Raw genomic sequence first — 144,179 nt, 5'->3', positions numbered from 1 at the left:
TTTGCAGGCAGATTCTCAACCACTGCGCCACCAGGGAAGCCCCTGTATGCTTAAGTATTTCTTAATTACATACTTTTTTCTTTTTATAGTTGTTTTATTTGAATTAGGGTCCATATAAGGTCCACATACTGTGTTTGATTCTTTTGTCTCTTACATTTCTTTAATTTTATAACAGTTCGCCTTCCCCCTCTTTTTTTTTTTTTGGTGATAAAAAATATATCTAACAAAATTTGCCATCTTAATTGTTGTTTAGTGTACAATTCAGTGGCATTAGTTACATTCACGGTGTTGTGCAACCACCAGCACTGTTTCCAAAACGTTTTCATCACTCCAAATAGAAACACTTTAACCATTAAGCAATAATTCCCATTCCCTCTCCCCACCACACCCCTACCCCAACCTCAACCTCAACCTCTGGTAACCTCTAATCTGCTTTTTGTGTCTATGAGTTTGCCTGTGCTAGATATTTCAAATAGTGGAATCATAGAATATTTGTCCTTTTATGTTTGGCTTTTTTCACTTAGCATAATGTTTTCAAGGTTCATCCATATGTATCAGAACTTCATTCCTTTTTATGGCTGAATAATATTCCATTGTGTGTGTGTGTGTATGTGTATATACACACACACCCACACACCCCACATCTTGTTTGTCCATTCATCATCTGTTGATGGGCACTTGCATTGTTTCTACCTTTTGGCTTTTGTGAATAATACTGCTGTGGACATTGGCATACAAGTATCTGTTTGAGTTCCTGATTTCAGTTCTTTTGGGCATCTACCTAAGAATGGAATTGCTGGGTCGTCTGGTAATTCTGTGTTTAACTTTTTGAGGAACTGCCAAACTGCATTTTATTTTATAGGCTGATATTTTTACCTAACATTGTGGTATGATCATGACACTGTATCCTTAAATATTATTTGAGTACATAATTTTTAATGACTGGATAGTAGTCCAGTTACAGCTTTTGATGAGCTATCATTTATTTACTGAAGTCCTATATTGGACATTTAACAAATATTCAGTACCGATTTTAATAAGTCTTTGCAAAAAAAAAAAATCAGTTTTTGTGTTTGTTTTAGAATAGATTACTGGAAATAGAATCACTGGGTTAAAGTATATGAACATTTTAAAGCCTCGAAGCATGTTTCCAAATTGTCATTAAGAAAGATTGGTTCTGGGAATTCCCTGGCAGTCCAGTGGTTAGGACTCTGCGCTTTCACTGCTGAGGGCTCGGGTTTGTCCCTGGTTGGGGAACTAAGATCCTGTAAGTCATGCGGTGTGGCCAAAAAAAAAAAAGAGAGAGAAGAAAGGTTGGTTCCGTTTATATATCCTCCAGCAGCATATGAGAATACTGATTTTCCTTCTCCAAACCTAGGTATTAGGTTGAACCATGTGAAATTGTCAATATTCAATCATTTTGACCATAAAACCAGAATTTTATATTGAACAACTTAATGTTATTACTTTTTAAAATCTGTATTTTCATTGGTAAAAATAGCGCTTTTTAATATTACTGTTGATTTGATTACTAATAAAATGAACAATTTTTTCACACATTCATTGGCCATTTATATTTTGTGAAATACCTAGTCATGCTTTTTCTTCGTTATTCGTATGTTTCTGCTTTTCTTATTAATTTTAAGAGCTCTCTCTACGCTAGGCTTACTAACCTCTTATATGTTGCAGTATTTTCTGAAGTTTATGATACTTCTGATATATAGAAGTTTAAAATTTTTATTTGGCCAAAGACTTCTGCAGATTTTTTGACACCTGTGAGTGATATACCTGCCGAGCCCGCTTTTTGGAATATTGCATTGTTTGAGTATTACTATTATTCAATTCTCTCTCTTTTTTTTTTTAATTAAAAAAAACACTTTTGGTGTTATACCCCAGATTTTAAAATACTGTATTTCATTGAGTTCAAGCAGTCATCAGTTGTTAAGAGGCATAATTATTTGATGTGCCACTGAAAGAAAATAAGATGCTCTTTACACTGTGACACACCAGTGGTTATAAGATACATCTTGATTTCAGAAATGTTAAAATACAAAAACAAAAATTGTCTTTGAATTGATGAAAATAACCTGGCTTAATAAATCCTGACAGTTGCTGTTCATCCCGTCAGCTCTCGCCTCAAACAATAAGTAGTCTTTGAAGATTTAAAGCCATTGGAACCCGTTCTTTGAGTGGGTTTCTAATCCATTATAATTTGAGTATTCATGGACACATAGGACCTCAGGGTTTGTAGGAAACCTAGGGACCATCTAGTCCAAATCCAATTGACACATTCCCTCTATAACATCCCTGCCAAATGGCTCCCTAACTTTTCATGCTGAATCGTGGGAAATGTTTTGGGACTTAATTTTAGTTCACTGTCCTTACCAAAGGTGGGCTGATCACTTGACGAGTTCATATGCAAGCTTCTTAAGAACTTAACTTGGTGGGTGTCTTGTCAAAGAGAAACTAACGCAGAACCTGGACCTGGATCTGACCAGTAGGGAGCAGTATTGTGCCTTCAGAGTGCGGGGCATGCTCTTAAGTCCCTGAGGTTGCTTTGGTAACCTTTCTGGAGGGATGGAGTCTCTCTGGATCAGGAAAGTGTGGACTCAGCTACTTGCTGCTCGACTGTTTGCTGCCTTTGATTTCTTTGGAGAACTTCTAAGAGAAGGGATCTGTGCTCTCTACACAGCAGCAGTTACATTCTGTGCAAACTCTGCTTTTCTGTCATTTTACAAGGAGGGAGGATCCCTCGCGGTGCATTCTTGTCAGCTGAAGATGCTCTGTGATGTAGGAAGGTTGACTCCCTCCCTGTAGCCTGAATGGTACTGCTGCCATGCTAGTGCTTTGGTGATTTGTTTACTCAGGGAAAGATGAGACTGGAAGTAGGGGATGTTGTACAAATGTGGTCTTGGATCACTGCTTCTGAATAAACATCTTTTCGATATGTTGAATTGTTAGAGTTGTCCCCTGGCTGCTAAAGAAATCCTTCTGTACGAAATCCTTTACGCTTGATAAATAGCATGGTCTTCATTCCGTGTCTGCTTCCCCTGTTATTGGGACAGGGTTGTTTTTTTTTTTTCCCCTCCTACTGCAGGTTATGGGCGAAGATATCGTCCCAGAAAAAATAAGAGATGAGGTTCACACAGAGGTGAAGTGTGTTGGCCCTGCAGCTCTGACTGCCTTGGTGATCGCGTCTTCGAAAGAATTTGAAGACAAGTGGTTCAGAAAGATCAAAGACCACTTCTGTCCCTTTGAAAATCAGTTCCATACAGAGATACAGATGTTGGTTTAGTGGTCCCTTTAAAAACAGAGCAAAACATCTTGTATTGTATTAATTGTGCTGGTTTACTTCAGACAGAATCCACTGCTAATCATGGAACATACTGAATTAAAAACAATTATTTATGTCTTATAAAAATGGCTTCTCTCCCAGCTTATTTCTACTGTGTTCGGTTTTTTGGTTTTTTGTTTTCTTTTTAGATTTTTGTCATTCACTTACGTGAGGCCTACTGCCCCTTTAGAAGATAATCTGTTGGGAAAGTGTATAAAAGAGACTTACAGATTTTATTGTCTTTTAAAACAGTTATTGTATTATAATCAGCGATGTAAGTATCTACGTTGTTTAGGTGAATTCATCAGGAATGACCAAGAATGCTGCAGTGTGATGGTAAACCATTTCCAGGAAGGGTGTGTCGAGGTCTGCGAAGGCTCTGAGACTTTACCACACCTGTCAGCCCACGCATTAACCTGCCAGTGTCATAGATGCTGCAGGAGACTTGATTACTCGTGGCCCAGAGAACAGGATAAGCTTCAGCATATTTGTATCAGTTCCTTTTCCTCCAAGTCCCAGGGCTGGTGACACATATGAGCCCAAATGAAAGAGTGTACGTGCAGTGGGGTGCGTTATAGGAGAGGAACCCTGAGCTTAGGAGACGCAGATCCTTTATAATGAACAGTAAGCAGGCCTGCCCTGTGCTCCAGGGGAGAACACTCTCTCTTTTTTAAGGCTGTTTGCTTTGCAAGCATCGTTGAGAAGATAGTCTGGAATGAAGGGCTGTAAGTGCCTTCCTTGCTCACAAGATGTACAGAAACATGAGACCCATGGAGCTCTGTCTCAGGTGATTATCCTCTCCTTTCAGTCACACAGATTATAATCAGTATAACATCATCTTCAAATGCAAAAGGCTTACTTGAATTATCCGGGTGGAAGAGCTCCCTTATGAGAAGTGAAATTTAGTAATAGACCAAAAACTTCGTCAGGTGTTGTCCCACATAGCTTTTCTTTTTCCCCATGGTTAATATTTTATTTTCTTTAAAAATGTTTATGCCTTTGTAAATTATTATAATTACATTTCAATGTTATATTCTTTTTTTTAAACATCTTTATTGGAGTATAATTGCTTTACAGTGGTGTGTTAGTTTTTGCTTTATAACAAACTGAATCAGCTATACATATACATATATCCCCATATCTCCTCCCTCTTGCGTCTCCCTCCCACCCTCCCTATCCCACCCCTCTAGGTGGTTACAGAGCACCGAGCTGATCTCCCTGTGCTATGCGGCTGCTTCCCACTAGCTATCTATTTTACACTTGGTAGTGTATGTATGTCCATGCCACTCTCTCACTTCGTCCCAGCTTACCCTTCCCCTTCCCCATATCCTCAAGTCCATTCTCTAGTAGGTCTGTGTCTTTATTCCTGTCTTGCCTCTAGGTTCTTCATGACTTTTTTTTAGATTCCATATATATGTGTTAGCATACGGTATTTGTTTTTCTCTTTCTGACTTCACTCTGTATGACAGAGTCTAGGTCCATCCACCTCACTACAGATAACTCAATTTCGTTTCTTTTTATGGCTGAGTAATATTCCATTGTATATATGTGCCACATCTTCTTTATCCATTCATCTGTTGATGGACACTTAGGTTGCTTCCATGTCCTGGCTATTGTAAATAGAGCTGCAGTGAACATTGTAGTACATGACTCTTTTTGAATTATGGTTTTTTCAGGGTATATGCCCGGTAGTCCCACACAGCTTTTAATTTTTTTTTTCTCAGTAGAGGGAAGAAAATTCCAACCCTGGGCAAAAAGGTGAAGTCATCAGGATTTCCACTTCACCAGCTCGTTTCTCCCTTTCCCAGGCCCCTTCCCAAAACAGACGAAGGTCTGGTTTTGTTTATAGTTTGAGACTCTTTTAGTGTGAGTGAGAACATGACTAGCAATTGCAGGTTTAGTCATTTATCTCTAATGTGAAACAAAAGACTTTGTATATTTAACAGGCATTTCAATTTTTAAGAACCATTAAAAAGTATGGAAACCCCTTCACCGCTCCCCACTGCCCCCCATCCCTTCATTGAGTCATTAATAATCACTTACTGGGTCCTGTTAGGAGACAGGCATTGTGTGGTTGTCGTGGAGACACTGGTTACTGTGGAGTTTATGGTCTAGTTGTGGGTGGCCTGCAGGATAGAGCCCAAAGGGACCGTGGTTGCCAAGCCCCTCACGACACAGCCTTTGGCTCCCAGGGGCTTCTCGTCTTTCCCCGCTCCCAACCTTTGAATGTGCCCTATTTGTCACCTTTAGGCTTTCAGGCCAGCAACTCAGCCTGGAACCTCTCCCCACCCACTGCCCTCATGTGGCTAATTCGTATTCGGCTCACAGGTCTCCACCTGGTTTCAGCTTCCAGAAATCTTGATCCCCAAGTGGTGGTAGGTTTCGTGCTGTGTTCCTTCCCTGCTCTTTGACCCCTGTATTGGCCCTTATTATGCTGTCTTGTCATAGCCTGTTTGTTTTCCATGAGACGCTTTAAACTTTGTAAACTCAGGGACTAGGACTGTCTTGTTCATATTTGTATCCCGAGGGCGGAACACCTGGCATCTCGCCAAATGTTTGTGGAGCAGAATCACTGAATTAATTGGCCAGCGTCTTTGTTTGCACAAAAGGTTAATGCCCCAAAGGTCTGACAGTGCTGAGGCAGTCCGCTCAGAAACGTTGCCCATTTCTCTTTCTGTAGCTGAAACCCCTTCCTCCCGTTCATCTAGGCCTCCTGGATATGCCCTTTTCTCTCTTAGCTTCTCTAGGTTTCCCGTCTAATCCTAGTGCCCGTCTAACTTTGCCCAGACTTTTAGCTTGCAGCCCCTTGGCTTTCCTCCCAGACCCACTATCAATGCTGTCGTGCACCGCTGAGTGGTCTCCGTGGATCTGCCCACACCCTCACTCCCGCCCCACCTCACTCTCCTGGCAGCAGCGCGTCCACCCACCTGAGAACCCAGCCTCCTGTACCTCGATACCCCAGCTGTAACGCAGGGCAGGAAAGGGCAACCCAGGAAGAATGGGCATCTCTGGGTGTCATCACACACAAGTCATCTTGATCATTTCCAGCACAGATGGTGAAGGTAATTAACTGAGCAATGATTATGGTAAAGAAGTCTTGAGCCTGCCTCCTAACCCCACCCGCTTGTTGATGAATGAATCACTCAGAAGGTGAGCAAATGTGAAGCACAGAGATGTCTGTCTGCCCTCCAGTAGGTGGGGTGGGACCCAAGGGCAATTCTTGCCTCTCGTGACTCAAAAGGCCTGTCTTCAGTGTTTTCTCTCAAGGGGGGGTGGCTATGCCCAGTATTTGAGCTGGTGAGAGTCCTTTGTCTTTTATATTCTTACACCCCTGCAATCTTATACTATAGCCAAAGAGATCTTATACAAATAAAGATTGCTCTCAGAGTCCTTCAGTGATTTCCCCGAGGCCTGGGAGGCCCCGTGTGGTCTGGCCCTGGCCCACTTCACCCCAGCTCACTCTGGTTTCTTTCATGTCTTTGAACTCGGCAAGTGTCCTCCCACCCAAGCCCTATGCCCATCCAGTTACCTTTACTTGGAACACTCCTCCCTGTGGTCCCTCAACCCTGCCATAAACTTGCCCTTCCTATAGATCCCAGCTCAAAGGTCACTCTCAGACAAGGTGATTCTGAGTCCAGACTTGCTCAGGCCCCCCCTTAAACGTTGTCAGAGCGCCTGCTTTTTCAGCCCCGCCGCAAGGTGCTTAATGGGATCGTAATTGAATATTCTTTGTATGAATCCTCCTCGCTAGCTCATAAGCTCCGGGACTGTGGCTCTGGTTCGCCCCTTCGTGGCGGAGCTCAGCTTCCTGGACATGCCGTGACTTCTGCCCAGTGCTGCCTTCCTGGAGCCCCAGGCACTTGAAGAGACAGCCTGAAGCCCGCTGAGCCAACAGCCAGTCCCTACAGAGCTCCACTGCCAGCGCCACAGGTGCCCCCCCACCCCCCGCCTGTGAGGTACCACATTCAACAAAGATGTGCTTCATTTCAGGAAAACCTAGGGTAGAAATCTCTATGAAACAAATCCAAGGCCACTGTTTATAAAAATGATTATTTTAAATAGCAGCTTTCTAGTGCTTTTGAAATTTCGTCTATAAAAGTAGTTTATACACGACTTTCCAAGGTCTTAATCATGAAAACAAACAAGCAAACAAAAACCAGAGAGGATTATACAAAAGAATCCAAAGCTTGAGAAACAGTGGTCCTGATGAGGGGCAGCCTAGGGCTGCTCCAGTCCTGTCTTTGTGATCGAAGTGTGTCCACCAGGTGACTTTGATAATGAGGTCAGAGAAAAAGGACAGGCATTTGTCTGCTTGGGGCTCACTGTTCCTTATCCTTTCCTCCTTCCTCGGCACAGAATGACTTGGTCACCTAAAACTTTGATGTTGTGTCTGCTCAGCCCTTGAGCTGACGACCACCCTGCCCCCCATCTCTGGGAACCTGGCAGCCATATTTGTCTTCACTGACCCTAATGATGGGAGAGAGGAAGCAGGGTTCACCTGACCTAAGCTGAGCCAATCAGAATCTCCCCTAGAGATGTAGAAATGAGTCTTCTCGTGTCTGAAACTGGGTCAAAACCGGGGCGTGGCTGTGTTTGCCAAATGGACTGGGGGATAGAGCAGGTCTGCAGAAAGAGAATGAAAGAGATGCCCAGAAAGGGGCAGAGGGACAGTCTCTGCTCTGCTGCCTCCTGATTCCAGGCCCTTCCTGTTCTCTAGGCCCAGCTACAGTCTTGGCTGAGACCTCCACGAAACACCTGGAGTGTGGTAGGCAGAATAATGGCTCCCGAAGCTGTCCTGATCCCCCAGGGTGTCCTAAGCTGTGAATATGTTAGGTTACAATGCAAAGGGGAATTAAGGTTGCTTATCAACTGACCTTAAAATAGTATTATCCAGGTGAGCCCAGTGTAGTCACTGAGATCTTAGCAAATGGAAGATGGAGTGTATTAGGACTTGCCAGAGAAACAGACCCCATAGGTCTGATACAGATATATGTGAGAGGAGATTTAGTATAGGAATTAGCTCAAGTGGTTTTGGAGGCCAAGAAGTCCCACTAGCTGTTTTCTGCAAGCTGGAGAACGGGGAAAACCAATGATACCATTCAGTTGAAGTCTGAAGGCCTGAAAATCAGGGGGCTGATGGTATAAGTCTTGATCTGAGTCCAAAAGCCCGAGAACCAGGAGTGCCAATGTCCAAGGGCAGAAGGTAGATGTCCCAGCTCAGGCAGAGAGCGCAAATTCATCCTTCCTCTGCCTTTTTGTTCCATTCAAGCCTTTGACAAATGGATGATTCCCACCTGCACTGGGGAGGGTGATCTTACTTAATTCACCAGCTCAAATGCTAATCTCCTCCAGTAACACTCTCAAGACACACCCAAAATAATGTTTTACCAGTTATCTGGGCATCCCTTAGCCAGTCAAGTTGACATAAAATTAACCATCACACAGAGGCAGAAGGAGTGGGTCAGGATCAGAGAGATGCTATGCGGCTGGCTTTGAAGATGGAGGAAGAGGCCATGGGCCAAGGAGTGCAGGCGGCCTGTAGAAGTTAGAAAAGGCAAGGAAACAGATTCTCTCCTAGGGTGTCCAGGGGGGAACACAGCCCTGCTGACACCTTGATTTTAGTCCAGTGAAACCAATGTGGGAATTCTGAAATAGAAACTATAAGGTGACGCATTTGTGTTGTTTTATGCCATGATGTTTGTGGTCATTTGTTATAGCCGCCATCGGAAACCAATATACAAAGTAACCTACCCATAAATTAAGATTGCTTGAGCTAGTTTCAGTTTCTGCTACTTGCAACCAAAGAATCCTGGTATGGACCACTTGGGTCCTTTCAATCTTGGTTTTAGAATAAGACATTGTGTCTCAGAAGGCTATTTCTTTTTTAAATGACATTATTTTGTAAAACCTTGATAGAGCATCCTTGTAGGAGATACCAAAGATAAGACAACACCTATTTTTTTTTTTTTTTTTTTTTAGAATTTATTTTAGGCATCACCTTTCTCCAGAATACTTCCTGTCTCTCTAAGTCTCAGTTTGGATCCCTTTCTGCATGCCCCCTTAGTACCCTGTGCTTACCTGTGACATTCCACCTGTGACACGTTTAACTTTTCTGTCCTTTTCATTAGGTAGTGAGCTACATGAGGATAGTGAAAATGTCTCCTTTATCTCTGAATTATCAAACATAGCCCTTGATACATAATCAACCCAGGGCAAAAGCTGAATGATTTTACTGACAGTAAGGCAATCTCTATAGAAGCTGGAGGGAGATGAGACTTTGAATGGAATCCCTAGGGAGAAAGACCACAGAATTGCTTTATCCTAAACGAAAGGTGCAAAAGTTTTCCTACTCAGGTGTGATCCACAGGTGAGAGAGATATTGTAAGTAAAGAGTCTAAGCTTTGCTATGAACAAAGACTGCTGGGTGTGCTAGAGAACAGTAAGGTTGACAGAGAACCAAGGACTTAAGGTCGTTTCTCATGCTTTGCATGGCTAAAGGGGATCAGTTTTCTCCTAGTGACTGAGGTTTTTTTGTTTTTGTTTTTTTAAAAAAACAAAGTTTCAGAATATCATTGATCTGTTCTTATAACTGGTGTTAGTCTTCAGAATTAGAATGACTTGAATCAAATGGTAAGGACTTCATTTCTGATTTCATTAGTAATTACCAGGAATTCATAATTCTGTCTCTGGCAAGTCATCTAATAGAGCGCAAGTTTGTGGAAGGGCCTTGGCTTGGTATCATGGACTGAAAAAGCTTGAGAAACTCATCTTTTTTTTTTAAATTTAATTTATTTTTTTATACAGCAGGTTCTTATTAGTTATCCATTTTATACATATTAGATAACACCTATTTTCAAGGAGCTTCCATCTCTAGTAGGCGTAATAGGACATCCACATAAGTGGCAAATAAGGGTCAGGAGGGAGGACTTGACAGCGCAGGAGTGCAGAGGAGGGGGGTTTTCATGAAGGTGGTAACATCTGAGCTGGACCTGGTGAGGGGGGTGGTTTGTAGCAGACTCGGCAGAGAATGGAAGGCAGGCCTGCGAGGTTTCGCAGTCGAGGGATGAGAGCAGCCAAGGCCTGGAGGACGTGAAGGCTGTTCATCCAGGTTAGCGGGTGTGAAGGGATGTGGTGGGTAATGAGGCTGGGCAGGTAAAGCGGCATCAAATTCTGGATGATCTCGAGTGCCTGGTAGGGAACTTGACTTGGCGTGGGATATACTGAGCTATGAAAAGTCTCTGAGCCCGGGAATGGCTGGTTTAGGGTTGTGCTTTAAGCTGATAAAGCTGGTTTCACTTCCTGCGTGTTAAACAGCCTTTCAGCTTTGTGCAATATGTGTTTTCTGGGTCTAGGAGATAACGAGCACTAACGTGGAGGGTGGAGGTGAACTCAAGTCACCGAGATGTCCCAACGCTTTGGGGAATTCACGCGGTTGCAGAGTTTGTCACCCTGAAGGGCTTTCCCGCCTAGGAAAGGCCAAACTCCTGACAGCTTTGCCCACTGCCCCTCCTGCCTTGTGCGCAGGTGAGTCTCCCTCACTTTCAGGTCTCAGCTCCGTCTCCCCTTCGCCCTCATTCGCTTGTAGACCCAGCAAACCACCGATCAGGGAACTGCAAACGCTGGAGGCAGGGAGCCTCTTGGCACCATCACATAAGCCCTCTGGGAGCTGGGACACCGCTGTTTCCACCCACGCGGGCTGCCCAGCCCCTGGCATACTGGGGGACAGGGTGGGGGGCAAGTGTGTGGTTAAGTACATGAATTCAGGCCCTTTGGGAATGGAAGCCAGGGCTGGCCTCCAAGGACGGGGGATAGAATCATTCAGCCAGGGGACTCTGCACTGGATGCTGCTTCATACCGTGCCCACAGGGAGGGCTCCCAGAGCAGCAGTGCTGGCGCGCCTCTCACAGGAGCTGCGCTGGGAGGGCAGCACAACTGTGGGCGTTGGGGGGAAAAATCGGGGAGCCGGCCCTGGGGCCTTTCCACTTTAGGGCCACCATTCTCGAAGAGCAGCCGGCCACCAGAAGCAAGCACTGGCTCTGCTGGTAGAGGGGAGCAGTTTGTATCGAGAAGGGCCATCTCCGGAGGCCCAGCTCAGGTGACGCAGGTGTCCGCTGTCCTGCAGTGGGGCCGGGGGGTGTGCGGGGGCGGAGGGCGAGCAGCTGCAGGTGAGTGTACAGAGCCGGGGCTCCTCTGGCTACGTGGGCCGACGTGGGAGGCCTGCCTCTTATGCCTGCATTGTGTCCCTCTAAAAGGCATACGTTGAAGCCCTAACCCAGTACCTCAGAATATGACCGTATTAGGAGATAAGACCTTTAAGCTCCTGGCACCAAAATCTGTATTAGTCAGGATTCTCCAGAGAAACAGAACCAATAGGATGTGTGTATTTATAGCTTTATCTGTATCTGCATCTCTGTGTCTATTATCTGTCTATATCTATAGTTACTTATGTACAGAGAGATTTATTATGAGGAATTGGCTCACACAGTTATGGAAGCTGACAAGTTCCAAGACCTACAGGTTGAGTCGGCAAGTTGGAGACCCAGGAGAGCCAGTGGTCTAGTTCCAAAGACCAGCAGGTTGAAGCCCCAGGAAGAGCCAGTGTTTCAGTTTGAGTCTGATGGCAGGAAAAACCTATGTCCCAGTTCAGAGGCAGTCAGGCAGGAGGAATTCTCTCTTACCTGGGGGAGAGTAAGCCTTTTTGTTGTATTCAGGTCTTCAGCTGATTGGGGAGGCCTACCCACGTTAACAAGGGCAATCTGCTTTACTTACACTACCATTTTAAATGTTTATCTCATCCAAAAACACCCGCACAGAAACACCCAGAATAATGTTCGGCCAAATACATGGGCACCCCATGGTCCAGTCAAGTTGACACATAAAATAAACCATCAAAAGTCCATACTTTGTCAACTTCATCTCCTTAAGTTCGTAATCCAATTTGACTGGTGTCCTTATAAGGAAAAGAGATTTGGACACACAAAAAAAGACACTAGGGATGCGTATGGACAGAGGAAAGACTACGTAAGCACACAGCAAGAGGATGGCCATCTGCAAGCCAAGGAGAGAGGCCTCAGGAGAAGCCAATCCTGCTGACACCTTGGTCTTGGACTTCCAGCCTCCAGAACTGTGAGAAACGTCTGTGGTTTATAAGACACCCAGTCTTTGGTATTTTGTTATAGCAGCCCAAATGGACAGGTCCTCACCATTTCTGAAAAGTCAGGGGAGATGCCTGGCTTGTGCTCTTCAGGATCACAGGGAAAATGAGGTTCAGAGAACTTGGGGGTTCCTCATTAACAACCATTTCAGTGGGTGCGTCTAGAAACTCTGTTCTCGGAGCCCAGCCCACCAGCCTAGAAGGTGTCTGTGTGAATTTGCCTGGTACGGTGAGCAGGCAGTGGAGGAAGGTGGCCTTGGCAGGCACGCTTATGAGCACTGGATTCCAACCTCCCCTCACGTTTGGCCTTGTGCACACACTGCAGCCTCATGCTGCGGCCACCTCCTCTGGGCCTCTCTGTCCACTCAGCCTGGCGCATCATCGTGTGGACACCCTCACTCACCACACCCTGCAGAGGAGTGAAGTATGGAGCCCCTGGGAGGCAGCATGTCTATCTCAGTGGATATGCAGTGAACAACCAGGAAAAAAGGTCGTTTATACTCGTACATGTGTCTGCAATATTTACATTCTCTGATGACAGTTTTTCTGACACAAATACGCTCTTCAGGAGGAAGCTGAGAAAGTGAGTGACAGTTTCTCTGTGTCCAACAGCTTTTTGGACCGAGTCCAGAAAATGAAGCACGTGAAGATGCTGAAGATGTGGCTGTGGCACTTCCAGGCCAGGCCAGCAGGGCCAGCAGAGTAGAGGCAGGGAGCCCAGGTCAAGGTGAGGGGGAGCGCAGGTCATCCTGGGGTGTCTGAATGTTTGACCCCCTCAGGAGCAAAGCTCCTTGACCAGTCAGTTAGCAACCATTGTGTGCGGGACCATCCATGGGGGGCCTGCAGAGATGCCCTCGGCCTCTTACCAGACAGATAGGGAGATAAGAGATCAGTGTCTGGTGAGGACCAAGTGAATGCCACAGATCATTTCTAGGAGAGGGAGGCCTGGGGGGAAGGGGTGGTCATTCCAGTCAGCACCCCAGTCCTGGCTGATAACCCTACAGGTGGGTAATAGGATCCCTGATCCCTGGTTGGGGACTGTGTTTCCACCGTGTCCCCCCCTGAACATGACCATCATACAATTTCTTTCATTCTCTCACGTTCTTTTATTTTTTGGCTGCGCCTCACGCAGCTTGTGGGATCTTAGTTCCCCATCCAGGGATCGAACCCGGGCCCTCGGCAGTGAGACCGCGGAGTCCTCAGCACTGGACCACCAGGAAATTCCCATTCTCTCGTGTTTTTCACAGTGGTGGTTCTCGTGGGTGCCACCCCCAGCTGACTCTGGCGTTCTCCGGGACAGATGCGAGGCTGGGTCTCTTTGCCTGTTGCTGAAATCTGTTTGGCACACGGTGGGCACTCCACTGCTGTCACTGAATTTCACACTGTAGGAGAGACTCTGTACGTCTCAGGACGGCCCCCAGCAAGCAGGCCTGCCAGGGCAGGTGCAGGTGTGAGTCCCGCCTGGAGCAGAATTAAAGCTGGGGCAAAACTGGGTTTGGGAGGATTGGAAACTTGGATAAGGACTTGGCTTTGGCTTTCAAGCACTGCCTTGCCAGGTGTGTAAAAGCCACGTAGTCCCCTGGTGGAAATGGTGTTTTGGGACAAGAGCCCAAGGCTGGGGGCCCTGGAGAGTCCAGTCCCACAAAGGAACGGCCCAGCCTCACATCAGTGGGTCCCGAGATTTTCTCAGTGAGGCTAGGCTGGATCATGGTGCAGTAAGAAACAGCAAAAGTTTATTTCTTGCTCATACCACTTAGCCAGTGCAGGTCAGTGCGGTAGGCATGTCCTGTTCTTTGTAGTCTCTTAGGAACCTGGGCTGGTGAAAGGGGCTCCATCTTGAGGTAAGGCCATCTGCACCCAAGTGCTTAAAAGCCTGGAAGCAGTCCTCAACACTTCCGCTCGCATTCCACTGGCCAAAGCAAACCACACCTAACTTCCCAGCCGGCTGGGATCACGAGGAAGTGACAAGGTGCTCAGAGGAGGAAAAACAATACTCACAAACCCCTAAGACGACTGCAGAGGGGAAACTGGCCGGTGGAGGAGGAGGGCTTGTTCTGGCTGCAGGCCCCCTGTCCACCCAGACTGAGCCGGACGCAGGGGCAGAGCCCATCTGTGGAGCTCTTGGCACCCCAGCAAGCTTTACCTTCCCAAAGCTTTCTCGTCAGGCTGTGAAATCAAGCTTAGGACACTCCACAGCCCTGGTCATTCTAACATCATGACGGCGGTCATCAGGACTGGGGCTTAAAGAACCTTCAGGAGGGGCTTCCCTGGGGCGCAGTGGTTAAGAATCCGCCTGCCAATGCAGGGGACACGGGTTCGAGCCCTGGTCCGGGACGATCCCACATGCTGCGGAGCAGCTAAGCCCATGCGCCACAACTACTGAAGCCTGCGCTCTAGAGCCCGCGAGCCACAACTACTGAAGCCAACGTGCCACAGCTACTGAAGCCCGCGCGCCTAGAGCCCGTGCTCCACAACAAGAGAAGCCACCGCAATGAGAAGCTTGCGCACCGCAACGAAGAGTAGCCCCCGCTCGCTGCAACTAGAGAAAGCCCACGTGCAGCGACAAAGACCCAACGCAGCCAAAAATAAATAAATAAATAAATTTATTAAAAAAAAAAAAAAAACCTTCAGCAACCAAAGGGCTTTTGTTGTTATTGTTGGATTTTCAGGAACTAAGGAAGAAAAAGGTGAAGTGAGGACAGAAATACAGTTTAAAACAAAAGCAAAGATGCCTCTGCCTCTGCCAGGAGTGTTGGACAAATACAGACAGGGCTGGGCTGCAGGGAGATGCCCTCTGCAGAGCGCCACTCGGGATGCCATGTGCGTCAGGATTCAGAGGCCACCAGGAGGAAGGATTGTCCTCCCAGCCTCTGCAGCAAAGGCAAAGCTTCTGAGCCGGAGAAGGGCAACAGGAAGACATTTGCTGAGATGACTTGGTGGCGGGGGAGGACATGGAAACCCAAAGACGTGTGTGGGGCTTTTGCCCCTGCTTCTCTTGGACTGAAACAGCCCGGGTCGCATCCCTCCCCCCAGCCATACAGCCTTGTTCCTTAGGTCTTGGGTTACCTGTCACTTCTCTGGGAAGTGTCCTCTGGCCTCCCCAAGCTGGGCTGGCTGGCCCTCCTTTGTGCTCCCTAAGCATCCTGTGTTCTTCTTTCTACCCCAGCAAGGCTGTGCCCTCAGGATCTATTACCACCCCAGGAACAAACAGGATGTGCTGTGACTCTGAGAAGGAAAGAATGATGGGACTGGGTGCTGGTGAGGGTGACAGCCCAGCATTCCTGCTGCAGGACGTCAACAAGCCAGGTAGAGGGGCCTGGGTCTGGAGGTAGCTGACTACACCTAGGGGCTGCAAGGTCAATGCGGGGTCCTCATTGGTTGCTCAAGGCTGCCTGAAGCACCACTGCAGGGCCATTCCCAGATCTGACAACTCAAGCCCCTGGGATCCAGCCCAGACTCCAGGGACCTCCAGGCCAGCCCAAGGCTCTTCAGAGCAAAAACCTGAGCTGCCAAACTGCCTTGTCCATCTCCATCCCCTAGATGCCTTGGTTTGCTCCACCCTTGGTGGCCACACTTTCAATCAGCCACACACAACTTACAGTGGCAGGTTCTGGGGCCTCTTCCCTAATTCATCGGGCCAGGGATACTCTAGTATTATGCTCTACAAGGGAGGAGGAGTTTCCCTCCCCTCCCAGAAACATCTAGAATGTCCCCATACTTTCTCCTGAATCTGTCTGTCCAGAATCTCTGGGGAGCGGACCATCCCTGGGCACTGGGACACACAGGAGTACCTTGGTCACACCCACCCCCTGCCTCACAGTGCCTCAGTTTACCCATATGTAAAACTTGGGCTGCATCAGCCACTTCTCACATTACAGAGATTTGGAAAATGTTAATATGAAAGCACTGGCTGCTCTTTGGAGGATGGGGCTCTATTTTCATGATTTTGTTCTCTAGCTCCCTGCCCCCCACCTCCCTGGAAACTTCTGGAATGTGCTGCATAGGCCGTACTAGAGAGGAGAACCAAGGGAAGTGTGGGGGTCAGCAAGCGAACGGTCTGAGGCCTGGGAACATTCAAACACAGGCAACGGTTTTGTCCAAGTGCCTTTAGTTCGAAGGGCCACTGGTTAAAGTGGGGTCCTTGAGCCAGAAAATCCAGGAATGCCCAGCTTTGGCCCTGGGGAGGTGAGCTGGAGGAAGGGACCCTTCAGAAATTCAGGAAGGCCTGTGGAAAGGGCCTCCGGGTGTGGGCCACCCTGGGCACCAGGCCAAGCTGCTCGACCTGCAGCCGCAGAGGCCTGTAGCCGTTGAGGTTGCTGTAGGGAGCACACAGGCCATCATGGGGCCTCGGGGAGAAGTGGGCCTGTGAGGTCAGGGCCCCCCAGGGGCCGTGATAGGGCTGGAACCTGGGGGCCAGAGGTGGGTTTGGGGCCAGGGGGCTGCCGGGCCCCGAGGACGTGGACAGACTCCGGTTCTGGGGGTTGCTGCCTGTCGACAGGCTGCTGAAGGGGTTGGAGGACGCGCGGTCGCTGGTGGAGGGGCTGCTGCCACTGAGGCGGCCGGGTCGGGGGCTGGGGGCCGCTGTGGGCTGGAGGGGTGCGGCCAGCCCGGGCGACTGGAGGCCCATCACGGGCTTGGAGGAGGCGTAGAGGTGGCGGAACTCCTCGTCAAACAGCCCCACCGCCTGGCCCGTGAACTTGGAGAGGATGTTCCTGTGCACGTGTCCACAGAGCCAGGTGAAGCTGGAGGCGAGAGGAGAGAGTGAGGGGCGGGGATGGGGGGGCCTCGGGCACCCTGCTCCCGCAGGGTCACGAACGCGTGCCCACCGCTCCTCCGCGCCGGCTCCTTCCACCCGGGCCAGAACGCCGGTTATCCCCTCCCACAGATGGGAGAACTGAAGCTCAGAGACCAGCAAAGGTTTGCAAGGGAGTAGTTAAGATGCAGAGTGAATCCGGGCCTCCGGTCAGTGTTCCCTCCCGGTGCTCAGATTATGGCCCTTAGAAGATCCCTGTGGAGGCACAAAGGGGCCGAGTGCCAGTGTCCCCAGTTCTGTGCTGACGTGAGTCACCCAGCTGCTGGGGCCTTAGCGGCTCCACCTGTGACAGGTGTGACACCTGCCTCTTCTAACCAAATAGCTTAGCAGTCTGGGGCTGCTCCTTGGAAGGAAGGGCTGTATTTCCATGAAAAGCTAAAGGGTGTAGCCCAGTTTTCAGGCAAATGGGCCGGAAGGGGTGCGAGTGGGAGGGAGAATCCTATGCTCTTGGGGGATGGAAAGGAGAACACAGGGTGAGCCCACAGGATGGGAAAGATGCCACATCAGTGGGCTTGCCCAGACACCCATGGGAGGCCGCCTTTTAGCAGAGGCCTTGGCCTTCCCTCTATTTACACGTTTTAAATGGAAACAAAATGTTCAAGGCATTTGTGTGTTACCTTTTATGATTCCCTAATTTAAACAGATTCCTTTCTATCTCTGATGGAAAATTCCCCTCATCACCCTACTCCCTGCAAAAAAGCCTGGTGGCAACACAGAAGACCCACCAGGAATGTCATTTTAGAGATTCCTGGGTCTCTAATCCTGTGGACCTAGGCGTGGGGAGCAATGGGGACAGCATGGTCAGAGGGGGACAGGGTCACTGTGGGGGACAGAAAGGACCCAACCAAGAGTCTCAGCCTCCAGCCCCCAGCCGGCATGTCTTGCCACCAGAAGGCGGGCCCAGCTTCTGGAGTCCCCTGCCCTGTGAGGTAGGGCAGGGCCCACGCAAGGCTGGAGCGATCCTGGGAAAAACAGCGAGGCTTTGTTTAAACCTCACCTCCTGCCCAGGAGCCACCCACGCACCCCAGAGAGGTGAGCAGCTCATGCCGTGCCTCTGGCCAACCAGGTGACGGGGAAGGCAGCAAACTCTGGGACAGCCGGACTCTTGGCTACATGAAGAAATCAGTCGCCCTGTGTTCTTTGGAATCAGGCTAGATTAGAACAAGCAACTGCATGCTTTCTTAACAAAGCAGGTCTAGGGGACTTCTCTGGCGGTCCAGTGGTTGAGACGCTCCGCACTTCCACTCCAGGGGTCACGGGTTCGATCCTTGGTCAGGGAACTAAGATCCTTCCTGCCACATCCCCCCCCCACCAAAAAAAAAAAGGCAGGTCCAAAGGTGCCCGGGCAGCTTTTCAGGCCTCCATGCACCCTCTGTGCCCCTGTGTCCCTTGTGTATCCCTGCACCACCTGAGTGCCACCCCCCTCACCCTGCTCACTGCTCAGGGGTGTCCCTCCTTTACACCCCACATGTCCATTCATCCTGTGCTCTAGCTTTTACACTTTCTTTTATCACCACCCATGGTAAGAATTACATTTTATTTTTATTGCTTTTTTGGCCCTTAAGTACAGAGAATTGATTTAATCATAATTTTTGGCTCAAGACCCACTCTCATCATTGATCTGTTAATGACCCATTTACATTTATGCAGCTTTATTTTATTTTTTGGCCACGCCAAGCGGCTTGTGGGATCTTAGTTCCCTGACCAGGGATTGAACCCGGGCTCTTGGCAGTGAAAGTGCAGAGTCCTAACCACTGGACCGCCAGGGAAATCCCTTTACTTAGTTATTTTAAATAATCTAATAAGCACCTATGAACCCATCACCTAAAATAAAAAGCTAGCATTTTGACAATAACCAGCATCTAAGCACACGGTCCCTCCTAGGAACCCATTCAGTTTCCCCAAAATAGAGGAAATCATCACCCAGAATCCTGTGTCATGGTTCCCATACTTTCCTCTTTCTATAGTAAAAAAAAGTTTTCTGTATTCTTGAAAGTACCATCAGCCCTCCGTATACTCGAGTTCTGCATCCGACGATTCAGCCACAGATGGAAAATATTCAGAAAAAATTTTTCCAGAAAGTTTCAAAAGGCAAGACTTGAATTTGCCCCATTGGCAACTATTTACATAGTATTTACATTGTATTAGGTATTATAAGTAATCTAGAGATGATTTAAAGTATTCAGGAGGATATGGGTAAGCTATATGCAAATACTACACCATTTTGTATAAGGCACTTGAGCATCCTCACATTTTGGTATCTGTGGGGATGCTAGAACCAATCCCCCACAGATGCGGAGGAACAACTGTAAATATTTCTATTTTAGTTGTTTTTAACATATATCTTTGGGGATTAATCTTTGGGGATTTTTTTTTCACTTAAATATTGCAGTTTATCCATGTTATCTTGTTGCTGTACTTCACTTGTCTTTGACTGTTGTATGATATTCCACTGGGGGCTATATCATGGTGTATTCATGCATTCTCTCATTGATAGGCATTTGGGTTGTTTCCATGGTTTTTCTGTTGTGACCAGTGCTGCAGTGAACACTCTTATACCTGTCTTCTACTGTCTTGTGGACCCGTTTCTCTTGGAAATACACCTAGGAGTGGAATTGCTGGATAAAGCTAGGTGAATGTTCAGCTTTAGAGAAAATGCCAAACTCTTTCCAAAGTCACTGTACCGATTTGCAATCCCATCAGCAGTGTAGAAATTTGTAAATGCACTATTTGTATTGTCAGGCTTCTTACTGGCTGGCCAAAAAGTTTGTTCAGGTTTTTCTGTAAGATGCTATGGAAAAACCTAAATGAACTTTTTGGCCAACCCAATTTTTTTTTTTTTTTTTTAACTGAATAGGTATAAAATGGTAACTCATTCTAGCCTTGATTTGCATTTTCCTGATCACTGAGGATGCTGAACATCTTTTCGTGTGTTTCCTCCCCGGTGAAACACCTGCTCTCACCTCGCCCCCCTCGCCCACACTTCCATTGTGCTGTTCCTTTTGTGGTTTGTGGGAGTTCATTGTGATTCTTGACACTAATCTTGTCAGGGCATCATGAAAACCTGCTCCCAGTTTGTAATCTGACTTTTCACATTCTTTGAGCTGTCTTTGAGGGAACCAGAGTTCTTAAGTGTAATACAGTCAGATTTAGCAATCATTTATAGTTAATGCTTTTTTGTGTTCTGTTTAACACAGAGGGGTGTCTATGTTAAGACACCTAATCCTCATCCTAAGGTCTAAAAAGACATTCGTCTCTATTTTCTACTAGGAGTCTTAAAATTTGTTTTTGACATTTAAGTTCTTTTAATCTATTAGGAGGTGATTTTGTGTGTGTGCACGCATGTGTGCGTGTGTATGTGTGAAGTAGAATCCAACTTTTCACATGGAGAATTTTTTTTTCTGGTTTCACCTTTCCCCACTGCTCTGACATGCCCTGTCATGTGGGAGTCTGTGTCTGGGCTTTCTCTTCTGTTCCATTTGTCACTTTGTGTGTGTCCTTCACCCAATGCCACATTGTCTTGGTTACTACAGCTCCATCTGGAAGGACAAGTCCGCCCTGCCTGTTCTTCTTCAGACTCATCTTGGCTGTTCTTGGAGAAATACATTTTATTGATACACTGTAACCTACTCACATACACAGATACATAACCTCACAACAATCTCCAGAACGTCCTTTACCTCAGTGTGCTCTGATTATTTTTGTTCTACCCTAGTTCATTTTTGAAGAATTCTGGGGATCATCCACTAAATCAATTTCATAGACAGTGATGCACAGTTTCAAAAATTGTATTCCTCTAGCCGTACTGGATGGCCAGGACCTAACATGAACATCCATTCATTCAACAAATATTTATGGTCATGTATAAACATACCGGCACTGTATTAACTGTACTTCCTGCCAGGAAGCAATAGAAAAGAAAAGAGACCCAGCTCAGGCCCGGACATCATCTTTCTTAAATCTTGGCTAAACAAGTTCACAGAAAAGGTCTCTAGGGAATGATCTGGAAGCTGCCTTCGGCAAGATGAGTTAGCAGGATAAAGACAACAGGATTGAGCTGTCCGGCAAAGGGAATAAACAGCAGCGAGTGTAAAGACCCTGAGGCATGAAAGACCTGGGAGGACGCCAGTGCGGCTGCAGCACAGAGGAGGGGAAGAAGAATCCTGCTAAGACAGAGGCCGTGGTAAGAAGGTGGATTTTTTTTTTTTTTTTCCCTAGGAGCAATGACATGCATTGAAGGATTTTAAGGATGGAAGTGATTTAATCTTGTTTGTGTTTAAAAATCTTTCTGTTCCTGGTAAAGCCCAGGGTGGCAGCAGGGGTCAGGGCAGGAGTGGACTCAGGAGCCGGTTGGAAGGCCATGCTGATACCATGCTGTTACTCATGCTGTTCCAGCTGCCTGATTTCGCATCCCGCCCCCGCCCCAATCTTCATCCTCCAAGCCTCAATCCAACCTCCTGGACCTGCCAGCAGAAGTGGGAGTTCCCTCCTGGCTGACCCCAGAGCACTTTCTTAGCTCATGCTGATCTTAGAGCACACACCCTACCACACCCTGTGGTCATTCATCTACATTTCTTGACGAGAGAGAGGAGTTCTGTGTCCCCAGCATGTGGCACAGCACCTGTGCTGGGTAAGACCCTCAACAAGAGCTGAAATGTTGAAATGCACACCCTCCCCACTCCCACCCCCGCGGCTCAGCCAGAGAAGCGGACAGAGCCCTTCAGTTTGGGAGAACTGTGTGCAACCAGAGGGAAGGGCCCAAATATCTGAAGCCCAGAGACAGGTGTACTGAAAGGATGGGGTGAAGGCTTTTCTGATTGATTTTTTGTTTTTATTGGAAACAGCTCTAAGGGTCCCAGGGAAAAGGATCCTCTGAAAGGCTGGCAAACAGATCACCTTTGAATGTTGAGAGCAAAAACATTATAGTTGTCCTGCCCTCTCTCCAGAAGCTGGATTCTCCACAGTTCGCAGGAATGGCCCAGTATGTCTTCAAGCCCATGGCCACCCTCCTCCTGGTACCTCCCATATCAAGCCCAGCCTGGCCTCAGCAGGTGCTAGAGAGCTGGAGATCCTAGTCAAGGAAGCTGGTGACCCTGACCCAATCACCTACCCTCTCTGTGCCTCAGTTCCCATCTGTCAGAAGAATAATGCCTTCCTCAGAATGTCACGAGGATTAAGGGACTTCCCTGGCGGTCCAGTGGTTCAGACTCTGCACTTCCATTGCAAGGGGCATGGGTTTGATCCCTGGTTGGGGAGCTAAGATCCCACATGCCATGCAGCAAGGCAAAAAAAAAAAAAAGAAAAGAAAAGTCACAAAGATTAAATCCTTACTAAAGGTCTGATCGCACCTGGCCCAGGGCCTGGCACAAAGCTCAGCAAGGTGGTTATGCTTCCTTCTGCCCCTTCCAAGGACAAGGCCACCCCTGCATGATGAGCTCAAAGGGCAAATACAAATGAAAACTGAGAGGCTTAATTCTCCTTATTGAAAATAAGAGAAGAGGCTTCCCCCTCTTCATCTTCTTTCAGAATTTCTTTCTCTGTCCTTTTCAAATGTATGGAAATCTTTTTAATGGCTAAATAAGCCACTTGCCAGTCGCACAACTGGTTGCTCAAAGATGGGGAAGGGGAAGTGACCGCTTAGTGGTGGAGGGGCTGTGGATACGCCACCCCCACGTCTATGTATGCCGCTCTGACAGAAGATGTTACTTTGAGCTGAAGGAATTTGAGAAGCAGGTTCAGGAAGGACTCTCTGACCTCCCCCTTCTCCCTGAAGCCAGTCACAAGGCCCTCATGTGAGAGATGCCCTCCCTGTACCCAGAGGAAAGGAGCATCCTTATCTCCAAGGGCAGGGGGACTCAGAGGGATCCGAATGGACCGGCCTTGCTCTGTTTCCCCCAGTAACTACCCTTAGCTCTTCCCTTTCGTCCTATCACGTTTTTCCATGACTGTCCATTCTTCATCCAACCTCATATAAAAACACTCAGGTTTAACCATTTCTTTGGGTCTTCATTTCCTTTTGAAGGTTCCTGTGTCACGTAAAACTTGTATTAAATAGATTTGTTAGCTTTTCTCCTGTTAATCTGTCTCTCACCAGTCCATTTTACAGGGCCCCAGCCAGAGAACCGAGAAAGGTATTAGAAAAAAGTGTTTCCTGGGACTTCCCTGGTGGTGCAGTGGTGGCACGGGACCACTGCGCTTCCACTGCAGGGAGCACAGTTTCGATCCCTGGTTAGGGAACGAAGGTCCCACAAGCTGTGTAGCCGAAAAAAAAGTTTTTCCTCCCCGTACAATGGGTGCGGGGTTTCTTTGGGGGGCAATGAAAGTGTTTTGGAACTAGATAGTGGTGATGGTTGCACACACTGTAAATGTACTACATGCCTCTGAATTTTACATTTTAAATGGTTAATATGTGTTACGTGAATTTCACCTAATAAAAAAGAGTGCGAGAATTCCTCTGCTTTGGTGGACCCCCTCCCTCCAGGCTTGGCTCCTGGGGTCTGGGGCAACTGCCCAGGCACAGACCTCACCCTTCGCCTCCAGGTGGTGAACTCGGTCTAGTGGTGCTTGGTCAAGGTCAGAGGTCAAGGTCGGAGGCGTGATGTAGGGTTTTAGGCTGAGCTCCCGCCCTGAGCTTTATTTGCTTGCTGCCCAGAGGCCTTTGTCCCTCTCGAGGGAAAGAACCAAAGGCTGATAAGGTGGCTTTGGCCACTTGGGGAGGGGAGCTCAGCCCCACCTCAGCCTCTTACAAACAACCGAGGGCTGGAGACAGGGCCTGAGAATCAGAAGCAGGGGGGCTCCGTTTTCCACAGGTGCCCCGGATGGAGCAGAGGATGAGGAGAGAGGCTGTGGGTGGAAACAGACGTGGGCTCAGTGACCCCCGGACACTGAAGGTGTCCCCTCCGGGCTGCCTCGTCCCTGAGCCCCTTCCCTGCACACTAGTTGTAAAACCTCAGCTCTTTCCCTCGCAGAGGGACAGTGCCTCCCAGCTTCCTTTACTGCAACCTGTGAGGTCGACGCCACAGGCCCTTCGCACAGCTGAGGAGAACAGGCTCAGGAAGAGGTGGAGATGCGGAGCCAGAGAGGGGCACCCTGGCGCCGTCCCAGGCCCCCTTCCCTCCCCTGGGTTTGTTATCGGTTACCCGCCTAGTTTGAGCGGAGCTGCAGGAGGGAGCCCCATCCTGTTCCACGCCTGCAGCAGGCCTGGTCTGTATCTGCTAGGTCTCTACATAGCTGGTGAGTGAATGAAGGAACAGAGAGGTGCAGTGACTTGCCCGAGGTCACCCAGCCAGGAAGCTGCAGAGCTGGGAACTGAACTTAGCTCATCTGGCTTCTAGGCTGGGCTGCTGCCACTTCTGGTCCCTAGCACCAGCCTGAGGTCCCATTAAATTTGGAGACACTTCTGACAGGGAAGTGGAGGAGGGGCCAGGAAGCTGGTGGTCAGGGGCCACAGAGGGTGACGCTTGTAATCTTATCTAGGACATGGTGACAGCTCAGCAAGCCCTGGCAATTCTGAAGTGAGAGGAGGGCTGTCTCGGTGCTCTCCAGTCTTCTCAGGGCCCACACACCCTCTCCCCCAGCCAATGTGGTGTCGCCCAGGCCTGCTCTGCTGGGCAGCCCTTCACGACCAACATCTTCTCAGCCCACACCCTTTCAAGTCTTGCCTATTCCATGTCCCTTCCCTTGGGGCTTTGGCTGGCTGATAGCAACCACTTATTGAGCACCTACTGTGTGCTGGGAGCTACGCCATGCTTTGCAAATTTTATCTCATTGAGTCTTAACAATAGTCAGCAAGGGGAAGTATTGTTATCCCCATTTTACGGATGAGAAAAGTGATGCTAAAAAGAATTGCACACTTTAAATGGGTGAAGTATCTGACATGTGAATTACATCTCAATACATTCGCTATATTAAAATAACCAAACATTTTAAAAATAAAATGGGGCCCCCATACACAACCAAACAAATCACATGGCTTTAGAATCACACCTGAGAGAGCTGAGGAGGGAAACAGGATTTTACGTCCTATTGCCATGCAAAGGGAAACCAAGGCACTTGGAAGTGTCTCCCTACCCCGAAGTGCCCCCAGGAAGGGCCCAGATTTTCCCCTTTCGCCCAGGCTGGTCCTGCCTCCAGCCTCGTGTATATGATGAGTCCCCAGCTGCCCCGGGGGGTTGCTGGTGGGCGTGTGGGCCTTGGCCTCCGCAAAGCCCCGACAGAAGATGAAGCGCAGTGCTCACCTGTACGATCCGCACAGGACGTATCTCCAGTCCGAGATGATGAACTTGTCCTGGATTTGGCCGGCGAACTTCCTGCCTGATTTGGCGCAGTACACCTCTCCTTCCACGCTCCGGACAGAAACGTTCTGTTGCAAGGGAAGTCAAGGTGTCCTCGCTAATTGCGTATCCAGAAATACGCACTTGCCTAAGAAAACTTCTGGAAGGATGCTCGCCAAGAGTAAACGGGTTATTGCTAGTTGGTGAGATTGTGGGCCATTGTTATGTTTTCCTTGGCTGAATTTTCTAAATTTTCTTCAATGTTCTGACATTATTTGAGTAATGGGAGAAAAACGAAGAAGAAGAAAAGAAAAGAAAGGGGAGATGGTAGAATACAAACAAAGCAGAAAATAGAAGGAAGATGAGGGCCTGGTGTCCACAGAGCCCTCCGTCCAGGTTCCCATGGCCCACAGAGGTCTGGCAAGCCCAGCCTCGCCCTGTAAGTGGCTTTAGTGACATGAGTCCCTGACTCCAGGCTGGTCAGAGGAAAGGCCCAGTGCAATCGGGGGGGGGGGGGCTTTGTGGAGACCTCAATGGACCCTAGATTGCTCTAAGAAAAGGTGTGGCCACAACCCAAATTGTGGCCCTGTTTGTCCCTTTCCTCCCCAGCAGCACCCGCTGCTCTAGCCCTCAAGCCAGCACCCCTGGAAGCTGAAGAAATGAAAGGGCAGGTGAGGCAGGGGGATGTCAGAGGCCGGCAGGACGCTCCTGGTGCCGAGAATGCCCACTGGTAGCTGGGCGGGCTCTGGGAAGGGGATGCCCAGCGCCTCTAACCACTCCTTCCAGCCTCTCCACAAGCTCCAGGGGTGGTGGGAACAGGGCCACGTCCTGTCCCTTGGTGCAGTGGGTGTGGGCCACGAGGACAAGGCCTGCACTGACTCTCTGGACCTGTTTCGATGGCCTCATGCTGAGGCCGTGTGATCCACGTTACGTCAAGCGGACCCAGCAGTCGGGGGACCTGAGGCCTGTGGCGACCGGAGGTGCCTGAACTCAGCTGCATCCCGGTCAGGGTGGAGGGGAAGGGAAGGAGGAAGGCGAGGAGGCTGGGGTCTCCTGAGGCTGACCTGCCTGAGCTGGGGGGCAGTCACCAAGGAAACCACCTGTCAGCTGTTCAGCTGGGTCTGTTTGTGAAAGCTGTGGGCGGTTTCACGTTAGAGCTTGAATTAGCTGCCCCAAATTTGCCGTGACTAAATGAACCCTCATCTCTGGGTTTCCCTTCTCCTTGCCGGAAGAAGGAAGTGAGGAGTTTGGTTAAGTCCAAGAGGATCAGCATCCTGTTGGAGCCATGGAGTCCTAAAGATGCATCACACAGGTCCTGGATGTCTCCCTGCCCCGGAAGTGCAGCCACTGGGTCTCCTCAGCTGAGAGGAGAAAAGGCAGAGGTCGGGCCCCCTTATCCTTCCCAGCCCCCAGTGGATCTGTGTGAGCTCAAAGGGCTATGAGCGGGAATGATGGAAATCTCTTCCAGGCCAGGTCCTAAAGACATCCCTCGGAATCCTCCCTCCCTCTCCCTCCCCGTCACTATGTCTCGGGGGCCGTGTATTCCTTATGGTGCAGCTACAAGATGAGGGAGGGCCGTCTGAAGTGGACTTTGAGCAAGAAAGAAACGTGTATTATGTTAAGCCATTGAGATGGGGGCATGCGTTACCACAGCGTAGCCTATTCTATCCTAACACAAAATACCTTTTACACTGTTACGGGACCCTACCTTGAGGTGACTGTCAGAGACCTGGGCTTTGTCACACATCTCCTGGAAGAGCTTCACGCCTCCCTGGTCCAGGAGCACACAGACGGACACTCCGCGCTTGTTGGCCGCCTCTAGGATGTCACAGAAGATCTCCACGTCCGTGAACGCATCCATCAGGATGGCCAGGACCTGGGCCAGGGCAGAGGGGTCGGACACCAGAGAGTCAGGGCCGGGTGCTGACTTCTTTCAGCCAAACTCCCTCAGTCCCAGCCGGCCTGGAAGAGCTGTTCCCTTTGCTGCTAAGCTGGAGGGGGGAGGGTGTGACAGGGCAGGACTCAAGGAGGGGCGCAGAGCTGCAGTGCGGCCCTGCCTCTGTCCTGAGGCCACCTCTCCAGCCCCACCCCAGATCCTCTGGCCTCTCCACCCACTGCTGGAGTGGAGAGTGCGGAGGAGAAAGGGGAGATAAGCAAAAAGAGGAGGCAGAGGGGGAAGATGAGGCCAAGGGAAGGTGGCCTGGCAGGGTCACAGGAGAGGGACAGATTTAAAGTCACAGGCTCTCAGCCATTTGGAGCTTTAAGGCACTCTAGGGCCACTGGCTTTCAAATGTTTTTAAGCCGTGGAATCCTCGCCTCAAACAAAATCCCTGTGGAGACCCCAGGGGATATAAACTAGACTAGACTGAGCTGCCCCAGTGGGATGGAGAAGGGAGTCCGGCTCAGCCAGCAGGTACTGCATCCTCCATCACAGCAGAAACTTGGGGGGTGGGGGGCCCTAGATACCCAACAACGGGGAGGGACGTATGTGTTCCTGCCTGCCAGACACCCGTTCCTCCTCCTCCTGCCAGCAGCACCCCAGGCTCACTTTATTTTATTTTTGGCCACACCGTGCGACTTGTGGGATCATAGTTCCCCAGCCAGGGATGGACCCCGGGCCCCTGCAGTGGAAGCGCCCAGTCCTAACCACTGGACCGCCAGGGAACTCCCCCAAGCTCACTTTAAGGAATTACCTCTGCTCCACCATCCATGTGCTTTGGGTGGAGTTACTGCCGTGCTCTGGATTGGGTGCGGGGGAGGCACACTGAAGCCAGGCCACTGGCCACAGGGATTGGCCCAAAGGTGGTCACATGACATGTTTTCCTCATGGGAGTCAGCCCAGGACTATTGCTGGGACTCCTGGGGAAATGAGGCATTCCTTCTACTGGGATGGCTTAGCTAGTGGATTATAAACTACAGCTGCTGGCAGCCATCTTGCCCCATGTGGGGACAGCCTGCCTGAAAGCAAAGCCGGATCTGGAGAAACCAGGGCTAAGAGGTGGAGACAGATGCCCAGCAGCGTCCTTTCAACATCTGGTTTCAGTTACCCCCAAAGCCAATCCTATGCTTGACTTGTCCACTGAGGATGTCAATGTATGGTCCTCTTCTTAAGCTTTTTGGGGTTACTTTCTGTGATGTTGTGACTTATAATAAGAAATGTATATTTGGTCTTCATATCAGTTTCTGACACAGAGCTCCTAATACCCTTGGAATTTCCAAGGTGATGAGAGCTGAGAGCAATAAAGGGGTCTTTTGTTATGTTAATGAGGCGACTTTCAGGCCTAAGGGCATTGGCACTTAAGGATGCAGGAGCTCTTTGCCAGGAGAACCGACCTTGTGATCAGAGGGTTGGAACTCTTAGTCTAACCCCACAGCCTCTGGTGGAGAAGGAAGGAGCTGGAGGTTAATCAGTCACCAATGGCCAATGATTTGATCAATCACACCAATGTAATGAAGCTCCATAAACACCCAAAAGGAGGGGGTTCAGAAAGCATCTCGTTGTTGGACACGTGAGGGTTTAGGGAGATTGGTGCACTCAGAGAGATGCACTATGCATCTCTTCCATCCGGCTGTTCCTGAGTTATATCCTTTTATAATAAACCGGTACTCTATTAAGGAAAACGTTTCTCTGACTGCTCTCAGCCACTCTAGCAAATTGATCAAACCCAAGGAGGGGGTTGTTGGAATCTCGAATCCGTAGCTAGTTGGTCAGAAGCACAGGTGACAATCTCGGCTTGCGATTGGCGTGAATTGAGTTGTAGGACACCCAGCTGATGTCCAAGAATTGCTTGGTGCTGTGGGAAAGGCTCCCACACAGTGGAATGGAACAGAACTAGAACTTTTTGTCACTCAATCAAAAGTCCTTCCTAGTACCTACATTGTGGTGTGTTGAGAAGTGGATTATTAGGCAGCCAGTAAAAATGATCATTATAATGATTACATAGAAACTATAGGACTTCCCTGGTAGTGCAGTGGTTAAGAATCTACCTGCCAATGCAGGGGACATGGGTTCGAGCCCTGGTCCAGGAAGATCCCACATGCCGCGGAGCAACTAAGCCCGGGCACCATAACTACTGAGCCCGCGTGGCACAACTACTGAAGCCCGTGCGCCACAACTGCTGAAGCCCACACACCTAGAGCCCATGCTCCGCAACAAGAGAAGCCACTGCAATGAGAAGCCTGCACACCGCAATGAAGAGTAACCCCCACTTGCCACAACTAGAGAAAGCCCATGCGCAGCAATGAAGACCCAATGCAGCCAAAAATAAATAAATTTATTTAAAAAAAAAACTATAAAGCATGGTGAAATGTTAAAGTAAAACTTGCTGTTTAATATATGCTCACCAAATGTGCATTAACAATTAATGAATTAAGTGGAAAAAAAACCCAAAACCACAGCACAAAATGATAGCATGTCCATTATGATTGCCAGCAAGGGAAGGTGGTGTACAGATAGATGAGTGCAAAGCCAAAACTAACAGTCATATTTGGATGGGGGACTATGGCGATCTTTTCTTCAACATTACCTGTAATAATAATGTTCAACCACTTTTCTACTAATTACAATAAATTTTTTTGACCATCAACATCTGAGAAGTAGCAAGGGCAAGAATAGTGTCATGGAGACAGGTGAAGGAGATGGCTGGTACCCACTCGGCGCTGACTTTCTGCTCAGTTGATGTGGGTGTCTGGACAGGGGAGGGAACTGCGAAGAAATTGCTCACCCTGGGCTAGAGGTCACTAGAGATGTTCTAATAGTGAGGCCCATGATCCTTTAGAACCATGGCCCCGTTAACACAATTAAGTGTATGTGCACATTTAAGCTTATGGCACCAATAAGGTCCTCTCTCCTGAAAGATAAATGCCTCCTCATCCAACGTATTGGCAAAAGAGACAATTCTCTCTCCCCAGGAGGTCAGTAAATCCTCCCAGTTGTGTTCCAGTGAGTCTTTGTTGTCAGAGACAGGGCTGGTAAGCAGGTGACCGATTGACAGAGAAGGGGAGAGGTTTGCAAAAAACCCAGTGTCCTGATTTAAGCGATGCTTGGAAGGACAGGCTCATGATATCTAGGTTTATCTTGTTTGCCTCCTTTTGGGATTGCCTCCCAGCTGGATCGATTCAAGGCCAATAACTTCTTCCATCCCCTACGTGGGCGTCCTACCTCACAGGGTGTAGTGTGTTGATCAATCAGGTCCCAAAAGGTGTGTCCGCATCCTAACCACCAGAACCGTGGATGTGACCTCATTTGGAAAAAAGGTCTTTGCAGATGTAATTAAGATTCTCAAGATGAGATCATCCTGGGCTTTCTGGTGAACCCTAGATCTAATGACAAGTGTTCTTATAAAAGACACTCAGAGGAGAGACAGGGAGAAGAGGATAAGGCCATATAAGGACGGAGGCAGAGACTGGACTTCTGTAGCCACAAGCCAAGACTCGCCTGAGCCACCAGCAGCTGGGAGAGGAGGAAAGGATCCTCCCCTCGAGTTTTTCGAGGGAGTATGGCCCAGCTGACACCTTGATTTTGGACTTCTGGCCTCCAGAACTGTGAAAGAATACTTATCTGTGTTTTGTTTTGGTTTTTTTTTTAAGGTTTTTTGGGGTTTTTTTTTTTGATAAATTTATTTCATTTTATTTTTGGCTGCGTTGGTTGGGTCTTCGTTGCTGTGTGCAGGCTTTCTCTAGTTGTGGTGAGCGGGGGCTACTCTTCATTGCGGTGCGCATGCTTATTGCGGTGGATTCTCTTGTTGCAGAGCACGGGCTCTAGGCACGCAGGCTTCGGTAGTGGTGGCACGTGGGCTCAGTAGTTGTGGCTCGCGGGCTCTAGAGCACAGGCTCAGTAGTTGTGGCGCACGGGCTTCGTTGCTCCACGACATGTGGGATCTTCCCGGACCAGGGCTTGAACCCGTGTTCCCTGCATTGGCAGGCGGATTCTTAACCACTGTGCCATGAGGGAAGCCCTTATCTGTTGTTTTGAGCCACGAAATGTGTGATAATTTGTTACAGCAGCCCTAGGAAACTAATACAGAGCAGTAGCACATAATCCAGGGGAAGAACGATCTACTGGGAGATAGGGAACTTTAGCTCCAGCTGTGGTGCTAGTGGAGGCTAGCTGAGTGCCTTCGGACAACTCACTTACCATCTCTGGGCCTCAGTTTCTTTACCTATAAAACATTGCACGATAGAAGAGCATTAGCTGTCATGTAAGTTGGGTCTAACCGTAAGCCCAGGTAATATAAATGGAAGCATATGCAAAAGTAAAGTGCGTAGTTAAAATATGATTGTGATTTTTATATGCATTATTCTTGAGCAAGTGTGGATACTGTTAGAATAACACCATGAGAGAATGACAACACAATGTTGTTTTAATTCAGGTTATGGGAGAGGGTTAAAATCAGTGCCCACACCACTATGGGCATAAGAAAGAAACAGAGTAGGGTTCCTGTTAGGGCCAATCAGATGGCCCACCCCAGAGGTGTGGGGTTGGCTGAGAACGGGAAGGAGATACTTCCCGTGCTAAGGAAGGAAGTTGGCCTGGGAGCGCTGCCTGGCCGGTGGGCTCTGGGAATCTGGAGTTTCAGTGAGATGGCGGGGCCCAGCCAGGGGGCTGCTGGTCCGCTAGGGTGATACCCACAGACAGGGGTCATCCTGCGGGGACCTCAAATCCTGGCTGAGAATCCCTCACTACCTGCCTGGCAGACGTGAGTTCCTCATGGGCTGGAAATCCTGCTGCTTTGGGAACGGCAGGGGGCAGGAGGGGAAAGAGGATTTGGGTGCTGGTGGGACCACCAAGCATGCTGGGGCCAGGTGTTGGAGGCACTTAGCACCCCGTGGCCCACTCTGTGCTTCGATTGCTCCTCTTCCCTCTTTCTCTCCTGTGTGCTGATGCCCCCTTTTTGAGCTGGCTTTTGCTGGATGAGTAATAACAGCAGCAACTCTTTCTCGAGCACCTACTCTCAGCCGTATGTTCGTCCCTTGTAACCTTCACAACACCATTACCCTGGCTTCCCGGGTGAAGAGCCAGGAGTGCAGAGATGTTAAGTAACTTTACAAAAGCTGGAATGCGAGGAGATGCCCCAGACCCCAACCCAGAGCCATGCTCCCAGCCAGTCTGCTGCAGGCCTAAGAGAAGGACTCTGATCTCTGTTTACATCAGATACAGCCTGTCCCTCCTCTGCTTGTGGGTTAGGATGGGCCAAGGAGGGAGAGTCAAGCCCTGGGAGGGTTGGGGGACCCCAGAGAAGAACTCAAAGAGAGTGTGTACAGAAGAAGGGAAGGGGGCCCAGTTGGACGCCCCCCCCCATCATCTATCTGCTGACCACAGTGCGGGGGAGCCAACAGCCCTTAAAAAGGCTGCAGTGAGAGGACCATCCCCCTGCAACCACATGCTCCCACCTGCTTGTGTCGCCTCTGGGTGTGCCGGTGGTCCCCTCCCTCACTGCCAATCTGGAGCAGTGACAATATGCCAGCGCTGAGCCCCGGCTCCCAGAGGGGGAGAGGGACCTACTCTAGAGAACTCCCGTGGGAAGGGAGACAGGCCAATCACAGATCCCAGGAGGATGCCGGGGGGGCAGGGAGCACCTCTGCTGGCCCTTGTGGGCTGTCCCACCCCACTCTGGCGGGACCTAGATGGGACCTGGGCTGGGTATAGGCACTCCGTTGCCCGGAGACCCCACGGGCCTGGCAGGCTGGACCCGTCTCTCCCAGGTCTGCCCGTCCCTCGGCGGCCCTTGTCGGGGGAACAACCGGAAACCTCGCCCTGGGGACCCTGGTGGTGTTCGAGGCCCTGGAATCCCAGTTGTCAGGCATGGGGCAGACCTGCTCATCAGCTCCCTGGGGGCGCAGTAGGGGTGGGGGCAGGATTGTGCAGTTCCTGCTCAGATTTCTTGCTGTGTCCCGTCCCTCCACCCTTGTCCCTTGTTCAGCCGCTCCCAGGGCAGGGGCTCAGCCTGAAAAGGTGGTCCTTGACACCTAGGGGTGGGGGGAGCTTCTTTGGGACCTTCTCACAGCTGCCCCCTTGGTCCTCTGCATGCTCCCCCCACTCTCCCCCCACCTCCCCAGAGAACTGAATAGATTTTTCTCTCTGCAGTGAAAGGGAGAGGGAGAGGGGATCGAGCAGCAACAGGGGGCTTGCCTGCTCAAGTTCTCCAACTTTTCGGTCTTGGGACCCCTTTACACTCTTAAAAATTACTGAGGATTCCAAAGAGCTTTGGTTTATGTGGATTGTAACTACTGACACTTGTCAAATTAGAAACAAACTGAGAAAATTCTTAATGTTTATTAGTTATTTTAAAATAACTAATATTCCTTACTTAAAACAATATTAAGCCCATTACATGTTAACATAAATAACAATTTTAAAGCAAAAATAACTATACTTTCCAAAACAACAGCAAAATGGAGTGAGCAGAATGGCATTATTTTACAGTTTTGCAACTCTCTGTGGTGCCTGGCTTAGCAGGAGACAGCTGGTTCTCACATCGGCTTCTGTAGCAATCTGTTGTGATGTGTTGTTGGGAAGGAGATATATAAAGATAGTCCGGCCTCACACAGATAAGTGGTTAGAAAGGGCAGGACCTCCCAGACCCATTGGAAGGGTTTTGGAACTCTCAGGGATGCTGGACCACACTTGGAGGATGGATAATTCATGTTTTTTGTTTTCTGTATTTTATGACACTTTGACATCCCAGCGCCAACTGATTACTAGAGATAACCAGCACCTCGACTGGTGCAGCCTGTGATATGCTGACCAAGCAATCCAGAGCCATGTCCCAAGCCTCCTTTACCTGACCCTCCAGCATCCAGACAGTATTTCCCTGCCCAGCCTAAATCACCCCAGTGCCAGCTATGGGACAACCAGGGACCATATGTGGCCCAGAGCCTGCTAGAATTATTCAAACTAGCTAATCCTAAACTGTTCACCTGGCCCTGCCTTGCCTTTCCTGCAAAACCACAATAAAGGCTTGTGCCTGTGTGTTCCCCTGGCTCCTTCTGCCTCCTGATGGACCCTGGTGCTCCCGGTGTGGCCCTGCATGGTGTGTGGTGCCTCCTGCTTCTAGGAAACTGTGAGTAAAAACCTCTTCCTTCGTGACAGTCCTTTCCACGTCTCCCTACCTCTAGGTCATCCAGACCTCTCACTCCTCTTGACGTCTGCATTTGACACACCCTAGACCTGGAATTCCTTTACGTCCCCTCTCTGCCCAGCAAACTCTTACTCAGCCTTTGAGACTCAACTCAGAGGCCACCTCTTCTGTGAAGCCTGCCTTAGTCACCCTCCCCTCTGCTCCCTGGCACAAAGCATTGCTCAAGCCCAGCACTGCCATCCACCAGTGTCCCCTCTCTTCCCACCTCTCCCCTAAGGGCAGGTGGCTGGAGGGAGGGAGGCCTCTTGTTCTGCTCTGTCATCCTGGGTTCAGGGCCTGACCAGTGAATTCAGCTTTGTGGAGTAAAGGAATGAGAGCACGAAGGGAAAGAGGGAGAACTCCTGCCCCCTAGGGAGCAGAAGCTGCTCCGGGGAACACCCAGCAGGCTGGCTCCGTTCGTTCCCCTCTCTTCTCTTCTCGAGGGGGCTGAAGCCACAGGAGAGGGAGAAGACAAACCCCCTGTCCTCCCTCTGTGTGGACACAGCCTACTTCCATCTACAGCCTGTGGCTGGGGATCCAGCCCCCGCTGGCGTCTCTGTGGGAACAGGTCACCGGTCACTCCTGAGCCCTCTGTGTGTGTGTGTGTGTGTGTGTGTGTGTGTGTGTGTGGTGTTGTGTGTGTGTGTGTGTTGTGTATGGGAGTGGTATTGCAAACTGCCTGCAGGAGTCTGACAGGTAACAAAATGGGTGAAGTTCATCACGGCCTGGGACAACAGGGAGTGGTGGGGACTGCCGCAAAGGCGACCCACCCAAAGAGGTGACCTCAACTCAGCGCCAACAGAGCCAGGTCTTCCGACTTGCAAAGAGGAGCCGGAAATTCTTACTTTCAGGTGAAATCTTCTGATTTTTAAGTGTTGTCCTAAATTTGTAACATACTGTGTTGATACAGCGAAGGACAGCAGCAGGCCTCAAGGCCGCAGAGGTGAAGAGAGGGAAGCCTCTCTAGGTGGGGTAGGGGAAGGGGAAGCACTCAGCCAGGGGATGATGTTTCACAAGCCCCAACCTGGCTTCTTTCCAGGGAGTCTCACTCACCCTTTGAGCTGCAGCTGCGGTTGAGAATTTCGCCAACACCACTGGTCCCACCCCTCAGGAGAGCACTGAACTTCAGCACAGAGACCAGAGGTAGCACACTTAGGAACAAGCCCTGGGAGCTGGAAGGGGCCCCTTAGTCCAGTGTGGGATCTGGGGCCTGGGGAGGTCAAGGGACCTGCCCTGCGTTGTGCAGCCCACCCCAGGCAGTGCGGGCGCTCCTGGCTGCCTGCCTGAGCCCACCTGTCAGTTCCTGATGCTGCCTCGCCAGGGAAGCATGCAATGCTGCTCTGAAGTAGCCCAGCAGCGTGAAAAGCCAATACTCCACCCCTTGTCACCTTCTATTTTATTCTCCAGAGCTCCACTCCCTCCCTCCCCGTTTGAGCACAGCTTCCCCACTCCTGGTGGCTTCTTCTGGAGCCATGAGATTACACACACTATTAGACGTGGGAGGGGATTCTGTCACGAGAGTGGGATCTCAGCAGAAAATGAGCTTAAATATCAGTTTGTTCTTTTTTGAACTCTTTTAAATGTAACAAAATAAATCATTTTAGTGATGAGAGAGACTCTTTACAGATGACAAAGTCCTTTCCTTGGAGTCCACTCTCACCCCTGCCCCTGCAGCTTCAGGAGGGTGGAGGGGCACCCATACCCCTGTGCTGAATGGTCATTTTGTGCACCTGGGTAGAATGATCTGGAGTCCCTCCCCCATTCCCCGGGGGAGCAGGCAGCCCCTATGGGCCCGCAGTTCCAGGAGCATTGGGAGAACTCCCGACCAAATGCCAGACCGGTGCCTGAAATTCTGCCAGCTAAGCTCTGGCCTTGAAGGATTTTTCTTCTTCTAAAGTCACTTATTAAAATGTAAACACTCTGGGGAGGGAGAAACCTTCTCTGCTGCCTCCTCTGTCCTCTGCCTGACCGCAGGTTGGATTCAAGCGCTGCACTGAATTTGTGGGCAGACAGGTCTAAGCTGAGTCTGAGAGGAAACGGGATGAGTTTGTGTCCCAGTGGAGTGGCCCCTTCATTCAGAAACACAGAAGTGAGGCACCTCGCCTAGCCTGGGGAACTCAGGAAAGGCTTCCTGAGAACGGGACTTCAGTGCTGGGTCCTGAGAAGGAGTAGGTGTTAAGGGAAAAGCAGGGAAGGTGAGGGGGCTCCAGACAGAAGGAACAGCATGTGCAGAGGCCTCAAGACAGAACCTGATGTGTTTGAGAATCTGCAGGTCACTCAGGATTGAGTGGCAGGAGGTGGAAGAGGAGCTGGAGAGGTCGTGAGCCATGCTACGGAGTCTGCTGGTCCCACTGGGGGCAACTGGGAGCCACTGAAGGCTCTAAGCAGCGAAGGGACCAAGTTAAATTTGAAGTATAGAAAAAGTGTCTACAGCAGCTTGGAGACTAGGTGGTCGGGATCAAGATGGAAGAGGAGGGTCAGGTGGGTGTTGGTGGCCGGGACCCAGATTGTGACAAATGGGGTCAGGAAGTCAGTGATCTAGGGCAAGGCAGAGAGTAGCATCCCTGGTTCCATCCTAAGCTCCAATCACCTGGACCCCATCCCTTAGAGCAGGACACACACCTCTCTCCTTTCCTCCACCAGTCCCTCCACCCCGTGGCCAAGGAGACGCAGACTCCGCCATCGCTACCTGGCTGGTCCGGGTGATGCAGCGGCGGATGAGGTCCCTGATGTTGTTGTGCTTGTCCGTCTGGAAGTACACGGTGACGCTGGACTTTTCCTTCAGGTAGGGCTTCTCGGCTGAGGCCCAGGCGTGCAGCAAGGCCGGCTCGCTGCCCTCTGAGGCCACAGGGAAGTAGGTACTTGATGGCAGGGAGCAGGAGTCGAGTCCCTTGGAAGCTGCTTCGGCCCCTCCTGGGGGCTCCAGGGCAGAGGGGGGCTCCTTGGCCTGGGCCTGGATGTACTGGGCCTCCACCGAGGACAAGAAGTCCACCTCGCCTTCCTGGCTGAGCACCCGCCAGTAGGCCTCGGGACCCCCATCCAAGAGGGCATCTGTGGCCAGCCGGGCACTCTCATTGTCACTGAAGTCAGCCCTGGCTTGCCGGACCCACTGGCTCTTGACATCTTCCAGGCGTTTCTGGAGCTTGCCCACGTGCCTTGCCCGGCTCATGCTGCCCTGTCCCTGAGTCGTGTGGGGGGCAGCTGGCACCTGAGCTCTTCCTGATGTCAGGGGCAAGCGGGCCACACCACCCAGGAGGAGCGGGGCTCACAGCACTTCTGGAAAGCACCCACTCCTAGCACTGGTGTGCGGCCAGCATCCAGGATTACCTGCTCCAAGGCAATCCTGCTCTCCTGAGCAGTGCTTCACAGAGATCATCACCCACTGCCAGGGGTTGGTTTATCTCTGAGCGACGCCCGCCCTGCCTGCGGGCCAGCAGGGCTGGCTCTATCACGCCTGGGCACACTCAGCCCTGGGAGACTTCTTCTCCTCCCAGCAGCCAAGGTGAGCCGGCTTTCCAGCTTGTTGTGCAATTCTCCCGAGACCCTCAGGCCCCATTTACAAAGCAAGCAGCCTCTCCCAGCACCGTCACCGCTGTGCCTCAGGTCCCCTCCTGTGCTCCTCATTTCAGACGCCAGTTGGTTCAAAGACAATTTCCCTGATGGGCCCCTGAGATCTACCATCCATCCTGTCCCCATGTGAGGAGGGAAGCTGGATGCCCGCCAGGCAGAACTGTTCACCAGGCACTTCTTCTTTCTCTTGGTAACACCCCAAGTTCCCAGCCCTCCCCGTTCTCTGGGAAAGCCTTCTCTCCCATCTCTCTTCCCTTATTGTGTTTGCAGTGGTCATGCTTGAACAGAACCCCCAGAGAGGTTCCATTTCTGGGGCCAGCGCTGATCTGTTGGAAGCGGCGGCTGCTTGGAATACTATCTGGAGAAGAATCTTCGGCTGTGTCCGGGCCCACGGACCGATGGGATCAGTCTGTCTCGGTGCTGGTGGGCAGGTGGCCGCAGGCGTGTTTGAAGTAGATGAACTGCTAAGGGAGAAGCCACATTTTCTTTCCAGATCAGGGCATGGTCAATTCCATGTCAATGGAATGCAAAACCTAGAGTCCTGATGTTACTGAATCAGGTCTGACTGCTTGACGCTCAAAAATCAATATTCCAGAGAGAGACAAAAGTTGGCGAAAAGGAAAGCTGCCTTTAATCAGAATGCTGGCAATGTGGGGAAATGGTGGACCCAGTGTTCCCCAAAAACCACCTCCCAAAATTCTGCTCAGCCATGAAGTTTGTAAAGGGAAAAAGGGAAGTAATCTCAGTTAATCACTGAGATCGGGGGTCAGAGTCGTCGCCATCCCTCACTGTGTGCAGGCTTGTCGGCTTCTTGTGATTCTTCTTTAGGCGCTATCTTGTTCACACAGTTTGTTCGTGAGATTGCTGAAAGAAAAGCTAGGGAAGAGATCTGGTTATCTGCTGATTACTTATTCTTCATTTCTAATTTGATCTATGGAAAGAACCAACAGATTAGACGAGGTGTTGTGTGATCAAAAGATTTGAAAGGTGTGCTAGGGCCGGAGGTGAGTAGAGCATGGGGCGCCTGGTTTGAGGTTAGTGACAAGACAAAGGAGCCTCCTGCAGAGAGCTCTTTCCTGCCAAAAGCTGCTTACACTGACTGCCTTTGATTGGGTTCTTCCAGAAACAGGCTCTGAGACTGGGATTCGAGTACAAGTAGCTAACTGGGAGGTGATCCCCAGATGCTCTGATAGGGGAGCAGAGGAGTGAGACAGGAAGGGTTAGAAGCTGCTCGGGGCAGGGTATGTGGGTATGTTAAGGAGCAGGTCACCATTGTGGACACCTGGGATTTATGAACATCTGTGGGAACGTCTGGGCTCCGGTCCTGCCGGGGACCTCCAGGAGATGGTATAGAATACATCTCAGATTTTTCCTACCCAGAGGATGAGAAAACCGCAGAATCTATCTACCAACCCCCACCGATCGTTGGTTGAGGGCTGCTTCTGGGGCTGCATTAGTTCCCCAGCCCTACTGGCCGGTTCTGTGGGCTCACCAAGCACAGCCCTGGAGCCCGAGAAAGCCTGCAGGCAGAGGTCGCAGGCGCATAGGACAAGCTAACGAGGTAAGAGCGGGGCCCTGACAATATCCGCTATGAGAATTATGGCAGGAAACTAGGATTGAGTGGTCTTCAAACAGCTGGCACGTGGTAAGAGCCAGATGCCTCTCTGCGGCATATCTATCTACTCTTTGGAGGAAAGTGCTATATATAAGCGTCTGTAACCCCACGAAAGCTGTGGAGTGAGGCTGTCTGGAAGTAGAGCAGTGTCTTTAAACACACAGTCCAAGAAAGAGAAAGGGGATTTAAAAGGGGTTTCTTCTCTTTTGAAGGATATAGAAGGAATCTAATTCAAGACCTCAGGCACCCCTCCCCTTATTCCACTTTATCTCCTTCCACAGGGCCTGGAACCTCATTGGGGACAAACCTAATACCCTCTCTGTCTTTGGTGCCCCTGGCTCCACGCCCTCTCCCTTCCGCCAGCTCCTGCTTGTGCAGATTGACTTCACTTCTTGCCCACATTCTCCTTGGACCTTCCCTCCTCTCCATCTCCTCTGGGTCCTCAGCCCACTCTCCGATCTGTGTCATCAAAGCGAGTCCCCAGTCTGGTGAGGGGATGATAACCCATGGGATTTGCGCTGGCTCAGTCCCAGGCGCAGAAGCTGTCGATGGCTCTCAGTTGCCTGGCACGTTGAGTGCCAAGTCTTGAGCCTAGCCTTTGAGGCCCTGCGTGTCTGTGATCTGTCTGAACATTGCAGCCTGACCGCTCCTTCACTTGGCCGTCATCAAGTCCTCCCTGCACGCTGGCTTTCTGAGCTAAGGGGCACATGGAGGACCAGGCTTCACTTCACAGATGAGGTAAGCAAGTTTCAGAGAAGGTGAGTAACTTGCCCAGCTAGTAAGTGGCAGAGCCCGACACAGTCCCTCCAAAGCTGATGCACTTTCCACTGTGCCAAGCTTCACTCTCCCTTCCTTTCCCCTGTCCCTTTCCACTCTCAGAACAATCCAAATCCTCTTATCAGTTCCAGAAAGTGTGTATGGGAGAAGGACAGAAGTGGGTAGATGTTCTGGGGTTCATCTTTCACCTGGGCCTGACTCTCTTTGTTAGATGAATAAGTGATGGGAGGTCCCTCTGAGACAGAGGCAGGGCTCCGTGGCCTGTGGGGACCATTTTCACTAGTCTACTTGCACAGTAGCTATCTTTTTTTTTTTTTTTAAAGACTCTTTGAGTGGAACTTTCCCCTCAAGCTGCTGGAGGAAGAAGAGCCCTGCTTCTCCTGTCCCCAGCTCCCTGCCCTTACACAGACCCCAGGGACTCTATGAAATCCTTTAGAATAGACAGCAAATGCAGTCTGTGTGTGCTGTCCCATCTTTGCCCCCGTTCCTGCACTCCTGGCAGACGTTACTAGTTGATCATAGAACTTCCTCCCTATGAGCTGGGAACCATGCCCTCACTGCTCTTTATGGGGCTCAAAGAGAAGTTCTCACCTAGAAGGAATCTTGGATGTACTGCAGCAGTACCTCCAAGATGGACTGATGAGAAAACCGTACATCCAAGATGTACTGATGAGAAAACTGTAGCCCAGAAAGGGAAAGTGACTGTTCTCAGAGTCACACAGCTGGCCAGTGATTGTCATCAGCGTTGGCCCTCCCCTCCTCTGCAGCCCCGGCCATGTGAAATGTCATCATTCCTGCTGGCTCTGCTGGCTGAAATAACAAATTTCTCCCCTGGGATTGCACTTCTGGACCAGGAAGTCTGGCCAGCTGTTGAGCCACATTGTCATACGTTGAGAAATCCTTATCGAAGAGCCCTTGATCCCAGGCACTGTGAATTATGGACCACTTACTTCCCTTCTTCCATCCTGTGACCTGAAGTGTCGTCTCTCTGACTCCTGGGGACACTGATGATGAGGTAAAGGATGAGAAGCCAGTCTCCTGTTAGCAAATGAGTGGTGTGTGGGGCTTCCTGAGAATTCCATTTATCTAGGGCCATGGTTCTCAACAGGGGCCGATTTTGCCCATCTAGGGGGGGATGTGGCAGTGTCTGGGGACATTGTTGGTTGTCACAGCTTGGAGGGGTGATGATGCCACTGGCATCAAGTGGGTATAAGCCAGGGATGCTGCTACACCCTGCAATGCACAGGACAGCCCCCACCATAAAGAACTATCTGGCCCCAAATGTCAATAGTGCTAAGACTGAGGAACCCTGGCCTAGGGCCCGGGGAATGACGAGTGGAATGACTGGTCCTCGCCCATGTAGGATGTCCAGTCCCCTGCCTTTGCTCAGCCTGCCCCCCTCAGCTGGAAGTCCTTGCTTCCCCCAACACAATTTATTCAAATCCTTCTCTGCATTCAAGGTCTCTCCTGATTCCCATCTATGGGAGGGAGCCTTTCCTGACTATTCCTAAGCAGCCTTAACTGCTTCTCCTCTGAGCCTACAAGGTGCTTCTAGAACTTGTCTCAGTCAGTCTCGTACTAGTGATGGGTGCACTTCCCCATCTCCCGCTGCATTTAATTCCTTGAGTGGTGCAAAGTCAAAAAGCTTCCATGCCTTTGGAATCAGGCACAACTGTGTTCAGGTTGTGCCTGTGATCATAGGTGACCTTGGGTAGGTAACTTAGAGGACCTCCCTGAACTTCACTTTTCTGTCCATATAACCACAGAACACTTTCGGAACACGTCCTAAGTACCAGGTGCTATTCTACGTGCTCTACGTGTGTAAACTCATTCAATCCTCACAGCAGCCCTGTGAGTAAGTGCTATTATGACCATTTCTGTTTCATGGATGAAGGAAAATGAAACACAGAGGTTACCTGACTACCAAGTTCACTGGCCGGGAAGTGGCTGCTCCAGGAGCCGCAGACGGGTGGTCCGGTCCCTCTGGTAACCACGGTGCCTTCTGCCTCCTTCACGGGATGAGCCTCAAAGGGTGTGAGATCTAAGGGAGAAGGCCTGCGTGATGAGTGGTCCAAACTTGCCCAGTTTCTGCTCTGCTCTTCAGCCTAATACAGCACCAGTATACCTTCCAGAACATTGTCGATGTTCTATGATACACTGCGTCCTGTCACAGCCCTGCAATGTCTTTGTAAAACCGAGGCACAGGGAGGTTAAGTAAATTCCTCAAGGGCCCCAAACCGCAGAGCCTGGGTTGGGTTTGTCTCCAAAGACCTGGCTCCTGTCTGCACCCAAATTCTGTAATTGCTGGTGTAAGTGAAAATCTCCTCCTTTAGACTGTGAGCAGTTTGAGACGGGGGATAGGGGACAGGTTAGGCACGACTTAGCTTCCCCAGCGCCTCTCCCACTTTGGGGCTGCACGCGGTAGGCATTCAATCAATGTTTGTTAGGTGAATAAACGGCTCAGAGCTCCTGGGGCAGAGGCCCGCTTACACAGGCAGAAGGTACTCAAATAGGATTCCAGAGCTTGTCTGTGGGGCAGCCGGGGGCTGAGAGCTTGGGCTGTGGGCCCAGGAACCTGGAGGAACAGGGCGCCTGTTTGACCTCAAGGAGCACCTGCCAGCCTCTCCCTGCCACATCCCCATCAAGGCCTGCAGCAGCAGGAAAATTGTACACTTTCATTACCCAGCGACCCAAGAAGTGCAATTAAGTTGAGAATTAGTTGGCATAATTAATTAGACGGGTAAATAGCTCCCTGTCAACACCAATCAATCCATTCTGCATATAATCAGCTCAGTGCAGGCAGGCCGGAGCTCAAGCAGCTGCTGCTGCTGCCGGCAGGCCAGGGCCTAGGGTGGGAGCAGAAATGGGACAGGGTGTCCAGCCAGGTACCCTAAACCCAACCCACCCCCAGGTCCTCCTACAACTGCTTTTCATGGGAGCAGCCTCCTGGCAAGTCCATCTTCGGCACCCAGCAAAGCCACAGCTTAACTCCCAGGAAGCCACAGCTGCAAAGTCCCTTTGCTCCCTCAAGTTTCCTACTTTTGAGTTCCCAGTCCATTGCTCGAGGTTTCTGACATGCATAAAAACCACAAGAGCTCCCTTTTTTTTTTCCCCCTTTTTTTGGCTAATAAATTTGCAGATGCTTTTTTAAAAATTAAGGTATAACTTAGATGCAGTAAAATTTACCCTTGTTACTGTACAGCTTTATGAGTTTTGAGGAATGTGTACAGTTGTATAACTGTAACCGAGCAGGACACTACAGGGTCTTCCTGGGACAGACCTCCCCACGTCCTCAACCTGCCTCTTGTGTGTAGAAAAACTTTAGCTTCCTAGGCCTTCCCCGACTTCCAAAGAATAAATTTAATCAGAGAAGTGATAAAAGGCAAAAGCAAAGGAAAACAGTCAAGCAAGACAAAATAATAGTTTAGCCATTGTTTAATGGCTAAAGTCAAGGACATCTAACTCCTCCTCAAGGACTATAGATAATATTCTGAGCCATGTCCTTTGAGCCATTTTGCAGATATTGAAACCCCCATCAGGTGGAAGGGTTAACTGTATGCTGCCCACAAGCACATAGACCCCAGACCAGTTGGAACCAGAAGGTTGATGATGTTGACTCCTGATTACCTCACCACCAACCAATCAGAAAAATGTCCACGAGCTGACCACACACCCTGCAACCCCTCTCCCTCATCCTATCTTTAAAAACCTTTCCCTGAAAGCCATTGGGGAGATCAGGTCTTATAAGCAAGCACTAGCTGCCTGGACTCCTTTCTTGCCACCCTGCAATAAACGCTGCCCTTTCCTTCACCACAACCCGGTGTCACTGGATTGGTTTACTGGGCGCAGGTGAGTGGACCCAAGTATGGTTCAGTAACATAACCACCAGCATGATTAAGATCTAGAATACTTCTATCACCACACAAAAAAATCCCCATTCCCTTCTGTAGTCAACTGCTTCCCCCACCCCCAGCCCCTGGCAACTACTGATCAGTTATCTCTCCCAAAAGTTTTACCTAGGGACTTCCCTGGTGGTCCAGTGGTTAAGACTCTGCCCTTCCACTGCAGGGGGCATGGGTTCAATCCCTGGTTGGGGAACTAAAGATCTCATGTGGTGTGGCCAAAAATTAAAAAAATAATAATAATAAAATAGAGAAGTTTAAAAAACAAAGAACAACAAATACCTCAATATTAAAAAAAAAAAACGTTTTGCCTATTCCAAAATGTCCTATAAATGGAATCATACAGTGTGAGCCTTTTGAATCTGGCTTCTTTGTCTTAGCATAATGCACTTGGGATACATTCATATTGTGGTGTGCGTCCCTGCTTAGCTGCTTTTTATGGCTGAGTCATGTTTCATTGCATGCATGTGCCACGTTTTGTTTATCCCTTTCCCAGTTGAAGGACATTTGGTTGTTTCTAGTTTGGGGCATTTATGAATAAAGCCACTGTAAATGCTCATATAGAGGTTTTCGTATGAACATAAGTCTTCATTTCACTTAGATAAATACCTAGGAGCAAGATTGCTGGGTCTATGGTAGGTGTATAGATAACTTTATAAGAAACTGCCAAACTGTTTTCTAAGATCCTGTACCATTTTACATGCCCACCATCCATGTAGGAGACTTCTGGTAGCTCCATATCTTTGTTACTGCACAGACTTTACAAAATGATGACATCCACTGCTGGTGACAGCAGGGCCAGCTACATAATTTACGTGGCCCAATTCAAAATGAAAATGTGAGGCCCCTTGTTTCAAACAAAAGGAAAAAGTGCCATTAATGGTATTAAAATAGAAAGGTTTTTCCTTTCTTCTGTAGTCTTTCTCTCATCTTCTCATGGTATTTTTTAAAATTTGCTATTTAATGTTTTAAGTGAAGAAAAACTAAAATTAAAAATTATTAGCATGAACTTTACCATTTACCACTTATTTTTATATTGTGCAATGCCATTTTTTTAAAAGACTTTTTTTCTTTCTTTCTTTTTGGCCGCAGCTTGCAGGATCTTAGTTCCCTGACCAGGGATCAAACCCAGGCCCATGGCAGTGAAAGCGCCAACTCCTAACCACTGGACCACCAGGGAATTCCCATGTGCAAAGCCATTATAAATGCAAATACGAGAGCTTTTAACTTGTATGTAGAATCACTGAAATTACATGGTCTGTATTTCATTTATACATGCGTATATATTTTGTTCTTATCGGAAAGTGGAAATGCTGCAGGTGGCCAAATGGTCAGAACCTGCCCAAGGTGGCCATTGGGCTGCCAGGTGAATCAGGGCTCTCCCTCCGAGCTGGGCTGGGAAACTCTTCCTCTGGTTTTTTTCTTCTGAAAATAACTCTATTGGCTTTTGCTTTTGTTTTGTGAATATTACGGGTTCATTATAATAATTTGGGGAAAACAAGCAAAAATAAATAAAATGAATTAAAATGAAAGAAAAAAATCAAACATCTTCCATAGCCACACCATTAGACATTGTAATTTTTTTAATATAAATTTATTTATTATTTATTTATGGCTGTGTTGGGTCTTCGTTGCTGCATGCAGGCTTTCTCTAGTTGCGGCGAGCGGGGACTACTCTTCGTTGCGGTGCGTGGGCTTCTCATTGCGGTGGCTTCTCTTGTTGCGGAGCACGGGCTCTAGGCGCACGGGCTTCAGTAGTTGTGGCACGTGGGCTCAGTAGTTGTGGCTCAGGGGCTCTAGAGCGCAGGCTCAGTAGTTGTGGCGCACGGGCTTAGTTGCTCCGCAGCATGTGGGATCTTCCCGGACCAGGGCTCGAACCCGTGACCCCTGCATTGGCAGGCGGATTCTTAGCCACTGCATAGTAAGTTTTAACATTTTCTTGTGTGTTGTGGCAACAGTGTAGATTAGATCCTGCAGAACCCACTGCAATCTCCCTCTCATGTGCTTTCCCATGGCATCTGGGAAGCTCAAAACTCTTTTCCCCAGGCCTCCCAAAAGCAGAGCTCTGCATGGAACCCACGCTCTGACAGGCAGCAGCATCCTCACATGACTTGGAAGGTTTTTCTGTGGCAGCAGCTTAAGCAGACAGGAACGCTGCTGCTACTCCACGGCGTCAGAGGTGGAGAGCGGTGGCAGCAGGAAGGCTTCCACTGGAACAGTCCGTGGTGGGGCTGGGCATCTTCCTGGCTGGGTTGTTTTCTGTTGCATCCAAGTGTGGTTCCCTAGGCCTCCTGGGAATTTTGTAGTGAACTAAGACTCTGGCAACAAACCCCTTTCTACTTAACCAGTTAGAGTGGATTCTGTTGTCTGCAATGAAGAACTCAGCCTTTGGGTCTCAGCTTAACTTTTATTGTCTCCTTCATAGCACTTACCAAAATATGGAATTGCCTTGTTATATATTTGTTTACCTACTTAGTGTCTTTTAATGAGGAGGAACCAGTTCTGTCTTGTTCACCACTTTGATCCCAGTGGCTATCCCACAGCAGCACTTGGTAGATATCTGTTGGGTGAAATAATTGGTCACCTTCCAGCACCCCCTACCCCAAGAGAGAGCAGAAACACTAGCCTCAGCCACTCCTGTGGACCAAGTGGGCTGTATTCCCTCTATGTGTACAACTGATCCCCCCACCACCAACACTTGCTGATTGCTTCTTTTTGCAGAGAAAAGCAATGTTGTAGAAGATTCCCGCTCGCACCCCTCTTTGTCGCTAGTGACTTAAAAAGACTATAAGGATGAATCAGCTCACTGTGGCCAACTCCCTGCTCCCCTTCAATGAGCAAAGCCCTGCTCTGTGGTGAGTATATGTGTCTGTGTGTGATAGCTGGGGACAGATTTCTGAATAGAATAAGACCCACAGACTCAGGAGGGCAAACATTATATCATTCATTCATTCCACAAACACGTACCAAGTGCCTCCTAGGCATGTATGTGCAAGGTGCTGGAAGGGACCCAGACCTCCCGGTAAATGCCCCTTTGTAATCAGACTTTCTCCTTTTGGCCATCAGACTGTCACCTAAATTAGTTGAAGACTCTAAGCGTTAAATTATGAGCCTGATAATGCAACTTTGCCATGTGGTTGTGCAATTTCAGGTACAAACCTTATGTTTGAAACACAGGTGCAGGAATAGATGTTAGTGACATGATTTGAAAGGATTACTGTGCAAGCAGCCCAGCCCCTGGATGCCTGCCAACTTCAGGCCAGAACCATGACACCCATGAGCTCTGTGATGAAGGTGGCCTCATGGCTGTGCATCCCAGCACAGCTTGGGGTGCCAGGACATATACCGTGACCTCTGCCATTGCCATTACACCTGTTGGAACTGTGGGCAAAACCACTGCCCTGTTCCAGGTCTGAACCTGGAAGGGGCAGGCCCAGTTCCTTGTGGCCCCAGGGCTGCTGGGACCACACCTACCACCACCTGTCTCACCTGTCAGAGGGGGTGGAGTGGGAGGGCCCTGAGAGGTGAGTGCTGTAACCCTTTCCTCTCCTCTGGCTAGGGGACCTTGCTGTATGTGGAGCATGGGAGATGGACCTGAATGTGTTTCTGGCCAGTTCATGGAAAGGCCTGCTTGGTTATTGAAATCAGAGCCTGCCCATCTTTGGAACTAGGAACGAGATCTTTGATCAGGCTAAAGTTTGGGGATCTAGAAATGAACCCACTGCAGCGTCTGCCCTCAAGGAAAACCAAGCAAATACAGTAGAATACGAGAAGCCTTTTGTGTCATCATCAAATGCTCAAGGGCCCACCATGGGCTCTGCACAGCCTATAGCATGACCCCCGCTGTGGTCGTGCCTACAGTCCAGTGGGAAAGAGGGCAAATGAAACGTCATGACATTGAACTGGGGTGAGTGTTGAGGTCAGAGGAGCAAGAGCCAGGAGCGTACAGAGCGGGAGGCTGACCTAGCCTGGGGTCAGGAGGCCTCTCTGAGGTCACGACAGGTTGGAGGCATTAGCTGGGGGAGGTGGGAGGGAATGGGTGCCCCAGGGGTGCAGGGGTTGGGTGTGTGCTGGGGGGGCAGGGAGGAGTGGGAAGAGGTGAGCTCCAGAGGTCAGACCCTGGTGGGAGGGGGGACGGCAAGAGGACCTCGGTCTTTATCTCATGGATGTGGGAGCTACAGAAGCTGTCACGCGGACGGAGAGAAGGCCAGACAAGCGTTTTCTGTGACGGCTGCCTCTGGCCTCAGTGTGGCAAGAACACAGCCCCTCAGGGAACATCCTGGCAGTCAGGGGCGAGGCCCTCTTCCTCCTGAGTGCCCTGTCAGCACGGCTCAGAGCAGTGACTCCCAGAAGCTTCCAGCAACAGGCTGACTCACGCGGTGGCGGCCGCTCGCCCAGTCAAAGATGGAGCTGGAAGGGCCATGCCCTTGCGCTGCCCGGGACAGATGACAGAGACGTGCCAGCTGCTCTCTGCAGGGCGTGTCTGAGGAAAACCTCCTCCTCCCACCCCATACGAGGCCTCCTCAGCCTCCCTGGACTTGCCCAGCTGGCTGCGCCCTGGCTTCTGGCTTGTCACAGCCAGAATAACCAGATGAGACCTGTGGGCCCGCGGCCAAGCCCTGCCACATTACCGAGTCCTGGCTGGGAAGGGGCCAGGTCTGGGAAACCTCTGCCTCCTCCCAAAGCACCATGGGAGAATCCACGCCCCAAACCGGTCCCTTCTCTCCAGCCTCCTTCCTTCCCCAGTAACCTTTCTCCTCACTTAGCCTCTTGACTCCCTCTATATTTTCAATTTTTATTTATTGACTTTTGTAAGCAGAGGGAACTGGAAAGGAGCTGAGAGTCACAGTGAGCATGATTCTGAAGCCCACTCACCCCGACTTCCCTATCACTGGACCAGTGACTGCAGGGGACTGTGCAAAGACCGTGGGCTGTGGTCAGGTCGGATGCCACCCACAATCTGGCTGTGACCCCTGCCAAGCAGATGGAGACCATGACCCGTGGGGGAGGATGGAAGTGCAGGGAGAGGTCAGGGGTGAAAAGAAAAGCTCTTAACAGCTGCAACTGCCCTAGCACAGGCAAACGCCCAGAACCTCTGGTCTTCACCCTCGGGTAAATGGAAAATTCCTCATGTGCTCCCTGTGGGGTGAAACAGCAAACCCACCTGAATCCAGGACAGAACATATTTTTCGGCTGCCCACAAGCTCCTCAGACGTCCATTGTTAAAGGTGTACAAGAATGTTCGCTACAGTAATTGTTACTGATTGGGAAGAATTCGATGTTCTAGAATTAGAAGACCTAGAGCGGCTTGGGCTGCGAGGACAAAGTACCACAGGCTGGGGGTGGAGGGGTCAGGGGTGGGGTGGGGCTTAAACCGTGGTAATTTGTTCTCTCGCAGTTCTGAAGGCAGGAAGACCGAGATCAAGGTGTTGGAAGGGTTGGTTTCTTCTAAGGCCTCCCTCCTTGGCTGGCAGACGGCCACCTTCCTTCTGAGTCTTCATCTGATCTTCCCCCGAGCAGGTCTGCATCCTAATCTCCTGTTCTCAGAGACAGTTTCACTGCGGTTACAAAGAACGAGGAAGATCTATATGTATTGACAGGGAAAGAGTTCCCAGCTTATTGTTACATGGAAAAAGTCAGTCACTGGACAATATGATACTGATATCAGTGGTTCCCTCTGGAGAGGTAACAGGACTGGGGTAAGGGTGGGGTGAGGGAGACATTTATGTGCGTAAGTCTGTGCAGAGATTGGATTATTGTTCTCAATTCTTCATTCCCCTCCTTGCCCTGGCTTTGCAGCTTCTCCCCTGGGGGCTGGGTATACTTCCCTGGCCCATGGATGTTGAACTTGGCCAGGTGACTTGGTTTGGCCAATAGAATTTGGATGGAGGTGCCCAGAGCAGAGGACTTAAGTGTGCTTGCTTGGTATAGTTTGGTCTCTCAGGCTTCTGTGACCCTCAGTGAGAAGAAGGCACCCCAGGAAATGGCTGACCATGAAGACCACGGTCTTTAAGACTGACCAATGGAGACCATGAAGACATGACAAGCAGCGCTGAACCCAACCACAGCCTGGCGCTAGCCCAGCCGACAACACATCTGTGAGCAAGAAAAATACATGCTTACCTGGAAAACATTATGCTGAGTCAAGTAAGCCAGACACAAAAGGACGAATATCGTATGATCCCACGTACATGAAATATCTAGAAAAGGCAAATTCACAGACAGAAAGTAGATTAGAAGCTACTGGGGAGGAGAATGAGGGGAGAGAAGGGAAAGGAGGGTTATTACTTAATGGGCACAGAGTTTCTGCTTGGGATGAAAAGGTTTTGAAAACAGATAGTTATGATAGTTGCACAACATCACAAATGTACTTAATGCCACTGAATTGGACACTTAAAATGGTTAAAGTGGTAAATTTCGTGTTATGTATATCTCATACCACAATTTTAAAAAATAATAATGTAATATACCAAAAATACATTGAATTGTACACCTTACTTTTTAAAATATTTATTTTATTTACTTATTTTCCTTATGCTGGGTCGGGTCTTAGCTGTGGCACACAGAGTCTTTGCTGAGGTATGCAGGATTCTCTCTAGTTGTGGTGTGGTGGCCTCACAGCATGTGGGATCTTAGTTCCCTAACCAGGGATTGAACCCATGTCCCCTGAATTGGAAGGCAGATTCTTTACCACTGGACCACCAGGGAAGTCCATGAATTATACACTTTAAACAGGTAAATTGTATGGCAGGAGAATCATATTTCAATAAAGCTATTCAAAAAGAAACCCACATTGTTTAAGCCATTAAGTTTTGGGTGATTTGTTAAGCAGCACTTGTGCAGCACTAGCTGACTGATACAGTACGTATGCATGTGTTTTATAATGAGCACATATTATCTGTGTAATAAAAATATGCAAAATCAGAATTTATCGGGTTCCCTCCGAACAGGCCCCTGTTTTCTGTTTTCCTGCCCAGTGGTGGCACCAGGTCATTTATGGACATTGCTCCTCTAAATTTGGAGTGACACTTTGCTTCTCTCTTTATTCTTGGCAGTAACTCAGACCCAAGTCCTGGCCGTTCCTGTAGACTGTGTCTCCACTCGGCTCTGCAGCATCTCCCAGAACATGTTTTCATCTCCCTAGGCCTGGATTGTTTCCTGGCTTCCCAGGTGGTCTCCCTGCCAGGGTCGATCCAGGCCATAGGGGAAGAATAATTTGCAACCTGTTTCCAGTACGTTACTCTGCTCAGCCAGCCCTGAGCCTGCCTCTCAACATACACACACACACACACACACACACACACACACACACACATGCTTTTCATCTGTAAAGAAGGCTTACGAAAGTCTCTGCTGCGCATCAGAACAAATCTAAGCCCCTCAAATGTCACCTGGATATGCACCTCAGGGGTACGATGTGATGATGTCCCAAAATTGATCAGCTGGAGAAAAAGCTGCTGTAGGCAGTCAGGCCTCTGCTCCCTTCCTGTCTCTCTTTCACATCTGTTCTTCCTCCACCTTCAGGATTTTATGGAAGATGAGAAAACCTCCAGTGCTGCAAACAAAGGGAATGTTCAGTTCAAAACATTGGTTTAGAAGTTGAGAACGTGAAAGACTCTAATGACTAATTGTTGTGGCTTCTAATTCAAAACTGAAAGAGGACATAACATAACCAAGACAATGGATAAGAGATGATTGTTTAGAATATAGCTCAAAATTGTTAAAGGAATTGAGTTTTAGTGTCGACACAAAGCTCTTTCCATCCTTTTTTATTTCTTCATGTGAACAGAGTGTCTCAACACTTACATCTATAAATATGGAAAATAGGAACAGAATTAATGCTGAATCCCATCTCATTCTAGAAAAAGGGACTAGCTAGCCATGCAGACATGAATTAAGTGGGATTAAAAAGTTGTATCCATCTCATGGATATTTGTTTCAGATTTTCCATTTAATAATTATTCTTCAAAATCATAAATATATTTATGATTTTTGATTGTGTACTAACAAAAATAGTGATATGTCAATTTAGAAGAAAAATATGACACAAAACCTTATGGTCACAGGAAACAAAATTTTCAATTTATGTACATATTCTTGCTGCTGAGAGGCAAGTTAGGGTGCCCAATAACACATTCAAACAAACTATTATATGAAGATAAAATTCTGGGGGTGGGAGTATAATGGAAATATGAGTTCTGGGGTGAAAATAAATGGAAACTTAACAAATGTTAGAGAAGCTTATTCATGTGTATTTAAAATAGGTTATGGTTTGTATGGAATCCATAAGGTATTTCGATTTCATTGGATGCCTGGTTAAAAAAAAATCATACATGCAGTTTTATTTTTAGAAAATCAGCATATACGGTCTACTGGAAATTACATCCTTTGTAACTGAATTTACAACGAAAACGTTTAGATACAAATTTAGCGTTAATCGAGGAGGTGTGTAGACGCTTTTCAAGATTATTGTAGGAGGTGCACGTGAGGAAACACTTGAGGAAACTGCTGCTGGGGGTGACGGATGTGCTGTTGAGAGCCCCGCGCCGTGGTCCGACTCGGGACGGAGCCCCGCCTGGCGTAGCTACGAGCCGCTCGAACTTGGGCAGGTCGCCCAGCCTCTGTGAGTTTGCGTTTGCGCCTCCGTACGTGTAGTGCAGCGGTAACACCGACCCCCTCCGGCTGGTCTACCCCGGGAGTAGATGAGCCGCCGCCGTGAAAGCGTTTAGCCTCCATTCAGCCAAGTGAAGGGGGGAGGTGGGGAAGGGAGAAGCAATCCTGGAAGGAAAAGGGGATCCGATTGCTCAGAGCAGGTGACCTTTGACCTGGCTGAAGAAGGGCAAGGAGGAGATGCCGGCACAGAAAAGGGGCCTGATACGGGAAAAACCGTGTCAGGCGGAGGGAACAGCCCTCGCGAAGGCCTGGAGGTGGGAACGGCTTGCTCCAGGAGCCCCTGCCCCCAGCCCCCGGAGGGAAGGGACAACCTGCCTTCACCCCGCCACGGTCACCCATCACTAGACGAGACTGGGGGTCGCCGCCTGCAGGAGCCTCTGCGCCTGCGACCCTGAAGGGCACGTAACACCGACCACTGAGCCCTTTATTTCGGACTCAGGGCGCAGCCAGCCGTCGGTCCCTCCACCGCATCCAGGAGGTGCTCAATGGGGCTTCTGTATCTGCCCAGATTCTGCCGCAGCTTGGGCTTCCTTGAGGCAGTAAGGAAGTCAGTCAACGCTCCCCGGGCCTGGAGACCTGGGTGAAACTGCCGCGACGCTCCCGGTTTGCCGTTCTCGGCGTCCCCGGATTCCTCCGTATGTGTGCGCTGGGGGCGGGATCCCTCTGCCCGGGCCTCTGTTCTCCCGCACCTGCCGGGCGGTCCTGGGGCCCCAGCGACCTTAGCCCGGAGCACACTCCCTCGGCCGGGTTCTCGCAGCGGAGCGTGGGAGGGAGAGCTCCCCCAGGGTTGGGTAAGTTCCATTCAATCTGCGAGGCCCGGGGTCCAGGCAACCTACGCCGTCCGCGACTCCTCCTAACGAGACGGGAGGACGCCCTAAGGCGCCCACCCCTTGTTTGCACCGACCTCACTCCCAGGGGTCTCTCTCCAAATGATCCGCGCTCCCCCGCCCAATGTTCTCTACACCAACAACCAGGAATTCTGGTGCCTGCTCTTACGATAATATTATTTTTTACCTTCTTACGCTGATGTTGCGAGTTTCCCCCTTAACATCCCCCAATTCTGGGTGATTTAAAAAACACTCCCCAACACTTCATAATGAAACATTTTCAGATAAACAGAAACGTTGCAACAATTGTACAGTGAATATTCGTACACCCACCTCCTAGACCTACGTTAACGTCTCACTGCTCTCGCAGTCTCCTGAATCTCTCTCCACCTCTCTGTCCTTAGGTCCATCAGTCTATCAAACCATCTTACCCTTTGAAACACTTCAAACTTGCAATCGTCCAAAGCCCTTCTGTTAGCCTGTCGTTGGCTGGAGTTCAGTCTTAGTTTACATTTTTTAAGGTAAAATTTACACAGAGCGAAAAATACAGATTTTAAGTGTGCCTTCCTCTGGTTGATTTTAGATGGTACGTGGAAGAGTGCTTTTTATTTTAATATTTATTTTAACGTGTATTAGGAGAAAAATAAACACCTGTTTTCCACTTATAATAGTGACAAAGTTTCCTTTAACAATGAATGTATTTAAATGAGCTGATATAAAGGGCTGTGGGTAAGGGAGGGGAGAGGGCTTTCAAGATGCTGAGGCTGCGACCCGAGATGTCGTTTCCAGAGCTGCGGACGCTTCTAAGAGTGGTCTCAGCCGCCGAGCTCCGGGCAGAGATGGAAACTTGGGGCGTCATAAGAGGCTGGGCACCGGACTGGATCTGGGGATCTGCGGTGGGGCCGGAGTAGTGTGCATTGTGTGTGCGCGTGTGTGTTTTCAAATCATTATGCATGTGCGGCCCGACACCAGTTGTTTGAGGCTGAGAGTGTCTCTGTGAACGCAGCACCCAGCACAAGGCTGGGGACACGGTAGGTGCCCAAGCAGTGTTTCACGAGATCACGAATGTGCAAACGCTTTGTAAACAGTCTACAAAAATAAGAGTTTACAACAGCAGGGCACATGGGGTCTGACAAGTCACAGTGCTTGTTGATTGATAAATAGACCGGCAGGCGGAGGAAAACCGGAGCGGCGTGGCCGGTTCAGCCAGGGCCCGCACTGGGGCCGGCAACTCCTGTGTCGGGGGTCAGGGACTCAGCGGAGAAAATGAAAACGTGGTTTTCCGAGCATGCGCACTGGGCCGCCGCAGCAGCCTCATTATTCTACTCCGGGAAGCGCTTGCTAGGTGCCTCGTTAGCGCAGTAGGTAGCGCGTCAGTCTCATAATCTGAAGGTCGTGAGTTCGATCCTCACACGGGGCACGATACTTTTGTTCGCTCCAGCTCCTTCACTAGTCCTAGAAAGATAAGTTTTAGCTGCTTGTGAGGGGACCTGTAGACCCTGGGCGTCCGCGCTTTTCCGCCCTGGGGTCAACAGCGTGTTGGCATAGCCAACCCGAAGTACCGAGGCGGGGCACTTTCGTTAATAGAAGATACCACTTTTCTGCTCCGCCGCCCTGCCGGCTCCGGCGTTCTGGGCCCCGGTGGGAGGACTGCAAGGGAGGCTGGCGCCTGAAGATGGGGCGGCAGGGGGTGGGGGATGGGGTGTGGGCACGTGAGGAAGACTAGCGCGCGGCGGGCTGGGGCCCGGGTGGGCCCCTCGGGAAGATCCCCACTGTCACCACCAGCGCTGCGGCCCGGGTACCCAGGAGGTGCACTCACCCTGCCGTCCCACCCTCCGCCAGGTGTCCTGCCCTGGCCCTTGAGCCCTGTTGGTGGCGGGAACGTGCACAGCCCTGGGTGAGGGGAGCTCGGGGTGCTCGAGGTCCGGGAGGACGCTGAGGGCGCCGCTGGCTGCAAAGCCGCCTAATGGAGGCCCCAGGGCAGTGCCTGGAACCCAAAGTCTCCTGGGGAGGGTCCTGATTATCAACACCGGGCCCCAGGGAAGGTTGGGTCTAGGCAACTGTGGGGAAGTGGGCGGCACCGTGATGAGAGGCCAGAGAGTGCACCGCGCTGAACACCTTGGTGAGGAGTTTGGGCTGCAGAGCTTTGCAGTGGCAGGAGAAGATCGGTCTCGGGGATGGGGGTGTTAGGGAGGTCATGCAGGCAGCAGCCCGGCCTAACGTGACAGGGGCTGTGCTGACTGCATCTGAAACAGTTGCTGCATTGCAATGATCACCCGTGAAATTTCTGATAATTCAGTCATTCTGAACAGGCCAAATAGCAAATTAAATTGAGATGTGATGTAAAAGGGAAGAACCTTCGTATTCTGTTACAAGTTAATCACTAAACGGATGTTGCCTATAAGCTTAAATTATACATAATGGCCCATCTCTGGGAACCCTGCTTCCCAGGTAATGAGCATTAAGCTGAAACACCTTTGTTTAACTCGCAGGAAACATCCTGACCAGGTCCACCTGTGCACGACTGCAGAGAGGAAGAAATGAACACATCCCCTCAGGAGGCCGATGGGAACCAGGAAGTGTTTGACTTTACTCCCCACCCCAAACACACACTTTTAGTATAAAAGAAGCCTGAATTCTAGCTCAGGTAAGGTGGTTCTTTGGGATACGGGTCCACCGTCTTCTTGGTCTGCTGGCTTTCTGAATAGAGTCGCTATTCCTTGCCCCAGCAACTCGTCTCTCCATTTATTGGCCTGTCCTGCCTTGCTACTCCTGGCTAGCTGGCAGTTGGGGAATTTGGGGGTAAGGCTCAGCAGCTGCTGCAACCGCTTGTCCTGAGGATCTTCCCTTCAAAACTCCCCGACGCCGCACTGAGTGCCCCAGCGCTTGGCAGTTGGAGCAAGGAATCAACATTTGGGAGCGGACAGGCTCCGTACAGTGGGGTAAGTCACTCCGGGTGTGTACAGCCAGGAACTTTATTTCCTCTCCATTTGGGGTTTGGGGATTTTTCTCCGGAATAAGCCAATTTGTATTTGAGTTGGGTACCCTGTTGGAGAGAGGAAAGCGTTGTTGGACTTTTACCTGATTTGTGAACTGGTTCATTTGTTTCTTTGGATGCTAGCATTTGTCTTTGAGGTTTGTGTTTTGCTCGTCTTGAAATTCTGTCTTTAAAAATGGGAAATGTTTTGGGGAAAGCGGGTGGGGTGGTGGTGGGGGGGGGGATGAATTGGGAGATTGGGATTGACATGCATACACCAATATGAACCTGCTGTATAAAACATTAAATTAAATTAAAAAAATTTTTTAAACTAATAAGAACCTGCTGTATAAAAAATTAAATTAAATTAAAAAAATTTTTTTAAAAAGGAAATGTTTCAACTATCCCTAAAAAAAGTCCTCTGAGGTGCATTTTGGATAAGTGATCTGATCACAGCTATGAACCCATGGGTGAGGGGAAGATGATATTTTATTGTAACAATGTGTGGCCACAGTACCTGTTAGGATCTCCACAAGGGGTTTAGGCAGGGTTATCTTGGGACCCTGTGCACAATGTACTGCTACCCTTGCTGTGTTAATTACTTCATTTATGGTCTCCTTATGGTCTCCGGTGTCATTGGTATATGTAAAACCTCAAGACCAAACTTGAGGGTTTACTTAGGATTTTCTGTTTGTCCTTTGCGTTTTTCGTTTCATTTTGTTTGGTACTATTTCTCCATTTACAGCCAAATCCGTTTTGTGATACTTAAAACTTCTACTGATGTCAAATGGAGGAAAGGAACAGAAAAAGACAAAACCAAAACCAAAACCTGTCTGTTCTTGTCCAAGAGAGGGACATTCCCAGGAAGAAAAGAAAGGTTCTACTTGGTTCCTAACATCACCAAAAGCTACAAATAGAAATAGAAGTGTCTTTTCCATTAATATTAGTAAAAAGGTTTAGCCATCTAGACAGGTGACCTTGATTTGTCCCATCTGCTAGAAACCCAATTTGAATCTAACCTCTTCTGTTACTGATGGGTTTTACACTGTTGGACCTGATTCATGGCTGAAATTTCAGAATGGTAACCATGAGGTCCCTGTGTTTGTGTACTTGTACATGTGTTATAGATGTGTGGCATTGCCAAAATTAATTTGTAAAAGGGCTGTATTTAATTGGCTTAAAGGAAATTAAGCACTCATATAAATACTTAAAAATAAAGGAAACTGGCCAGAATGAATTTCGGGTTCACATGATCTAGGAAATATTCAGTATTGAATTAATATCTGGTATTAATTAGCTTGAGCTTGTTGGTTTGATTAATACATACATGTCTTTAGAGTCATCAACATTAAGTATAATACTTTTATTGTACTTAGGTTTACTAGAAATGAAGTAAGACCTTATTATTCCTGTTACAAAGTTTGTCAGCAAGAAAAACAACAATATGACAAAGATTTTAAGTAAATAAAATAGAGGTAAATGAGGTAAGACTTTAAGGTAGACTCTATAGGAATAATTATGTTTTGGGAATGTCTATCTAAAATAGTCTCTACAGATTTTCAAAATTTAAAACTAAACTAAGTTAAATTAAGAGAATTCATTGACTGGGTCATTTCGAATAGGATAAAACATTAGAACATTAATTTCTGGTCAGGTCTAAATTTACCTACTTTTGCCCTCTTAGGAGAGGAAGACTAAAGCAAAACTTTGTCAATCAGGAAATTCTGGTATGACAAAGAGTTTACAATTACTTGCTTTTTGGTTTTCACTAAAGATTAAGGTTTTAAGGTTAAGAATCGTGAAGGAAACACTTCAGTATGCAAAGATAAGGGATGTGTGTTTTCAGCAAAGAAGGTATGAAGAATGAAAATGCCTTTTGTTAAAGGGAAAACGGTGGTTTTGTCCTAGAGGTGGTTGTTTCTGAATGGAAAAGAAAATGAGGAACAGATTAACATGGATACAGAAAGTTGTGGAAGGTTTGTGGAGGAGGATCACTGAAAGAATTTTGTGCATAGACAGGACTGGCTAACAAGATTGAACCTAATTAAGAAAATGAATCTTAAAGGTAAGGTGGTACAAAACCTGAATTTGGTTCTCTAAGAGGACAAAGTTTTCTTAAAATATTGAACTGCTTTTTTTTTTTTAATTTTTGAATTTTATTTTATTTATTTATACAGCAGGTTCTTATTAGTCATCCATTTTATACACATCAGTGTATACATGTCAATCCCAATCGCCCAATTCAGCACACCACCATCCCCACCCCACCACGGTTTTCCCCCCTTGGTGTCCATATGTTTGTTCTCTACATCTGTGTCTCAACTTCTGCCCTGCAAACCGATTCATATGTACCATTTTTCTAGGTTCCACATATATGTGTTAATATACGATATTTGTTTTTCTCTTTCTGACTTACTTCACTCTGTATGACAGTCTCTAGATCCATCCACGTCTCAACAAATGACTCATTTCGTTCCTTTTTATGGCTGAGTAATATTCCATTGTATATATGTACCACATCTTCTTTAGCCATTCGTCTGTCGATGGGCATTTAGATTGCTTCCATGACCTGGCTATTGTAAATAGTGCTGCCATGAACATTGGGGTGCATGTGTCTTTTTGAACTATGGTGTTCTCTGGGTATATGCCCAGTAGTGGGATTGCTGGATCATATGGTAATTCTATTTTTAGTTTTTTAAGGAACCTCCATACTGTTCTCTATAGTGGCTGTATCAATTTACATTCCCACCAACAGTGCAAGAGGGTTCCCTTTTCTCCACACCCTCTCTAGCATTTGTTGTTTGTAGATTTTCTGATGATGCCCATTCTAACTGGTGTGAGGTGATACCTCATTGTAGTTTTGATTTGCATTTCTCTAATAATTAGTGACGTTGAGCATCTTTTCATGTGCTTCTTGGCCATCTGTATGTCTTCTTTGGAGAAATGTCTATTTAGGTCTTCTGCCCATTTTTGGATTGGGTTGTTTGTTTCTTTAATATTGAGCTGCATGGGCTGTTTATATATTTTGGAGATTAATCCTTTGTCCGTTGATTCATTTGCTTGCAAATATTTTCTCCCATTCTGAGGGTTGTCTTTTCGTCTTGTTTATGGAGAAACAACTTTTAGTTTTATTGATCTTTGCTATTGTTTTCTTTGTTTCTATTTCATTTATTTCTGCTCTGATCTTTATGATTTCTTTCCTTCTGCTAACTTTGGGTTTTGTTTGTTCTTCTTTCTCTAGTTTCTTTAGGTGTAAGGTTAGATTGTTTACTTGAGATTTTTCTTGTTTCTTGAGGTAAGCTTGTATAACTATAAACTTCCCTCTTAGAACTGCTCTTGCTGCATCCCATAGGGTTTGGATCGTCGTGTTTTCATTGTCATTTGTCTCTTCATTGTCATTTGTCTCTTCATTGTCATTTGTCTCTAGGTAGTTTTTGATTTCCTCTTTGATTTCTTCAGTGATCTCTTGGTTATTTAGTAACTTATTGTTTAGCCTCCATGTGTTTGTGTTTTTTACGTTTTTTTTCCCTCCTGGATCATCTTCACTATCATTATTCTGAATTCTTTTTCTGGAAGGTTGCCTATCTCCATTTCATTTAGTTGTTTTTCTGGGGTTTTATCTTGTTCCTTCATCTGGTACATAGCCCTCTGCCTTTTCATCTTGTCTGTCTTTTTGTGAATATGTTTTTTGTTCCACAGGCTGCAGGATTGTAGTTCTTGCTTCTGCAGTTTGCCCTCTTTAACTGCTTTTTGTAATAGATTGTGAGCTTCTTTAAATGATCTGTATTTGCCATTGAGATCTTTTATTATCACTGGTTAAGTGAATGAGTATTGTTTCACAGTGACCTGTGATTCTGTTTGACCAAGTGTTTTAAAGCTTTTTGACATTTTTGACAGACTTCCCAAAGATCAAATTCTAAATGAAGTTCATTTGACCTCTAGCTAACTTTGAGGTTTTTCATGGGGTCCCTGGAACACCTCAAATTATTTGTTTCTCTCCATTTCAGAGAGAGGAGTATTAAACTAACTAGGCTTATTTGGTATGTTAAGTTACATGGGAAGCATTGTCAAATAAGTGGTGATACAGTCTAAGAAGTTTTATCTTATGGGTAAACATTATTAATATGCACATTCTAGAAACTATATGGAACTCCTACAGTTCTGGTATATCCTAGTAAGTGATATTGGTCATGATTTTAGTAATTATCTTAAATTGTTGTATGTCACAGCAATAACCAAGTTTCTTTTCAATTGCACTGTAATCCCAGTTGGTTGATGCCAAAGCAGAAAGGCATCCTTTCAATGGTTAGAGATGATCAATTGCTATCTGTGGTTTTACAGTGGCTTTTGATCACCACTATAGCTCTTTTGTGAGGAAGCAGGAAGAATGATGCAGTCCTTTATGTGCAAGCATTTGTGTTATTACATCAGGGAAAATAAGAAGGGAAGGGAATAAGAGTGAGGATACGTTGCTTCAGACCTTAACTGCTCCAGCTCAGCTAGCTGTCCCATCTACTCTGGCCATTATGCCAGTATATCCACCCTTTCCACCACCTTCCATGCCTGTCTAGCCCCAGTTCCTGACACTGGGGCTCAGGACTGCCCCTCCTTCTAGGGGTCAATTAGAAAAGCCTGTGTTAGCTTCTGGGGTACAAGGACTTGGTCTGATGATCACCATCTAAGACCCAACAGTGTATCCAGTTTGGGCCAGAAGCCACTCCCAGGGCGGGGCGCTTTCCATTGCTGTTATCTCATATAGGGGGCTAAATGCAAACAACCAGCCAGCTGGGTTTCTCATCCTTCTTTAATTGGAAGGATCACAACCCTCCTTTATAGGAAGGATCCTCTACACCCGAAGCCCACTTGACAGGATCCACAGCCGAACCAAATTAAGACCACAATGAGGGAGGAATGCCCTTATTAGAGCACTACTAATTAGTATATCTTGGCAGGGCTTTGAAAAGGGGAACCAAAGCAAAAGAGTTTGAATAAAATTAAAGAAATCCAGCAAAACAAATGAAGACCTCTCTGAATTTTTGGAAGGGATTTATTAAGCCTATAGACGTCATCCTAATGCAGATCCCAAGGCCCCTGAAAATATTAGAATGATAAATTTGACCTTTTTTGGAGGGGAAGGAGGGGGCAAAGTGCCTCAGATATCAGGAGAAAGTTGCAAAAACTAGATGGTGCATTTGGAATGAACTCTTCTCAATTGGTAGATGTTGCTTTTAAAGTGTTCAACAGGGAACAACTGAGAAAAGAAGATGCAAAATGAAACGCCACTTTTTTGGCAGCAGTGTTGGATTCCCAGAAGGCGAGTAACCCGAAGAGATAAGCCATCACTATGGGGGAGAAACAATGCACTTACTGTAAGGAGGAACGACTGCCCAAGGCTAAAACATAAGAAAAACAAAAGATGAGAGTCTCTAACAGGGTAGAAAGAGAGGAACACTGATGAATGAAGAGGCCCAGGGGCTCCCTTGGACTTGAGGCACCTAATTCCCCACAGGAGCTCCGGGTAAAATTGACAGTGGGGAATGAGCTGATTAACTTTCTGATAGATTTCACCCTGAAGTCTTTCACCAGAACAGCTTGACCTCAGAGTCCCACCAGGACACACTTAAGCCTAGAGATGGGGCTCCTGAGAACCCCAGAAAAAGAGACAGAGCTCTCCCCAACCCACCACAGGTCTACGAAAAGGTAAGACCAGAAGTGTGTGCTAATGGCACCCCAGGGAAGGCCAAAAGCACATGACCAATATGAATCCTATTAAAAAGGGACGCTGGGACACCTAATCTATCCTCTGAGGTAAGAGGATCACTTCTCTCACAGATGGACCAGTCAGAATACCAGCCAGTGTATTCAGAAAAGGACAAAGAGAGGGCCAAAGAGTGGGGTTTCACTTGGGTCACACCTGGCTGGAAATGGAGTGCACAGTGTTTTTGTTTCCTGAGGCACTCTTCTGCTGCAGCACATTCATAATACTACCCATTATAGGAGAGACGCCACATTACAAAGGGTTCAAATATATATATAAAATGGGGCCTAACAAAAGACCATCCAGCAAGTCACTCAGAATTGCATGATTTGTGCTAAAAATAATCCAAATACTGCTGTCAGAACTCCCCAGAAGGGGACTCAACAAAGAGAAATCTGTCCCACGGAGGACTGGAAAATGGACTTTACTCAAATGCCTTGAGCTGCAGGAAGTTTCAGGTAACATGCTAGTGCGTGTGGACACTTTTTCAGGATGGGTGGAAGCATACCACCTGGACAGAAAGGCTCTGAAGTGGTTAAAGCCCTCCTTAGGGAAATTATCCCCTGATTTGGATTACGGCATTGCTTTCATCCTAGAGACCACAATCATCAGGAAAAACCAAGAAAATGAATCATACGTTAAAAAGGAACATCATTAAAATATGTCAGAAGACTAATTTAACTTGGGATAAGGCCTTGCCAGTTACCCTGCTATGGACCAGTGGATCCCAGAAACAGTCTTAAATTAAGCCCCTTTGAAATACTGTATGGTAGGCCATTCAAGGTGCCTGCCTGGGCAGGAGAATCTATAAACGCTTTAAAATACCTAGCAGCTGCTAACTACGTTAAAACTTTGGGCATTATACTAACCTCTGTTCATGACTTGACCTCCAACAGGCCTGCCTATCCAACTGAAATAGATGGTAATTTCATTGTAGCTGGAGAAGCGTCAACCAATTTGTTTAATTTTGTCCAAATAAATAGGACAGGAATTTAGTATATGTACTGAGAACCAGAACCAAAACCCCAAGTTCAATTACAAATTAGACAACAAAGTGCTAAGGAGTTTCATCAGGTTCAAATAATTGTAGATAAAAACAGACTGACTAAAGAGTCTAAGGAATAGTCATTGCCTCTGTTCAGCAGTAAGTAGCCAGAGCGATCTTCATCCCTTTTGCCACAAGATTGTGGAGTGGACATTGACAATAGGGAATTGTAATAGGGAATAACCTTTGTATTTGATTATTAATACAAGTTAATCACTAAAGGGATGTTGCCTATACGCTTAAATTTTACATAATGGTGCATCTCTGGGAACCCTGCCTCCCAGGTAATGAGCTCAAGCTGAAATACCTTTGTTTAGCTCATAGGAAACATCCTGACCAGGCCCACATGTGAATGACTGCAAGAAGGAAGAAATTAACATATACCCTCTGGAGGCTGACCGGAACCAGGAAGTGTTTGGCTTTACTCCCTCCCCTTTTAGCATAAAAGAAGCCTGAAATAACTCAGGCAAGACGGTTCTTTGGGACATGAGTCCACCGTCTTTTTGGTCTGCTGGCTTTGTGAATAAAGTCACTGTTCCTTGCCCCAGCAACTCCTCTCTCAATTTATTGGCCTGTCCTGCAGCAAGCAGCAGGAGCTTGGACTCAGCAACAGAGATAGCTATAACCACCCCTTCATCTTCCAAGTCTTTGATAGCACACTGGTCTCTGCAGTTCTCCACTGAGGATGTGATAATAGTTTTGGGTTAACATCGTGGTAGGGAGGACTTTCAGAGGCCTTCACTTGGCTCTTCCTATTCTAACGACCCTTACTCAGTGGGTCATAGCACCAGTGTAGAGATTCTGCCCTTTGTCAAATATGTTTATTCCAATTATACATTCAGGTACCCAAAATCACCACAGTTGGTTTCATGGCCTTATTGCATCCACTGTAATTCAAACTGGCCCAAGTTTCCTTTTTCACCTGACCACTGTTAGCTCTGACTTTGGTGGGCCCTAGTAATTAGTGTCATTTTACAGCCAATGTCTAGTAATCCCTGAAAGGGCTGGGTGTCTTCTTTTTCCTGCCACCCAATCTTTCAGGTAAGTGCCAACAGATCTCTTTGGAAAGGACTGAGGGATTATTTGTAGCATATATATGTGTCATTCACAGCTGCAGAATCCTTCACCATAGGGACCTGGTCTTCCCTTCAATCAAGAGACATTGAATAGAAAATAGAAAACCAACAAGGACCTACTGTGTTTTAGCACAGGGAACTATACTCAATATTTCATAATAACCTATAAGGGAAGAGAATCTGAAGACTATATATGTATAACTGAATCGCCGTGCTGTACACCTGTAACTAACATGACTATACTTCAATTTAAAAAAAAAAAAAGGCTTTGAATCTGGGGATGAGTTTAGGTCTGGAAAATGGGTGACAGACATAGCTCTCCATTATGGTGATGTCATTGAGCAGGACCCTATGGGGCCTTCCTGGGACAGACCTCCCCATGTCCTCCACTTGCCTCTTGTCTGTAGAAAAACTTTAGCTTCCTAGGCCTTCCCTAAGTTCCAAAGATAAATTTAATTGGAGAAGTGAGAAAACACAGAAACAAAGGAAAACAGTCAAGCAAGACAAATAACAATAGTTTAGCCATTAAACAAAGTCAGGGACTTTTAACTCCTCCTCAAGGGCTATAGATAAAAATCTGAGTCAAATCTTTTGAGCTGTTTAGCAGCTACTGAAGCCCCCACCAGGTGGAAGAGTTAACTGCATGCTGCCCACAAGCACGTGGACCCCAGACGGGTTGGAACCAGAAGGTTGATGATGTTGCTCCCGATTACCTCACCACCAACCAATCAGAAGAATGTCCACGAGCTGATCACACACCCCACAACCCCTCTCCCTCACCGTGTCTTTAGAAAACCTTTCCCTGAAAGCTACTGGCAAGTTTGGGCCTTTAGAGCATTAGCTGCCTGGACTCCTTGCTTGGTGCCCTGCGCTAAATGCTGCATTTTCCTTCACTGCGACCCAGTGTTGGTAGATTGGCTTAACTGCATGCAGGTGAGTGGACCCAAGTTCGGTTCAGTGACAGTGACTCAAGTCAGGTTTGGGGCCACCAGACCTTAAGATTTCCTGTTACATATATCAAGCAACATTTTAGTAGGCTGCCTACCTATTTCATTCTTAGGGAAAACATAATCAATTACTGATAGCCAAGAATCCCTTCTAATACTTCTTCTCTGCTGCCCGCAGCTGTAAATGGTTGTCTTTGGTAGTTAAACCACTAACACTTGGCCTCTGCTGCGTGAAATCCCATCATCCCCACTGAAATCAGGAAGCATATTGACGGGCGTCTCTCACCACAGAGGTTTTCAAATTTGCAGATACTCCCTTCACTCAATGCCTTAAGAAGGGAGTGTCTTTGGGGCTGAGCATATAGCTGGGAAGAAAGTGAGAAGTTCATACGTGATAAATCCACTCCTGCGTTCATACCTTCCCAAGCCTTCCTATGCCTTCATCTACATCACACCTGCGTCTACATCACATCAGGGATATCCTGGCATCTCTGTGTAATTAAAGAGGCCAACATTGAGTCCACGTTTCTGCCAACCAACCAAGTAAACTGTTAGAGCCACTTTCAATTGCACAAGAGTGCCTGTGATCAATTTATGGCCTCTGAGCTCCAAATTCACTCTTCAGTGCCTGCTCTGCAAAAACAGATGAGACCCTTCAAGTCTTTCTCCTTATGTGTGCACGGTGTTAGGGTGTCAGTAGAGGGCGCCGGAGGACACTGCAGGAGGAATGGGGCTTCTCTTTCTAGCTCAGATGTGCTCTTTTCTTCATCCTATTGATAGCTCCTGCTTCGTGGTCCCTCAGTGGTCGGAGTGTGTGGGGACACCCAGTGGTGCTCTGTGCCAGCCGTGTGCCCAGAGCACACAACCTCTTAGTGACTTCACAGCCCAGCCTGAGGACCACTTCACTGTGGTCCTCCCAACATGGGCATGGCATGTTCACTTCTAATGCCAGCAGCAGCCCCGACACGCTCTGAGTGCCTGGCTTCTGGCCTTGGTTTGCCTGTGCCCCAGCGGGTGGTTCCGCGTTGTTACCGACCAGGGTTCTTGGCCTTCCTTAATAGAAATTGATGAGAGGCCAGACAAAAAATTCAGGCAAGCCTTTACTGGGGCCCCTGCTGCAGCAGGTGGGAGTGAAAACAAGTAACACGTTCCCTTGCTCACTCCCCAAGCTGGGGGGTGGGAGCTCGTTCCTTATCTGGGGTGAAGGTAGGGGTGGGTCCCGGGGCCAGACCAGAGGGGTGGCTTAGGTGTCTGCCCCGCTTTCTGGTCCTGTTGAGTGCAGGGGACGTGCTCAGTATGCTGCTTTTTGCTCCTGACACCCTGCTTTTGCTTCTGGCTCTTTAGAAGTGGAAGTTGGGTGTTTTGGTCCTTTTGTATCTTGTCCATAATTTGCCCCAACTGCCCATGCACACAGTTATTTTTAGTCCCTTATAGTTTCTTTGTATTTTGTCGATCAAGGAGACATTTGCCTAGGTGCAAGCACTGCAGCGAAGTGTCCCAGGTCCCAGCCTGTCTCACCGTGACCCTCCCCTTCCCAACATGGCCCAACCAGGCCACACATGGCTATGGTAACACTCAGGGGCCTGACTTCCTAATGAGCTTTCACTTGGCAGCCTTGGATTGCCTGCACCCTGGCCACTTCCTTCCTGCTGCCTGTGCAGGTGGGCCAGCTCTGGCCTGGGCAGCCCACCAACCCCTCTGCTGGCCAGTGCGGTCTGAACCTGAGCCTTGAGGAGGGAGGGACCTCCTTCCGAGTTTGTCCTTCCTTGGGCACTCTCCCTCAGCCCTAGGCACCCTGTAGCATTTTTATAGTTACTGCCCTATCATAGGTTACTCTTCACATTAAACTTCTCTTGTTCAAATTACGTGGTTTATCTCCTGTTTGGACCCAGACTGATCCGAGATTAAACATTAAGAATCTGTGTTAAGTGCACCCACATTAATAGACGAACACTTTGGCAGTCCTTGTAGTCATCATTACTGCTGTAATGGTCAAGTGGAGTCACAGTGGGAAGGCCTTGAGCAAATATTCAAATCTTGCTCGACATCAGAGAATTCATACCAGAGAAAAACCTTGTGAATGTGTGAGAAGGCCTTTAACCAAGTCAGTAACTTATTCAACACCATTGAATTCATACTGAAGACTCTTTAAGTGGAGTCAATGTGGAGAGGGATTTAGCTGAAGCCCCACATTTATCCAACCAGAAAGAAACCTTATGAATGTGATAAATATGAAAAGGCATTTAGGAACTGCTCTTCCCCAACTAACTCAAGGGAGTACTGGAGAAAAGCTTTGTGAATGTAGTCAGTGTGGGAAGAATTTTAGCCAAGCTCAACCTTCATTCAATTCCCAGAGGATTTATATTATAAAGAAATTGGGGGACTTCCTTGGTGGTCCAGTGGCTAAGACTCTGCGCTCCCAATGCAGGGGGCCCGGGTTCGATCCCTGGTTAGGAAACTAGATCCCACATGCCACAACTAAGACCCGGTGCAGCCAAATGAACAAATATTTAAAAAAAAGAAAGAAATTGGGGTCAGGTTGAGGATATACTGTCAAGAAGCAGGAAGAGATGATCAGAAATGTATTTCGCAGATTTCATTAAATGTGATAACCTCTGAAATGCCAAGCAATCCCACGTGACTTATGAGACTCAGCCATCTGCCTCTCTGCTAAGCCAGTGACTTTATCAAGATTACTGCTGGGAGAATTGCAGGCTCAGGGAAAACTGGAGGGAAGAATGTAATAAAAAAGAACATGTGATTGAAAGTATGCATAACCCACTTTCACTGGATGGATGGAAACTTTTTTAAAAAGTTTAAAATATTATACTACTATAAAAGAGAGTGTGTGTGTGTGCACGTGCGTGCAGTTTGCAAAACCAATCTGAATGGATGTAAATTCTAGTAGAAGAGGACCTGAAGTAGAGGTCAAAAACGGGCAATATATAGCTGATTCTGGCTGGCAGAATCACAATATTTTAGAATTCAAATTTTTTTTTTTTAAATTTATTTATTTAGGCTGCACGGGATCTTCGTTGCAGCAGACGGGATCCTTTGTTGCAGCACATGGGATCTTTAGTTCTGGCACGTGGGCTTCTTAGTTGTGGCATGTGTGTGGGATCTAGTTCTGTGACCAGGGATTGAACCTGGGCCCTGAGCATTGGGAGGGCAGTGTCTTACCCACTGGACCACAAGGGGAGTCCCTAGAATTCAAATACTTTTAGGTGAGCAATTTCTAGCTCATCGAAGTTGCCATCACACGGGAAATATCTTATATCCTGTGACTTTCTGTTGCCACATACACACACCAGCCTGGCCCATGAAGGTATGCTTCTAACAAACTGACAAAATGAGGCTGATGAAAGTGCTCTTGGGAAACCAATGCCTTGCATAATGATGGGGTATTTTTTTTTTAATTGTTTTTCCTGATGTAATCTGAGGTGTTTTTTTTTTTGGCTGCGTTGGGTCTTTGTTGCTGTGCGTGGGCTTTCTCTAGTTGTGGTGCGTGGGCTTCCCATGGCAGTGGCTTCTCTTGTTGCGAAGCACGGGCTCTAAGCACGCGGGCTCAGTAGTTGTGGCGCGCGGGCTCAGTAGTTGTGGCGCGCGGGCTCAGTAGTTGTGGCGCGCGGGCTCTAGAGCGCAGGCTCAGTAGGTGTGGTGCATAGGCTTAGCTGCTCCGCAGCATGTGGGATATTCCCGGACCAGGGATTGAACCCGTGTCCCCTGCATTGGCAGGCGGATTCTTAACCACTGCGCCACCAGGGAAGTCCTATAATGGGGTATTCTTTTAGGACTTTGGACAAAAGAGAGCATTTGGCTTACCATAACGTTATGCTTTGTGCCAAAAAAAAAAACAACAACAACAACAAAACACTCGTACGTACTCTGTGCTGTGTGTTAAGCACCATACCAGGAAAAGCACTATATCAGGAACTTTATATACATGATCTTATTTAATCTTTACATCAAAGACCACGTGCTGTTTCTACTCTTCCTTTAGAAATGGGTTCAGGGAAGTAATTTGCCAAGATGAGGAAGCCGGGAGCAGCCCTGTTGTGGAGCTGAGCCGGTGCCATCAGGAGAAGAGGAGACAGTGGCCTGGGTGCTGTTGGTATGGCGGATCGCTGACCAGGGGAGGACCAGCTGCTGGGGGCAGGGGGGCTGTCAGGTGGGCCTCTCCTCACTGCTTGTGCTCCGGCGCTGCCGCTGAGTTCAGGCTCAGTCCTGGTTGCACAGCTGTTGAGGTGGTGTCGTGTTCTTTATTTCTCCGTTCATCTTTAAAATAAAACCTCACCAACTAAAGTTCCTGAGGTTTATGCTGGTCCTTGCAACCTGATAGGGCCTAATACAAAGCTTTAAAAGCTTCAAATTTTTTTTTGTTGTGAAAAGTACAATAAGCCATTTACAAGTCACAAAGCACCAAAATTAAGGAGAACACATAATTTTTATACACACATAATTTTCATACAAAAGGTTGATCTTTATAGGAATTTAAAATAAATAATCTGAAAATCAGTGTCACTGATTGCAAGATAGGCATCTCGCTCTTTGACCCTCTCAAGGTGACCAGCCTCCTAAGTAGCCAAAAGATGAGGCGTCTGACATCTGTTCCGAGCCTGGGTGGCGAGTCTCTGGCGGAGATTCCTCACTCTCTCCATAAGATCCCATTCCGTGGTGTCCCAACGTGTTTTTCTTTGGTTTAATGAAACTTGAAAACAAAATTTTAAATTAACAACAGTTAATTTTAGCAATGGTATAGTGTTTAAAGGTAAATACGTCGCAAAAAATCAATAATGAAATGAATATTCTAAAAACCAAACTTCTTAAACAAAAAGCCTAACATATTACCTGCCCATGTGGTTCCATTTACAAGTCAAATATTTATTCGTTGAATTGAATGAATGCTATTAGAGAACTTATCTGCTTTTGGTTAGCTTTTTTTTTTTGATTTGGGAATACAGATGACCTTTTAAATTAGGAAGAAAGCTTGTTTAAGGGAGAATTTTATTTCTTTGCAATAGTAAGTTTCTTCACCACCGTGCTTATTGTAATGAGAAAATTCCAAGGTGCCAAAATTAATATTGTGAAATGTACACCATGACCACTTCTCCTAAAGCTTAAATAAATAAATCAAGTGCTTTTTATAGTGGCCAACACAGGGAGAGTCCAGAATCAAGATGAGAGCATTACAATGTGTCCAAGTGTAACAGTCATTTCACATTGATTTAGAGGGGCTAGTAAATACTGGAATTCAAAAAAGAAGCATCTTAAAAATATACTTCTCTGAAACTTAATTACATATTCAAATAGCTTCAATTTCTGAAAACTGTTTTTCCCCCAAGGAATAAAACATTTATGCTTTTCTTATTTTGCTGCCAAATAAGAAACTTGCCAAATGTCCTCAACTGGATTTTGAAATTTAGAACTATCTACTTAAAAAGTTCTGACGTGTCAGAATAGAGAACAGTTGAGAATCTCCTGTCCTTTCATTTGACTTACACATGACTTTTGGTTTAATTCACATCCTGACACAGAATTTAGAGATGCACATAAGAGTATGAGTTAGCAAGGATATTTTACACAACACTGGAACTCATGACTTGTTATCAGGTATATTTCTTATAAAGCTGGTCTTTTGGGGACATTATATACAAATCTGTTCTTCTAAAAGAACTCAAAACACATTGTTAAATTCTGCTTCATTTATATGACAGTTTCACTGAAAAAGTTGGTTGAAATACCGTCTAACAGTTTCCAGTCCCCTCCCCTCCTTTTAAAAACAAATCAAGTACTTTACTGGGGAAACTGTTAGCTCCTTTATGGGCTTAATGCTGTGACTGCATTTCTGTAAGATGTTTCCATCCCATCCCTTCCAGAAATAAACAAAAACCTCCAGTTAATTAAGTCAAGGGATCAAAAGGCAACTAATCAACATGGAGCCACTTGCCCTCAGCAGTTCTGAGCGAGCTGGCCCCGCAGTCCATCTCAGGGCCCAGAGCAGACACATGTTTCCAATGGTTGTTGGAGGGAACTCAGCCCAGAATAAGAGTTGAGAAAATTCAAATATGTAATAGCTTTGAAAACTAATCCTGAGATTTTCTTTTCACGAGGATGTAAAAAAATAGTCATGAATATCATTAATTTAGTTAGTGACGGACTTCTATTGGAGCCTCCAACTCTGTTTTGGGCAGCAGTGCTGGTGCTAGAGAAATAGTCGCACTAATGATATTTGGCAAGCTTTCTTTACTTGGGGTTCGAACTGACCCAGTTTTTCTCCCCAGCTGGAAACCTGAGAATCTTGCTGACTCCACTTTAGGATTTCCATGATCAATGCCCTGGGAAAATGGTCTCAACATGCTACAAATATAACTTAAGCCACAATCTTGCTTAAATATTGCTAAATCGAACATGACAGAAGACATCTTTCTTGTTTGTTGACTTACTCTGTGTCAAGGACTCCATTTCAGAAATGTCTTTTAACTGTGAGGTTCTGGGCAAACAGCTTGAGGCGACCCATTCATCTTGGCACCTGGGCACTATGTTATAAAAGTGAAAAAATAGAGAGAATGTTTGGGAGTGGATAGAAAGCCATTATTAATTCCAGACGGTCCCTAGTGAATTAGAATTGCCAAGGATAAAAAGTCCCTTACTTTTCTCTTCTGGGAAGAATGCTGTCACCAGTCAATAGGCAAGGGAAGTACAGTTAGAATTAAGAGCTGAGCTGAAGGTTTGGTGAAGTACTTTAAAAACACCTTTAGCTACAACAAAAAGCCAACAAACAACTGAAAAATACAGGTGTTAGTATAGAGATCCCAAACATTTGTTGGGAGAGACTATGAAATGTGATTAGCAAGCCTTCCTTGAGAACAACTGTGAGCTGATCACTACCAGCTTTAACCAGGCAAGGCCTGATCACAATATACAGCAGACCAGAAGCAGCAGTAGGCACGTTCTATTTTTTTAAAAAATATTTTTATTTTTATTATTTATTTTGGCTGGGCTGGGTCTTAGCTGCGCCACGTGGCATCTTTAGTTGCAGCATGCGGGATCTTTAGTTGCGGCATGCAGAGTCTTAGTTGCAGCATGCGGGATCTAGTTCCTGACCAGGGATGAAACCCTGCATTGGGAGCACGGAGTCTCACCCACTGGACTACCAGGGACGTCCCAAGCGATAGGCGAGTTTTACCTGGACTTATTAGAGTAGGAAGCATGGCAGTGTTCCACACCTAACCGGTGCCGCCTCCTATTTTTTTTAACATCACTCCCCTCACTTCAAAATTTATACTCACCCCTCAGCTGTGATTGTACTGTTTCCTAACTCCTACAGCTTTACATCCAATAAGACATCAGAGTCTTTTTGATTTTTTCATCCTAATGTCACTTAGGATGTCCCTTCCTTTCTACTCCCATCACCAGGATCCAAGCCTCCATGAGTCAGGTCCAGACTGCTCGGGTCACACTGACTCATGAAGATGATGCCTGCCTTTCACCTGGGCTCAAGAGCTTCAGCTAATGGTTTTTGTTTTGTGTGTGTTTTGTTTGTGTTTTTAAAAATTAATTTATTTTTTAACATCTTTATTGGAGTATAATTGCTTTACAATGCTGTTAGTTCCTGCTTTATAACAAAATGAATCAGCTATACATATACATATATCCCCATATCTCCTCCCTCTTGCGTCTCCCTCCCTCCCACCCTCCCTATCCCACCCCTCTAGGTGGTCACAAAGCACCGAGCTGATCTTCCTGTGCTATGCGGTTGCTTCCCACTAGCTAGCTATTTTACGTTTGGTAGTGTATACATGTCCATGCCACTCTCTCACTTCATCCCAGCTTACCCTTCCCCCTCCCTATGTCCTCAAGTCCATTCTCTACATCTGCATCTTTATTCCTATCCTGCCCCTAGGTTTTTCAGAACCTTTTTTTTTTTTTTTTAGATTCCATACATATGTGTTCAGCTAATGGTTTTAACTCATCGTTTTAGCTCAATGAGTCATTAAGATAATGTGACTAATTACCAAATGATTAATTTGAACTGGTGTCAGGGAATGGAATATAAGAGTCATCTTAAAATATTTGAAGGGCTATCATGGTAGTAAGCGTAATCTGCATTGCTCCAGAGAATAGTTTTTTTTAAAATTGTAGTTGATTTACAATGTTGTGTTAGTTTCAGGTGTATGGCAAAGTGATTCACTTATGTATTCTTTTTCAGATTCTTCTGTATTCTAGCTTATTACAAGATACTGAATATAGTTCTCTGTGCTATACAGTAAGTCCCTGTTGTTTATCTATTTTATATATAGTAGCATGTATCTGTTAATCCCATACTCCTAATTTATCCCTCTCCCCCCTTTTCCCCTTTGGTAACCACAAGTTTGTTTTCTATGTCTGTGAGTCTGTTTGTTTCATAAATAAGTTAACTTGTATCATTTTTTAAGATTCTACATATAAGTGATATCATATGATTTATCTTTCTCTGTCTGGCTTACTTCACTTAGTATGATAATCTCTAGGTCCATCCATGTTGGAAATGGCATTATTATTTCATTCTTTTTAAGGCTGAGTAGTATTCCATTATATATATGTATTACATCTTCTTTATCCATTCATTAGTTGATGTACATTTAGGTTGCTTCCATGTCTTGGCTATTGTGAATAGTGCTGTAATGAACATTAGGGTGCATGTATTTTTTCGAATTAGAGTTTTCGTCTTTTCTGGATATATGCCCAGGAATGGAATTGCTGGGCCATATGGTAATTCTCTTTTTAGTTTTTTAAGGAACCTCCATACTGTTCTCCATAGTGGCTGCACCAATCTACATTCCCACCAACAGTGTAGGAAGGTTCCCTTTTCTCTACACCTCCAGCATTTATTTGTAGACTTTTTTGATGGCCATTCTGACCAGAGAACAGTTTTTAATGAGAGGGTTTACAAAAAGAAAAGCAGGTTCAGCTTTACATAAGGAAGAAGCAACTTTTAAATAAAATACTGGCAGAAAATGGAATGAGGTAACGAGCTCACCAGCTCTATTAGTGTTCTGGCATAGGCTGGATAAGCACTATTGCAATGTTGCAGAGATGACTCACATATCAAATCCTTCCAAATCTGAGATCTCACAGTTCCTTGTCTCTCATCTGTCCTCTTAAATCCATCCTGCCCACGGCTGTTAGGGAGGATGAATTAAATGCCGTCTTGTAAATATCAGACAGCCAATGGTTCCCCCCCTTTGCTTATAGCAACGTTTCAAACACTGCTGAGCAGATTCACCTGTGAAACTTTAAAACAAAAATCTAGCTTTCCAGTTTTATTTTTAAATTATTTATTTACTTTTGGCTGCATTGGGTCTTCGTTGCTGTGCGCGGGCTTTCTCTAGCTGCGGCGAGCGGGGGCTACTCTTGGTTGCAGTGCGCGGGCTCCTCATTGCGGTGGCTTCTCTTGTTGTGGAGCACGGGCTCTAGGCACACGGGCTTCAGTAGTTGTGGCGCACGGGCTTAGTTGCTCCACGGCATGTGGGATCTTCCCGGACCAGGGCTCGAACCCATGTCCCCTGCATTGGCAGGCGGATTCTTAACCACTGCACCACCAGGGAAGCCCTTTCCATTTTTTTTAAATCTACGGAATTAAATGTGAGGTCCTGACTATGCATTTTTTTTTTTAAATTTGTAATGTATCAAAAAATTGCCAGTCACTGGCTGACTGTAACAAATTTGAACAGATAAATAGTACAGTAAAAAGTGAAAGTTCTTTTTTCTATACTTTTTTGCACTGCAACTTGCTTTTTTCCTTCATTTAATGTATTTATTTTAAAGCCCCAAAAGTGATTCTTATTATGTAAAATTAGTATTTATTTAATGAAGTGGTATTACCTGGACCTCACAAAATTCGAAAGGAACAAAAAGGTACAAACTAAATTTCCTTCCTTTCCCTAACCACGTTCGTTGCCCAGGAGGCACGCCCTGCACTCTGTCTTCCGCAGGCCATTCTGCTCTGCAGCCAGGCTGGTGAACAGGATGAAGCCACTGCTCAGCCTGGCACTGAAGGTCCCCATCACCTACCTTCTTCAGTGATATCTTTAACCATCCTTGTACAGAAGCTCTCTGCTCCGGCTGGCCCAACCTGAATCACCACGACAGGCAAGTCTCTGCCACTGATTAATTACTTTTAACAAGTTCTGTCTCATGCAAGGAGTTCATGGAGGCGTTTGGTTGGGGAATCCACAAAAATGATTATGGGAAAGTGCTGTGTGTGTGTGTGTACGTGTATGTGCATGTTTCTGGGAGAGATCCTCAGAGAGACCCATAGACTGTAAGTGGTTAGAAAATGGTGTAATATAACATTAGAACTGTAACAAAATTAAAAATCGCCTAGTCTATAATCTTCTCATTTTACAAATGAGGAAATTGAAGACCAGTAAACATTTCTTAATAGGCACAAATGAAACACAAGTGGGTAAATAAACTAACCAGAGGTACACAGCTTACCGACTCTGGCTAAGATTATTTAAACTCTGTCTTCGTTTACCCTGAGGCTGGGACTAGAACCCGGTGTTCCCGACGTCCAGCCTGGGCTCCTGCGCCGTGAAATCCTCCCTCCCTGAAATGTCCTCCAGTTGCTCTAAGCTCTTCCCTTTCTTCAAGGCCCAGTCACTTTAAAACCTGGTCCAGTGGCCCTACCTGGCAACCAGCATTTACGAATGTCATTAAAAAAATAAGTTTCACTGAGATAATTCACATACCACAAAATTCACCCCTTTAAAGGGTACAGTTCAGTGTTTTTAGTATACTTAGAGTTGTATCATCATCACCACTAATTCTAGAATATTTTCATCATCCCCCAAATAAACGTCTTACCCATTAGTGGCCCACTCCCCTACCCCTCCCACCCACAAACCACTAACCCCCTTCTGCCTCTACAGGTTTGCCTATTCTGGACATTTCATGAATAGAATCATATAACATGTGGCCTTTTGGTCTAGCGTCTTTAACTTAGCATAAGGTTTTCAAGGTTCATCCATTTTGTAGCATGAATCAGTAGTTAATTCCTTTTTATTGCTAAATAAGATTCCATTGTATGGATATACCATATTTTCTTTATCCATTCCTCATTTGGTGGATATTTGGGTTGTTTCTACTTTTTGGCTATTATGAATAATGATGCTGTGAGCATTCAATGTACAAGTTTTTGTAGGGATATGTTTTCAGTTCTCTTGGGGATATACCTAGGAGTGGAACTGCTGGGTCATACAGTCTCTCTACATTTAACCTTCTGAGGAACTGCCAGACTGTTTCCCAAAGTGGCTGCACCATGTCACATTCCCACCAGCACTGTTCCAATTCCTCTGATTCTCGCCCACACTTGTTAGTGGATTACATCCATGCTACTGATCGTGAAGTTGTCTCTCACTGTATATATATTTTTAATTTTAATGTTTTCCCATGTGGTTTTGATTTGTCTTTCCCTAATGACTAATTTAAGCTGAACATCTTTTCATATGTGTATTGGTCATGGTATATCTTCTTTGGAAGAACTGGCTGTTCAAATCCTTTGCCCATTAAAAATGTGGAGGGCTTCCCTGGTGGCGCAGTGGTTGGGAATCTGCCTGCCAATGCAGAGGACACGGGTTCGAGCCCTGATCTGGGAGGGTCCCACATGCCGCGGAGCGACTAAGCCCGTGAGCCACAATTGCTGAGCCTGCGCGTCTGGAGCCTGTGCTCCGCAACGGGAGAGGCCACGATAGTGAGAGGCCCGCGCACCGCGATGAAGAGTGGCCCCCACTTGCCACAACTAGAGAAAGCCCTCACACAGAAATGAAGACCCAACACAGCCATAAATAAATAAATAAATAAATAAATAAATAAATAAAATTTAAAAAAAAAAAAAAAAAATGTGGACTAATATTTTATAAGACATCACTCACTATTCAGCTTCAGTTTAAGTTTATGGGCCTGGGATTTTAGGGGCAGCGAGGGTCATTCACATTGTCCAGAAGGTTCTATTTTCTGGGAAACAATAAGAATTCCTCCCCATTGTTAATAAAGATTGACATTAGGCACAAATTTAAATAAACGATCTGTCATTGGCACACTCATCTGTTTCCTACTTCCTGGTGCCTCGCTTCTAGGCTCTGAGTGACAAACCAATGCTGAGCACTTCCAATCAATATGCCATTTTCCTAATTATAGCTGATTATCCTCCAGTTTTAGGATTAAATGACATGGATTTAATCTATACACCCTGATTAAGGCAATGATCAAATCCTTACACATTTGCCTTTTGAAAAATGAATGATTATTAACCAAACTATCTCTCATTGGTGAAATTTAGGAATGTTGAAAAAACGTAGATGGCATGGGAGGAAGACACCATGGAGGCGGAAGGGCCAACATGTAGGAAGACTACGGATGCAGGAAGCTTTTTGCAGTTTCTTTCCTTTTTCAATTTCTAAATTCGTAGGTTCTCCAAAAGTCTCAAATTTCTTTTCTTTCTAATGTTGGGGTAAGTGTGACAGGGTAGCGAGAAGTGGCAGCTCCAGTGGTTTGTGTCTTCTGTAAGCAGGTTTTAAACGTTTAATTTGTGACATTCTGCTCCCCACTTCCCCCAAGGGCTCCGGGCGCTATTTGGGACCTAAAGCCAAAAGCGTGAGAGGTAATGAGGGGTTTCAAAAGTAGCCTAATTAAATGATGATAGCATCTAACCTCTATTTTTGCTTTTCAATTTGTGCACTACAAAAGTAATTACAAAGGTAATGCACAGAGCATTAGTCATAAAAGCCCAAAAGCGGACACAACCCAAATGTCTATCAATTGATGAATGGATAAATAAAATGTGGAATACTCATACAATGGAATATTATCCTGCATTAAAAAGGAGTGAAGTACTGATATGTGCTACAACATGGTTGAACCTCAAAACATTATGCTAGTGAAAGAAGTCAGACACAAAGGACCATGTAGCATATGATTCCATTTATATGAAATTTCCTGAATAGGCAAATCTACAGAAACAGGGGTAGATTAGTGGTCGCCAAGGGCTGGGGGGAGTGACAGGAAATGAGGAATGACTGCAAATGGACATGGGGTTTATTTGGGGGTGTGAAAATGTTCTAAAATCGATCGTGGTGATGGCTGCACAACTCTGAATACATTTTAAAATATATGGTAATATAATACTATTGAATTGTATATTTTTAATAGGTGAACGGTATGGCATGTGAATTACATATCAGTAAGGCTGTTATTTTAAAAAGTAATACATACATTTTATAAAAGACTGAAACAATACAAGATATAGTAAAACAGAAGTTCCCTGTATCTGTACTCTATTTTAGAATTTTAAATTATTATTATTATTTTGGCCATGCCATGGGGCTTGTGGGATCTTAGTTCCCCAACCAGGGATTGAACCCGGGCCACGGCAGTGAAAGCACTGAGTCCTAACCACTGGACTGCCAGGGAATTCCCAAGAATTTTAAATTAAAATTTTGATTTTTCATTGAATGCCACTGTAAGCCTTGCACCAAAACCTAATGTTTGATTAGATCCTATAATAAGTTTCCTTGTGTTACTTTAATAAACTGTTGTTCTGAGGACCAGCCATTGGCAAAGCACACATTTTTACTAAAATTAACTAGAAATAGCACTTTGGGAACAAATCATAGTCTAGTACATTAAGGGGATGCCAAGGACCATGGAATAAAACAATTCTACAGGATGGTTGAGAAATTTTTCTTGGAGTTTTTTTTTTTTTAAACAGCCCCACCTCCTCATCCCACTCTTCCTGACCAAAAAGTGGTAACTAGTGATTACCTTTTAGCTGAGCAATAATTTGGCTAAAAGTGCCAAAATACATCTCAAGGATTTATCCATGCTAAGAGACCACAGTTAATGAATGAATGTGTAACACCATGAAGGGACAGAGAAGCGTTCACGATGCTCACCTTTATGGTACGGATGTTGAGCATTTTCTAAAGCATCATGTATCTCATTCTCTAGGAACCACCTTCTAGATGCATCTGAAGGAGCAGCAGCGTTCTTTTCTGATTTCAAATGAAAGTCTTTTTCTTCAGCTTCCTCCCACTAAATTCAAATAAATGAAAAAAAAATCACATAAAAATTGTGCTAATGCAAGTTCCTGTAGTGAAGTAGCCCCTTTTGTTTCCTCTACTTTATATTTCCAAGGCATGTAGGATTTATTTGGTATTAGGGAATTTGGGTGCCTGTCTTGGCTCAAGGCTGTTGAAGAACCTTGAAAGCAGAGGCACTTCTGATGTCCCTACCACTCAGTTCCTCAGAGTGCCATACAGGTCCCAACTGTCACTGAAATGACAATTCACTTCAATACATTTCAGATCTCAAATCTTATGGGATTGAGTTTTTAAAATTAATGGATGGAAAGGTATCCTTGAGAATGAAAGACATACTCCAGGAAATAGTGCAGAAAGGTTGAAGGGGGCAGTTTTTCTGATGACCTTGGAGCCAGGATACCAACCGTGGACTGCCCACCTCCAGGCTTTTCATGTGAAAAAGAAAAATACTTCTATCTTGCTTATAGTTACTGTTATTTTGGTTTTTGTTACTAGTAGCTACATATAATTCCTAACTGTTCAAAGTCTTTTACGTTGCTAGTATAAAAAATTAGGTAAATTAAAGTAGTAATACTATACAATCAGCTCGAACAAATCCACGAGGTTGGGAAGTTGAGACACTAATGTAACTGAGAAAGACACTTAGTCATTCTTAGGTGGCATCAACATTGGACTTCTCTGAGCACTACCTATTAAAATCAGATCATCTTTAAGATCTTTTCAAACACAAATTATGTGGTTTGATGCTATTGCCATTTGATTATGTACTATTTCAAGATTTAAATGATTAATAACAAGAAGTTTGTAACACCATTCTTACCTTTTTAGCTTCCCCCTCCATCACTGCATTTAATACTTCCATTTCTTTCTTTCTGTTTTTCCGAAGCAGTTTGGCTACTTCCTGGTAACATTCATTTCGGTGTAGATCATCGCATCTTTGTTTATGTAAAGCTTGAATTCGCCAGTCAGTATTTAGACATGCTTGTTCAGCTTTTGCCAAATTTTCTTCAATTAACTAAGAAAAATTCGTAAATTTCAGAAACAAGATTAGACTACATAAAATATGGTATGTCCATTCAATGTATCCAAGTGTCCAGGACAGATGTTCACAACCCTGGTTGCATATTAGAATCACCTCAGTGTTTAAAACAAACTGATGTCCAGGCTCCACCACAAACCAACTAAATCAATCTCTTTATCAGCTGGATATTGGTACTTCTAGAAAGCTCTTCAAGTGGTTCTAATGTATAGCCAAGGTTGAGAACTTCTAGGCTAAGGGATGGGTGGAATTAAACAATTCCCATGTTTCAGTCCTTTGAAAAGGAGTCAGAAGAACCTATTCTTACAGACTGGACAAAAGCCTATAAGGAAAAAAAAGGGGGGAGGGGATATTCTGAGGGGGGAAGCCAAGGGACAGAACAGAAGGTAGGGAAATCTTACACTATTCCTGGCTTTTGGAACTGGGCCAGGCCCTGCCACAGACCCATTTAACATTTCGTTAAAGGGATAATAGACAAAGTTCTGTCCTGAAGCCCCCAAATTCTATTTCCATTCATTTAAGCCAGCATTTCTGAAAGGATACTCCACAAGAAATTCTATAAAATAAGTTTAAGAAAATTTCTTAAAGATTCACAATGTGCCACATCCTCAAATCTGGCATGGAAAAAACCTAACTTTAAGACAGCATTTTCAATACTTGTCATCCCCATTTTATTTAATACTAGTTATTGATATTCTACAGAATACACTTTGGAAATGCTGGCTTTTATACCAGGCAGAGACCTGATGTTTTGCAACTAATCCACTCAGGGATAATTTCGGAGACTTAACAATGTAGGGCACTAAAATTTATAAAGTTATTTCCTTTGTATTTTCTTCCAAGTCTTGAAATTCTCAGAGTATAAAAGACACATGTATATGGCTGTCAGTGAAGTAAGTAACCTCTAAATAAAATAATGTGAGTTTCTAGGAACTGTGATAACTGAAGCAAAGAAACAAATTAACTTTACAGAGTTCAATATTAAATTCCTCCTTTTAAAAGAATGGCAGATGGTAATTCCTCCTTCTGTAGATACACTAAATTTATCATATTTTTACCTTCTGAGTTTTTTGGTTCTGAGTTTGATCTGTTCCTATCGGTCTATGAAACATGTGTTCTTCAAGATCCACTTTTCGTTTATAGGCATCTGCATCTTCTCTCATTTCTTTTGCAATAGCTTCTTGATTTCTAGAGAGATTCTGTTAAAGAAATCATTTGTAAAAAAAAAAAAAAAAAATCACCAATCCATATTAATAATGATGCTGGAACACAAAAACGTCTTTGCTCTTTTTCAGGATACCAAAACTGTAATCATCTAATTTTCAAAGTAAAAAGGAAACAGTGGTGACATCAGTGGAAATAAGAGTAAGGACCTCTGAAAATTCTCTCATCTATAAAAGCACTGAGATCACTGGCAAAACAAACTTCTTCAGAACTCTGGAAATTAACTGAAGGCTTACAGCAATCTGGGGAGCATTTATTCATGAAAATGGCTGAATCTTAGTAAGAAAGACGAACTTTATGGCATTTTAAACTTGCATTATTCCTATTCCATGCCACCCCTAAGCTCTGCCATTAGCTTTGAAAATCATTAGCCTGGCAGCCAATGGAGGGGACAAAATGGAGTTGAGGTCCTTCTAACTCCCATTCCCAGAGAACTGTCATCATCTGACTTGGAAGACCCCACTTTCAAGGCTGTTTTTATTTGACCTGACTCATAACTCACCTATAGCCTTTCCCCTGGGGATGTCTGCTGAAAACAATCAGGGGAAACTGTTGAACATCATGACTGTCCAAGGCAGTGGATCACAGAGCAAACAACGGGCCAATCAAAAAGCTTTGTAGGAAAAGCTGGGGAATCAGATACCTATAGGGGGCTTTGAAATGCTCCAACAGATTCCTGGGACTTTAGAAGGCCGTGTGCATGTGTAAAAATGTGCACGTGCCAAGGGCTGTGTGAATGCTCAGACCTGAGGAGGTCCTAAGCGCTCAGCTCTGGTGAACTGAGGTTTTGCAAAATCAGGAAGTGAAATCTAAGAGAGTTGTAAACTATCTAACTGAGCTTTGAAAGTGTGCCCGAACATGATGCACACGGTGCCTCTCGGCAAAGACTAGAGGTTTTTACTGGTTCAAGGGATCTAAGGAAATCTCTGTCTAGTCACCAGGCTACCTGAGTAGAGACTTCAGTGGCTATGCATGACAAAGAATACTTTACAGAATAATTCAGATAAGTCACTAAGCAAAGAAACAACAAGAAACCCTGGGGAGAGAAGAGAATGTGGTTTCCAGAAATGTCCTATTACTTAAAATAACTAGTTTTCAACAAAAAATTACACGATATAACAAAAAACAAGAAAGTATGGCCCTACATGCTTTAAACAGACATTAACCACATGATCGCCAAAGAAGATATAAAAATGGACAATGAACATATGAAAAGATGCTTGATATTAGTCATCAGGTAAACAACAAATGCTAATTGAGGAACATTCTACAATATATCTGGCCTATATACTTCAAAAGTATAAATGTCATAAAATATAAAGACAAGACTCAGGAATGGTTCCAACTTAAAGGAGAATAAGGAGACATGACAACTGAAACAAATGGATTAGCTTAGATTTTCTTTTGCTATAAAAGACATTTTTAGGACAACTGATAAATGTGAATACGGTTTATACAACAGATAATAATATGTTAATTTGCTGATTTTGATAATTGTACTGTGATTATGTAAAAAGAATTCCTTGTAGAAAATATACAATGAAGTATTCAGGGGTAAAAGAGCATCATGTCTGCAACTTACTCAAACAGCTCAGGAAAAAAATGTGTGTGTGTATAGACAGAAAGAGAAGGATAATGCAAATTTAGCAAAATGTTAGTATTTGAGAATCTGAGAGAAAAACACTTTGAAATTTTTAGTATTTTTCTTGCCAAATTTCTGTTAATTCTGAAATCATGCCCCCAGGGCCACCACTCCACCTCCCCTGCAGAAAAGATAGTAAAAAATAATCTCAAGCTTAGTTCAAATGAATGAATTCTAATTCAGAATCATAGGAGACTTAGTGTAAATTCCTGGGGCTCAGATTTAGAAAAAGTTCAGTGTAGAAACTTAAAGTGTTGTAGTTATGAATGGATGCTATGTTTTAAATCTTATTTAATGTGAGCAACAATCATATGCATGTTACCTGTTAGGTATTTGTAGTTATCGCTAATTTCAAACAGTCTGACTTTTAAGAGGGCTGAAGGAAGTGAAAACATGGTTTCAACATTAAATAAATGAGTAACATAATGCTTTTCCCCCGACAAAAAATATCTACAGCAGTAACAAAGTTTCCTTTTCCAGTGTCTTGGAAACTGAATTATACATGCTAAAGTAGGTACTTGCTGATTTGATTCCAGAAGATTGAAATTTAGAGTGCTTTACAGTTCTTATCTGACTTAACCTTGTAGGATCTTTGTGAAGTACTGGGTTAATTTTGCAGTCACTATTACACAGATATAAGAAAACTTAGTAAGTTAGTAAAAGATCCTGAGGCAAAATCTGGGGCTTACATCTGGTGCTTCAGACACTAGACTAAGTTGTTAAGAGAAACATGAATTAAAGAATTACAACAAACTGTGCATTCAGACATTCTGGCTACCTTACAATCCTGGATAACACTATACTCTTCTTGAAAAAAAAACAAATAAAATGAACATTAAAAAACCTTGAATAAATTGTCTAAAAAGAGTTCGTACAAACTCTGCTTTTCTTATATTGGAAATTGTTGATTTATACCTTCTCATAAAGTCTTTTTTGTGGTTCGAGTTCCACATGTCTCATTTCTAGGTCTTTGGCTGTGGCAGCAATTTCTCGATCTCTCATATGTACCTACGGCCAAATAACAAACTCTGAATACCAAAAATAATTTACAAAAATATTTTTTGTTTAATAGATTTAGTAATCTTGTAATATGAACAACCCGCTAAATGCATTTAAAATAATAGGTATTGGGTTTTTGAAACCAGAGTAATTGCCAATCTATTAACATTCACTGTGGAATCTAGAAATAATGTCTGAGTTAAAGTTAAGCATAATTTTCTAAAAAAGAAAACACAATTACCATATGCTCATCTGCCCAGACTGGGAGAACAGATGGCAGTTCTTTCCATATTACATTAGCCATATTATGAGTTAGAAAAACTTGAGCAATTTAAATTCACAGTGGATAAAAATATAAAATGTTTAATCTTATTCGATATAACATTTATTTAATGTTCTTTTTGATTAAACTTCTATACTTTTCTAAATTCGGTTTGGCAACTAGTAATTTCAAGTTAAAATTTACTGTGGACTGTTCAACCTGTATGTGCCCTGCTTGGACTTAGCCAATTTAAAGTTCACCTTTCTCAAAATTTGATTACTTGGGAGCTTTTCACTCCTATACACTAGAGGATTTGGATCAGGAACTCTTTAGATAGAGATTCCTGGGAACTGTCTTAAATACTTGGCTGCCTAAAATGCTCATTCTTTAGGAGTGAGAATAACATGATATGTGTTTCAGAACAAAACAAAACAAACTATAACCCATGAGGCATCTAACCTAATCATTTCATCCAACCAGTAAACGGTTAATGATTGCATTACTACTTACACGCCTAAGGCAAAATGTTAGATATTGTAGACAAACTATCAAATACATATAATCAGAGAAACAAACAGTAAAAATGAGAGTATAGTGGGATGTGCAAGGACATGCATCCAAGGAGTAAAAAAACCACGGACTGAAAACCAGTTCAACTTAAAGAGGTTCCTGAGAAAGCAGTTAGCTCAAAGGTGGGGACACTTGAGTTGATGAAGCAAGAGTAGATATAATGCTAAGAGGTGGAGGAGACGTTTGGCATAGCAAATAATGCTTTTTAGGAATTTCAATTACAGAAGCTCTTTTGCTCATGAATTTTCAGAGATACAAACAGCTATGTACCAGAGCAAAACAGATCAACTTTGCTTGCTACTAACAGATGTCTGTGTCACTTGTACGTGTCACTTTGGACTCAAGCAGTCTTTCCTGCTGGCGCCTGAACGGTGAGTAGAGAAGCTTCTGCTATTTAGCAGGGTCAGAGCTCACGATCAGACCAGGGAGATGGAAGGGCAGGAGGCTGGAAGGGGAGGCAGAGGCCAGATCGTGCCACTGAAAGGACTTGGCAGGATTCTTTCACCAAAAAACTGCCTTCCACTATCTCAAGGGGGTTTGGAATAAAGAGATAGAGTTCTAAGCCTGAATTACTTTTGGAGAAGAACATAGATTTTCTAGAATAATGAATTATCAACCTCATTTACTAGATGAAATAGTTAAAAGAAATCATGGATTTTAAAAATCAATTTAAAATTAATTGGCTTTAAACAAAACAAAGTATTATCTCATGCTATAAAAGAGATAATAGATTATTAATATAGATCAATGAAAATCTTAAGAAAAATTTAAATATTTACTACTTTATCAAAAGCAAGTTTGAAACTCCTTAATTAGTTTACAAATTCAATGCAATCCTAATAAAAATTCCAGTAGGATGGGGGGATTCAGAGAGAGAGAGGGAGAGATAAAATTTTCAAAGTCTATTTGAAATGATAAACATTTGAGAATACTGAAGAAAACTCTTTAAAAGGCACACTAATTGTGGTAATTAGGCCTACTAATTAGTAAAACATTACACAGGTGTTATTCAAACTGTGGTACTGGCTTAGGAATAGACAGCAAAGGAGATCAAGTTTATAAGGGAACTGAACATTTAATAACCATCAGCTGGCAAAATGACTGCTAATATTCAACAAATGCTGCTGGGAAAATTGACTTGCCTTTGGAAAGAAGTAAGCTTGGTTCCTAACTCATTCCTTACATTCAATTTTCAGACACATCAGGGGCTGGCAAACTTTTCCTGTAAAGGGTCTCAGAGTTAAATACTTTAGGCTTTGTGGGACATAGTTTGTGTCAGCTATTCACCTCTGCCATTGTAGTGCGAAAGCAGCCAAAGAAATATGTAAACAAATAAGTGTGACCGTTTTCCAATAAAACTGTATTTATGGTCACTGAAATTTGAATTTCATATGTTTTAAAAAATTTAATTTTCATGTCATGTATTATTATTCTTTGATTCCGATTTTTTTTTAACCACTGAAAACGTTAAAACCATTGTAACTCACGAGCCTTACAAAACAGGTGGTGGGTCAGATTTGCTGGCACACAATCATCTGCTGACCCTTAGGGACTTCCCTGTGGCACAGTGGTTAAGAATCCGCCTGCCAATGCAGGGGACACGGGTTCGAGCCCTGGTCCGGGAAGATCCCACATGTGGTGGAGCAACTAAGCCTCTGCACCGCAACTACTGAGCCCAAGCTCTAGAGCCCGCGAGCCACAACTACTGAGCTCGCATGCCACAACTACTGAAGCCTGCGCGCCTAGAGCCCATGCTCCACAACAAGAGAAGCCACCGCAATGAGAAGCCCGCGCACCGCAATGAAGAGTAGCCCCCGCTCGCCACAACTAGAGAAAGCCCGTGCGCAGGAACGAAGACCCAACGCAGCCATAAATAAATAAATAAATAAATAATTAAAAAGATAATCAAAGATTAAAAAAACAACAGAAAACTACAGAACTAGAAGAAAATAGGCATAAGTGGTAATATAACCTTAAATGGGAAGGTTAATAAACATGACAGAAAACCTAGAAGTCATAAAAAACTAATGAAGTTAGTTATCCAAAAATTAAAATATTTTACATGATGAAAAAAAGACACTGCAAACATTCTTAGAGTCAAACACAGACTGAGCAAAACATTCTCAACAGACAAAAGGATTAATGCCCTGACCCTATGCTGTGAGGCAACCACTATAGCCACATATAACTGTTGGGTCACTTAAAATGTGATTAGTCCTAATTGAGGTGTGCTACAAGTATAAACTGACTACTAGATTTCAAAGACTTAGTACAAACAAAAGGTAAAACATCTCAATGACAATGTATACTAATTACATACTGCAAAGATAATTTCAAATATACTGAGTTAAATATTATTAAAATTAATTTCACCTGTTTCTTCTTACTTTTTAATGTGGCATTAGAAAACTTAAAATTACCCATGTGGCTCACATCATATTTCTATTGGACACTGCTGCCCCAAATGATAAAAGAGCCTGTGTAAATTGGTAAGAAAAAGAGTAACTTGGTAGAAAAATGGAGAAACGATTTAGATATGCAATCTTTAGTTCTACAAATGAAGAGACAGTTAACATCACTAGCAAAAAAACAAAAAAAAAACAAAAAACAAAACCATTTTTCACCTATCACCTATCAGACTGGCAAATATTAAGACTGATGCACTCCAAATTGACTAGGGTATCGGTACTCTTATATTCTTAAAATACCTAAGTGGATTCATTTTTGGAGGACAATCTGGCATACCTTGGAATTTATTCAACAAAAATATGTGTGCAACTACTCAAAGATTTGTACCGAGAATGTACAATCTAGCAGTGTTTCGTACAGCAGAATACTGCAAACAACCTAAATGTCCAACAGCAAAGGATTAGTTAAGTAAACTATGACATGTCCATATAATGGAATACTGTGCAACCATAAAAAAAGAGAAAGATATATAACCATTTTAAAATAATTTATCTCTGGGGATGAAATGAGAGAAGAGTGGAGAAGGTCCATTTTAACTCCATATATTTTATAATGGAAATCTTTTTAGACTAGTGACGTGTAAATTTTTATATTAAAAAGGAGCATTTCCCTTCACAATTAACTTCATGGTTCTCTAAAAGAACAGTCATCAAGGACACTCATCAACTTGACTCATTTTCCTGGCATTTCTAAAATATTTAACCATTAATGAAATATAAAAGAGAATAAGAATAGCTGGGGGCGGGGGGGGGGTGGAATTACATAAAACTAAAGGGGCTATTTAGTATCCCTTGTGAACTCTAGGAATAATATTTAACTTGAAGGTGTTCATTACATTTAAATGAGAGTTAATGGAGATAATGTATGAGAACTAAGAATAATAAACCTTTCTCTCAATTTCATCATCCAGTCTTCTTAGCTCCATTTCACGCTGATCTTGCTGAGGCTGCAGAAGACGCCTTCTTGCAGCATCTTGTAAGTGCACTTCCTTTACTTTCAACTCTCTTTTCACAGCAGCTAGTCTTAAACACAAAATACATCAAGAAGAATAAATAAAATCATTTCCCAATATATATTTAAATGGAAAAATACTATGTTTCACAACAATGAAAGGCCTGCCACCGATTTTGGTCCGCTTTCCCAATTCAACTGGTGCCATCATAATATGGGTTTTTATAATATAGAAATGAAAATGCTCAATTACAAAACAAGCCTGCATTCATGAAAATGACAAGTCCACATGCAATTGGCTATTTCTTCATACTCAGAAATTCTCTTTAACAGGTCTACTACTCAGATCACCTCAATACAATTAATATCCTTTATCTGAGAAAAGAAGGCCCCAAAATACTCCGATGTTACCAAAGATTATGTATGCTTATTCTTTTCGAATTTTAGAAGGCTAATGGCTCAGTTCAGTAATTTTTTTTTTAACTCACACCAGAAATCTGTTTCATAAAGTCCTATCCAAAAATAAGAATCAACAAACACAGAAGTGATTTTCCCAACAATCAGCCTTAGTCTCAATGCTTATCCCATAATCTTAACTAATTTAAACATTTTGCCTTATTAACGTATTATTCAATAAGCATTTAATACTTCTTTCCCTGTCCTCCAAAGTATGAAATGCACAATGAGAATCATTTTATGTTTCATTTTCAGGTCACACAGATACGTTTAAAACACAATTTAAAAAATTATACTCCACTAAAGACAATTTACCCAGCACTGTGTTGCAAGGCACTTCTGCCCACTGCAAAAGGTACCTTAGATCTTGTATTACTTCTGAATAATCAGAGCACGTTATATTATACTCAGTATAGCTTTAGAATTACATTTTACTATATGCCAATTTTTTGAAAAATGTATTATAATTTCTTTTTATTAGCTTAAACATTTGCGTAATGGAAATAGCAGAGCTGGGTAATACTATATAAAGTGAAACTATATAATTATATATAATTTCACAATAATGAAAGAAATAAAAATTATTAAAATAACTCAGATGTCCAGCTTTTTTCAAAGTGTTAAACATACTTCTGTCTTTGCTGTATCATCTCCTCCTCCTCTTGTAAGAGCATTTCTCTCCTTGTTTCTTCAGCTTTACGAAGCAGTTCCTGTGTTTGGTACCAACCTTCATCTTCAACTCTTTGCTGGTCTACTTCAGCTTGCATGTCTTCAACTACCTGCCTAGAGTACATAATATTTATTATTATAACAAAACGCAAATGAGAAAACTGAGTAATTTAAGTCCAAGAACAACCAAAACTCAAAATGTATATACCTGATTAACATGTAATTGTTTTACTTCCATATGCAAGAATATCTTTAAAGATATTTCCATCCTTCAAACTCTAATTTTATACAACTTAATAATTTACATGTCTTTTTCATAAAAATTTTGTTTATATTTATAATAGATTTTGTTTTTATCAAAGAACAACCATTCCATGATTACCTCTCTCTTAAGGAATCCAATTGATCATTCCTTATTCTTTCTCGTTCCTGTGTCTGATAGTCCGCAATAAACTTTGGATATTGATTAAATACTGGGTATTGCCCTTTTGTCAGTGCCACAAAAACATCAAGCATGCTGTCTGGATGAATATCAGCGGGTGTGGTGTCCATGAGATGATAAACTTCTCTAATTACAGCACTTATATCCAGGTTATTCCGATGGTGAAAAAAAAACTGTAAGAAAACTTCGCGTTTAAATTGAGATTTACCTAGTAAAGCAATTAAGGCAGAACTAAAACGAGTTTAAACATGTAAATGTGAATTTATCTTTAAGAGGATTTTTTTTTTGCCAATTCATGAAGCGTTTCGTAACCCAAGTTTTAAAATGAAGATCCAGTTTCATATTTTAAAAAATAAATTTATACAACCATATTATGAAATTTTGAAAGAAAACTTTTAAAATTTTAACTCAAAATGAAGGCTTCCTTTATAATAGAAGACTGCTTCGACAATGAAATAAATTCTTCTACTGGAATTTTTTTTCTTCAAAATCCAAAATAAGTAAATTCAAAACTAAATTAGCCTTTGAAAATAACCTTGGTTTTTAAAAAATATCTGACGTGTTTCCACATTATCTTGTTCTGCTGGCAGATCCAAATTCTAATATATATACACACATACATACGTATATGTACACATCTTGTGATCATGAAGTAAAAATGAAGTTTAATTTGATAGGAACCACAAAATAAGTAACAAACAAACAAAACCAACTTAATTCATCCTGTTACCAAAAGAACCTCTCCCTTTGAAAACTACCTCTAGGGGCTTCCCTGGTGGCGCAGTGGTTGAGAGTCTGCCTGCCAATGCATGGGACGCGGGTTCGAGCCCTGGTCTGGGAAGATCCCACATGCCACGGAGCAACTGGGCCCGTGAGCCACAATTACTGAGCCTGCGCGTCTGGAGCCTGTGCTCCGCAACAAGAGAGGCCGCGACGGTGTGAGGCCCGTGCACCGTGATGAAGAGTGGCCCCCACTTGCCGCAACTAGAGAAAGCCCTCACACAGAAACGAAGACCCAACACAGCCATAAATAAATAAATAAATAAAATTAAAAAAAAACAAAAACGACCTCTAATGCTTTCTTTCAGTCACTGTCCTCAAAAGTCTCATAGTTACCATTCTGCATGTGTAATAAGCATCCAGATTATCACAGACCAGTTGGGTCACTGATAAGATCATGCACAGAATAAACAACTACCCAATTGTTAAACATCCTTTAAATAGGCAAAAAGCACACAACTCCAATATTATCATGATTCTTCTCTGAAGCTATGATTTTAGGACTAGCAGTCAAGCTATAACTGACTACAGCTACGTGAGGGCCAGGATGCAGTGGTATAACTTATTCTCTTCTATATTCTTACCACCTGGCACCAGTACCTGACATATAGTAGGTACTCAATAAATAAATGGATTTTTAATGGAAATAAATGAAATTTGAGAACCACTACTTAAGAACAAGGATATGTACCTCAAAATCATCTTTAAGATTACAGTTGAGCAAAGGAGCTCTAGAACATATGTTGTAGGCCACAACAGTCATCAGGAGGAACGAAGGATGGTTGGAAAAGACATTATCGAATAATTTTAGCCACTCCTCTCTTGTCAGTACTTCCGAGAACACAGTTTCAAGAAGAGGCCATGCATACAGCTAAAATAAATAGGAAAAAATGTATTAGTTCTTGAGGGAAAAGTCATAACAGCCATTGCTAATATGCTCGTTTGGTTTAGATACTAAAATCATTATATTAAGAACATAATTATGAAAAGAACTACCCTAATTTGGGCTCTTCTTTACAGACTTTCAGGAAAGCAGTTTAATGAAGAAAAAAAATGGAATACTATTAAAAGTATAACAGTAGTATGTTTATTATATTCTTTCAAGAAAATACTGTCTTATTTATACCAGAACCAACGTTAGCTTCCAAAATAAGTTGTTATTCTAAAAACCTTACATTTCTTACCTGGGAAGTTATATCATGATTTATGAAGTGTTGCAGGAGTTCCTTGTCATGAAATGCCAAAACATTTTCTATCATACTAAGAATATTGATAGGAGGATTAGGAAAATATTCAAACCAGTGTTGACACCAATTGACTATGAAGAAAAAAATTGAAAATTTACCTTTACCTTTCTATATCATCAAAGAGCTTTACAGTTCTTAAATGTATCCACTCTTTATATCCTCAACATGCCCATTAATAAAGAAAACATAACTCTTTAAATTCTAGAACAATAGATTTTAAAACTCCATCATGTTACCGTAGTATTTTAGGTTTACAGAAATATTCCTGTTTCTTCAGAGCAGTCAATGAGAAAGTATCAACTAAAACAAACAAACCTTCCCAAAGTATTCCTGATGGTAGCTATAAGGCTCTGGTTCCTGCTGGCTTGTGTGCTGCATGTATTTAGATTTCTCCTGGTTAACAAAATGACCCTCCTAAAAAAGGTCCCTATTTAAGTCTTTGATAAAATGTGATCAATGTTAAATGGCAATCTCCTCAAATCTACTAGAATTCATACCTAATTAAAGAGTCCCATTTCTAGGAAAAGAGTGTTCTATAGTCATGGTAACAGGCAGTCACCAGGACTGGTTTTAAATCTAACTGATGAATGACAACTTGTTTCAGTAAACTTGACTTTGAAAACCAATCAGTGACAGCCGCAGCAGTGTCCTCTGAAAGTCAGCCAATAGAAAGCAGAATCCAGTCCACTGAAGAGGCTTCTAAGGCTGACTTTAACTCACTCTCCCTTAGTAACCAGCACAACCCCCAAAACATTCTTTTCCAAAAACCCTAGTAAGATGATCAGTTTCATTGCTCAGTGAACCTATGTCTAACCACCACAACTTTCCGTAATTATTAAATTCAGATTTTTTATTTTAAATACTGAGCTGGGGTTTCATGTTTTGACAATAAGATCTTTCTCAAATTAGCAAATGGTCTGATCAGAATATTGGATTACATATGGTTTATTCCATTATTTCATTTATTAGTTAAGTATTTAGATTTGAGTTAATAATTAAGTCATAAATAAAATCTTGCAAAGACTAAGCTTTAAAAGAAACATTTCAGCTTCTTTAACTGCTGCTCTTAATAAGTTAACTTTAACAGAAAAATCCAACCTCTCCTAAGTAAGTAACTATGATGTCCCAGACACTGCTAGTTTTGGGAATTTTAAAACACCACATACATACACAAAGCCCTCTTATATTTAATCTTTATCAACAGAACAACTGTTTTCAATTAAGCAAGAGGGAAACACTGTTTTATACAGTAAATGTCTCCTCTTGTATTCTGCTAGGTGCCACCACACAGAAGTATGGGTAGAGGACCTAGAGACAGAATTGACTGAGAGCAGAATAAAGAGAAATGATCATCACGTGGAGGTCCTTCACTAAACCTGAAGAATTTCCTCCTGATTATAAGAGGAACTCTAAAGAGTGCTTAAAAATGACTTTTATAAACGTATTCCAAATTATACATAGAAGTAACTATATTCCTTCACAATTTCTTCTTGGCCCCAACTAGACTGTAACCTGAAAGCCAAAACAATGGCTTATCCCAAAGCAGGGCTAAGATTTAGTTGAAGCTAAGTTTATTGAATAAAACTAGTTTGAGACCCTTGATGAAAATGCATAGCTACTCATGCTGACTGTCATGGATCTTTTAGATTTAGATCTCAGTTTTAGAAGAGAAAAATCAATTTCCTTAGTATATAACCATACGTAGCTATGTAACAAGATTTTACTGGAAGTAAAAGATATAGTTGTGCATGCCTACTCTAAATTAGATATAATCTGCTTTTTTTTCTTTCTTGTGGTAAAATATAATTTGCCATTTTAACCATTTTTAAGTGTACCATTCAGTGACATTAATTCTATTCACAATGTTCTGCAACCATCACTATTTCCAGAATCCTTTCCCAAACAGAAACTCTGTACCTATTCAGCATTAACTTCCCATTTCGACTTCCCCAGCCCTGGTAACCTCTAATCTACTTTCTGTGCCTATTTGAGAAATTTCACATAAATCTGTCCTTCTGTGTCTAGCTTATTTCACTAAACATGTTTCCAAGGTTCATCCATGTTGTAGCAGGCGTCAGAATGTCATTGCTTTTTATGGCTGAATAATATTCCACTGTATATATATACAGATATGGTTTCTCCATTCATCTGTTAATGGATATTTGAGTTGTTTCCGTCTTTTGGCTATTGGGAATAATGCTCCACAAACATATTTGTATACAAGTATCTATTTGAGTCTCTGTTTTCAATTTTTGGGGGGATATCCCTAGGAGTACAACTGTGGGGTTATATGGTAATTCTATGTTTAAGTTTTTGAGGAACCACCAAATTGTTTTCCACAGTGACTGCACCATTTTACATTTCTCTCAGCAATGTACAAAGGTTACAATTTTTCCACATCCTTGCCAACACTTATTTTCTTTTAAATTACAGCCATCCTAGTAGGTGTGAAGTGGTGTCTCGCTGTGGTTTTGATCTGCGTTTCCCTAATGACTAATGATCCTGAACATCTTTTCATGGGCTCAGTAGCTCATCTGTGCATCTTCTTTGGAGAAACATCCGTTCAAGCCCTTGCCCATTTTTAAATTGGATTGTTCACCTTTTGTTCTTGTTTCTTTTCCTTTTAAAACTCTTAGTGTTACTGACAGGGTAAACTAGTACAACCCTTTAGTGGAATCAATTAGAATATTCATATTTTATGACCTAATGATACCAATTCTGGGACTCTAACCAAAAGAAATTATCATAAATTTATGAATGTGAAGCTAGTCACAACATTGTTACTTTTAATACATAAAAATTAGGAACAACCTAAATGTCCAACAGTAAAACATTAAACTAGACCATGTACATTATAGACTATTACAATAAACAATAAAATGTTCACAAAGTGTATACAAATAAGATAAATGTATATATCATATGAAATGAAAGTAGTATAATTATAAAAATAAAAAACCCTAAAAGTCTAACAGTTGGGGGATACATTATGGTATAACTATAAGATGAAATTTATATAGGCAATAAATTATATTTTTTAAGATATTTAATGATTTAGGGAAATGCTCTTATAAGAAATTCATTAATATATTATCAAGATTGTTTCTGAGGAAGAGGAGTATTCATGAATTTTCTTTTCTTTTGTATATTTTCCTATATTTTCTCCAATGATTGGTAAAAACTTATTAAAGCAAATACAGCATAATAAAATGAACGAAAATCTGTAAAGAGAAGTAAACTAAAATATTCACAATATGTATGCTGGGATCTTTTTATTTCTACTTTACAGAATTTTATTGTTATAGTTAAGTGCTTATCTCCTTTGTACAAGAAAAATACATACAAAAATGGTTATTTTTGTTAAACCAGTGTTGGTTTAATTTGGATCCAGTTTATTAACCATTTAGCTGATTTTACTAATATGAAAAAAAAATGACTCACTTTTTAGTGTAGATGATAATGATGAAGCAGTAACACAATGGGTTCTGTGTTATAGGTTCTATAGGGAGTACAGCTATAGGTTCTGAGTGCCTGGGTTCAAATCCTTATTCTGTCATTAACCTAATCATGGAACTTAAGCTCTCTGTGCCTCAGTTTCCTCAACTATAAAAGGGAATAATAATATATAACACCTAACTCACAGGACTGCTGTAAGGTTAAATGAGTTAATAAAGGCAAAACACTTAGGATGGTACCTGGTACACAGGAAGTTCTCATTAAATGTTAGCCATGGATGATGAGAACGGGGGTAACCGCCAACACCTGCCACATTAGGCATCGTGTGCTAAATGCTTTACATACTTACTGCAGTCTTATGAATAATAACTGACTTTCAAGAAGTGAAACATCTGCTTCCTTCTTACTAACAAAATGTAGCCTGTAACAGTACCTTCTAAAATGCAACCATCCAAACTTCATTGTAAGTAAAAAGTTTTATTTATGTATAAATGTCCAAACTCTCCATTTTATGCTCTCTGTCTGACTGTCTCACACTAGAATTGTTAAATGTTGCAAAGGTATCAGGAAAATGTATAAGTATCTACTCTTGGTTTCATTATTTACTTATTTACTTACTTAAAAGAGTAGCAACAACTTCAAAACAGATGAGCTGGTTGTTCTGGAATAATTTTACAAATGGAAATGCCAGAAGTGGAAGATACGGTGTGTCACTAAAGATGGCGGACCAGTGAGCTAATGCGGAGAGGGTTCTGTGAATAAAATAAGGAAAGACCAGAAAAGCTTGTTAAAATTTATTTGAATAAATACATTCACATGATGAAAAATGATACAGAAGGTAAATTTGGTGAAATTTGGGTGTGTCTATTTTCCCATGATTAAACTGAGGTTGTAAGTTTTTGGCAAGAATACCACAAAAGTGATGTGCAACACATTGATAGGATTTATTACTGGTGATTTTAAATTTGATTACTTGGTTAAGGAGGTGTCTGCTAAGTTTCTCTACTATGAAATCACTATTTTCCCATTTGTAATTAATCAATATCTTGGGGGAGATACACATTGCTGCAAAATACTGAACATACATACCTCTGTAATACTCTGAGTAGTTTCCTACTTTTGATGGGGTATTTCTTCTGAAGGTTGAGAAATGCCACATGAATACCTTTATCTATAAGGTTACTAAATGCAGTATGATTTTCAGGCAGCTGTAGCAGAGAGCGCCAAATGAACATTCTGAAATTAAAACATAATTTTAACCAAGAAAAATTGGGGGAATAAGATTGATTTAACATGCAAGAATTTAAATTTTACCTGTATTTCGTTGGATATTCACCATAGCCTTTTAATAAGATTTGTAAACGCTTTTTGTTTAATCCATCTGAAAACTCATTCTGTAAAGAAAAAAAATAGTATCAGTAAGTGACATAATCTTAAAACTGAAAAGGTAATCTAGTCCACGGTGGCTTTCCAACTTTGGAACACAATACACAGTAAAAAATATTTTATATCATGGGACTCTCCACACACACACACACACACACTCAATATCTTTCTCTCTCTTGAGTATGCATATACACAGCAGACAAAGTTTATGACATATTTTTTTACCCTGTAATAGGGTTTGACAAACTTTTGCTGTCAAAGGTCAGAGAGTAAATATTTTAGGCTTTGTGGGTCAACAGGCAGAATCAAGCATATTATGCAGGTACTTATATAACCATTTAAAATGCAATCATTTAAAAATATAAAAATCATCCTTAGCTTGAGTAGCCAGATTGGGCCCATGGGCTGTCACTTGTCAATCCCTGTAGCAAGAGCAATGCATCTGGATATTTTCTTCCTCTCTTGCTCCTTCCATCTTTTTTTTTTTTTTGCACTTTTAACTTTTAAGTCAATTTTTATCTTAATGGAAAAACATTTTATAGATTTTAGGATCATAAAGCCATTTTCATAGATTATCTCGTTTAAGCCTAACAACTGTATGAAACAGATGAGACGTTTTGTCTTCCTTTGAGAAAATGGGAAGGTCAGAGAAGTTCAGCAACTTGCTCAAGATCACAAATCTGTTGAGTCTTTGCTCAAGACTCAAAGCCACATTTTCTGCCTTAGTTCAGTGCTCTTTTCACCACATAAGAAACAGGTAATCAAAGTGTAAGAGGGAGGTGAGGGACAGCCCAAGATGACGGTGAATGAAGATCCCCGTTTGAGAGCCAAATACCAGACATCAAGGGCAACTAGCCCAGACTGGAGCAATGCGATCCATAAAAGAGACACGTTCACTGCTGTCGTCACCAAGTCACCCGCTGCCATTGAAGCCTCTTTAAACAAAGGCCAGAACGCCCAGGCGGATTGGCCTGAGTTTCATCTGCTTTTGTCTTCACCATGAGTTGATGAAGTTCCTACTTCCCTTTCCATGTCCTGATGCCGCGATTAGCTGAGGACAGGCATTTCACCCACACAAGTGCTCTACTTTGACCTACTCCTTAGAACTGGCTACGGGTTTTTAGAAGCCGCCCACTCCCGGACATATTTCTGTAGGGCTTCCAACTTTGATCCAGACCAAGGGCTGCCAGATGCCCTGACCGTGGTGTCACTTTTATTTCCCAAAGTCATCATCACCATGCCCACTAGTTTTCCCAGAAAAGGCTCCTGTGAACTCTCAGGAAAGCTGAAGCCAGACCATGTCTCAGAAACAGATTCAACTAATAGGGTCAATACCGCCCAATCTTGACACAGCTAGGTTTGTGCCTGCTACTTAGTTTTTTAAAACTAAACAGTATTTTGTGTAGGGTTACATTGTAGAGGTGATAAAACTATAAGGAAAGCCAAGGACATAATGCAAAAGTGAGGACAATGGTTACGTCTATGGGACAGGGAGAGAAATGCGATTGGGGACAAGCACACAGGGGACTTCAGAGCTACTGGTAATACTCTGTTTCTTCATGTGGATATGAACATGTCCAGAAAAGAGTTAACATGGCAGGTCTGCGACTGCTACCCTTAGAAAGGCCCACTAGAAGGCTGGCCCTTGTCTGGTGTCCAGATATCTGGATTTCGAGGAAGTTCCCACCATCTCCAGAACCAACAGGAGAGGCTCACTGTGCCTAAACTGTACACTGTGGTTTATGCTGAGCACCTGCTTTCCTTGTGGAGTCTGGAATTTTGAAAGGGTGCCTGTAACCAGCCTCCAGTAAAAACCCTAGGCACTGAGTTTCTAATGAACTTCCCTGGTAGACAACACTTTACACATTCTTCTTTTGAGGGAAGTTTCACATTTTAAAACTGCTTATAGAAGAAAAGAGGTGGTTAAAATTAATGTGAAAAATACCAACAGTTGGTAAGAATATGAAGCAACTAGAACCCTCAAATACCTCTTGGTGGGAATATGGATTGTTTAAATCAACCACCTGGGAAACTATTTGACAGTATTTACTAAAGCTGAACATATGCATAGCCTGTATGCCAGTAATTCCATTCCCAGGTTTATACCCAACAGAAACATGTCCTTATGTTCATCAAAGATGCCTTAGAATGTTCAGAGCAGCACCGTTTCTAATAGCAAAAAAACTAGAAAACTACGCAAATGCCTACCAATAGCAGAATGGATAAAGCATGGTTTATTCACACAACGGAATTCTATACAGCTGTGAGTGAATGGTTTACGACCACATGGATCTCTCCAACACACTGTTAAATGAAAGAAGCCAGAAACAAAAGAGTACCAACTGAATGATCCAATGAACATAAGTACAAAAAAGGCAGAACTAATCTACGGTGTTAAAAGGGAGGAGAGTAGTTATCCTTGGGGTAAGGGGGAAAGTGTCTGGAAGGGAGCAGCAGAGGGGCTTCTAGGGTGCTGGGAATGGTCCATTTTTTGATCTGGGTGCTGATAACACAGGTGTATTCAGTCTAAAAATTTACTGAGCTGTGCATTTTTATGCATATGATTAACTGTCAATAAAAAGTTTTGAAAGTCCTTGAAAGTGTTAGCAGGTTGTCTATTTTTTTTTAAAGAAATTCACGTTCTTTTATTTATTTATTTATTTATTTATTTATTTATGACTGTGTTGAGTCTTCGTTTCTGTGCGAGGGCTTTCTCTAGTTGCGGCAAGTGGGGACCACTCCTCATCGCGGTGCGTGGGCCTCTCACCATCGCGGCCTCTCTTGTTGCAGAGCACAGGCTCCAGACGCACAGGCTCAGTAATTGTGTCTCACGGGCCCAGTTGCTCCGTGGCATGTGGGATCTTCCCAGACCAGGGCTCGAACCCGTGTCCCCTGCATTGGCAGGCAGATTCTCAACCACTGCGCCACCAGGGAAGCCCGCAGGTTGTCTATTAATGTTGATGTTTTCTTTCAATTCCAAAGCAATATATGCTCTTTGCAGAAAATTAATACAAAAAATACATATAAAGAAGAGAATAAAACTGACTGAAATAGGTAATTCTACTACTATCAAAATTTTTATGCACATGCTCTGACTTAAAAATTCTACTTCTACAGATACATTTGTTCAAATGTTCTAGGAATATCCACTGCATCACAGATTGTATTAACGTAAGACTGACGATACAACCTAAATGCCAGTCAGCAGAGTCCTAGTGAGATAAATTAAGGTATATCCATAAATGCAATAGTATGCAAATATTTTTAAACTGTTGTAGCACTACATGCACTAATATAAACAGATATTCAATCTGTTAAGTGATAAGAGCAACTTATAAAACAGTGCTACAGTATGATTCCATTTATGTAAAAAAATTTTAAAAAGGTAACAGACGCAGATATACATATGTTTATACACAGAAAACTTCTGAAAGGATATCAACAATTATCTTTTCTTTAAATTTTATTTTATTGTTTTATTTTTGGCTGCGTTGGGTCTTTGTTGCTGTGCGTGGGCTTTCTCTAGTTGCGGCGAGCGGGGGCTACTCTTCGTTGCGGTGCGCGGGCTTCTCGTTGTGGTGGCTTCTCTTGTCATGGAGCACAGGCTTTAGGTGCACGGGCTTCAGTAGTTGTGGCACGTGGGCTCAGTAGTTGTGGTGCACGGGCTTAGTTGCTCCGCAGCACGTGGGATATTCCCAGACCAGGGCTCAAACCCGTGTCCCCTGCATTGGCAGGTGGATTCGTAACCACTGCGCCACCAGGGAAGTCCCATCAACAACTATTAACAATGGTCACCTCTGGGGAGTGCAATGAAGAGTGGGCTAGGGCACAGGGAGGAAGAAAAGTATGCTTTTGTTCTTTTCCCTTTACAACCTTCTATACTAGCATTGTCTAACAGATAAGCAAGAGACAAATGTAATTTAAGTTTTCTTAAAAAATATAATTTAAGTTTCATGTTAGAAAAAGTCAAAAGCAGCAGGTAAAAATCAAATTTAATACATCTATTTAACCCAAAGTAATAAAAATATTATCATTTCAACATATAATTAGCATAAAATTATTAATTAATATGATATTGTACATTCTTTAGGGGTAGGAGATTAAGGGGTACAAACTACTATGTATAAAATAAAGAAGCTACAGGGATATATGGCACCGGGAATATAGCCAATATTTTATAATAACTTTAAGTGGAGTATAATCTATAAAAATACTGAATCACTATTTTGTACTAATATAATACTGTAAATCAACTACACTTCAATTTTAAAAAAGATATTTTACATTCTTTTGTTCATAATAAAATCTCAATATCTGATGTGTATTTCACACATATACCACATCGCAAATCAGATTAGCCACATGTGACTAGTGGCTAGCATATTGGACAGTGCAATTCTATACTGTTTTGACTTTTAAAAAAGAACCATAAACATGTATTAATTTTATATTAAAAAGTTTTAAAAGCATGTTATAATTTCAGTTGCAACTTACTTCTTTTCTATAATTTTCCTTTAATTCCTAAGAGAAGGAAGAATGATGATGGTCTAGAAATCATAAGACTTGTCTACAGCAGAGCCATGACAAACAAAAGTTTAATATAGTCTTACCTCTTTATTTTCAAAATTACCAGTCAGGTTTTGTTTTAATATGCTAGCTTGTATTTTGTTTTCCCTTGATTTTGCTGGCCGCTGTACTCTTCCTGATGTTACTTTCATCTTAAGATCACCAGAATTCACTTTCCTCTTAGGCAAATCTTCAATCACTTTCACTAAAGGGGGAGGTGGCTAAAAGGGGGGGGAAATCCAGTGGTTATCCTTGGAAAATAGACCTGTTAACATATAATTTACGAAATGTATTTTGCTCAATTTAGTAATATGCCTTAATAGATATAATTATCCTTCAGGCAAAAAGTGTAAATAAAATGTCCAAGAATGTTTCCTTGTTGACTAACGAATCAAAGCAAATTTCTGCCAAATTCCTTTGAGGAACGTAATAAAGATCATGATTAACAACAATAAACAGAATTAGTTATTCCTTGAAAGCTGGCCTTAATCATACAGTATCAATCCATTTTCTACGCCTGTATGATAAAGTGAGTAGTAAGGTGGTAATCTGCTGCAGAGAAGGCTCAGTTACACACAGGGCCCTCTAGAATGCTGAAAGAAGCACCCTAATATTCTTTGGGCTCAAGTGAAATTTCTTTGAGGGAAACTGTCACATGACTTTCCTCTGCAAGCACGGGACCCCTGCCTTGTCCTTGGTTACATTTTCTAATCTACGTGGAGATGGCTGTCAGTCCCTGACTGCATCAACAGCTTCAGAGGCAGGGCAGAAAGCACGACTTAGATGCCAAACCCTCATTTTTATGGGGCTCATCAAACAGGAAAATAAGCCCCCAACAACTTCAATTTACTTAAGGTAAAGTGATTCACTAAGACATTTTCTCTGTGAATAACACTCTCTTTGAAATAAAAAGATCTTCCTTGTTCAAAGAAAATAAGCAGATAAAATAGCTCAGGCTTTCTGAGTTCTAAATATGGTTCAAGTACAATGACTTTCACAGGGCGCTTTAAATGTTTGAGACCATTATTGCTGAATGTTCCCTTAGTAATTAGCCCAGATCCAGATCAAAGACAAGGTGGATTTGTGATTTTTAAATAATTTTTCTTGAAGCCAAAGTGCCAATTCCTTGCATATGAAAACAAGAACACAATATACCCCAAATGTCCAAATGAACATATTAGATTTCAGAAAAACAAATATTACACACATCACCCTGAATTCAAGCTGTCATGAAAGCCAGAACAGTGTGCTTCCATGATGATGTACAATGGAAATGAATCACCACTCTTCGGGAAAGCTCTTTGAAGCAGAAACCAAACTTTTCTGACCTCCTCCCCCTTCGTCCCCAAAAGAAATAAACAGAACAAAGCAAACATCTTGACTCTTTTTAAATAACAGACTATAAAAAGACTACTTTGAGGTTTCAAACAGAGATTTTTCTCACGTTGCCTTCAAAAGTTCAGGACTTCTGCTTTTGAAACCTGAAGCCTATTACAGGAGACCAAGAAAATATTCCCTATTGTCAACTGCAGTATGTACGACACATAACACTGTAAAATGTATAGAGCAGGTAATATACATGGCATTGATATTGCATTTTTATTTGTTTTAAAATTATTTTGAAAAGTATTTGAAGTTTTAACTGCATCTATAAGGGTTTTTTAATAGTGTTTTTCTAGGATACATTGGTATTTATTCACATCTAGAGAGAGTACAGGATAATACAAAATATAATAACAATAACTCTGACAAAAAAAAGTACAATGACCACTTACTCTATGATTTAATTCCTTACCTATGAAATGTAATTAATAGTGGTCTGATTTCTGAATATTGCCCATCTTTAATATCCCTGAACTATCTTCTAACCTCAGTCCATTCTTCTATATCTTTATTATGATATTTATTCTAGTGCCACATTTTTCATGGTTCTTCCATGAAGGAATCTCCCAGAAGTTGGAGCCTGAGATATGACCTGAATTGCCACACCTTAGGAGTGTTAAAACTTCAACACAGAAATAGGAATTAGTTTACTTATTATTAGCACAATACCAGAAATTCTCCAATGGCAAGAAAATAGGACTTGAAGGAATGAGACACAGGTAATAAGTTTTGCATAAACCTGGGCATTTTGTAGGCCTGGAATAGCACTGGTGGTGCTGGTAATGTGTCCAAAAAGAAAAAAATTTATCTTTCTTCTGTTATAAGCTAGATTTTCTGGTCAATATGACCTCAATTTGCTTAACAAATAACAGAGAGGAAGCCAATGACTCATGCTTACCTTGGTTTTTCTCAGATGTTTGTTTCTATTAATAACATTTATCTAGCTCTTATAAAATTCAGCTAGGCTAACAATTCTCATTAAGAATGAATAATGTGGGCTTCCCTGGTGGCACAGTGGTTAAGAATCCACCTGCCAATGCAGGGGACACAGGTTCGAGCCCTGGTCGGGGAAGATCCCACATGCCGCGGAGCAGCTAAGCCCGTGCACCACAGCTACTGAGCCTGTGCTCTAGAGGCCGCGAGCCACAACTACTGAAGCCCGTGCGCCTAGAGCCCGTGCTCCGCAATAAGAGAAGCCAATGCACTGCAATGAAGAGTAGCCCCCGCTCACCGCAACTAGAGAAAGCCCACGTGCAGCAACAAAGACCCAATGCCGCCAAAAATAAATAAATAAAAATAAATTTAAAAAGTAAAAATAAAGACGCTCATTGACTGTACAGTGTTGATTCATTAGCATTGAACTCATGCCAACAGCACTGTAGCTCATTCCTGAGTGAAGCTTATCTAACACACGTATGTTCTCCCCGAGACACCTCCCAGCCCTCTTGTGCTTAGGACACCAGACAGCACGTCAGCACTGTGCTTAGGGGACATTTTAAACAGCAAAATCACCAACAAAGGACTTCCCTGGTGGTGCAGTGGTTAAGAATCAGCCTGCCAATGCAGGGGACACGGGTTCAAGCCCTGGTCCGGGAAGATCCCACATGCCGCGGAGCAACTAAGCCCGTGCGCCACAACTGCTGAGCCTGCGCTCTAGAACCCATGAGCGTAGAGGCCGTGCTCCACAACAAGAGAAGCCACCGCAGTGAGAAGCCCGTGCACTGCAACAAAGAGTAGCCCCCGCTCGCCGCAACTAGAGAAAGCCTGGGCAGCAACGAAGACCCAACACAGCCAAAAAATAAATAATAAAAATAAAATAAATAATTAAAAAAAAATCACCAACAAAAATCACAAGAATGTGAAAAATGTGGCACTAAATAGACCACGAGAAGGACACTTGTTCCCATGGAGAGCTGAAATAAGAAGGCCGAGTGCTGCCTTGTCTGACCTCAGGGGGAACCTGCATGAAGGCAACTCCAATTTCTTGCTGCTCTGCGCATGCAAATGTCTGTGAATGTGCGGTGAGGACTGATTTTAGAGTTGCAGATAAATTTTCACCAACAGACAAACTCACAATTATAGAATCCGTGAATCATGTAGACGGACTGTATACATTTACACACACAGAACAAAAGACTGAGTAGGCAAACATTTCAAAATCATCTAAGAATGGTGAGACTTACTGATCTATTTGCTTATCTGTATCTTGATTTTTCTCTGTAATAAGAACTTCTTATCTGTCTAATTGGACAAAAAAGGTAAAAAGGAGCAGGCACATAGCAACACGATTATCGTATTAAGAATAGAACACTTGGGCCTGCTAAGGACTAGCTGTGTGATTAGGTTGGGGCATGAGCTGCTCCCCACTGTAAAACGAAATGGTTAGACTAGGTGATCACCGAAGTCCCTCTCAGGGCTACTGGGATACAATTCCAGACCTGGAAAGGCTCCCACAGAACAAATGGACTCGACAACGAGCTGGGGGAGTTTTAGATAACCATAAGAGAAGTGGGAAGTATATTTTAGATGAGGTGAGTAGTGTAATAACAGATGTAGAAATAAGCATGGTGTCTATGGGGGACAATGAGGGAAGCTGAAAGTATGGGGAAACACATTAGGGAGAGAAGACAAGATTAGAGAGGACTTTGAGAGCCAGGCAGAAGAGTCTGGACTCAATGCAACAGGCAAAAGGAAGGAAGCCACTAAAATAGCATTATTTTAGAAACGATGATGAAAGTATTATTTTAGAAAACTGTTATATTGGGACTTCCCTGGTGGCACAGTGGTTAAGAATCTGTCTGCCAATGCAGGGTACATGGGTTCGAGCCCTGGTCCGGGAAGATCCCACATGCCGCGGAGCAACTAAGCCCATGCACCACAACTACTGAGCCTGCGCTCTAGAGACTGTGAGCCACAACTACTGAACCCGTGTGCCGCAACTATTGAAGCCCACGCACCTAGAGCCCGTGCTCCATGACAAGAGAAGCCACCGCAATGAGAAGCCCGCACACTGCAAGGAAGAGTAGCTTCAGCTACTACTAGCTCTAGCCACAAGTAGAGAAAGCCCGCGCACAGCAACAAAGACCCAATGCAGCCAAAAATAAATAAATAAAATTAATTAATTAATTAATTAAAAAAAAGAAAAATGTTATATAAAAATGATTGAGAAAAACAAAAGAATAAAAAAAAAAGAAAAAAAGAATTTAAAAAAAACATAAAAGATGATTGATGGGCAGGAGCAGGCACTGAGGGCTCTGAGTTTTGGTATATTTGTCTAAATTACCGTTATTCGAGAGCAGCAAATGAGCACCGGTACAAGGATGGCCAATATGGAGACAGAACAGGCGGCACATACATAGACATCTCAGATTCAAGGACTACATGACTTAGTATTGACTAGATTTGGGAAATACAGGAATAGGAACAGTCATAGTGCTCCAAGGTGTCTAGCCTACAACCATGGGAAGAAAGAGACAGAAATGAAGAGACTGGAACTGAAGACCTCTTTTGGGAAGCAGATCAGAGGGGCACCTTGAATGGGACAAGGACTCCACCAAACAGATGCCTTTTGTGAAGACAGCAATTTAGGGCTGGAGCATGGGTGAGAAAAATCTGGAGATGTGGCGCTGGGGCTAAGAGCAGAAACCATATCCAGAAAAATGGATAAGGTGCAAGGAGGTTAGAAACTTGTAACACAGAGTTTTTATTTTTGATGATACAGCATTTAAATCTTAAAAGAAAAAAGATATTGTTTACTTGATAACATACCTTATTTATTTCTTTTGTTAAAGTCTGAACTGAATATATGTTCAGACTTCCATTTTCCAAAATAGATGCAATGTACCGTCCATGGGGGCTAATTGCTGATGAACTAATTCCTTCGTCAAGGCTCCCAATTTCAAAGAGAAGTTTACAAGTCTGTATATTAACAAATCTCATAATGCCATCCTGACTGAGCACTCCAAGAACCTAGAGTAGAGAGAAACAACATATGAGTTCCTAAAACACATTTAAGAGTCAAGTCTCAGATGTTAACCGGACTTATTATGCTGATCATTTCGCAATGCATACAAATACTGAATCATGTTGTACACCTGAAACTAATATAATGTTCTATATCAATTATACCTCAATTAAAAAAAGTCAGATGTCTGCAAGTCAAACTACACACATACACACGTGTGTATTTACATATGTTTTCTTTTCTTTGGTGGGGGAGGGAGGACAGTCAGAGGAGATTATACTCGCAGAGGGCCGTCATGTATTTTAAAATCCCTAATTATGGCTCATGTAGATTCGCCCTGTTCAGGTCCAGATAAGCCTGGCTCTACCCAGAACCAGTAAGGAGCCCATCCTGGGAGACTACAGAAAGGTCACCTAAGAATCAGCCCTCCCCACAGGCAGGCACATCTCCACCAATCCCTCCAGAGGGAGTATAGATGATGGCAGTCCTTCACCTTGACTCCACACTGGCCGTCAGAAGCAAGGAAGGTGGAGGGCTTGTTTCTCTTCTCCATCCCCAGCTTGACCAGAGCTAACACCTGTACTGCTGCCCCACACAAACCTGTGACTCCCGCGGTTGTAACTAGCATTTGGGTTGTAGAGAGAGAAGGTCTGTGAGCTGCAAGGGCAGTCGGGGTGCGGGTCGGAGGGAAGCTAGTCTTTCAAGGGGAAAAAAATTAGCTGTAACTCATACAACTTAGAATTTAAAAACACGTACTAAAAAAGCTTCAACACATGAAACAATAAACCCCTCTGCTGCCTTGTCCACATACAGGTTCTTTCTCCCAGGGCCACCACGTGATCTCATGAAACGCCGATGTCCCCTGTTACATGAAAGACTATAGTCTGGAGGTGGTTGGAGGCAGTTTGAATGTGACAACCTAGAAAGCATGTTCTGGGGCTTCCCTGGTGGCGCAGTGGTTAAGAATCTGCCTGCCAATCCAGGGGACACGGGTTCGAGCCCTGGTCTGGGAAGATCCCACATGCCGCGGAGCAACTAGGTCCATGCGCCACAACTACTGAGCCTGAGCTCTAGAGCCCGCCGAGCCACAACTACTGAGCCCGTGTGCCACAACTACTGAAGCCCACGTACCTAGAGCCCATGCTCCACAACAAGAGAAGCCACTGCAATGAGAAGCCCGTGCACCACAACAAAGAGTAGCCCCCGTTCACTACAACTAGAGAAAGCCCACGCACAGCAACGAAGACCCAACGCAGCCAAAAATAAATTTATTAAGAAAAATAAAAAATAAATAAATAAACAGCATGTTCTTCTCTGGGTCACATGGTAGGAAACCCTCTTATTCACAGTTGACGCAACCTCTCTGGAAGGCAATTTGGCAAGATCTATCAAAATTACAGATGCATCTAACCCTGGTACCACTATTTTAACTCTGGGATTTTAACCTACAGACAGGATGTGTAAAATGACATGTGCAAAAGTTATGTATATTAAAAAAAAGGGACGTCCCTGGCAGTCTAGTGGTTAAGGCTCCGTGCTTCCAGTGCTTCCACTGCAGGGGGCATGGGTTCGATCCCTGGTCGGGGAACTAAGAATCCACATGCTGCATGGCTCGGCCAAAAAATAAATTAAAAAAACAAAAAACCAACAAGCAAACAAAAATGTTATTCAGTGCAGCATCATTTGTAACAGAAAAGGACTGAAAACAGGTTAAGTGCCCAATAATAAAGGACTGGTTATAAAAACCTATACACCTGTAAAAAAGAATGAAGTTCTGTACTGATATAGGAAAATTGTCAAGGTAAACTAAATTAAGAAAAAACAAGGTAAAAAAAAAATGGGAAAAACATAAGATTATGTAACAGCAGTGGGTTAAGGAGAGTGAATAACTGGGCAAATGGGAGAAAAGAGTAAGACTTCACTTTATGCCTTTTTATATTTTTTTATGTTTTCAACCATGTGAAAGCATTATCTACTCAAAAAACTTAAAATAGATATGATAGGGCTTCCCTGGTGGCGCGGTGGTTGAGAATCTGCCTGCCAATGCAGGGGACACGGGTTCGAGCCCTGGTCTGGGAGGATCCCACATGCCGTGGAGCGACTAGGCCCGTGAGCCACAACTACTGAGTCTGCGCGTCTGGAGCCTGTGCTCCGCAACAAGAGAGGCCGCGATAGTGAGAGGCCCGCGCACTGCGATGAAGAGTGGACCCCACTTGCCACAACTAGAGGAAGCCCTCCCACAGAAACGAAGACCCAACACAACCATAAATTAATTAATTAAAAAAAAAATAGATATGATACACACATATATTATACATAAATACACAAAACACACAACACACACACACACACAATTTGTTAATGTGCAAGACCCAGGATAATTTAAGATAAGAAAGTTAAGGTTCAACTACTCGACTATTAAAGAGAAAAAAGGCGAGTGGCGGGGGGAGCACTTTGTAAACGAAGGCAAGATAGAAAGAAAAGACGTCTCATAGGATTGAGGCAGCCAGCTATGGAACACAGTGTAGCAAAGTGAGAACAGTTCAGTGCTAGTCCCACCTTTAATCCTTATAATTAAAGGAGTGTTGACAAGTCACTTTGTGTTTCTAAGCTTCAGCGTCACAATCTGTATAATGGTGAGAATACCTTCCCTGCCTACACTCAATGAATTCTTTAAGGATCAAATAAAAAACAGCATGCTTAATCACCCTGTAAACCATAAAGTATGACATAAAGTATACTGATTTTAGAAAAAGGGCAAATTATCAGTAATATACAGAACCTAAGATTTTTCCATTTTTTCAGTTTTAGACTCTTTACAAGTTATCAGCAATTTCAAAACCTTGTAACAATCAGGCTACAAGTTAAATAAGAGAACTAACAGTGTGTGAAAATTGATAACGATCTTTCCAAAAAAGTACAACGTTACTAACATTTATGTTACTAACCTGATTAGAACCAGCATCAAAACTATCAGGAAGAAATTCTAGATGGCGAATGGCTCGAACTTTGGTGGGCATCTGGATAATTCTAAATAGCTGTTTGGCTTCCAAGCACCACAAATGAAGATGATTCGATTTGCCTCCAGCAGCCAGGATTCGGCCATCTCTATATTTTAAAAAGGTGAGAAAGTAAGGCTAGATGAATTATTTATAGCAGCACTGTCCAATCCGATCCAATATGATGATAGAATTCTTCTGTATCTATGCCGTCCAATGTAGTCACTGCTAGCCACATGAGATTATTGAGAACTAAAATGTGGCTAGCGCTTCTGAGGAAATTAATTCTTGATTGTATTTAATTTTTATTAATCTAAATAGTCCCAGGTATCCAGTGGCTACCATATAGGAAAACTCAGGTTTATAGTAGTTTTTTTTTTTTTACCTATTGTGCTAAGATACCAGCTTAACAAATATCTGTTTGATGACCTGACTGGGAGTTTCTGAGTAACATTTATATTTTATAGCATAATCTCAAAGTCACTTACTACTAACCAACTTTCTGTATTTCACATACGACTGTACTGAATTGATAATAGCATTGCTATATGAAAAACCAAAAAGCCCAAACTATTTTCCTGCCGAAGAAAGCTACTTTATGTTTAAAAGGTACAGAAAGAATAAGCTGTACTGATTTGCAAGGTTGTTGCTCCTTCATTCACAAAGGATTATAAAGTGTCTACTATAAGCTAGGTTTCACTCCAGGTGCCAGGGACACAGTAGTGAACAAGAAGACAGGTAACATCCCTGCTCTCAGGGGATTTTCAGTCTAGAGGAAGGTAAAGAAACAAATAAATGAACTTGATATCAGCTGTCAAGTTCTTTAAAGAACTCTAAAACGAGGTAATGTTACAGAGCTGGGAAAGGAGGAAGATCTACTACATGAATGATGTGAATGGGCCAGTCATAGGGTGACTTGGAGAAAGAATTCCATGCTGGTCAGTATTCCTGACTGGCCAGAACAAAAATGTTGAGATAGATGTAAATAACAAAGAGAAGCCACACTCAAGTGTGGCTGGAACACAGTAAGGGGAAATAAGATGAGAAAAGAGAGGGAGGCCTAGACCAGAGGACAAAAGATCTCAGGGACATGGCAGGGAGTTGGATTTTCTAAGAGCAGCGGAAAGCCTTTTACGGGAGTTCAATAGGGAAATGACGTGATCTGACTTAATGATTTGAGAAGACCACTCTATCTGCTTTGTAGACACTGACTTTAGGAAATGAGACTGAAAAGAGGTAGACCAAATAAGGGAGCTATTACCGTAGCCTGAAAAAGACTATGATAGCCTGGACTGGGGTAATAGCTGTAGCAATGGACAAAAGAAACTAGACCAATTCAAGATACAGTCTGGTAGAGTTGATGGGATTTACTGATAACTCAGAAGAGGGTGAGAGAAAGAGAGGAAATAACATCCATTAATATCTGGAAACAATGACCAACCCAGCCACAATGAGAACCTAGCATCCAGATTAAGTGTCAATATATCATTTCCCACAAAAATAAACCCACACCCTTTAGAGAAATGGCTGATTCCAGGTTTGGGACAGGAAATACACAAGATAAGACTGGAACATCTTGTTGGACCAGAAAGAATGAGAAATATCACAGACAACTGGGGTTGTATCAAAAGGGTTCGTTCAAAGCCGACCTGAAGAGGATCCCACTGGTCAAAGATGAGAGTACTGGAGCATTACTAAGAATAATAACTCTAATGGGTCAAATCATGTCAATTGTGTTTAAGTCCATGAGCTTACAAAGATTAAAGACAAAAAACTTCATCTGCCACCTTTGAAGATGCCAGTAAACCAATCCATTATTCTGGTGAAGAAAAATTTTTTTTAAAAATAGGAAGAAATCCAGCATTTATCCTGCCTTTCCTTTACAAACTGTACAGTAAAGTAACCAAAGAGTTGAGAGGCAGTTTCTTCCTTTTTTTTTTTTTTTAAATTTTTATTGGAGTATAGTTGATGAGAGGAAGCTTCTTTCTATAGAAGGTTTTGGTTAATAAGGGAGAAGGAAAGACAGAATTAGAATAGCACCATTTGCTAACCTCCAATGCAACACACGATATCTAGGTAATGATCATCAATGGCCACTAATATCATAAGAGAAAGAGTTCTGTGCTCCTCTTGATGAAGGTACACAAACCGCCTACAATGTCTTCTTGCCCCCAAATCAAACCAGATCAAGATCAAGCCTCCAATTTATAGGAAATATAGGTGTAACCAGTTTATAGTAAATATAGATGAGAGAAGATCATATTAAGCAGCATAACAGGGATGCAAAGAGCAAAATCCAGAATATAGAAAACTACAGGACAAATGACCAGTTCTTTAACAAATAAACTGCAAGGAAAATATAAAAAGAGAGATATACCAACTGAGGCAATGTGTGAACCTTATTTTGTTCCTGACTTGAACAAACCAACCATAAAAAACAATTATTAGACAAATCAGGGAAATATGAATAACTAGATATATGATAATATTAAATTATGAATTTTTTAAAGTCTGATGATAGTACCATGGTTATGTTTCAAAAAGGGTCCTATCTTTTAGAGATACACGCTGAAATACTTATGCATGAAATGATACACTTGGGCTTTGCTTTATGACAGTGCAGTAGAGAAATGGTAGGTAGAGTAATAGACAAAATAGGACTGGCTATTAGTTAATGCTTATTATGGCTAATGAGAGTACTAGCCTTGAGATTTCATGTACTTTTATATTTTTGTGTACATTTTCCACAATAAGTTAAAAACTTATTACCATATCTTAGATCATATCTAAGTTTGAAGGAAACTTTTGCTCACAGGACAATAAAATACTGAATGAAAATTTATAAAATTTCCCTGGAAGTTAGATTTCATAAAAATCCTCAGTGTCTTAAAGAGGACATTACCTGGTCACAGCAAACACTTTGTATAATATACTAGAGCTTTCAGGTGGAGCTGGCAATTGATATTTGCAAACAAGAGTATCACATTCCCAGGCGAAGATGGAATTATCTTTAAAACAGCTGAGGATGGTATTACTCAACGGTAGAAAGAAAACCTAAAGAGGGAGAAAAAAAGTTATTGTTCATATAAGGATCATATAGTCCTCTTTAAATTTAAAATTTACAAGTAGTTAATTTTTCTGTCTTAAAATTATTTTTTCTTAAACTGGAGAAAAATACATTTACAACATATGACAGGGGAGAAAACTGATATTTTTACATAGTATTATAAACTAAAAAGAAAAGGTAAACTCCTTTAAACAAAAAACAGGTGACTATAATGCCTAGGCTATTCATAAACCACTAGGAAACAATTTAAAATATTTAACCTTATAAAAGATTCAAATGAAAAGAAGATACCATTTTATGTGTATCAAATTTATTTTAAAATAATGCACACACATATACATATACAGAAACCATACATATACTAACATACGTATTATATTTATAAGCTATATACTAAGATAAATACTATATTGAGTACTAACTACAGATAAGTGTTAAAAAATACTAAATGTTGGTGAAAGTATAGATAAAGGCACTGTCATAAACTGCTGCTGGTAGTAAAACTGGTTAGAGATACTGTCTAACAGCTCAACAACCTTAAAAATCTCTCTCTTCTGAACTAGTCAATCTGCTTCTAAGAGTTAATCCTTTGGGGAAAAAATCAGCAAAATGCTTTAAGATAAGTGTGTATAAATGTTTGCTAAGCATTATTTGTAAAAGTAAAAAGTTGAAAACAAATACATGATATTTTATTCGATTCAATTTATTTAATGGACAGATGAGACTGAAATTGGTAGTGAAGTTAAAAATACCATTTTATTCTCCTACTTTCTATTTTTCTACTACATAAGCAGTAAGCAATGCTTACTTTTGATAATATAAAATTTTTATTAAAGTTGACCAATATTTTCTCATAAGAGTTTCAATGGCCTCAAATATAATTTTGTGTGTCATCTGTGTAAAACACACAAAGTGAGGTAGGAAAGGAAGCAAAGAAGGAAAGAAAATGAAAAAAATTCAGTGTCCTAAGGACAAATATTCCTTCCTATCCTCTCAAAAATACTGGGTTGGCCAAAAAGTTCGTTCGGTTTTAAGTAAAAATAAAAGACACAGTTTTCATTTTCACCAAGAACTTTATTGAACAACATATTCATTAACCAAACGAACTTTCTGGCCAACCCAATAAAACCCCAGAAAGAGCTTGAGACATTTCACACGGTTTGATCATTAGTTACAGCTCTAGCTATTTATTCTTTTTTTCCCTCAATATAGCTTTGGTCTTATACTTCACTCCTCTTTTGAATTACAGAATAATTATTATTTCCTTATACATATGCCTGCCCACAGGAAATCGACCCAGAGACTCTATGCATGGGACCCCAAACACTGTGGACAAAATTGAGCGAGAGGTGTGTCATCGCTCACAGCTGCCTTGGGATGAAGACCCCGGGTTGGTTTCTGAGAGGGCAGAGGTCTTGTCTGTCTTGTTTATTTTTGTGTAGTCAGTGCTGAGCACAATGCCAAGAATGTAGTAAAGGTGCTCAGCAGTATTTGTTGAATAAATGAATGAATGAACCTTTTTCTGAGTTGTACAGTATATGTATGTCCATCTTTAACAGTTAATGCTGAGTTCCAGGTATTTATTCTTTCTTATCCAGACCAGCCTTCTTAACTGCATTATAGCTTATTGTAACACTTCACATTTGAACGTATCTTGTTGTTTCTACTGGTGTGTCTTTACAAGCTTTATTATTTTTAAAATATGTGATTTTCTGTGTTGGCGAGAGAGAGGGGCAGGGACTCACAAGGAGGCAGGGCACCTTTAAGGATTTGTTACCTCTTATTCCGACCCCTGATCTATCACACACCTTCACAATTTTACTGGCGTCAGAGGGAGTGCTACATTCCTTGGGGTGAAGTGTTCAGCGTCTATAGCACTGGATTGGAGTGTCTCTGAGTATTCAGAATCTGGATATAACCGTCATCACAGTAATGAGAGAGAGCTGTCCTGGGGAAAAGCAGCATCAACACACATCTACCATGGCTTTCCCCAGTGTTACAAAAATAACGGGTCAATAAGGCATCTACATGAAATACCGTAGCCTTGCAACGAATTTGTGTTATTGTCACCCAGCCTATTTCATACATATAATTAGGAAATGATTCTAATAGTTAACGACATTATTGTAAGAATTTTAGGGAATTGTAAATATATATATATTTACATATATATTAGTATCTGTTTTTTGATAATAGTGCTAAAAAAACATACATACACACATATAAAATATACTATGGAACATACTGGGTAATTAGAACAATCTACTAAGGACTAAAGCTAATAAGACAATAAAAAATGGTAACTCAACTACATCAGGTGCTGATGCCCTTGCCTCATCCAACTCCTCCTCACTTTTGTCCTGAGCTCACTCTGTCAAAGACAATCTGGTAGGTCTTTTGCCAGTTTCATTATGTTAAGAAGATTTGTAATACGAAGGTCTTACAGAAAGAATTTGCAGTGAATAATTATAATCTATAATGAATGCCCTAAAACACTTTCAAATCTGATGTCAAAAAAAGTGACTTGAAATTTTTATTATAATTAGCAATATTTTTCTAGAAAAGTAATAAAGTTTATTCCTACTGGGAGAAGCAAAAGCTTAAAAGTAAATGAACATCAGCTGCTATTTTGAGGCATTGCTGTGATAGATTGTTGCCGACATGATTATTCATTACTAGATTTGTGATTTTAATTGCCAGATTTTAATGATTATAAAATTGTTCCTAATGAATCATGTCATTATTTATATAGTGTCATCTCCTGACAAACATAAAATGCTTAGAAAAAACTTCAAAAGCACTAACAAAATATACTCCTTGGAGGGTTGGCTGCAGTTTTTCCTTACAAAATATGAAAATCCTAGCCTTCCCAATTCACTTTTGAGAGGTATGTGAGTTCTTTCCAAAGTTTAAAGAGTTCAGAATAGTAATAAGAGAAAGTTAAGGTCAAATGTACAATTCAGCAAAAATTTAGTGAGTGCCCAGTGTATACAGAGACTGAGTAAGTTCGGTAACACACTATTCAATGTTTTCTGATACCCATCACAAAACCTTTTCTGATACATACTGAACGACAGTAGTTAGAAATCTCAGGATTTGTTCCAAAATCTTTAACTAAAGAGCTAAATATCTTACCTCCAAGTATCAGAAAAAAAGAATCAAAGTTTCCTAATTTGAAGAAATGTAATTGGTCTACCTGAGAGGCAGTATGGCGTAATGGAATGACTTCAGAGTGAAACAAGCTTCGGTTCAAAACTGCAACCCTTTCATAAACTATGTGACACTTTCTGAAGTGCAGTTTCCCCAATTGTAAAATGAGAATAATAGTATCTACCTTTTAGGATTATTTAAGCTTAAAAATAACAAAACAAAGTGTTAAGTACATAGTAAGGACTCAACAATTGGTATCTATTACTATTAGTGTTAATTACCGCTATTGCTAGGTACAAAAATCAGTGGAAAGAGGATGGAGTGGTAGGTTCTTTAAAAACATTTTGAAATCAAAGGTCTGTAGTTCCTTATCTGAAACCTTTAGGGACAGATGTGTTCCAGAATTCAGAATTACTTCCAATTTGAGAAAGGTAATATAATGCATATTCTGTAATATTATGTAGAACCCCCAGTGACCTGGAGCAATACTCCATACTCAAACATATTAATATTTCAGCCTCATGTCAATTTAGTTCAGATTTTGCTGCTAGATGAATTCCAATCAGATTTTGCCACAAAATGAGTTATTAAAAAACATCTAGGTTTCTGAGTTTCTAATAAGGGATTGTGCATCTATTTAATATAGTTCAAAAGAAAAAGAATACAGTTCCCTTATAGCTTTTTAAGAAGATATGTAATTGCACTGAGATAATCCCATAATAAAGCTAGATAACAGATAACAATAATAAATAATAACATTAACGACAATATAGAAATAGCAGCTGCAGCTAACTTGTACTAAGCACTTACTATAAACAAGCATCGTGCTAAGTGCTTTGCATAGATTATCACATTCAGTCCTGAAACTAACCCTGAGGTAAGCACTATTACTATTTTCATCTTACACACAAGGTAAACAGCTTGTCAAAAAAGTTTAACGTGAATCTACTCAAGACTTTAGACCTAAATTCAAGTTTACAAGAAATACAGGTGAGAGAACAAGTTAAATGACATAATGAGGAAACAGTAAGACACATCCAGAATGTGGGGCATTTTTCAACACAACTAACTGGCCTGGTCTCTCAAAAAAAAAAAAAATTCATGTTATGGGAAAAAAAGAGAAAAGGTAGGAGACCGTTTTAGATGAAAAGAGCCATCATAAAATGAAACCCATAGCATCATGTGTCACCATGTGTCATCAAGGGAAAAAAAAATCACAAAACTTTTATTTAAAATATAAAATCTGGGACTTCCCTGGTGGCACAGTGGTTAAGAATCCACCTGCCAATGCAGGGGACATGGGTTCAATCTCTAGTCCAGGAAGATCCCACATGCCGCGGAGCAACTAAGCCCGTGTATCACAACTACTGAGCCCACGTGCCACAACTATTGAAGCCCGCTTGCCTAGAGCCCGTGCTCCACAACAAGAGAAGCCACCACAATGAGAAGCCTGTGCACCGCAGTGAAAGAGTAGCCCTCGCTCGCAGCAACAAAGACCCAGCACAGCCAAAAATAAATAAGATAAATAAATTTATATAAAAAAAAATAAAGTATAAAAGCAGAAACTGCAATAAAAATATAAGTTTAATAAAAACTTGATAAGAATAAAACTTTTACTTTAAGATTAGTTTATAACTATTCCCTATTTTCAACAGAATAAGGCAGGAGTGACAACCACCTGACTCATCTCCAGTCCTTGTATGGCCCAGGAGAGAATGGCTTTTACATTTTAAAATTATTTCATTTCAGATGGTTATGTAAGTACACACATAATATCCTCAATTTTGCTCTTGGCCAGCAAAACCAAAAATGTTTACTATCTGGTGTTTTGAGGAAAAGTTTGCTGGTAACTTATAGACTATGATGTTCTATTATTTTCGAATATACTTAAATGTATACTGCATACTGTATTCACATTTACTACATTTAATTTTATTCTCTTATCACAAACATTTGGAATCCTATTTTTTAAACTAAAATGTCTGAATGACCAAGGCAAGGCTAAAATTGGCAACTATTCCATGTATACTAATTCTAATTTCATGGTAAAAAGAACAGATGGTTTTTGTGTCATTGTTTCATGACTGTCTCCACTATGGGTTCAACTTTCAATGTTCTCTACCTTAGAATTTAAAATTCAATTTAAGTATTAAAGCAGTTAAAGAATAAAAGACCTACTAAGGCATTTGGCCTAAATACCTGATGAGTAAGCTGGCTATAGCTTTTATCTTTTTTAAATTATTAAGATCTCTGAGATTTCCGTGGAGACTACAAAATAAATTTTTGGTTGACATGCACTGCTAGCTGTTCATGTTAATAACCAAGAAATTAAAAGCAATACTGCATGTATAATATAACCTGAAGCAAAATAATTAAATGGGAGGTGCAGACAATCCTGAAAATAGCATTTAGCTAATCAAATAGAAGAAAAAAAAAACCTTAAAAGCAAAAGAAATGGATTTTTAAAAAAGTGATATATGTGTACAATGGAATACTGATCAGCAATAAAAAGGAACAAACTACTGACACATACAACAGCATGGATGAATCTCAAAAACATGACGCTGAATGAGAAAAGCTTTTACATATACCATTACTGACCAGCTCTACTTACGTGAAATTTTAGAACAGATAAAACTAACCTGTGGTGGAAAAACATCAGAAGAGTGCTTACCTGGGAAGGGATATAATGGAACTTCCTGGGATGATGGTAATAATAGGTCTGCACATGTTACAAAAGTGTATGTATTTGTCACAACCTAATAAATGAATACTTAAAGATCTGTGCATTATACACAAATTTTACATCAACAAATACTGAACCCAATTAAATGTAGTTAATTAAATGCAGGCTTAAAGCATTGATGGGCAAGCACTGATGTCTGCAATTTACTTTAAAATGCAAAAAAAAAAAAAGATGAGTTAATAAACAGAGGGACAGAAAGATGGATAGATCCATAATATAGTTTACTAACATGTAAGTACAGTAAAGTATAGTATAGTAGGATCTAGACCACGGGTGTACATGTGTTTACTGTGAAATTCTTACAAATCTGCTATATATTTGAAATTTTTCATAATTGGGTTAAGAAATAAAACAAAATCAACCAGCTAAGTAAAAACTAACACCTAACTAAAGCTGAAGTTACACACTATAATAATAATTAAAAAAAAAAAAAAAAGGTTTGCTTGTTGCTGAGTTATGAAGGCATAGCTAAGTGGGACAGACTGAACCATTACTTACAATATCTATATTCTGCTGATCAAGAAACTAGCCTGAGGGGCTTCCCTGGTGGCGCAGTGGTTGAGAATCTGCCTGCCAATGCAGGGGACACGGGTTCGAGCCCTGGTCTGGGAGGGTCCCACATGCCGCGGAGCGACTGGGCCCGTGAGCCACAATTACTGAGCCTGCGCGTCTGGAGCCTGTGCTCTGCAACAAGAGAGGCCGCGATAGTGAGAGGCCCGCGCACGGCGATGAAGAGTGGTCCCCGCTTGCCACAACTAGAGAAAGCCCTTGCACAGAAACGAAGACCCAACACAGCCATAAATAAATAAAAATTTAAAAACAAAACAAAACAAAAAGAAACTAGCCTGAGAAGCACAACAGACCAAGATGTGTCCCCCTTCACTGACCTTTTGTATACCCACAGACTGGAGAATATTCAGCTTTCTTTTCCTTTGGAAGGTATCCAAGTCCCACAGCTGTGCTGTATCAGAAGAAGTAGTGATGGCGTACCTCCCGGATGCGTGCACAGAGATCGAGAACACCGACGATTCATGTCCTCGCATCCAGCTAACTAGCTCCCTGGTGACTGGGGGAGAAAGGAAAACAGTTATACAGGTCAAACCCTGTATTTCATCCGACTCGCATCCAGCTAACTAGCTCCCTGGTGACTGGGGGAGAAAGGAAAACAGTTATACAGGTCAAACCCTGTATTTCATCCGAGAACTGATTCAGTTGATGGCTAGGGATTACATGAGGTCCCTCCATCTCCGTTAACATCTACAAAGAATGGAAGCCGGTGGCTGGTTGATGAACTGCACCGTAGGACATGTTAGTAACATGTGTAACACCGAGGTTGGAGGGGAGGAGGCCGAAAGGGGGTTTAAGAACAGCCTTGAATGTGACATGATGGAGTCTGGGCTTTCTCTTGAAATAGTTTTACGCGGAAGAATACCATATCTGGTCTGTTTCAGAAAGCACTTTGAAGATATGGTGGATATACTAGAAAGGAGGAAGAGATTACAAAATGACTAGTTTATCTGTTGCTGTAATAACCCAGGCAGGAGATAAGGAGGGTCTATACTAAGAACGTGGCAATGGAGAAAGGAACAAACTCAAGAGCTACAAAAGAAATATCAAAGGACTCAGTGATTAAATGGATGTGTTGAGACAAAAGAGGAGTTGAGATTCCAGTGGCTCCAGTTTAGTTCCATAAGCAGGTGGTGATTCTACTACCTGACATAAATACACAAGGAGGGACAGACTTAGCAGTGTGAGAAGAGGTAACAAATTTGATTTTTAAAATTGATTTGGTGTGTGTACGTGTGTGTGTGACACACAAGCAGAGAAAACAGTCTGGTAGAGAAAACACCAAAAACTCTTCATAATAATTAACAATGGGTAATAAAATTACAGTGATTTTTACTTTCTCTTTACGTTTTTCTGTGTCTCCAAGTTTTCTATAATAGGCATGGTATACTTTTATGGTCTGATTTTTTTCCTCCAGAAAGATGGAAGTGGGGAGAACAGTCAGAAAGCAAGATGTAAATCTGGGAAACATTAAGACACAGAGTAGGTCAAAACTGAAGATAGAGGAACAGATAAACCCTTGGGAAGGGAGGAGTGGTTTCCAAACACCAGTCTGAAGTCTGGCATTACTCAATGATCAATTTTTCATTGGCCTTCAGTGAAATGAGAAAAGGATAACGTAATGAGTTTTTCATAAAGTTAAGTTTAAAGTACTACCTTTTAATCTATCGTATCCTTCTATGTTTAAAAAAAAATCCCTTGTTTTATGAAATGAAGTTATATTGTTTTTTTTCCAATGTCAATCAGCAAAATTAAAAGTTGACAACCTATGTTGGTTCCTCTACTTTTTCTTTTTAATTGGGTCAAATGCCCAAAAGTCTAGGAACCACTAAAAGAACCCAGAAAAGAAAGAGTCGGAAAAGTAGAACCAAGAGAGGTAACGGTAGAAAACTAAGACTCTTGAAGTAACCCAAAGTGTTAAAAGCTATGGAGAAACAAAATGAAAAGGATAAAGAGGATTTACACAATCAGAGGTTACTAAAGACCTTGGAGACAGCAGTCTTGGAAGCCTGGATGGGGGGACTAAGCGTCAGAATCCATCACTGGATGCTGTGAAGAAGCAGGATTTGGCAGCAAAGAAAGGGAGGTAGTTGGGGAAGCAGAGACGGCATCTGAGGAAGGGGCTTGGCTAAGAGGGGTTTCCATAAGACAGAAGACACTATAAAAAGATAAAACTAAGACGAGAGGAGGAGAGAATGGATAAAATCCGAGGAAACCAATCACACAGGAGTTTAAAGACTTAGTTTTTCAGAACTTCAGTGACAGCAGTGTTTGTAATATCAAAAATTGGAAACAGTTTAAAGTCCATCAATAGGTAATAGGCTAAATAATTATGGTATTGCAAACATTTATAGAGTATGATTACTAAGTACTCATCTTAAATATATAAAATTTTCATGTGGTAAGGAAGTGATTCCACCAAACAATAGGATGATCATATATTTGTTAGAGTGTAAAAAAGGTATATGCATAGAAAACAGATTGGAAAGATCAGTCCCTGTTATAAAAACACTGACTGTGTCTCTGGGCATTACCGCAGGATGACTGCCTTTTCTTTCTGCATGTGCGGTGAGAGGGTACTAGTGATTAAGACCAGGGACCCTGAAGCTTGACTCCGAGATTAGGAATCCTGGCTCCACCGCTTACCAAGCTGTGGGCACTTAGTCAAGTTACTTCTGTGCCTCAATTTCCTCATCTGCAAAATGGGCATAACAAGAGTATCCATCTTTGTCGGTTAGTATGATGAGTAAAATTAATTAATATGTATAAAATCATAGAACAGTACCTGGCAAGGAGTAAACACTATATAAGTGTTAGCTATCACTATTACTACCATTCTTATTATTATTTATAATTTTTCTAAATATTATAATACATAGGTTACATTAATAACAAGAAAAAACAATGCAGTTGAGATTTTTTTTTTCTTAATAATAAGTTCAGTTTACAGAACTCTAAGTTCTCTATTAAAAAATATAACGTGGTATAGGGCTTCCGTGGTGGCGCAGTGGTTGAGAGTCTGCCTGCCAATGCAGGGGACACGGGTTCGAGCCCTGGTCTGGGAAGATCCCACATGCCGCGGAGCAACTAGGCCCGTGAGCCACAATTACTGAGCCTGCGCGTCTGGAGCCTGTGCTCCGCAACGAGAGGCCGCGATAGTGAGAGGCCCGCGCACCACGATGAAGAACGGCCCCTGCTTGCCGCAAATGGAGAAAGCCCTCGCACAGAAACGAAGACCCAACACAGCCATAAGTAAATAAATAAAAAAATAAAATTAAAAAAATATATATATATATATAATGTGGTATAAAATACATAGGTTATATTTAAAAAGTGTTTATTCTTGTACCTGTGTAGTAAGGAATTTGGCCTTCAAAGAGAGGTATGGCCTTTGTCCAGGCTGCAAGGAGGCAACCTCTAAACCCTTGGAATTACTCCAGTGGTAGGAGTGTCTTTGTTATTTGTGGTAGGTCCCTGGACAACAGCAGATGGCTTATGCTAAGGAGAGAACCTCAGAGTGGGGACTGGCCACACCAGAAAGACCAACCATGCGAGTGACTGGAAGGTTGGGGCTTTCGGCCACATGATGTCAGACCAACCTCCAGAGAAGAGGAGGGCTGGACATGGAGTTTAATCAAGTGGGCAATAATCCAATCATGCCTATGTTATGGAGCCTCAATAAAAACTCTGGAAGTCAGAGCCTGGGTGAACTTCCCGGTGTGGCAATACTCGGTGCGGATGGCCACACATTGATGCCGGGAGGGTAATGTGTCTCTGGGGACAATGGAAGCGTCTCTTTTGTGAGCCTCCCAGATTCCACCCTATGCGTCTCTTCCTTTGGCTAGTTTTAATTTGTATCCTTTCGCTACATCAAAACTATAACCATCAGCATAGTGCTTCCCTGAATTCTGTGAGTCATTCTAGTGAACTCCCAAACCTGAGGGTAGTTGTGGGGAACCCTGAGTTTGTAGTCTGTTGATCTGATGTGAGGATGGCCCTGGGACCCCCAAACCTGTGGCTAGTGTCTGAAGTGAGGGTCATCGGGTGGGGTCTGATCCCTCAGACTATACAGATCAGCCAACTCCTTGCAGTATTTCTGTCTACATTTCACTCTGCTTCAAAAGAGAAACAGGACTTCTTACCTGTATCGAAACATTTAATAGAATAATCAGCTAACGCCACAAGGAATTCAGACTTCCTATGAAGATTAAAGGCCAGAGCTGTGCAAGCTTGCGATGTTCGCTGAACAAGATTAAACCTATGAAGAGATGACTGCGTTAGTATCAGAAATTCTTCCAACAGTTGTAAAATTTCACATTGGAGGAGTCCTTAGAGATGAAGAAAATGAAACCCGGAAAAATGAGCTCCCATTTTGGCAGAACAAAAACAGATTACGAAGAGTGCTACCTGCTATGGAAAGGAGTTTGGATTTTACTTACACAGAATGGGAAGCCATCAAGAATTTTTGAGCACAGCAGAATCATGGTCAGGCATGCCTTTCAGGAAGAGGATCCTGGCAGAGATGGCAAATGCACAGGGGGACAAGAAGAGATGACTAAGAAAGCTACTACGGAGACTCTCAGCCAGAGTTACGGGTATAAAATGGAAATGACGAACAGGAGAGGTGTCAGAGGTCAAGTGGAGAAAGGCCTGGTGATGCATGGAACGCAGGGTGAAGAGGGAGGAATCAGGAATTCCTCACACGTGAAATGAAGATAATTAAAGATGTCTCATAAGGTTGTTGTGACAGTTAAATGAAATAATATCTGATGATTAGATGAAATAATGTATGTTAAGTACTTAGCAGAGTACTTGACACCTAGCCAGAGTTTCATTTACCAAAAAATGAAGTTTTCAGGCTTAGGCAAAAGAGGAACACACGTGGGGGTAGGAAATAATCATTCTGGTTTTAAACATGTAGTGTTTAAGGCCCTTGAAAAGCATTTAGAGCCGTGCCGTCCAAAAGTAATGGAATGCAGGTCACATGCATAATTTAAAATTTTCTAGGAGCCACATAAAAAGAGTAAAAAGAAACATATGAAATTAATCTTAACATATTTAACTTAATTCACTGTGTATCTAAAATATTATCGTTTTAACATTTCATTAATAAAAAACTGTTAGAGATATTTTACATTTTTGTTTTTCATAGTAAGTCTTCAAAACCCATCTCAGTTTGGACTAGCCACCTCTCAGGGGCTAAAGAGCTCCGTGCAGCTAGTAGCCATTGCATTAGACAGGCCAACCTAGAAGCTCCTCAGTGGGTGGCAGAAGCAGGTCTGAGTTAACAATGTTACGTGGCAGCTGAAGTCTGAGGCTTGATGGTGATAAGATTATTAAAGAGAATACCTAGAATATGGAAGGAAGCAGGCCAGGGACAGATGCCCAAACAGAATTGAAAAGAGACCACTGGATTAGGCGATTAGGAAGAGGGAGCCCACTGCAGTGGGCTTTAGGATCAGACAGGCCTGATTTCAAGTCACAGCTACGCCACAGCTACGCCACTTACACCTCTGCCCAGATGTGAATGTTTACAGAGAGAAAAGGGACAGTGGACAGAATAAAAGAGAGGAATACTCATGGTGCAAAGTCCCAAGGGCGGCCATAGAAGATAGAGATTAGCGCTGGAAGACATTAGGATCACCTATTTCTACAAATGAAGTGGCAAGGAGTTATGGATGGTTGAACTTAACAGATATATTTGAGGTTGTGATGGGGGAGAAGAAAGGGAAGCTTGAGGGCGTCTATTTTCTCATGAATTAGGAGGCTAGGCAGTCAGAATCAGAGTAGAGTCTGAACACACGGAATCATGGAAATCGGTAAAAGTTTGGAATATTCAGAGAAGAATGGGAAAAATAAATGACAATAGATATAAGCAAATGAAGTACTAGCATCACTGATGCTGAAGTTCATTACTCTGTAATGGAGTCAATCAACAATTATTTTTATTTTGTTTAGTCTGTTATTTTCTTTAGTGGGAGCAAAGAAGAGACAGGTGTATTGATTTAAGACTGGGAACTGGCTGGGTAGGTTAGCGAGAATAAAGGGTGGGAAAACTGTGACCATTATTTTTTTGGTAAGGAGTAGAAACAATGATTAACAGATTTCTACCTAGAAAATCACAGATAGATAAATCATATATGACCTCTTCTTTCCCTGAACTATTTGAGAATAAGTTACTGAGATCACGTTTCCTACAGACAAGGAAATTCTCCTATATAGTCATGATATAACCATCAAAATTAGAAAATTACATTTATATATTACTACCATCTAATCCCCAGACCCCAGTTTTGCCCATTGTCCTAATAATGTCCTTTACAGCAAAGGGACCAGTCCAGGTCCAAGCCTTGACTTGCCACGTGTCTAGGCTCCCTCCGTCTGGAATAGTCTTGTCTTTCCACAACTTTCATGACCTTGACCCTTATGAAGATCACAGGCCAGTCTTGTTCTACAATGCCCTTCATTCAGCTTTGCCTGCTGATTCTACTGGTTAGACTCAGGTTGCCTGTCTTTGGTAGGCAGGACTATCAGAGAAGCAACACTGTGTTCTTATCACTGCACCCTATAAGTTGGCACACAAATTTGATTTGTCCCACTACTGGTTAATTTAATTTTAATCATTTGATAAGGTGGTGTTTGCCAGGTTTCTTCACTGTAAAATTACTCTCTTTTTCCTCTTTAATTAATAAATATTTTGTGGGGAGGTACTTTGTAACTATGCAAATATCTATTCTCATTAAACTATTTGTTTGTTGATTACAGCATGAATTCACGAATTTCTATTTTATTCAGTGGGTTATGACCCATCACTATCATTTATTTTGAAACGCAAATTGTCTCCAATCTGCCCAGAGAGAGCTCCTTCTAGCTGACGTTTATGTCTTTTTGACACACCCCCATCATTCTCTGAACAAGTCCTTCTTTCTGGCTACAAGGTGTTCCAGGCTCATCTTGTACTCTCCCTGCCTCCATCCTGAAACTGGCTATTTCTGCAAGGATCCCTGATTTCTTGTAACAGAGTGATATTTAGAAAAGAACCGGCCACTAGGTATATTCATTACTACTGTGGTGTTATTGCTCCCAGGCACTATGAGTGGACAAAGCTAGGAAATATATGTACATATAATTCATTCACTTTGTCATACACACACCTCTGTTCATTTCTATGTCTGTCTATATAAGCTCAAAACCAGGAGTTCACACAGATATACCCAATTACAATCCAGTTCCACAGGGTTCAGTCGAGTTTCCTCCCTTTCCATGTTTGTAACTCCCCTTTCCAATAGTGAGGAATCTGGCCCCCATCATCTTCAGTCTATTTATTCATTTGACCAAACCTCCCCTCTTTCCCATGATTGCCCTGCCCCCAGGCAGACACATTCTGACTCTCTGGCTGGGCTAACACAGTTTTTCCTCCCACCCACTCACTCTCACTGCACAGATGCCTGCCTTAATCAATCCCAAGTAATTGCTTTTCCACTAATTGTTCGGCAAAGGAAGAGAAGACGAGTAAGAGTGAAGATCAATTCTTTAAAACTCCTAGATCTAGTATACTGACAATAATGTACAAAGGAAACTGTGTTCTTTCTAAACAACTGACAGACATTAACTGATAAATTAGCAATAATAAAATTTTAAATTTAAGAGAAAAAAAGCTACTAGAGATGCTGTTAAAACCAGAACTTTAATTCTCTGAAAAAAAAAAATCTAACTATTTTATCTTTCTATTCTTTCTCACGTTACTCTACCAACACTTAGGACAGAGTTTTACAAAGTGCCTGAAATACAGTAAGAACTTAATAAATCTTTCTGAATGAATAATTAATAGCAGGTACTAAAATAGTCAAGGAATTAATTACTTGGTAAATATCCAAAGTATCTGCTCACCTGTTTCCATACAAGTCAAAAACATAGATATTTCCTTGATGGTCCCCAGCAATTAAAGAATCACCTGAGCTATCAAAAGCCACATTCAAAAACCGTAAAACTTTGGGCAGGTAGTCAGAAGTGTTGTGAATGATGTTCACTATAATTCTGTCAAAAAAACAAAAACAAAACCCATTAAATTCTATGTCAAGCATTACTTGTTGTCATGAAAACTATGGATTTTGTAGTAGGCCGCACTAATGTTGAAGTTTTCTGCCTACCCCATCTTCCCTCTCCTCCTGCTGCTGTTCCTCTGCCTCTCCTAGAAGCAACCCTACAAGGATTTCTGAAAACTGTCCAGGAAGCTATTGTCAAAGTAGCTACCATTCATGTATTTATCAGATACCTGAAAACCCAGGGTGTCAGACACTGAACAAGCCAGGAGCTAAGAGTAGTTGATAGACAGGGGCCCTGCCCTCAGGAAGCTTTCAGTTTAGTAGTAAAGACAGACACTAAAAAATATAAACACACACATGAAGAGATTTATAAACTGTGATTAAGTCATAGACAACAGGATATGATAAGAAAATGTATTTTTGATTGAGTAGTTGAATTGTTACATCAAGCAACAGACCCATGATAAAAACAATGAAGTAATTAGTGAAAAGTAGTGAGTTTTATATAAATCACAAGCTACCATATGTAAGAAAAATTTCAATTCAATATCCTAATTTTAAGATATCCTAATGAGATTTTTTTTTTTTTTGTGATTACAGAATGTTCCAAGTGTACATGAGTTTTATTTTCAGGTACATTTGTCTAAAGCGATTATTTTTTGAGAGGAAGATCATGTACCATGTATCTGCTGAAAAGAAAACTGTTATAAAACTTGTAGCACAAATTAACTAACTCTTTAAAATAATATATGTGTTTATATTTGGGTCATGAAGACCAGAAAAATCCCATTCTCTCCTGCAACAAGTTTTCAAATCATGAAATTTTTAATCTTAATTGACTTTCTACGAATTTGAATTTTAACTTTAGAAACATCTGCCTCATTATCACTTCATTTAAAAAACACTACATTGAATTAAGTATATCAAACATTTTCTATAGTTTATCTAAAAATAAGGCTTTCGGACTCATTGGGTGAAACAGTAATTATTTTTATCTGGTCCCTGACAAAGATTCTTGGCTTGACCAAACTTTAGTCAGGCTACCAAACCTTCTCCTAGGCCCTTCTGTGCACTCCCTTATAAAATCTAATTTTAGCAAGAATGCTGCTTAGTCAGTTTAATCAGAACCCCCTACCCTCAATACTACTGTCCTTGACATCTGATGGGTTCCTCATCCTCCCCCATCTCCCAAGTGATGTCTGATCACCTGGGCCTGTCTTCAGCAGGAATCCTGTGAGGTAGATTTAGCCAGAACTCCCTTAACCCCAGATGTTTTCTCTTAGTAATCTTCCATCCACCGACCCCCACCCTTCTCCTTGGCTATAGCTTCCCACTTGCCCAGGCTGTATTCAGAACTGAGCCCAGTTCTACCCTGAGGTCTTGTTTCCTCTATTGCAACAGTCCTGAATACAGTCTGTGTTTACTTTAACTACTGTCCAGCTCTGGTTTTTGTTTGACATTCCCAAAGGGAAATGGGGGGAATAAATGTATTGAAATACTAAGTAACAACATCAAAATGTTCCCTGGCAATTAAACTCAGCCCAAGCAAATGACTTTTCCCTCCAGTCTTTTTTCTGTAACATTTATTATGTATCTGGATTGCAAAATTACATGATCACTGTTCAAATTACGGAAAATACAGAAAAACACTAATAATTTGATTATAACCCTATCATCATGATATAATCAGTTAATTGCAAAATTCTGTCCTTCTGATTTTTCATATAAATCACACATGCAAATATTTATTTTAGAACGGCTTTTCAATTGCTCACAATTTGCCTGACAGAGTTCCTCAGTCCCTAAACATAGTAAAAACATCAAATATTTACTGAACACCAAGATGCATGAGACACTAATTCACTAAGACAATCTTGCTGTTAAGTATGATTAGCTTCACTTAAAGCCTAAGAGATTAACTTGCCCAAGGTCACAGAGCTAGTGAGTGGACATTTACTTCAACTAAAGTCCATCTGACTCCACAGTCAGTGCTCCTTGCTTCTCTCAACACCATAACAACGGGTTTTATTGAACAGAAAGAAAGCTATGTTTTAGTGGAAGAAACAAATGAGGATATTTGCACACAAACTCGTTTCTTTCATTTTTTGAATCTTGCATGTATATCTGGATATTTTATAACAGCAAGAAAGAGAATTATTGTGGGTTGGCTTAACTTTTACAACATTTAGAGAACATGAGAAGTAGGGGTGCTATTTACATAAACTCCAAATTTGGAAATGAAAATCTCTACTGAAGTACCCCTATTCTATATAAAATGTTTATTCAATGGAGTTGATGGGACAGCAGTATTGTTAGGGGACTGATAGCAACCAGAAACCAAAGAAACTAACGGTACAGTGTGTAGCAGTGTGCTTTGGGCATGTGTAGTTGGCACTCAAAGTCTACTAATTGTTGAGGAGCAAGCAAAGGATCAACAGAAAAATTACTAGAACACGAAACACACTGAAATATGAATGCAAGTGAGGCAGCAAAGTCCATGGAATCCTAAGGAATTAGAAGCAATAAGATTAATCTGTGTGCAGCAACTGGAACCAAGATGGCACCACTTTGGGACAAAGGTTTCCATTAAAGTCACACAGGAGCCTCAAACAGGACAGATACCTGGGAACTGAATGAAAAGAAGAGTTGGGGAGGGAGGGATGAATGGGCAGGGCAACAGCAATTTTTAGGGCAGTGAAAATACTTTGTATGAGACCGTAATGGTGGATGAGTTATTATACATTTGTCCAAACCTACAGAACGTAGAACACCAAGACTGAATCTTAATGTTAACTGTGGAATTTGGGTAATAATGATGTCTTCATGCAGGTTCATCAACTGCAACAAATATCTGGTGAGGAATATTAATAAAGGGGAGGCTAGGCATGTGTGGGGACAGGGGGTATATGGGAAATCTCTGTACCTTCCTCTCAATTTTGCTGTGAACCTAAAACTGTCCTAAAGAAATAAAGTTTATGGAAAAAAAAAAAAAAAAAGCAGCAGCAACGCTAGCCTTACTAGAAAGAGTGCCCTACCTTGTAAACCGTAACCCCTTCCTCCACCACTATCACCACCATTCACGTTAATACGTAAACTCCAAGAGACAGAAGTTTGTTTTGGTCCACAGCTGTCCCTCAGCGCTTACAAGCTTGGCACATAGTAAATGCTCATCAAATAGTCGATGAGCGAATGCTTGCCTGAATACAAACAATGATTCAAGGATGGATAAACTGCGGCATTTGGAAGGGGGAGAAGTGCATTGCTCTCCTCCTCCGGCATCAGTTCCTCCTCCTGAGTTCTTTCCCAGCTGGAACAACTAACGAATATTTACTGAGCATCTACTGCGTGCCAGGAATACTACAGGGATTCTGTGTTAATTAAGGCAGGCAGTCCTGGTACTCATCAGAAACTCAAATTCCCTGGCATAAATCAGGACCTCCCGCTCCACGCTGACCTAATGAGACCCCGTCCCCAGTACAGGGAGGGGGGTCTCTAAGGATCATGAAACTCAGGGCACCTGGGTTTCTGGAGGTCACCCAACCCAGGTATCGGGGCAGGATCAGAGCCAGGACCCGAACCTCCATCCGACCCCCGCACCCCTTCCCGAGATCCTTCCCAACAGCCCCTCAAACGCCTCGCCAAAGCCGCGGACCCGCCCCTCGCCGGCGGCCATCCGCCTCCACAGCGCGCGCCTCCCGCCGCAGGCTTTACCCGTCCCGAGTGGCCGGGGATGGTTTGCGGTGCCATATCTTGCCGCTCTCCTTGTTGCCCAGGTTTATGCTCTGCATGTCGCAGTCCACGCGACACCGCCGCCGGTCCAGCGGACAACTGTCCCGGCGCCTTTCCGGCAGGCCCCGCGCTTCCTGCCCGGGAAACTTGAGCGCCGGCCGCGGCCGCCCAGATCCCCGCCGACCGGATCCCCGCCGACCGTACCAAGCGCGCGCAGGCCGCCGATCGGACGGCGCTAAACCCCGCCCAGGCGACCCCTCCCGCTCTGGACAATGGAATCGGCCTACGACCGTCTCCCTTAGACTCCGCCCCCTTTCGCGGTGCGTTCTCCCCACCCAACCCCCCAAAACCTTCTGGGAATCGTAGTTTTCTGCAGGTGTAACCTGGCGCGCGGAATCGGCTTGGGAATTCTGCTTTCTGGGGGCCTCGCTGGGTTTTAGGCTTTCAACGGAAGCAATAAAAGTGACTTTTCCCCAGGGCCCCCAGATCCCGTTTCACGTTGCGTTTAGGGATTGAGGAGTTGTAAGACAACTAATAGAGAAGCAAGGACCCAAATGCGTTGAGAATTGAAGGGTTCCTTTTATAGAACATTCGGGTTCAAAAAGAACCTTGATGGAGTCCACTCTTCTTGACCTTTTCATCATCGTCATGAATGTTGTTTTAATTCCGTAGTCTAACAAGAAGCTCCAGTATTATGGCGTCGGATCCACCAGTCCTGCACCAGTAAAGCAATGTCATCAACAACCAGTTGAGTTGACGCCAGAGAAATTCTTTTTGGTAAATATTTACTTAGAACTTGTATAGTGCTTACTAGGTATCAAACACTCTTCTAAGTGCTTTAGGACTATTAACTCATTTAAGTTGTTTAATCCTCATAGCAAACCTACAACATTGCTAATACTGTCATCTTCATCTTTAGTGCTTTATGAGGTAGTGTATTGGTTTGCTGAGGCTTTGTGCCACAAACTTGGTGGCTAAAACACCAGAAATTTATTCTCTCACAGTTCTGGAGGCCAGAGTCTGAATCAAAGTGTTGGCAGGTCACTCCCTCCAGAGGCCCTAGGGAAGATTACTTTGCCTCTTCCAGCTTCTGGTGGTTGCTGGCTTCCTTGGCATGGGACCACATCACTCCATTCTCTGCCTGCATCTTCACCAAGCCTTGTCTTTTCCTCTAATCTCTGTCTCAAATCTCCCTTTGCTTTTCTCTTATAAGAACACCTGTCCTTGGATTTAGGGCCCACCTGGATAATCTAGGATAATCTCCTCATTTCAAGATCCTTAACTTACTTACACCTGCAAAGACCCATTTTCCAAATAAGGTAACATTCACACGTTCTGGGCAATACGCCCTGGGTATATATTTCCGGGGTCCACCATTCAACCCACTACAGGTAGAAAAATGACTTTTTACAAAATTATATGACCATGATATTTAAAAAGCGCAAACTCTAGCAGAAATACAAAACGCTAACAAAAATTTAGCAGTGTGGATTTTATTTTTTCTAATATTTATTTATTTATTTGTTTATTTATGGCTGTGTTGGGTCTTCGTTTCTGTGCGAGGGCTTTCTCCAGTTGCGGGAAGCGGGGGCCACTCTTCATCGTGGTGCGCGGGCCTCTCACTATCACAGCCTCTCTTGTTGCGGAGCACAGGCTCCAGACGCGCAGGCTCAGTAATTGTGGCTCATGGGCCCAGTTGCTGCGCGGCATGTGGGATCTTCCCAGACCAGGGCTCGAACCCGTGTCCCCTGCATTGGCAGGCAGATCCTCAACCACTGCGCCACCAGGGAAGCCCAGCAGTGTGGATTTTTAAACTTTTTATATTGTTATCAAGGGGTGGCCCTGAGAGACAACTCTTAGTAACCCTTTGCAGAGGAGATTTTTATTTTTTTATTTATTTTTATTTTTTTATATTTTTATTTATTGGACTTGAGATGGTAATAAACTGTATGTATGAATGTTTGCATTATTAGTCAGGATATTTAAGGTGTTAAGCTTAAGGACACCTAACTTGAAACAGGTTATTTCCCATATTTGTGTCTCACACAGGTAACCATACAACTTTTTATCAGTAGCAGAGACAGATCTGCTGAATGATTTCCTTAACTACTCTGGTTTAACCTGCCTGCAGCTCAGCTTGTGTGGGTTGTCACAGCCTATGTGGCCATCCTATCCAATTTCAGATACACTGGTAAAGAGGTGTCCATATCACAGATCTTCTGGACACCCACTTTTCACTTACCTTTGGATTTAGTTGGACCAGATCTGAAGGTCAGGCTGGCAACTGAAGAGATGTGCACCCATGGCTGCCAACCTCCCAATTTTTTCTCTTTTCTTTTTTTTTTTTTTGGCCGCACCACGTGGCATATGGGATCTTAGTTCCCCGACCAGCGATCGAATCTGCACCCCCTGCATTTGAAGCGCAGAGTCTTAACCACTGGACCACCAGGGAAGTCCCTAATCTCCCAATTTAGTAACCCAAGTTGGTAGACCATTTTCTAGTTCCTTCTTGGATCATTACGTAGTCAATAACTGATGCATACTATACATAGATATTTTTCAGCTTTATTGAGGTATAATTCGCATTTAATAAACTGTACATATTTAAAGTGTATAATTTTATAAGTTTTGACATAAGTATATTCCTGTGAAACCATGACCATAATCAAGATAATGAATATATCCACCACCTCCAAAATTTTCCTTCTGCCTCTCTGCAATCTCTTTTTATCCCTACCCCACCTTGTCCATGGGCAACCACTGATCTGCTTTCTGCCTCTTAGATTAGTTAATATTTTCTAGAAATTTATACAAATGGGTGTTAAACTAGGTACTCTTTTTTTTTTCTGATCCGGTTTCTTTCATTCAGCATAATTATTTTGAGAGTCAACTATGTTGTTGGGTACATCAGTGGTGTATATGTTTTTATTGCTGAGTAGTATTCCATGGTATTGATACACCACAATTAGTGGTATATTCAGCTGTTGATGAACATTCGGATTGTTTCCAGTGTTTGGCTATTACAAAGAAAGCTGTCATGGACATTCCTGTTCAAGTCTTTGTATAAATATATGTTTTCATTTCTGGTGAGTAAATTCCTAGATGTGGAATGGCTGGGCCATATGGTAAGTGTAGGTTTAACTTTTTAAGAAAGTATCAGTCATTTTCAAAGTAATTGTCGTTTTACATACCACCGATACTGGATAGTGTAGGATAGTTTCAGATACTCCACATCTGTGATGAGTCTTTGTCATTACAGCCGTTCTAGGAGTGTTGTGGTACTTCACGGTGAGTTTATTTTGTGTGGGATCCTAGTTCCCTGACCAGGGATTTGAACCCACACCCCCTGCAGTGGAAGCTCGGAGTCTTAACCACTGGACCACCAGGGAAGTCCCTTTCATGGTGATTTTAATTTCCATTTCTGGAATGACGAATGATGTTCAGTATCTTTTCATGGGATTATTTGCCTTCTGCATATATCTGCTCAAATCTTTTGCCCGATTTATAATTGGGTTGTTTTCTTATTATTGAGTTTTGAGGATTCTGTATATGTTCTGGATATAGGCCTTTTATCATGTTTATGTTTTGCAAATAGTTTCTTCTAATCTTTGTCTTGTTTTTTCATTCTCTTGAACATGTCTTTGAATGCATAGAAACTATTAATATGGATGAAGGGTTGACCAAGTCAGTCACCGTGGAAGGAATCCAAACAGGCAACAGTTGGATGACAAGGGTCCGTTGACATATTGTGTAGGAAAGCCGACATTGCACAGGAAAGAGTTCTGTTTCATCAGTAAAACAGAAATGTGTGTCATGCTGCTAACTGACACAAACCCAGGCAATGTTTTCCGTTTCCTAGACAACTATTTGGCCCTGTAAGGAAAGGGGTGAGGAGGCCAAAGCCATTACAGGTGAACTATGACATAGTGCACGTCCCCCACCCTTTAAACATGAATTAGAACAGAAAAGGAAAGTCAAAGGGTTGTGCTCCAAGTTGCTTAAATAAATATTCATGCCTAGGGGTTCTCATAAAACATACATGAAAGCAACCAAGGGTAGTATTTCATGTGGAATCAAAAGGATTTGGCACCTACAGTTGAAATGGTACAGTATCAAAGCAGAGGGGAAAATGTGATGTTGATCTTGACAGGCAGCAAGATCAGTCCCACATACAGTGAGAAACAACTCACATAAACTAGGGTTTCTAAAAGGCCTCCTCCAAACTAAAGGAAGGAGGAGACCAGAGGGTGAAGCTCCCTCTTCCATGGCAGAGTGGGCAGTGGTTGCAAGTTTCTCATCTTTACAGCCCTTACGCATGGCCAGGAGAGGAGGAGGACTTAGAATTCTTGATCTCTATCTCGTCCAAAGCTGTCCTAAGAAGCAAGGACAACCTAGAGCCACCTCTGTCTTAGCTGCAACTGCATAATATCCCATCTTATGGATGCAGCATAAGTTAATAATTCCCCTATTTTTGGCAGTTGGGTTTTAAAAAATTATATGCAAACATTATGCCAGAGAAATTAATATCTAAGTGTGTCATTGTAGGCACTGGTATAAGCCAGCTCAGGAAGCTTCTATAGGGAAGCTTAAACCTTCCAAATTATGCTCTGCACGTAGTGGCCTATTCCAAAGGCCTCCCTGGGCAGAGGGCTGTGGAGTCAGAGAATGCTGGGAATATCTCCCATAGGACTGAATAACTATTCTTTTTTTTTTTCTTTTTTTTTAAATGCGTGTTTTTTTTTTAAACTTTGGGTTTATTTATTTATTTACTTATTTATTTATGGCTGTGTTGGGTCTTCGTTTCTGTGCGAGGGCTTTCTCTAGTTGCGGCAAGCGGGGGCCACTCTTCATCGCCATGCGCGGGCCTCTCATTATCGCGGCCTCTCTTGTTGCGTAGCACAGGCTCCAGATGCGCAGGCTCAGTAGTTGTGGCTCACGGGCCTAGTTGCTCCGCGGCATGTGGGATCTTCCCAGAGCAGGGCTCGAACCCGTGTCCCCTGCATTGGCAGGCAGATTCTCAACCACTGCGCCACCAGGGAAGCCCAGAATAACTATTCTTGATTCACAGGCTCCTAATAACATTTGTGGGCTCCGAGTACAGACGATCAATCACGTGTGACAGGATGCCAGTAAACCATGAGTAAAATGCCTCTAATTGCTGTAAGAGAGGAAGGCAGACTGATTGGGCTAAGCATTTATTGTCCACTAAAGTATTCTAGGGCAGCGTGGCATCCTTCCTGCCCGCTCTGGGCAGTGTGTGGAGAGAGGCCACAGAGCCGAGTGAGGATGACCACTTTCATAGCAGAGCAAAATCTTTGGAGATGGTTTTTGGGGGACATCAAGTCCACCGTCTCCCCAGATTGCCAGCATTCTGATTAAAGGCAACTTTCCTTTCTACCAAATTCTGCGAGTATTGATTTTTTCAAGCAGCAAGCAGCCCCACCTGACTTGGTAACATTTTCATTGCCGTAAAAATCCTATGTGCTCCACCTATTCATCCCTCCCCTCTCCCTAAGTATTTTTGTTACTTTCATTATATAGATGGCTTTGAAAACTACTGCAAGCAACTATCCACGGGAGGAAAGAGAAAGGTAAGATAGAGATGCACAGTGGGGTGGGCTCTTTCACCTATAGACCTTAGAAGGGTGTTGTCTTTGTTGGTGAAGTAGTGGCCTGGAAGCTGGTTCTATCTGCTTGACCCTTCAGAGAATTCTGTGCGAGGAAGCAGATGTGGACAGGTGCGGGTTGGCATAGGTAACCACTTTTCACTTCGTTATTACACAGTTTCTTCTTTGGTCTTGCTTGCTTTTATTTTTTAATCCTATAGAAGCTCCTATTTGAATTTTGCATAAAATTAAAATTTTGCATAAAATTAAAAACTGTAAGTCATAAGTACTGTGAACATAGAGTCCTAATTTGAAATATTCTGCCCTGTATTCCCCCCAAGTACATTGCACTTATTAGATCTTGTACCCTGACTAGTGGTTTGGAAAATGTGGGCAGTCTATGTGTAAAGGCATGGTACCCAGAATGCCTAAGTACATTGGCTCTAAAGCTTACTAGTACTATAATCTTGGGCAAAGTATTTAACTTCTCTGTGCCTTGATTTCTTCATCCGTAAAATCAGGACAATAATAGTGCCAACCGCATAGAGTTGTGAAGAATTTAGAACAGCAGCTGACACATAGAAGTCGTCTCCTAGCTATTATTATTGCTATTATTTAAGCCCTTCTAGGGAGAGTACCAGTGATATGCAGATACACTTAACAACTGGCTGTCTGGACAAAAAACTCTGGTTTGTAGAATTTGGCAATTTCTGTGGTATAAATACTCCTACTATGGCCAGTTTCAAGCTATGAATGTGATGTCATTGAATGCAGAGTTGGAGAGAGATGAGCAGTAGCACACTATTATATAGTATGGTCACCAGACAGATAAAATAGACACAACCTCAAGAGCATGGATAATAGTAAAATGGATTAAAATAATTTAAAAAATGATATGTTTTGAGTATTACCTTTTAAAAAATATAATTTATTTCTACCTAAGTTAATATAATTTAATATTTAATAATTGACTCAGAAAATTCCTGAAAATTGAACAGTTTGCTCTTGTGAGCTAACATCAGCCTGCTCCATCTCTGCACTGTTTCTTACTTTCATCAGCTTAGACATTTGCTAATGTTTCAGTTGACTTGCTATGTAACACAGTACCTCAAAACTTATTGGCTTAAAACAAAACTGGTTTCCCGTTTTCCAGTCCTGTGAGTTGACTGGGCTCAGCTGAACGGTTCTTCTGTTCCACATGGTGTAGCCAAGATCACTCATGGTTGCATTCAGCCCAAGTTCATCTTGAACTGGAACATCCAGGATGGCTTCTCATCTACCAGTGCTTCTCTCCATGTGGCCTGTGGGCCTTCAGGAGTCTAACCTGATCTTCTTTACATGGTACTGGCTCCCAAGAAAGGAATGTTCCAATAGGGCAAGCCTGAATGTGTCAGTGTTTAACAAGCCTGCTTGTATCACCATGCCCGCTAATGTCCCATTGGCTAAAGGAGGTCACATGGTCAAGTCTAGACTCAATGTAGATGGGAATTACATATGTGCAGGAATCCCGAGAGATGTATTTTGTTAGACGCTACTAATATAATGGTTGACCACAGATGACATCAGGAAATCCCAGGGCACATTTGGAGGCAGTACACATAGGAATAAAGCTTCCTTTGAGGGGAGTTGAGAGTGTTGTCCTACCATACATGTGGTGTGTGTGTGTGTGTGTGTGTGTGTGTGTGTGTGTGTGTAGGATGTATGGGGATTTGCAAATGGAGGAGGGGGAGTGGACAAGCACCACATATAACTCAGTGGTTCTCAACCAGGGGTGAGTTTGCCCCCAGAACCCCAGAGGACATTTGGCCACATCTGCAGACATTCTTGGTTTTCATAACTGGTGAGGTTGTCATTTGCTGCCAATCACCCTTTGCACAGGGAAGCCCTTCACCAACAAATAACTGTCTAACCCAAAGTGTCAACAGGCCGAGGCTAAGAAACCCTGCGTGTAACCTCACAGCACGAATTTGGCTGTTTAGTACGTGCTCTCTCTTCCCAACACGTTTTCCCTACTGCCTCTGACAGCACGTGCAAGATATAAAATTCTTTCACAGCTCTCCAAATGCATGTTTAGCCTGCTTGGATTGGCTTCAAACAAATGTGACAGATGTAGCCTTTCTGGATCCAGTGCCTTGCCAGGCAAGCATATGCGTGTTTGCACATCACGTCTGCAAAATTCCGTGACTGAAAGAGGTCACACCTCCAACTTCCAGGAAAATATCTCAAATGACTTTCCCCGCGAGTCTTCCGGCTCTCAGAAGCTCTTGATACCTCTCTTTGCTCACTTCTCCAGGGAAGCTATCCTGTCCTATTCCTCATTATGCCAAGGTTACATTTGCCCTCTCTGCGCAAAGGAATCCTCACTCATTAGTTCAGTAAACGTCAATGGAACGCGTATTGCTGGCCAGGGCTGTCCTGGGTGCTGGGGTGCAGCAGGGAATGAGACACAGTTGCCTTTGCGTGGAGCTTGCCGTTCTAGTTGGGGAGACAGACAACAACTAAGGGAATAAATAAATGATATCATGTTAGGTAATGAAAAGTGAAGAAATTTTAAGCAGGGTAAAGGGACGAGAACAATGGGGGTGGGGGGATACTTTGATTAAGGGGTTTAGGGAAGGCACTGTTGAGGGATGCTGTCTGAGCAGGGAACTGGACGCTGAGCAGGAGGGAGACACAATGACAGGTTCCCCACAGTGTACTCATTGCACTGCGTGGGAGCTTAGTATTTGGTTCCCAGGGCTGCTGTCACCAAGTATCACAAACCCGGTAACTTAAAACAACCCAAATGTATCCTCTTACATCTCCAGAGGCCAGAGGTCTGAAATCAAGGTACTGGCAGGGTTGGTTCCTTCTGGAGGCTCTCAGGAGCATCTGTTCCCTGCCTCTCTCCTAGCTCCTGGGGGTGGCTGGCAATCCTTGGTGTCCCTCGCCTTGTAGACGCGTTACTCCAATCTCTGCCCTTGTCTTCACATGGCCTTCTCCCCTGTGTGTGTCTGTGTCTGTTTTCTCTTTTTATAAGGACACCAAGTCATTGCTAATCCAGTAGTTTAGCTCACCCTAATTCAGTCTAACCTCATTTTAACTTAGTTACATCTGCAAAGACTCTATTGTCAAATAAGGTCATGGTCACAGGTACTGGGGGTTAGGACATTAATATATCTTTTGGGGGAATACAATTCAACCCATACCGTGATTGTTTTGGGTTATCACAATGACTAGGGGTGCAACTGGCCTTTAGAACAGGGGGCAGGGATGCTAGGTAGGCATCCTGTAGTGTATAAACTGGTCCCCGACCCTTTCGAATGTTACCAAGATATTCCTGTAAATGAAAACCCTGTTTGTAATAGCTAAACTAGAACTGAATTCTGTTTTACATATATATAAACATAAAGGATATTTACAGGGATTTTACATTCACTAAATTTTCCTAGAATGCAACTACTGTACTCATTGAGGCAAGATTGTACTTATTTTCTTTCTTCTTTTTTTAAAATTGAAATATATTTGACATATAAAATTGTGTAAATTTAAGGTGTATGTACTTGTTCTTTCTAATGTATATGTGGATGTATTCTTTTTTTTTTAAATTAATTAATTATTTATTTATTTATTTTTGGCTGTGTTGGGTCTTCGTTTCTGTGCGAGGGCTTTCTCTAGTTGCGGCGAGCGGGGGCCACTCTTCATCGCGGTGCGCGGGCCTCTTACTATCACGGCCTCTCTTGTTGCGGAGCACAGGCTCCAGACGCGCAGGCTCAGTAATTGTGGCTCACGGGCTTAGTTGCTCAGCGGCATGTGGGATCTTCCCAGACCAGGGCTCGAACCCGTGTCCCCTGCACTGGCAGGCAGATTCTCAACCACTGCGCCACCAGGGAAGCCTGTGGATGTATTCTTATTTCCTCGTCTTTATTACATGAAAAATGGCATTATATATATTTATACTATTTTGCACTTTCTCTTTTTCACTTATCAAGGTATCCCGGCTATCACTCCATGTGGTTTTGTAGAGATCTTTCTTATTCTTTGTTTACAGCTGCATATTATTCTAATGTGTGAATGTATTATAGTTTATTCAATCTATCTTGTATGTATGGGCGCTTAGGTTCTTTCCAATAGGTTGCAGTTACAAATAGCACAATAAATAACCTTGTATCTAAGTTTTTGTACAATTTTTTTTGTACTGTTACAGGTTTATCTTCAGGTTGAATTACTAAAATTGACATTGTCAGATTAAAGGGTAAATGCATATGTTGTTTCTATTGTAATAAATTCCCTCCCTAGGGATACTAATTTTTGCCAGTCTAATAGGTGAGAAATAGTATCTGAGGATGGTTTTAATTTGCATTTCTCTTATTATGAGAAAAGTTGAATATCTTTTAATATGTTTTAGGGTAATTTAATATATTTTTTGGTGAATTATCTGTGTATTTTGTCCACTTTCTGTTGGGTTTTTGGTCTTTTTTCCCCTCAGATTTTACAAGTTCTTTATTTACATGGAGATATTAGTCTTTTATCTGTGATATACCTGAAACTATTTTCTCCCACTTTGTCTTTTGACTTTGTGACATTTTTGTTAAGCAAACATTTTATTTTTACAAAGTTCAATTTATCTTTTTATTAATTATATATGAACTTTGATGCCCTTTGTTATATTCAGAACTTTCCTGAGTTGTCCACCATTTTGGATAATCCTGTAACCAGTGCCAATCCTGTAACCTATGTGGCTGGTGGTGTTTGAGTTACACATATAGCATGTGGGTATCGGTCTGCACCTGTAGCTCTTCACTCATCGTGACTTTATGCGTAACTGCAAGCAGCAGACTTTTTCATTCCACCTGCTGATGTAGTTGTGCCTGAATATTTATATGTTAAAATACATATTATAGTATAAATCAATTTTCTTTTATTTCTCATTTATATGATAATTAGGCACTATATTGATTTTATTAGAACTGTAATTTATAACCTATGATTTTCATTTTGGAATAGCAAATATTTGTTTTTTTTAAAAATAAATTTATTTATTTAATTTATTTATTTTTGGCTGCACTGGGTCTTCGTTGCTGTGCACGGGCTTTCTCTAGTTGCAGGCGAGCAGGGGCTGCTCTTCGTTGTGGTGGGTGGGCTTCTCATTGCGGTGGCTTCTCTTGCTGTGGAGCACGGGCTCTAGGCGCGCGGGCTTCAGTAGTTGTGGCTTGCGGGCTCAGTAGTTGTGGCTCGCAGGCTCTAGAGCGCAGGCTCAGTAGTTGTGGTGCACGGGCTTAGTTGCTCCGCGGCATGTGGGATCTTCCCGGACCAGGGCTCGAACCTGTGTGCCCTGCATTGGCAGGCGGATTCTTAACCACTGCGCCACCAGGAAGGCCCCAAATATTTGTTTTAAAAAGTGTGCATTTTGGACTTCGATGATGGTGCAGCGGTTAAGAATCCGCGTGCCAATGCAGGGGACACAGATTCGATCCCTGGTCCCGGAAGATCCTACATGCTGCGGAGCAACTAAGCCCGGGCACTACAACTGCTGAGCCTGCGCTCTAGAGCCCGCGAGCCACAACTACTGAGCCTATGCTCTAGAGCCGGAGAACCACAACTACTGAAGCCCACATGCCTAGAACCCGTGCTCCGCAGCAAGAGAAGCCACCACGATGAGAAGCCCGTGCACTGCAACGAAGAGTAGTGCCCACTTGCGACAACTAGAGAAAGCCCGCGTGCAGCAACGAAGACCCAACGTGCCATAAATAAATAAATAAATAAATAAACAAACAAACAAACAAATGAAAGGACTAAAATACTTACTTAAAAAAAAAAAAGTGGGCATTTGGTCTGACCGGGCTGAGCACCACTCCTCTGGGAGAAGTATGTTCCAGGCTAAGGGTCCAGCAAACACTGTGTTGCTTTGGGCCGTCCAGTGCAGGGAAATCAATGAGGCTGGAGCATGTGACAAGGGGAAAAATGGGAGGAATGAGTTACAGAAGTAGCCAGGGTTCAAATCATCTAGGGCCTCAAAGGTCATGGTAAAGGTTCACCATCATACTTAGAATAAAATTCAATGGAGCTTTGAGCAAAGGAGTTTTGGGATCTGATTTAGGCTCCTGTGTGAGAACAGACTTCAGAAGGCACAGTGGAAGCAGGGAGACCACTTAGAAGTCTACTGCAGAAGTTCAGTCACTAAGGAATAGTTGGGATGGGGGGTAACGTAGTGGAGATGTTGCAAAGTGGTTGGATTGGGGATATATTTTGAAGTTGGAGAGGCCAGGATTTGCTCATGAAATTTCTTCCGTCTTGTATGAAGAGTTATACAACCCAGCCTCCACCTGAAGGAGCTTACACTCTAGAGGAGACAGCTACACACACACACAAGTAATTATAAAACAGAGAGCTAAGTGCAATGATGGTGATTTGTGTAAGGTGTTCTAGGAGTATAGAGGAAGGGTGTGGAGCATTGACCTAGGATGGGGAGTCAGGGAAAATTTCTAGGATGAATCATAATTCATCCATTCCACAAGTATTTCTTGAGCACCCATTATGTATCAGGTACAGATGTAAGCACTGGGGATACAAAAGTGAACACAACAAAGTCTCCACCCTGTGGAGCTCACATGCTAGAGGTCACAGTCTGAGACCCTCTTCTTTTTTGGTGGAAGCAATTCGTACTTGTTGTTGTATACGTAACATGACTCACTGGTGTTAGTCAACTGTAGTCACAGGATTCTGGAAGGCCATTCCCTCGAGGCATCTGAATGTTTTCAGAGGGAAAGAAAAGGAAGAGGAGGGGAGGGTTTTGGCTGGAGTGGGAGGGAGGGAGGGCAGGTAGGGCTGGATTGACACCTTTA

General features: G+C 43.4%; 4 protein-coding genes and 2 long non-coding RNA genes across 16 annotated transcripts in view; 3 read left to right on the top strand and 3 right to left on the bottom strand.

Moving 5' to 3' along the window:
• Nucleotides 1-3,421, top strand: part of LOC309646650 (uncharacterized protein C8orf76) — a 23,555-nt gene extending 20,134 nt beyond the window's left edge. The window contains exon 6 of one of the 2 annotated variants that reach the window (XM_082433212.1): nucleotides 3,098-3,421. In XM_082433212.1, the coding sequence (XP_082289338.1) occupies nucleotides 3,098-3,295 (198 nt within the window). In that variant the 3' untranslated portion in view covers nucleotides 3,296-3,421. Of the gene's footprint in view, nucleotides 1-3,065 lie in introns of both variants that reach the window. The other variant, XM_082433213.1, reaches the window with a different exon arrangement.
• Nucleotides 3,422-3,514: 93 nt separating this feature from the next.
• FAM83A (family with sequence similarity 83 member A) lies at nucleotides 3,515-37,862 on the bottom strand (the record flags this gene model as incomplete). 2 transcript variants are annotated; one of them, XM_082433214.1, is made up of 4 exons in its annotated part: nucleotides 3,515-17,230; nucleotides 25,539-25,663; nucleotides 27,283-27,450; nucleotides 37,383-37,862. In XM_082433214.1, the coding sequence occupies 4 exons, from the start codon at nucleotides 37,860-37,862 to the stop codon at nucleotides 16,696-16,698; spliced, it is 1,308 nt and encodes a 435-aa protein (XP_082289340.1). In that variant the 3' UTR covers nucleotides 3,515-16,695. The 2 variants fall into 2 exon arrangements, with proteins under 2 accessions (XP_082289340.1, XP_082289341.1); XM_082433215.1 differs by lacking the exon at nucleotides 27,283-27,450.
• A 1,953-nt stretch (nucleotides 37,863-39,815) lies between these two features.
• On the bottom strand, nucleotides 39,816-55,731 carry LOC309646699. The gene is made up of 3 exons (XR_014255539.1): nucleotides 54,391-55,731; nucleotides 41,310-52,112; nucleotides 39,816-41,279 (listed from the first exon to the last, which is right to left on the bottom strand). It is a non-coding gene; the product is annotated as an uncharacterized lncRNA (long non-coding RNA).
• Nucleotides 47,316-50,594, top strand: LOC309646697. The gene is made up of 3 exons (XR_014255537.1): nucleotides 47,316-47,412; nucleotides 48,117-50,192; nucleotides 50,519-50,594. It is a non-coding gene; the product is annotated as an uncharacterized lncRNA (long non-coding RNA).
• Nucleotides 55,732-70,285: 14,554 nt separating the features above from the next.
• Nucleotides 70,286-131,937, bottom strand: TBC1D31 (TBC1 domain family member 31). 9 transcript variants are annotated; one of them, XM_082433142.1, is made up of 22 exons: nucleotides 131,732-131,929; nucleotides 127,866-128,012; nucleotides 124,118-124,233; nucleotides 120,296-120,474; nucleotides 113,348-113,499; nucleotides 110,395-110,554; nucleotides 107,251-107,451; nucleotides 102,144-102,320; nucleotides 97,462-97,541; nucleotides 97,237-97,383; nucleotides 96,766-96,899; nucleotides 92,629-92,762; nucleotides 92,136-92,315; nucleotides 90,605-90,837; nucleotides 90,184-90,336; nucleotides 89,033-89,168; nucleotides 84,762-84,854; nucleotides 82,039-82,179; nucleotides 80,762-80,956; nucleotides 79,795-79,933; nucleotides 72,304-72,396; nucleotides 70,286-70,568 (listed from the first exon to the last, which is right to left on the bottom strand). In XM_082433142.1, the coding sequence occupies exons 1-22, from the start codon at nucleotides 131,806-131,808 to the stop codon at nucleotides 70,435-70,437; spliced, it is 3,201 nt and encodes a 1,066-aa protein (XP_082289268.1). In that variant the 5' UTR covers nucleotides 131,809-131,929; the 3' UTR covers nucleotides 70,286-70,434. The 9 variants fall into 9 exon arrangements, with proteins under 9 accessions (XP_082289268.1, XP_082289269.1, XP_082289271.1 ...); XM_082433143.1 differs by having other exon boundaries at nucleotides 131,677-131,813; XM_082433145.1 differs by lacking the exon at nucleotides 72,304-72,396.
• On the top strand, nucleotides 131,807-139,021 carry LOC309646757 (uncharacterized protein; the record flags this gene model as incomplete). Its single annotated transcript, XM_082433325.1, has 3 exons — nucleotides 131,807-132,069; nucleotides 132,422-132,526; nucleotides 137,291-139,021. 2 exons carry the CDS (start codon nucleotides 131,807-131,809, stop codon nucleotides 132,474-132,476), a joined length of 318 nt encoding a protein of 105 aa, XP_082289451.1. The 3' UTR covers nucleotides 132,477-132,526; nucleotides 137,291-139,021.
• Between the last annotated feature and the right edge of the window lie 5,158 nt (nucleotides 139,022-144,179).

This window comes from Balaenoptera physalus, assembly GCF_965194825.1.
Source record: "Balaenoptera physalus genome assembly, chromosome: 17".
NCBI classification, from domain to species: Eukaryota; Metazoa; Chordata; class Mammalia; order Artiodactyla; family Balaenopteridae; genus Balaenoptera; species Balaenoptera physalus.
Note: the sequence above shows the minus strand (reverse complement) of the source record. Positions and strands in the feature narration are given on the sequence as shown.

Coding starts and splice junctions, on each gene's coding strand:
- TBC1D31 (XM_082433142.1), bottom strand. CDS start 131,808: ATGCAGAGCATAAACCTGGGCAACAAGGAGAGCGGCAAGATATGGCAC. Junction 102,321..107,250: donor TAACAAAAGAAATAAATAAG/GTATGTTATCAA, acceptor CCCCCCTTTTAG/CCACCTCCCCCTTTAGTGAA. Junction 72,397..79,794: donor TCAACATCCGTACCATAAAG/GTGAGCATCGTG, acceptor TTTATAACATAG/TGCCCAGGTGCCAAGATGAA.